Source organism: Tiliqua scincoides, chromosome 2 (genome assembly GCF_035046505.1).
Source record: "Tiliqua scincoides isolate rTilSci1 chromosome 2, rTilSci1.hap2, whole genome shotgun sequence".
Classification (NCBI taxonomy): Eukaryota; Metazoa; Chordata; class Lepidosauria; order Squamata; family Scincidae; genus Tiliqua; species Tiliqua scincoides.
This window is the reverse complement of record NC_089822.1, coordinates 48,094,635-48,238,813: the sequence shown is the minus strand read 5'-3', so window position 1 is coordinate 48,238,813 and position 144,179 is coordinate 48,094,635. Positions and strand designations below refer to the sequence as shown.

General features: G+C 42.5%; 1 protein-coding gene across 1 annotated transcript; it reads right to left on the bottom strand.

Moving 5' to 3' along the window:
- Positions 1-48,423: 48,423 nt before the first annotated feature.
- MAN2A1 (mannosidase alpha class 2A member 1) lies at positions 48,424-127,290 on the bottom strand. The gene is made up of 22 exons (XM_066615714.1): positions 126,669-127,290; positions 106,740-106,994; positions 102,168-102,312; positions 101,323-101,494; positions 97,280-97,407; positions 95,935-96,108; positions 95,630-95,816; positions 91,788-91,965; positions 90,436-90,638; positions 85,140-85,325; positions 83,026-83,140; positions 81,808-81,875; positions 68,102-68,267; positions 65,747-65,977; positions 65,535-65,657; positions 63,850-63,964; positions 62,770-62,903; positions 61,179-61,320; positions 60,513-60,646; positions 58,918-59,112; positions 52,898-53,008; positions 48,424-51,321 (listed from the first exon to the last, which is right to left on the bottom strand). The coding sequence occupies exons 1-22, from the start codon at positions 126,801-126,803 to the stop codon at positions 51,169-51,171; spliced, it is 3,450 nt and encodes a 1,149-aa protein (XP_066471811.1). The 5' UTR covers positions 126,804-127,290; the 3' UTR covers positions 48,424-51,168.
- Between the last annotated feature and the right edge of the window lie 16,889 nt (positions 127,291-144,179).

Here is a 144,179-nt window from a genome sequence, read left to right as displayed (position 1 = left end):
CAAACAAGGACACAACACAAACAAATATACATAAAATCATGTATTATTTTTGTTTTTCAGTCTGTGGCCCTTCAAATGTGCTAAGGCACCTTAGGAGACAAGATGGTTCCCATTGAGAATAGCTGGTCTAAGGATTAAACGACATGCTACAATGAATGCATAACATGTCCTCCCCCCCCTTTTTGTTCTTCTAGATAAATATCTCATGAGGGGAGCATAAAACAGAACAGGTTGGAGGTCCCTCCCTGCATGTCTGATCCCAATTATAAAGGCCCTGCTCAATCTTTTGGGGGGGCATGTTTCATTGAAAGATGGTAAGATAAGACTGACGGGGGCCTTGCTTGCTAATCCAGTGCTTGACATCGGCACCCTGCAGAGACTATGGTGATGCTTGCGCTGGTGCAGCAAATTTGGGGTGACCTTCACCACAAGTCTGCCACCACCTCCCTCCAGCTTACTGCAGAGCCTGACCACATTAATCTGCTTCCCTGCCTTCCTCCTTCCTTGTGCAGAGTTTAAAGGGAACCCTTTGCACTTTAATTATCACGCAAAGAAGAATACCCTCACCCTGAACTCTGCCCTTGAGTGGGATTTAAAATTTATAGGGATATACTCCCATGTAAGGACAAATGGGATAGTGAAGGACTCACCATCCTCACACAGTCCCTTTCAGTTTTGAAAAGAACCATGTGCCAGAAGAAGCCTGGTGAAGAGGTAAGGTATTTATCTTAGGGGTGCTCAAGCACACATGTCCTAAGGAAGGTGGCAGCAGTGAGTCAGGATAGCTTTGTACTGGGAACCTACTCACACCATTCTTTTCTCCATCCCATTTCCTACCATCTTCAGTGGCTGCACTTTATGCAACACACCCATGGACCCATGCGCATGCCACTTCCTCCTCACCCAGCTGGGCACGCTGCTCTTGCCACATGAAAAGAGCAAAAGGAAGTGGAGGAGGAATAGAATGGTGGCAGGAGTAGGATAGCAGGGCAAGGAGGAGGTAGAGGGAACATGTACATGCAAACATTGGGGGCAGCAGCACACAAAGCTCTGCTGAAGATAGTAGGAAATGGGGAGGGGAAAGGCACAGAAAAGTAGGAGCAAGTGAGTGCCAAAGAAAATTTTTAAAAATCGGGGTGTTCAAACTAGGATGTGTGTGCAGACAAGACGCAGTGGAAGTAACATTTACAGAAAGGGTGATGCCTGGATTTAGCCTTAGGCACTAGGAGGGTTTAGGTTGGGTTTGGGTGGGGAAAACTAGCACCTGGACAACAGGAGTGTTGATAAGTAATGCAGACAACACATTTTAGTCTGATGCGTCATTTCCATAGAATGCTGACACATTTCTTATGACTGCTAAGCAAATGAAGAAAAAAAAACCCCTTACATTGGCACATTTAACTACCCTCTTCTATCATGACTACAGAAAGGGGGGGGGGGGTTTGTAAAGCCATGGATCAACACAGGGATTCCCCCCCCCATTTGCTATACAGTCCATCACTCAAGAAAAGGGCCCAAGTTGTCCTTGCTTTATAGCAGGGGTCTCCAAACTTTTTGGCCAGAGGGCTGCATCAAATATCTAACCTGGTGTGGAGGGCCGGAAAAAAATTTATACATAAAATTTAAATAAATAAATTAGAGATGGAACTTAGATGAGTGAATAAATGAATGAATGGGCTCATTCATTCAACCTCTCTGGCCCTCAGAACACCCCCCAGACACAATCAGAGCACAGTTCTGGTCATGTTCAGTTGAGTGGACCAGAGGCTTTCAGTGGACAAGAGGTTGACCGCGGGCCAGAAAGAGGCTTGCTGCCGCATCTGGCCCCCGGGCCAGGGTTTGGAGACCCCTGCTTTATAGCATCATCTTATCTTAGTAGTACTCAGCAAAATATTGGTAACATTGGTCAGCACTGAGAGATCTCAAATCAGAATGTCTTGATTCATTGTAGATTCTATTCATTTGAGCCAGTGTGATGCAGTGGTGGTTACAGCAGCGATTTTCAACCTTTTCCACCTCACAGCATACTGACAGGGTGCTAAAATGGTCAAGGCACACCATGCTGCCAGCAGGGGGCTCACATCTCCCAATGGCCCTACTAATATATGACTCTCCCCCAAACTCCTGTGGCACACCTGCAGACCATTTCCAGCACACCAATGTGCCATGGCACAGTGATTGAAAATCACTGGGTTAGAGACTTGAACAGCCTAAGTCAACCCAGGTACAAATTCCCACTCAGCCACAAAGCTTACTGGGTGACCTGGAACTATCACCTATCAACCTGCACTAATTCTCAGCCTAAGCTACCTAACAGGGTTGTTGTGGAGATAAAAGGAGAGGGAGGATCCATGTACACTATCTGGAGGTCCTTGGAGGAAGGATTGTCTCTTACAGATAGTTTTATGCTGCTGCTTTGTTGTTTGATTTTATGTTTACTGGGGAGTTTTTTTTTTAGTGCTGTGTTCTGCTTTTAATCTGTTATTTTCTGCTGTTAGTTTTATATTGTATAATTTTATAATGTTTGCCATTTATAATTTCTATGCGGTTTCTTGCATTTATTATGTTTTATATTTCATGAGCACCTTGGGCACCCCCAAGAGTGCCATATTTTCAAATACGAAATGAGAAGTTAGATTCATATCCACTACTTGTGAGGTTCTTCTTGAACCTTTAGTTCAGGTCTTGCAGCAATCCAAGGATAGTAAAAAAAGCAGATGGAGAATTCCTGTTGGGCTGATGAGGCAAGCATCTGCAAGAGTAAAAATACAAATTAAAATCTGTAGCCATCAATCAGAAGGCATATATTTACATATTGTCCCCATATTGTCCCCATCAAGGAGGAAAGCACCTTGATTTCACTCCTAATTAATCTAGCTAGATCTAATAATAGGTTCTGTCTTCTAACCTTGGAGACTAGAGTGCATACTCTGAAAGAATATATGGGCTCTGTCAGGGATTTCTCATCCAAATGCAAGCCCATCCTGCAATACTCCATATTTTAGCTACTCAGCCAAATAGAGGCACTCTGTGCTCCTTCCGTTCCTGGAGCCTCCAGGCAATACTGCATTGCAAACAAACAACTAGAAGGAAGGTCACCTTAAACATTTGATCAAATAATGGCTTTCATTGAAACGGATAAGTATGCTACCCCTTTAAAAGAGCCATACCCAAACTGCCAAAAAGGCAGGGACCCTAATTAATTCCTCTCTCCCTTGCCTGCGAATGACTGAATGAAGTCAATTAAAATGTCTCTCAGGTGCATATATAACAGGAACTTCTGAAATGGCTGTCAACTTCTCTTTCTCAAAGCACAAAGATAAAAGGGGCATCTGAAGGTTTTGCCTGCCTAGAAAATCTCAGTTATTCAAGCAGTACCTCTTCCATTTTGATAAACCACTCTTAACTGGAATTGTCTGAGGCAAGAGGTCTGTTCTTATTTCAAAAGTGCATGAGGCAAAAACAATTATTGGCTCCCTATCACCCCTTCCTCTGACCTTCTTTCTTGAGCTATGTTGTACAATACAGCTTTCCTGAAGGAATTGAATTCACTGGAAGAATTGTATACACACTGAACTTTTAAGTTATCAAATGTCTAGGAAGTATCACCTGCCCTTTCCAGAGAACATATCCAATAGAGATGTGGAGAGGAATTATGATTGTAATCCTATACGCTCTTACTTGGGGGTAAGTCCCGCTGAATTCAATGGGCTTACTTCTAAATAGACATTGTGTTGTAAGCTTACTTCCCCTTCTCCCATGGATCCACTCATTCACCTGAACATGGGGGCAGAGCCTACATGTGCACAGTTAGTATACATATAGGTTTTTTAGAGGTGCAGCTGTAAGCATGGAAGGTGAGGCAGGGCCCATAGCCGTGATCTCAACTCCAGCATTTTTTCAGTATACTTGGATGGATAGGTCACCTGCAAAAGACTACTGTTCTTCCAGAAACAATATTTCTCACCATTTTCTAACTGTGGAGTTGCCGGTCTGAAACAACAGCAGGTTATCTTGAGGATACACATATCTGAACAAACTGACCTGTCTTCTGACAAAATGAATTCTCTGACAAACATAAAAAGAAGATACCTCTAATCCAACATCCTTCTTGTTTTCTACAGCGGCTACCCAGATGCCTCTGGGAACACTGTGCGCAGGGCATGAAGGTTAACAGCTTTCCTCCATGTTATGTCCCCAATGTGTGGTTTTCAGAATTTGACTCTCTGGACCTAGAGGATCATTGCAGCTGTCACCCCTAATAGCTGTTAATAAACTTCCCAGCCATGAATTTGTCCAATCTCCACCCCCCCTTTTTTTTAAAGTCATCTGAGTTAATGTCCCTCATCACATCCTGTGGCAGATAAATTCCAGATATGCCACATAGGATAGACCTATGAGACAGTCCTGGAACAAGATACAACATGTATAAGATAATCAAGGGAATGAAATACTTTTGGAAAAGTAATCAAAGGGAATTTGTCCAGATGTGAATATGTCCATGATTCCAGTCATCCCATTCCAACTCTGTAACAACAATTTGGAGATATGAAACACAACAGTAAATGTAATTATTTGTGCTTGCAAGTGGCTTAGAGCGCAATCCTAACCCACTTTCCAGTACTGACATAAGGGCAATGCAGCTCCGAAGTAAGGGAACAAGCACTGCCTTACCTTGAGGAGGCCTCCGTGACTGCCCCCCCCCCAACTGCAGGATGCAGCACATGCCCAACTGAAACAGCTATGCCAGTCCTGAAAAGTGGGTTAGGATTGTGCCCTTAGGGTTCAATCCTATCCAACTTTCCAGAGCTGATGCAACCGCACCAACTGGGCATGCGCTGTATCCTGTAGTGGTCGGGACTCTTCAAGGTAAAGGAAGATTTGTTCCCTTATCTGTGGGCTGCACTACAGTTGCATCGGCACAAGAAAGTTGGGCCCTTAATTAAGGATTGGGTCCTTCATCAAGCATGGTTCCCAACAAAGGAGCAAACACTCCCCAAGGAAATCTTCTAGCCCTCTTCTAGTCCAATCCTATCCCACATCCTGAATGAAGATACACCTGTGATGCAAAGCACATGCTGTATCCAATGGTGGGGGTGGTGATCAGGAGGCCTACCAGAGGTAAGTAGTATTTTCTACTTACCTCTGCACGGTTGCCCCGTGGCCTATGGGTCTCCCTGGAACTATGTCCAAGGAGAGAAAAGGGGAAGGGCAGGTTCAAAAAGAGGGAATAAGATCCAGCTGCAAGCTGGTGCAGCCAAGATCCACTCCCTTCCCCAGCCCTACCCCTCCCTGCTCATGGCTTACCAAGGAGCCTCCAGCAGCTGCTGGTGCAAGGACCAGATAGAATTGGGCCATTATTCTCATTTTTAATGTTGTATTTATAATCATTATTATCCTTCACTTAAATGAACAGTGTGGATAAAGAAACCATAAAATTAGATAATTAAAGTAATTCAGCATAGCCAGAAGACCCTCTCCCAATGTCTTATTATGTCCATAATGCTCCAAATAGCTTCCTGAACTTTCATCATACATGTCAACTTCATTCTTTTAGCCACACCCTATATTTTTACATGTGTACCATGGGCAACTGAGTTTGCTTCCAGACTCTGACAACTAATTTTGTTTTTCATCCTGTCAATAAATGAAGGATTACTGCTTTATAGCCTGCTTTAGCTTGACATAATGCACTGCAACAATATCCAGCGATATACTCCAGTATCATGAGTGGGAAGAAAAATGAAGCTCAGACAGCTGGCTTGGGGCCCAATCCTATTCAACTTTCCAGCACTGATGCAGCTGTGCCAATGGGTCTTGCACTGCATCCTGTGGTGGAGGAGCAGTCGCAGAGGACTCCTCAGTGTAAGGGAATTATTTGTTCCCTTATCTGGGGTCTGCACTGTGACTGCATCAGCACTGGAGAGTTGGATAGGATTGCGCCCTTGGTCTCCTCTTTGCCTCTCCCTTGCCGTGAATGTTTCTGACTATGTCCACAGAAATGTAGTTCATGTTTCTACATCCACTAAAGCAGCCTTTTACCTTGGAAAACTTCTGCTTATGATCCAGACACTGTTCCAGTATTGTGGGATTGGCTGTGAGTCATGTAGTGGGAAAACCTCAAACTCTAGATGAGTTTGTTGAGAGGCACAGCTGACTGTGAGCTTCCAGACATGGTTGACAAACAAAGACAGACCCCAGGGCTGTGAACCTCTGTGACCAAGAGATGCTGGAAATGTCTATATTCCCTGGCACACAATCACCTGTCAGCTGCCATTGTTTCGGTCCTATATGAATTCAACTTCAAACAGCTTGCCTGAATGCTATTACCAATGTAAAACATCTTGGAAACTCATCAGTTCTTTTTTGGCTTCAGGAGTACCTGACCACGTGAGCCTGCACTGACAGGGGGAGTGATAACAGAAGGTCTCCTGACATCCAAATGCGCTGTTTAGTTGTTCTGCAAGTGATAAATGCAAAAGAAAAAAATAACCCACAGCACATTAAAAAGAAAACAAAAAGGGCCCAGAATGTGGATGACGTATTGCATGCAAACCGTTCTGTCTGTGAGATTTATGAATATTGTTTGCTTCTCAAGTGTCATTTTTTCCCACTGCTTTCAAAATCAGACACTCTAGAGCACTGTGTTTGTTTGAGTGAAAGGTTGAAGCAAGAGGGGTGATGCATCTGAAAGGATCCTTCCCTGCTCCAGTTTAATTTCAGATTATACTATATATGGTGCTCTGATACCTGCTGTGCTAGAGGTGGGTCTGCTTCATTTATTTTTTACAAGTGTGTAGTTGGATGCCCTCTCTGCTTTCCTGGGTCACATTGGCAGCTGTGATGTGTAGAGAGCTGATATTTTAAGGCACCGGCTGTGTGTTTCTTCAAGGACAAGAACACTTTAGCCAAGATTGCTTTAAATGAAGGAACAGCACATTGGGGAATAAGAGCCCAATCCTGAGCTTGCATGTTCGTGGCCCTCAGTGCCAGTCCAGCGCCGATGCTACCTCAGCTAACGCTGGTTGATCACTGGTGCTCTGCGGCGGAGAGGTGAGTGGTGGTGTGGGGGGAGGTGGGGAGGAGGTGTTCCAGGGTGGGGGGAGGTGGATGGAGGGCAGGGAGATGGCAGTAAGCAGGTGTGCCAGTGGGAGGGAGCGGGGTGGGAGGGAGGTGGGACCAGTCCCACTCCGCTCCACTGGATCCTGAGCCTCTGTGTTGGGCCACTAGCCTGATATGTAGATTCTATGGCGACCCAAGTGTTGCCATAGAATCAAGTAGCCCCATTGCGGGGCTACTTGCCTCTGCAAAGAGCCACCGGCGGCTGCCCTGTTGTGTGCCGGATGCCGTGGCAGCCGCTTTGGCACAATGGGCAGCTCAAGATTGGGCCGCCTGTCATTGAGTGCACACCTACTGTAAATGGTCTCTTAGTGCTGCATTTATATAAAATGTATCAAAGAATGAATTACTTGTGGTTACTGGGTTGTATCCCAAGGTCTTCTTCTATCTGCAGAAGACGTATTTCACCTGAGGAAGGAGAACTTGCGCCCTTGAAAGGAGGAGTCCTTAATTCATTGGAAGGAAACTGTTGGAAACAACCCTATGAAATGAATTAAATTTGTGAAATGAATTAACAGCACACTGATGAGCACTTATGTGTACAACGGTTTATAAAAAAGGGTATCTTGTGCAAGACAAACAGCCAAGGGTCAGAACAGACATGATGTAAATTACCCCTCTGCATACAGGTTCCTTCTTGAATCAATATCCATCTGGTTCTCTTGTTTTGTGTTCTTCTACTTTTCCGTATACTCCTATTTTATCTGTCACATTCTGTGTCTCCTACAGTTTGAACAAATCTCACTTTTGTTGCTTGTTTCCTGGAAGATATCCTATTGCATTGTTGCCAGTGACCTCACTTTTCAAATACACATAGTCTCAACCAAGGGTATCCAAAATTTTTGGCAGGAAGGCCACATCATCTCTCTGACACTGTGTTGGGGGCCAGGAAAAAAGAATTTACATTTCAAATTTGAATAAGTTTACATAAATTTACATAAATGAATATATTAGAGATGGAACTTATATGAATGAAGGTCTTGCAATAGCTCAAGGCCTATAACAGGCCTTTCACAAAGTAAGGCTGGCCTTTCCTTTGCTGCCGCTGCTGCATCACACACATGAAACAGCAGGTAGTGGGGGGAAGCCCTCAGCCCGCAGCTCATGCGAGAGGTCAAACAGTCACCCACACGCTGACAACAGTTGCATTGGGCCAGCATGGGCTCCAGCAAGTTTCTGGAGGGCCAGAGGCTCATTGAAGACCATGGGCTCCCCGCAGGCTGGATTGGGAGTCCCTAAGGGTCGCAAGTGGCCCCTGGGCCGGGTTTTGGGCCCCCTTGGTCTCTACTAATTCCATTTCAGTTCCATAGCTGACATTCCTGAGAGTCAGCCAGAATTTCAACCTGAACCAGGTGAGGCACAGCTCCCTCTAATGGAGGTCATGCTGTAATAGAAATGCACAAGATCCCTCAAAGAGATAGGGTGTGGTGTCAACAGTGGCCCCTTGCTCTGGCAGATCTGGGAAGCATGGGGTTAAATCCAGGGCCTTAGATTGCAGTGAATGTGCTGCACAGCTGCAGCTACTTGAAGACAACAAGGCCCTCAGGGTTAAAAGCAGCACCTGGAGGAAGGAAGGGGGGGTGGCTGTAGAAGGAAGGTGGTTGGGGAGACTAAGAAAGCAGAAGCTTGGAGGAAAGAGGACTGACAAATGAACAAAGACTACTCCAGACTATTGGAGCAGAGACTGCTGGAGATGCTGCAGACTGGTATGTGGCTGCCATGCCCAGGAGCTGCTGGGAACCAAAGAGTTGTTGCAGTGGCTAAAGAAGCTGCTGGTGGGAGAGCAGAGGAAGGATTGAAGAGGTGAGCTACCCTGGTAGTGGGGCAGTACCCAGCAGTGCTTTCTGCAGGATTAGGGCTATTTTGAGTGAACATGGGAACTAATTAGCTTAAAGTGGGCATACGTTCTCTAGACTAAGCTTGGAAAGGGAATTTGACAAAATGCATGCTAAATAAGGTGCATTGATCAGAATGGAAGGCTGCAGCACTGCAGGGCCTCTGAGTGTCAGGAACATGCAATGTGGGGGTGGCACGTAAGGCAGGACCACCCCATCAGTGTCCTCCAAACAATAGCTACAGCCTAACCCGGTCATCGCATATGCATTCTGCCTGCTTGTCCCCAAGCAACAGACTTTCTCAGTAACAAACCTTTTATTTTAAACCCTTTTTTGATATTGCATTATAATCATTGTTAACCCACTACAACTTCCAGAAACTGTAAATAAAATTGGGGAAGAAATGCCAAGAGAGTCATCCAGTCTCAGTCTCCAGAGATAAATGGAGTTGCTTAACGGGAAAACAGAGGCATTTAACTGTTAAAGCCTCATCATTCTGCTGCTGCTGGAAGTTGGAAGTAAGTCTTTTAATAGTCTTTAGGGAATAGAATAGGAACACCCTCCTTATTGAGATCTTGAGACTTCAGTCTCAAGGTAACTTGAAACTTCAATCAGCCTGGAACCATCTTCAGTAGGTGCAACCTGATGCTCACAACCCATTTTATGACACTATTTTTGTGAGCAGTACATGCTAAAATGGTAGACATCCCTTTAAAAAAAATGCTGTATCATAGTCTTCCAGATTCTTTCCTCCAAACATCCTAAGTGATATCAGTGTTCTATATGGCTGTCATGAGCAGAGATGCACGCACCACTAAAACAAATTCATATTATTTCAAAGCCAATTCTATTCTCAATTTTTATCAAATAGAGGCTATTGGAAATTGGCTCCATGGGGCTCCTGATGCTGCTGCCAGTAGAAAAAATGAAACCTTCCACCCCCAACTGGGAACATCAGGTGGAAAGTGGCACTGTATCCCCTGTGTTAGCAGTGGCAAGGCACCACAGAAAGCTGGCTGAATCTGACTCAGGCCACTGGTCCATCTAGTGGAGTATTGTTGACACTGACCGGCTGTGTCTTTCCAAAGTCGCAGGCAGGGATTTTTCTTTTACCATCTTCCAAAGGCTGCAATTGCCATGCAAAACATGTGCTCTCCCATGGAATCATGGCCCCTCCCTTGACAGCTGTTTCAAGCAATCTTCACATTAGGAAAATAAAATGTCGCTCAGTCTTTAAATGTTTGTAATTTTGGCAGCTTCTTTCACACAACATAAACATTCAGGTGTTAGCTCAACAGGGACCAGCTAATTATCAAAGGACATTTTTCCTCTCCTTTTTTGATATGAATTGATCAAGTGACATCGAGTCTCTTGAGCTGATCTTCAGAGTCATAACTAGGGCAGAGACTGAGGGGCACCTCTCCTGGGTGCTACACCATATGGGGTCACACTACTGCTCCTCAGGCTCTGCCTTGGTTACAGAGGAGGCATTGGTGGCTTCATGTCACACATTTCCTCTCCTGCTGTGGCTCTCCTTAAAGTGGTGCCAGGGCAGTGCATTGTGGCTCTGCTGGTCTTTGATTCATTCAGTGTTGGCTCATGCCACCAGTATTCCTGACTTCTAGGTGTACCCAGGGCCAGTGTCAGGGAATGGCCAATGAGAGCACTGGCTGAGGGAGGGCTCAGGGTCACCAAAGGGCCCATGATCAACTCCTGAGGCCCTGGTGACAAAAAGACAGCAGTCAGCCAGAACTGCTCCAAGCTGCTCCTTACTGCTATTGCTGCCGGCAAGGAAAGCCTCTTCCAAATCCAGGTGTAGGTATATCTTAGCAGAAGCTGTGGTGCTCCTCAGCATCCACACTAGCAGTTGCTATCCATGTTTTACATATCATGCCATGTCCCCATTTCCCATGACTGCATCCAGTGATGCAATGATGCTGTTGCATAACACAGGTCTACAAAAAACCTTTTTTTTTCTTAAGTTGCCAAGGATGTTGGAATGAATTTAGGATATTTTGGGGGTGCTGAATCCAAAAATGGCATCTGTTTTCCCAATTGGCTCTAGTTTTAGAGGTACAGCATAGCTACCTTATATGCTGATTCAAGCAGCTTCCTCATGAGGAAACCATGGCATTGGCTTCCGCATGAGGAAGCTGCTTGAATTGGCATATGAGGTGGCTATGCCATTCACCTAAAACTAGAGCCAATTGGGCAAAACCGATGCCATTTTTGGATTCAGCACCCCAAATATACACAAGAATAGGTCTAACTTTTATGACAGCAAAATGTGTGTAAGCCTGTGTTATAAAGATGGCAGAGGTGGCTGCCTGGTTTGCCCCACCACTAAACTGAGGGCCCCCAACGGCATTTGACTGAGGACCTTCATGGACCAGGCACTAGACCTAGCTGTACTCTGTTTTGACTGACTTAACTTGAACTAGAATGAACTTCCCCATCTTATCTTCCCCCTTCATTTGGGTTGCCCTAGTTCTGCAGAACTTTCGCCTCCGATAGCTTCTGGCTGTCAGAATATCCTTCCTGTTACTGATTGCTTTCACAAAATTTTATTTAACTGGATCTTTGGCTTTTGTTCTTATTTGTGTAGAAATGTCTGCAGCTAGACAATAGCTCTTGGAGTTGTGAGAGGAAATTTAGTCACTCGGGTTGTCTATTCCCAGGCTCATATTTCTAATTCTGTCATCCTGTCACATTTTAGTCTTGGTTATGTTATCTCAACCAGAGAAGTGTTGCCTCTGTTGCCCAATGTGTAATTTGTAGTTACGATACAAATCAATAAGAAAGATGCCTGCCAAGACCATCCCATCTGGCTAGTCTGATGCAGGCATTAGAAAACAATAAACCCTGTTATAACCGGCTAGATTGAATAATAAGAGGCAATGAGCTCCAAAGACTGTTAAAGAACCATCCAAAAACTGTGAGTGGTTTTGGATGCGATACTGATGTGGAGAGAACAGGGAGAAGTGCTTTATGCACCCTATTCCTTGGCATCTCTGTCTCATTTGAAACACGATTTTCACATCTCTCTCTCTCCCTCTTGGAAAATGCATCTCCTGGGTAGACCATTGTGACAGTTCTGTTTTGGGTGAGAGGAAAAGGAATGATGAGGCACATGGGCAATCTTCCCTCTGCATCCTGGTCACATCTATTGCTGCTCTCCGCCATCACCTGAAGTAAAACAAGTAATGAGAGAATTCCTCATTGTGGTGACATCTTGCTGGTCAAGTCATTGCCACTTCAACTTGTTTGCTCCTAGAATGCCCCTGGGGCATTTGGTGGGCCACTGTGAGATACAGGAAGCTGGACTAATGGGCCTATGGCCTGATCCAGTGGGGCTGTTCTTAGAATGCATTTCCATTTGGAGGGGGGGGGGATAGAGCCCAAACTGGGGAGAGAATCAAAATGCATCCATGAGAGAGAAGTTGAAAGAGAGCAATTGGGAATCTCCTTGGCTTGTTTGCCGGAGTGTGCCTGCCCGCACGCACACCTGGTCCTCTTGGGGTTTGGTTCCTGTTACCAACATCCTGTGTTGGCTTTGCAATTTGTAAAGCTTCTTTGACAGACTGAATGTGAATCCTTGCTGCGACTGCCACAGCTGCGCTAAAGACTGAAATTAGCACATGCAAGGTCAAGCAGCTGGCAAGCCATGCCTCATATTTCCATTACCGGTTCGCTGCTGCTCCAGAGCTCTCCAGAACTCCGTCACCAGAAGCAGGCATGTCAGGTTCAATTCCCTTTCCAGCTAGCATTTTTTAACGCTTCTTTCTGCCTTTGCCTACTTCCTGAAACGCAGCCTCCAAAGGATTTTTCAGCTGCTCTGGTCAGACTCTAAACCAAGTCTTGGGGCAGAACAGCTGCAGAACTTAATTTAGCTGCGCCGTAATGAATTCATTCAGCTCATTCGTATGCGAGCCATGATTAAGTACCACAACTTTCAAGTAAGATCCAAAACCAATCTTTTGAAATGGAGTGAGTCTGCAGTCGCTTTCGACCAAGAGGCTTGTGTGACATTTGGAAAGGCTCCAGGTTGGTGCTGGGAGAGCTAGCCGTGAGTGGGAGCCTGGCGACGCAGAGAGGGGAATGCGTTGTGAAGCTGGACAGATTTCAAACTCTGTGGTAGTGAATTGTTGTTCTCAGCTATTTCTGTACCTGGGAAGCAGGAAGTGGTGTGAAGCTGTTGACTGTTTTCCGACATCTCTCTCGCGCGTGCGATGGGCATGTTCTTCAGACTGCTCTCCCCACAAGTTGACTTAGTGCTTGGCTCGCAGTGATCCCAGGTGTGCCGCTGTTTTGTGAATGGTTTAGGATGTTGTCCAGTTGGGAGCCTTTCAGTTTTGGACAAAATGGAAAAGACAAGCCTTCCCAATGCATTCAGGCTCTGTGGTGAACTACTCACAAGAAGGCAACCCATTTAGATGGAAAAATCGTTCATGCAATTAATCCATTTTCTGATTCAGTGTGCATCCAACAAGGAATGGAGCTACTAGCATTGTTGCTGCTGATTGGCTAGAATCACATAGAGGAGAAGGAAACTCTTTCTAGTGCCTATAGCAGCAGTAGATCGGGAAAACAAATGCCTGTGGGGAAGACAAAAATCATATTTATTGGGAATGTTTATTATTAAGAATATTTTTATATACTGTTTTTCAACAAAAGAAGTTCACAAAGCAGTTTATAGTGAAAATAAAATAACTAAATGACTCCCTCTTCCAAAAGGGCTCAGTCTATAAAGATGTGGAAGAACACCATCAAACAGCCACTAGGAAAGACACTGTGCTGGGGTGAAGAGGACCTGGTACTTCCCCTGCTAAATATAAGAAGAGCAGCACTTGAAAAATGTGCCTTCTGCCCAGTTAGCAGGGTAAAAAATGGAGAAAATATCCCTTTAAAAAAAAAATTAGGATTACAGGAAGCTGCCTTCTATTGAATCAGATCATTGACCCATCTAGGTTAGTATTGTCACCTCACAGCCCAATCCTGTCCATTAACCCCTTCTGTTGATGCAGCCGGGCCAAAATAGCAACTGCTGCATCCTATGGGGGGCAGTTACAGAGGTCTCCTCTAGGTAAGGGAACATTTGGTAAGCCTCTGTGACATGGGGCAGTCTACTTGGACCTGCGACAATTAAATAGTTTGCACACGTCCATGTGCACTGAGGCCTCAGGACTTGGTCTGGGAAAGGGATTAGGATTACAGCAGTGCCAGCACCACCGATCCCACTCCTATCCTTGATCCAACAACCCCCCCTGCCTTCCCTTTGCCCCATATTGCCCCTGCCATGCCCTGTTCCACACCCTGCCACCCCTCTCATTGACTTGCATTTGTTGGCAGGCCTTCTCACCAGTGCTGCTATCAGTACACTAAGTAATATGCTGAAGAAGTGCCTTTTGCTAACTGCTTTACAGCAGTTAATACCAGCAGAAGGGAAGAACATGTGATAAGTGTAAACACTGGGCTGACAAACTGGTAGTGGCTCCTTAGCATTTTCAACTGGAATATTTTTCTGTCCTACCTCTGAGCCATGATCCTTCCACACAGTGTCTAGAGCACAGGTCTCCAAACTCTGGCCTGGGGGCCAGATGCTGCCCACAGTGAGTCTCTATCCAGCCTGCGGCCAGCCTCTTGTCCCCTGAAAGCCTCTGGGTCACTCGACTGAACATAACCAGAGCTGTGCTCTGATTGCGTCTGGAGAGAGGCTGGGTGAATGAGCCCACTCATTCATTTATTCATTCATCTAAGTTCCATCTCTTATTTATTTAAATTTTATATTTAAATTTTTTTTTTTTCCAGCCCTCAGCACTGCACTAGATATTTGATGCAGGCCTCTGGCCAAAATGTTTGGAGACCCCTGGTCTAGAGGATGCTGCCATTTGCAGATGGGGGTAAGGGGTGCAGCAACCATATGAGTCTCTTAGACAACTCACACCACCACTATCACTGGTACAAGGGTTGGCTGGGGAGGTCTTCTGGCAATCATCTGCCCTCAGCTAGTATCCAGTCTGGCTGACCATGATGCCACCCCAGTTGTAGCACCTTGCCTTTTAAAAGCTGGATGGAAAGCAACGTTTGAGTCATCCTGGCGTTTTTGTTTTAGTCTGATTTATATATTCAGAGGAGAAACATCCCTCACACCAGAACACCTGTGCTTGAAGAAATGTGAATGTAAGTTCTGTGGTACCAACAAAACTACTTGGGCTCGAATGTAACCTACTCACTTTCTTTTCAGATAGCAAGAACTAATCATGGCAGAAGGTAATAAAACGTAACCCGCTCCTTCTGGATATTAGGTCCCAGAGTGCATTTTCTGTTGAGTCATCAGATGATCAGGCCAAGATTTATAACAAAGCCCCCTCAACTTCCAGCCTGATTGAAATAATATTGAAATTAATGAAAAGCCTTGTATTGAATGTAATAAGCTGTTATGGTTGCATTGGCACTGGAAAGTTAGATAGGATCAGGCCCTTAGGCAGATCCCCAGTATTTATTGGACATTGGGGGGATACATGATATTTGCTACTTGGGATATGGCAAGATAGGGGATCCTAACCAGGTGTTTCTGGAATCAGACAACATGTGGCTATCATGATCAGTACCCACTGATACTATTAATAGTAGCCTTTGATAGCAGCCACAGTTGCACCAACTTCCTCTGTCAGATCCGGTTACCAGTCCCATAACTGCAAATCCCTCACTGTGCATAAGGGATGGCTTATAAAGGCAGAGTCCACCTTCCCTTCCTCTGCACAACTAGCATAAGCAGATCCCGCATAAAGCAATTTCAAAGGCTTGGGTTGATAACTAATGTATGCACAATAAAGTGGGCCTGTCAACTGATTATAGAGTTTTGGCTTATTAATGATGCTGCTTAACTCAATTAAGCAATCAATTAATTGATTCAAAACTCAGTATTATGGAATTAGAATAGACCCCAAGGGCGAACAGGCTCGCAATTGAACTGCTGTTAACACAGTCGCTGCTCCTTTTCACCCGCTTGGCATTCCTTTCATAGCTAGCATGTCCCACCCCGGGGGCCTTTGCTCATTGCCATCCCCTCTGCAAAAGATTTTTCAGGAGCCAAGAAAAATCAGGCTGAAGGCAGGAATTAGTGTTTTTTTTCTTTATCTCCTTCTGCAGCCCATCTATTTGCACACATGCTTTCTAGCGGAGGCTGCCGGCAAGGGGGCAAGGCCCATATCCTCCTAAGGCAGCAGGCGGCAAAGAAGCTCATCAAATCCAAGGAACAGCTGCTGAAAAGTTGAGACAGCTGCCTTTGGTAAATAAATTAATGAAGAAATATAATCAAGTCATTCATCAGCAAATTGCACAGATGAATTGTAGCATTTTATATCGCGTATGTGGGCTGCAGTCCAAGAAATCATGCACATCATATCACGTGCCCCGGTATGGCTTTGTTTTCTTGAGTAGCATCTCCTCACCATGCTGCAGAGTCCAATTCCTGCTCCACTGCTATTCAGAATTGGAATCCCCATTTCCATATCCAAAAAGTCAGGGAGCTGTCTAGGAGGGCAAGGAGCAGGTGTACAATAAGGCTGCTGAAGCAGCTGGAGAGCTGTCCAGCTAAGGAGCACAGAGAACTAGGCTCCAGTAAGGAGGTGTCACACAGCAACAGCTAGGAAGCAAGTGAAAGGTTTTGCAGTGGCCTTGCTGCGTCAGTGGGGCCTGATTTCGGAGTACAGTTTGGTTTGTGGTTCCTCCTGCGGAGTAGGGTTCGGAAACGCAAGACCTCCTGCTACATGATGCACTATGCCTTCTGGACTGGTCTTTAGCTTGTGCTCATTGTCATCATTTTTATTGATTGAGCACTTTGTCCACAAATCAGACTGTGCCTCGGGAATAATCCATGTTGTACACATGGTTCATCTCTATTTTCCTAAAGAGCACTAGGAAGTCTATTGCAGTGAAGGAAGATGCGCTGTAGAAATAGCAAGACAGGCAAATGGCTGGTATTGGGTAAAGGCACTTGGACTCGGAGACTGTAAGAAGTGGAGCTATTAAGATATCCAACAACTTTACAACAGAAAGTTCCTTGTCCTCACCCGCTAATATTTTTACTCCTTCTCAATTTGTCGAGGCTTCTTAAACATCATCTTCTGCTGCAGCTCACTTCATTTTTTTGTTTCTTTTTTCTTGCCCATTGAAGCTTACTGGCTGTGGTGGTCTCAAAGTTCCTCACCAAGGACCTCAAGACACTCACACCAACCCGTCTGGTTGTTCTTCCACTGCCACCAGTCCCTAGCTTACCAGGGTTCTGCTCCCCGAGAAACTGTGAGATGCTTCTCTTCTGGGTTCTCAGCCCTGGAGTCTGGCTCACCCTCTGGAACTATGCCAGAAATTGGGGCAGAAATGAAAATGGAATCATCACAGCTCTTCAAACAAAACTGGGTTTACTTACAAGGACATCTTTGATAGTAGTATTTCTCTCAAGTAGTTCAACAATGTGATCCAGCACTGATACCACCAAGTGATTTAGCTCTTCTCTTCCAACTCCCCACACAGAATGGCTAGGAACTCCTCTCCCTTTCAGTTCGTAGCTCTTTGGGAGAGAAATTCAAAACCAAACTGTCCTTCCCACCTTTTCTCAAACTTCTGGAGAGAAGGTCAGAGCCGAATTTCTAACAATTCTTTAAGCCTACCCATGACACAGCCCAATTCTATATTCTATGCCATTCTGGGTGGTATAGGATCTGGCATATCCCTTGGTCACTGCCATAACTACAGCTGCTCTGGTGGCTATGAAGCCCCACAGCTGTCAAAGTGGCAGTTGACTCAGAAAATTGGAAGTAGCTTCCAGAGGCTTATGTGGGCCATTCTGAGGCCTGCAAAGGCCAGTAGAGTGGGTCTCCAACCCAGTGCAACCCAGGTGAGGCTTCCAAAGGCTCCAGGGAGTCTCCAGATGCACCCATGTGGACCCTCTGAATCTGTGGATGGTTAAATTTGTGGATACAGGACCCATGGATGTGGAAAGTCCATTATATCTTTCTCTGCTGACATGGGATAGAACAGTAATCTTTCACAGACTTCCAGTGCAACCTCCAGTGAGGCAGAGGGAAAGGTAATGCTCTTGGACACCATGCTTTCATGTCCAACTGGATATTGCTACACATGCACCAAGGAAGTACCACTTTCCCTTACAAACATTGAATAGGCATCCTGTTCCAGAGGCCATGTGTTGCTGATGTCTATGTCCTGCTATGCTCTCCGGTGTTTCTCTTTGTTCTTCACAGGCAGCTTTCCAACAGGAGAAGAGGACACAGGACTCTTCATCTGGCCAGTCATACTGACCACAAGAGAGCCCATAGCATACCTGGCAGTAGTGACCTATGTGGGTTTCTGACCTACTTGTTCCAGACAAGCTCCTGTTGCTTTGCAGAGTCCATGACAGACAATGATATGAGTGGAGCCAGATCTCACTGATGCTTGAAGCTTTGCTGTCTGTTGGATAATTTGCAAAGGGACAAGAGCCCTGCTGGGAAGAAAGGGCTGACAGCCCCACTTGTGCATCTGTCTTTCAGATGAAGAGCCATCTTTGAGGCTGTACAATAAAAACTTTGACTTGATCACACAGGTTGTCACTATGTTTGCAGAGAGGAATCTTCTCTCCATCCTAATTGTTACTTACCTCAGCTGGACTCAGGGTGGGACTCAGTGGCATCACAAGCAGCTGGTGCAGGCTGCACCAGGTGTCACCTTCAGGAGATCTTGTCTGATCTCAGAAGCTAAGCAGGGTCAGGCCTGGTTAGTACTTGGATGGGAGACCACTTGGGAATACCAGGTGCTGTAGGCTTATACCATAGTCTTTCGAGACTGAAGGTTGCCAACCATGACATCATGCTGCCTGAGCCTCCTTTAGGCAATCTTCTGCCCTTTCTGGGCCCAGAAATGATGTGCTGTCATCAGCAATCGAATTTTCATGGCTAGCCAGCAATCACACAAAGTAACTGGGTCCAGAGAGGCTGAACAGAGCCCTCTTGTCAAACAGAGACAGTCCAAAGGTAGACTTTTTGAATGAAAACCAGTGCAATAGCTCAGAAGGTTGGGGGAAACAAAATTACATCATTATGCCACCCCTGAACTTCTAGAATGCCAAGCTCAAGCAGGTAAGCACCGCAACAGGCGACAAGCACCCTCAGGGTGTCTCTAGTGAGACTCTCCAGGGAGGGAGGAGCCCTGAATCCCGACTGAGGACTTCTCAGACTTGCGCCACCCATTTAGAAGGTGCAAATCCAAGTAGCCCCATTATGTAGGCCAAGGCTTTACAGGGGGTAAAGGGAAAAATGAACCCTTAGTCTGAGGGGACTCCCAGTCTGTTCCTTCCCAGTGTTGTATACAAGTGTGGGCCAAGTGGCCCTGCTGCCCTGACACTGGTTCGGATTGGGCTGCCCATTTATTTTCTTGTAGCAACTATTTTATTATGTAAGCTTCTTTGTGAACTAGTCCTGTTGAAAAGTGGTATATAAGTATTCTTAATAATAATAATTCTAACTGTTTTTCCTAGCAATGGAAGCTGAATGGGAAGTTTTCTTTTTATATAAGTTAAGGTCAACAGTTTCCTTAGCATCTGAAGCTGGAGACATAAAATCGGAGCCTCTTGTGAGTTTGCCTACTGAGAGCCCTGCACTAATTATTAGACAGTGAAATGATGTTATTACCATGTTATATTTATAGCATGTTTACTGCACAGTCAATTGATTATGATGCTTCATAGCAAATGATGAATGGGATATGGCTGTAACAGGAAAAAAACACACACACACACAAGGAAACACGGGCACCGTTAGCAGAACAGAAGGTGTGTTTTTATGAAACTCCATTTCATTGTTTTTAGAAAAAACTGTTATTAAGTTGTGGCTTGCAGCACAATGCTTTACATGTCTATTCAAAAGCAAGTCTCACTAGGTTCAATGGGACTTGCTCTCAGGTAAGTGTGGATAGGATTTCAGCCAGGCAGCCCAATCCTATCATTCCCTAGCACCCAGGGCTACAGCGGTGCCAAATGGCACCCGCTGTACCTTTTGGGGCCAGGATAGCAGCACCAGGTCTTCTCACCCCATGTAACACTCAGGTGGCCACAATGGGGCTCCTTGGATCTATGCCCACTATTGAGCGGGTGCAGAACTGAGGAGACCCGTGTCGGCTTTCTCGGCTCAGGAGGGGGGTTAGGATATGGCAGCAGAACCTGACATTGTCTGTGCCCCCCTGGGCCCACTTCTCCCCTTTCCCTCCCCCCACCCACTTCTGCCCCCCCTTACCCCACCATGAAAAGCTCTGCAGCCAGCTGGCGGCTATACTCACTGGGGGGAGCTCGCAACATCCTTCTTTTGGAACTAAGGCCCAGCGCAGACAGGCACTGGGCTCAGCGCTGGCAGCACATTGTTAGCACTGGCACAAAAGTACCTTATGGCACTTATGCCACAGCCTAGGTTGTCGGCGCCAGTGGACCACTGTCGCCATGGCCCACAGGATTGGAACCTCAGTCTCCTAGTGGCAACAACTCATTTGCAAGAAAAGATAATGCAGTGTTCACTTCTAAAGGAATGGCTTCAGAATTGCCTTTCTATATAAAATTGTGGATGTATTGGCCTTTTCCCACCACCTAACCTAGAGTGAGTTGGCAAGTGCAAATGACTGGGCAATGGCTGTAGGGATTATTGTCATTCAGCATGACATTGCAGTTTTTATTAAGGGGGTTTACAAGATTTAGAAGTTTCTTGGTTATCAGTGCAGAGTCCTGAAGCATGGATCTTGTGCCATGTTTGTGAAAGTTGGTATTGTGAATCAGGTAAAATGCTTCTCTGGTTCGAATCTTGCCTCTACTAGAGTGCCCTTAGGCAAGCCAATCCTTCTCAGCCTCTGCTCCTGAACTGCCGTATGGGGATAATAATATTCTAAAAAGTCCATCTAGGTAATAAACACAACACTCAGAATGTGAGCTGCAAATGTTGGGTCTTTGCCATTCCCAAGTGCTACAATGGAATTCTTCAGTGCAATTTGCCACCACAAAATGAGATCATGGTCACTAGCTACAATGACCTGAAAAGGGGATTAGACAAATTCATGGAGGACCAGACCACCAACGACCTCTAATGGCTACCTAATGGCTACATGCAATCTCTAGGTTCAGGAGGTACCTCCAGCATACCAGTGGCAGGGGAGCAGGGACGAGATGGATCTTTGATCTGATTCAACAGGACTCTTCTTTAAAAAAAGTAGGTCCTCTCTGCCCTTTGCAATTCCCCTTACAGAGGGGAGATAGAGTTGCGGGAGATGTACAATAAAAGTGCCTAGAAAACAAACCCCTAAGATTAAAACAAAAACCTAGAGTAACTGGAGCTTTGGCTAAGCTGTGACTGCATGGATTTAGATGGACACTGAAGATAATAGTGTCTCCGTTTCTGGTTGAGATGACAGCCCCAATCCAACTCTTCTGACAAGAGGTTCCAGCAAACACACGCATAAATCTGTGTCAGATCAACATGCTTTAACGAATATATGCTTGAGACGGCTGCCAGTATAAACATGTTCTGTTCCACTCTTTGGGGGATAACTCACCCAGTCTGCATTCTCTTTCATTTTCTGTTTGAAGGAGGTCTGTAATTCACTGTAAAGACAAACAGCAGCACACATGAATATGGGAATAAGCTTGAAAAACATTCAGGCGATGCTGTGCTATGTCAAAAAGGGAGTTTATAAAAACAAAGGAAAACCTATTCGCAATTCACTCACAGTTCTTAATGCTGCTCTCTCCCTCATGCACCGGATTAAAATGCATTTTTTTTAGTTTGTGTTTTTCCAAAACCCTAGAACTTGTTTCCCATGTGCAGCATAGTATTGCAGGTAACTGGCAGTTAATAAGTTCACCAGGCATGGATGAAAGCTCATTAATGGTTGTCGGATGATTTGTTGACAATTCGTAGGGCATCTAAATCATGAGATATATATATTCTGAAACTCAAGATATCCCAGTAGAGTACACGGATCATTTTTCTTTCATTAACAATGGAGTAGAAACAACAATTTTATTTATATGCATACACACTTCCATGCCTAAAAGCCTGTCATTCCAAAATTGCTAGCACTAAATCCTGCTCAGGTCCTGATGAAGGGAGAATTATAGTGTGGTTGCAACAGCCACCCTTAAGCAACTTTGTCCACTGCATATTAAAAAGAAACTTAAAAGTCAAGTCCTGCCGAATGTTTTCAACTTCTTTTCCCAGAGGTTGGCGTGATCAACAACTTAAAAGACTGTAATATTAATTACTTGCCCAGTGTACCTGTGCTGATCATGTCTATTAACTCAGGGATATATATCATTTGATCAGTGGAATGATTTAATATCTTGTTTTTGGGAGCCTTAAATTTATTTAGTTTAGTTGGAGCTGTCACCCAGCCAAAGTCTCAGATGAATTTTAATTGATTCATCTATTAATCCATTGATCAGATCTGCATATATTTGCATACGAATAAATTTAATCATTCAGAAGACTAAAATGTACTTTATTTTTAGATGAGGCACATCTGTATCATCAGAGGTACTGCTTGAAAAGAGGCATTGCCCTCCTGGGGGAGAAAGGCTGGGCAATGCTCTTTTAAGTTGGTGCCAGCAACTCTCTCATGTCCTTTGCATGTACTATATTTTTAAAATGCCTGCAGTTAGATTAACGGGGGGACAACTTTTTAAAGATTGCTAATCAACTAATCAAAATTGTGAGTCATATTTAGTTCACCCCCTACATTGTGAAAAGCATACAAAGAGATGATGTTATATAAACAAGTGATGATAACTTATCCCCATGAATAATTGACTAAAGAGGGAAGCCCTAATATTATTTATGAATATCCTGGCCTAGGACCCAATTGAACACCCACGTAGGCCTGTCACTTTGCCTAAAATGACCCTATATTTCCCACATTTTCTTTTTTCAGTCGGATGGCTGGAAAAAGTTCATTTCAGGTCACTGTTGAACAGTCACTGTGTTCCGCACCTCTACCAGATCCCTCCCAATTTTTCAAGGGTTCACATTTTGTGACAGTACCAGCCCTCAATGTATGATGTCATTAGACCCTGCCTCATTCATCTCAGGTTTTGGGGTACATCTGATCTGGTAACTCTACTGCAAGATGTGTGGTTTGGTGGTTGAGCTGAAGGTTTCCTGAAATACTAAGCAGAAGGGGACCTGGTTGAATTCTGAATGGGGGACAGGACAAAACAAGGACAGAATCAGGAGTTGCTGTTATCTTCGATCAGCAGTTACTTCTGGTCTTTACATGAAAATGATCAGAGATAAGGGCTGTTTACACAGCTATGGAAGACATCGGAGGGGGCTGCGAGCCTCCAGGAGCCCAGTTCTGTCCCCAATGAAAAACAAGCCCCTTGATAGTGACAGCTAAGATCACTGCAGTGCTGTCAGTGCCATCAGAGAATGGTCACTCCCGTTAAGGGGGAATCCCCTGCTTCCAGTTCCTGTGGTGGGTTATGACCCACCACTTTGGGAACCATTGAACTAGACCAAAGCTAGACAGGATTTTAAAAGAAATTAACTCTTATTTGAAGTCCTGTGATGTTGGATTATTCTTTGTAAGGTAGGTTTTTTCCCCCAATTCAAAGTGACTTGGCATTATCAAATAACTCAAACTGAAAAGGAGCAATCAGGATGTTGATGGGAAAGTACAAGTTCTTATTCAGGCATTAAGCAAAACTGCTATTTCAGTTTTTCAAGCCTCAATTGCTTGTTAGCAGTGCTGGGTCTGTAGTCTCCAAATGCAGTTGCTGCTGACTTAATGAAAGGATAAGGAGCCTTTTTTCGACGTTTGAGACATTTCATTCTGATCGCTTTAAACGAGTCAAAATTCCAGTTACTCTTTCCAAGCTCTAATCAGGGGCTAATTTCTCTGATAAAACCACTTCAGGCTCCCTCACTGCCTAAATACTTGGCAGGAAGCCCTGTATTTTTCCTTCATTCTTGGCTGCCACAAAGTCTCTGGTGACTGTAGATAGATCATTGTCTTCAGAGCTCTCCTTTTAACCTTTTTAACCTATTACTCAGACATCTTTTTAAAAGCTTACCTAGACAATAAGGGCTAACATTTCACTGCAAACAAAAAAAAATCTATTTTGATATTTGACACAGAGAAGTCTTACTTTTTTTTCAAATGTGCAGGGAACAAAATCATTTTCTTGTGTTTAGACAGGTGTCTATGCAGTTCGCTAGATACATTTGCATTTATCTATTGTGCTCATTTTCTTTACATCAAGGCTATATTCAGATGGCAGTAGATAATGATGGAGACAGTATTGCAGAATGTTTTCTGAGCATCTCATAGAGGTACGGTGAATTCTCCATGTATATTTCTGGGCTGATATTAGCGCAACAATTCTTAAGGGTAGTTTCTTTTTACTACTACTATCTAGTGGCATGATCTAGTAGGAGTAATTATTATCATAATTAGGGAATTGAACGTTCAGACAAATCAGAATGCATTGATTCACTTTTGAATCAATTCATCTAAGATCTAGTGTGGTGTCATGGTTAGTGTGTTAGACCCAGGTTCCAAATCCCTGCTCAGTCATGATGCTTATTGAGTGACCACTTATTAGGCCAATCACTATGTAACTATGCCTAACTTAGGGTGGTCCAACACGTGACCCATAGGCCACTTGTGCGCCCAGTGGCTCTTTTTAGCAGACCTTGAAAGGCCTCGCCACAGCCACCACTCACCACCTCATCCTGCTTCAGTGGTTTTTCAATCTCCCTGCCGTGCCATTCCAGCTTCTCCTTTATCAGAAGCCAGAACAGCAGCAGGGAGAACAGAAAGTCCCACCACCTTCTCATCAACCTGCTCCACAGACTCAGAACCCAGAAGTAATTGGTGGTGATGTCATCACTTCCATGTCTATGCACTTGGGAGGTACTGCATCTGCACACTTAGAGGGGTGATGCCAGGGTTGTGCAGCCCCCAGGCTATTAAAAGTTGGATCACCTTGGCCTAACCTATCTTACAGGGCTGTTGTGAGGATTAAAGAGGGAGAGAACCATGTACACTACCCTAAACTCCTTGGATGAAGCTCCTGCCATACAGTAGTCCCCCCTATATCCACAGGGGATATATTCCCGCTGCCACCACAGATACCCCAAACCACAAGTAACAGTGAGCCCTATACAGTACTTACTGTTGCACCATAAGGCATTCTGGGGTGCTGCTCAACAGTGCTCAGGACTCGTCTCTCTTGTTTGCTTCTCTCCTGTCACTGTCTCCTGTCTTCCTCTCCCTGACCACTTCCTATTAGCATCACACGATCAGGGCATCTGACTCATCTCTTAGGGCAGAAGCTAACAGGAAGTGTGTTTAGTTAGGGCAGGAGCTAAAAGAAAGCAGGTTGGAGGGCTGCAACAGAGTAAAGATGAGCATGACGGAGTGAAGAAATTGCAAACTATGGATAGCTGAAATTGTAGAAACCGAGTTCATGGATACAGGGGCTGGGCTACTGTATATACCTATGAAAAGCAAATAAATAAAAACACTCCATGTATTTGGTGCAGTTCTGATATATGTGAATGGCAAATAACATTCAAAAAGTTCTATGTATTGGTGGCAGATTGCTGGAAGTATGAGGAAAGGCCTTTCTCAAAAATACCTGACAGGCCACTTTGGGAAGCAAGATTCTGGACCCAGCCGACCCTTGGTCTCATCCAGTATTGCTCTCCTCATGTTATAAAATCCAGAAATTTTAGCACCAATACTTTGATCAATTATGACCCTATCCTATTGAGGGCCTACAGCATTGGATCTCATGACCCACCACTATAAGTCCCGGGCTGGAGTCATAAAAGCTACACCACTTTTTTGTACTGTGGAACTGCCAGTGCACCCCAAAACATAAACACTGGATCTGCCCCTGAGTCACCCCATAGTATGTAGCATGTGCTCCATTGGCAGCCCAGAATGCTTGGAGCTGGTGGGGCATAATTTTGGGCTGCCCGTCTTAGTGCAATTGACTGAAGAAATGAGTTCTTTTTTTAATTTCCAAAGTTCTACAAGTTCGTTTGACCCTCCCCCCCCCAATATTTCTACTGATTATTTAAACATGTTGGAACAAAGCAAGGGGGGAGAAGCATTCAATGTAAAAGGACCTAATAATTCAGAGTGAGCATTCAAGTTTGCACAAAATGCTGGGAAAATACTAATTAATCAGATGTGCAATCAGACACCAAGGTTTATTTTTGAGTATATGGCTAGTGCTGTTACAGGTTTTATTTTTAGGAATGTAGTCAACCAATGAGATAAAAATTGTGCCCTACATTTAGATCCATAATTACCATTAACAGAAATTAAGACCTAGTAGAAAAAGCTGTGTGTCCTGGGAGTACAGGCTAGTAGTTAACTGTGTTCACTCTTAGGAGAACAGAAAAAGACATTGGGAACAGGCAGAAGGCCATAGGGAATATTGTGTTATGAAATATTAAATTGGAACAGAACTTCATATGCTGTTTTTCAGGCTCTCTCAAGGGAGAGGGGGCAATTTGAATGTAGCATGTATTAGTCTGGTTTTGTTCTTTTTTATTTCTCTCCAAAATGTGCTATGAAGATTCAGAATATGTATTCAATGGAGTGAAAAAAGGAAACATTTGTTCTTAACTTGCTTTTAAGCATCTGTCCTCTTTCTGACCTTCAGTGTCTGCATGAAAAGAAGTAACTTGAAATGATGTTTCTGTGTCCCACTGATGTTCTTCCATCGTATCTTCAAAGAATTTATTACAAACTGCCTAAGGTTTAAGTGATCTGCTTTATACCACAGTAATGTTCTTGTCTGAAGGCCATCATTACTGTTTTAGCTACACCAGTTACTTTACCTACCACACAGTACCTCTTCAAAATGGCATCTACCTTTGTCTTTCCTTTTCATCCTGTCAAGCTGCAATCAGGAGTCTACCATGGTACTTAAGAAACTAGAAGCCCAATCCTATCCACACTTGACTCTATCCACATTGACTCTAATGGAACTTACTTCTGAGTAGACATGCATAGGATTGGGCTGTGAGCTGCCAAGCAGGAAATTCCCAGTGCGTCTTGCCTTGGCCATGAATTCTCACTAACCTTAGGCAAACCGTTCCCTGTGAGCCTCAGCCCCCCATCTGGAATATGGGGATAACAATACTTTATAGTGCTGTCATAAGAGTACTGACAATATGCATACAAAGCAGTGGTTCCCAAACTTTTTAGCACCAGGACCCACTTTTTAAAATGGACTCTATTGGTATCCACTTACCTTTAGGAGCCTTAAAAAAAGTGTTTACCAGCCTTTGTCTCAAGTCTCTGTTTTTATTCTTTTTGCTATTGGGGGGGACCACCTTCTGGAGAGTTTGTTGAGATCCACATCCATTGAATTCGGACAATTCTGTTGGTCCTGGTACCACTGGATCAGCACCCTAAAGGCTGCTGCAGCCCTAAAGGTTGCTGCCTGATTTGTAAATGAGGAGGGGAAGGAATGGGGTAGAGATTGGGGCAAGGGAAGGGCAGATCAAGGCCAAGAAGGAGGTGGCATTGGTGGTGGCAGCACCACCAATATCCTATCCTTCCTGGCCTTGGACCACCTTCCTGACTTAGATCTCCATTCTGGTTTCCATTCTGACTTTGTTTTGGGTAGGCAGCAAAAGAAGTCTGTGAATGGGTATTCTTTGGCATGCACATGACTGTCACAAGATCATGTCTGACAAGGACCTTTTCAAGATTTGATTATGTAATGACTCTTAGGGTGCAATCCAGACCTGCAATTGTGCTGGCGCAAGTCGCTTGTGCTGGCCCAGGAGGGTTGCACCTCCTCGAGAGGAAGCCAGGCTGGTGCTCCAAGAAGCGCCTGCCTGTGGGGACTGACATAAGCCTCTGCACTGGCTTCCTCTCGGACGCTTGTGTGGGCCCAGCTGGACCCACGCAAGCAGAAAAGGGAGGCAGGGGGGAGGTGGGAGGGAGGTGTTCCTGGGTGGGGGGAGGGCAGGTGGTGGGCAGCCCTGGGGGTGGGTGGGCAGGGAGCAGGAGGCGGGGCTGTGACCTGGCAGTCCCAACCCCCACTCCCAGGGAGAACGGAGTGGCTTCAAGTCACTCCGCTCTCCTAGGACTTGTGCCACCTCAAGAGGTGGTGCAAGTATGAGGAGAACCATAGGGGCCAGCAGCCCTTACCCAGAGGTAAGTGGAAGTGTTTCCCCATACTTCTGGCTGAGCTGCTTATGGCCACTATCCTGAACTGGATACAGTGCAAGCCTCCTGGCTTATCTGTTCCAGCACAGGGTAGGATTGCGCCCTTAGTCTTGCCCAACATTTTCTCCCTTTTAATTAATCTAAGTTGGTACTAGGGAGAGATACAGTTGCCTAGTTTGGCTTGCATGGTTGGCAACCTTCAGTCTCAAAAGACTATGGTATAAGCCTTCAGCACCCTGTATTCCCAAGTGGTCTCCCATCCAAGTACTAACCAGGCCTGACCCTGCTTAGCTTCTGAGATCAGACGAGATCAGACATGTGCAGGGTAACAGTTGCATTATCCGTACCTTACCTTTTCTGACTGGCTTTTTGCAAGCTGATGAATGCATTGTGCATTCCTGCACTAAAGTAATTGGGTCACAAAGGCTGCAATCCTACCCATACTTACCCAGGAGTAAGCCCCATTGACTATCATTGTTAAAGGCATATACATAGTAGCCTGTTAAAAGTACAGAACTGTATCATTTCCCCAAATGCAGTCGCATACCATGGTAGCATCAACATTATTTATATTTATCAATATCAGCATTATTTATAGTAAAACACACTGAAATGAATGGGGAGCCACCTGAAATTGGCTTGTGACCCACCTAGTGGGTCCTGACCCACAGTAAGAGAAATACTGGTGTGGGTGCTTCTGCCCATCATTCCACTTAATGAGCATATGTGCTGGCACAAGGGAGAGACAGGAACTATGATCTGCTCTTTTCTGTTGGTCTCAGTTCTTGCATGCCTTTTGTAGTGCAATTCTAGTTTTTAAAGGGATAGTATGTATTTTTCAGATTTAAGGGATTTTCAAGGGTAATTTTGAAAGTATGCCATTTTTCACCTTATGCACTAACTTTATGCACCTTATGCACTAAGCAAACCTCCATGTAAGATGCACATTTACAGTACAAGTTATTAAACTTTAAATTGTAATGATGGAAGTGCTTACAATCATTTTGGCTTTTATTAAAAAAAAATTCAGCAGAAGATGCAAAGTGAACAGATTAATAACAATAAGGAGGCCTACCTTGCCCAATGTTTCTCGCACTCTTCCATCTGCAGAAATTCAGGACATCCTAAAGACTGAAACGACAACCAAAGTTGAAGAGAATATAAACAACACAGCCCTGGGATAATAGATCAAAACTGTCATTTTTTCCTGCATCAATTCACTGAGTTAAAGAGGTTCACCCAGCAATATTGACAAAAGAACATTTCATTTGCTAGAAAGGAGCTATTTTTAACTGGGTAAATGTTGCCATGCTTTAAAGAGTCACGTACATATTTATATGTAAAAAATGAGGGGGTTTGTGATAGGAAGCTACATGGCCCAATAAAATTGATCAGTCTTTTTCTGAGAGTAGAAGTTCACTCTAAAGATAGACCTGCACTAAAGTTGCTTAAGTCAGGGCCCAATCCTATCCAATTTTCCAGCACTGATGCAGCCGTAATGCAGCCCCACCTCCCACTCCCCCTGCCCACCCTCCATCCACCCTCTCCCCACCCTGGAACACCTTCCTCCCGCCTCCTACCCACCCACCCCCCAGACCCCTGCATTGGCTGAGCTCAGCTGATGCAGCTTACTTGGGGGAAACTGCCATGGAGGCTGGATGCAGCCTCTGTGCTCCAGTGCACCTCCGTGCGCTGGCTCAGCTTCCTCCTGAGGAGGTGCAAACATGCTTTATGAGACGTTTGCGACCCTCCTAGGTAGCAGTTAGGATTGCCCTGCATGAGAGAGCAGAAAAACCACAATTCCAGTTGCAGCCTTAATAAGAAGACCTGCCTCATTTGAAGAACCATTCCTAGAAAGCTGGGATAATTTTTTTCAGGGCCTGCCTTGGGCAATAGGTTGCTTCTAAAGAAGGCTGGTTTTTGGGGCCACTACTTAGAAGAGCAGCAATGAGTATCCCTTTTGGGTTTCTGCAAGACTTGCAGTGAAAGAACAGGCTGAACCCCCCCCCCCCTTTTTTTTTTAAGGCATAGCTGCCTGGTCTTGATTTTGTATGGTGTTACTCCTGACTATGCTCCTGGCTATGTATGGATAGTTTTGGATTGGGATCAAAATTGGATTTAGGGGGATTCGTATTTTAGAAAGGGAAAAGATGAGAGAGAGAGAGAGAGAGAGAGAGAGAGAGAGAGAGAGAGAGTCTGGCATTCAAATCACAATACACATTTATTAAGGAGAATAATAGGAGGAAATCAAATAAATGCAGTGAGTGGGCAAATAATAACAAAGTCAGGCTGCAATCTTAACCACACTTTCCTGAGAGTAAGTCCCATTGAACAGAATAGGACTTACTTCTGAGTAGACCTAGTTAGGATTGTGCCCCCAGAGGCAAAATGAATAAAGGCTAACAATCCTGCTTAGAACAATCTCTCTGTGTGTGTGTGTGTGTGTGTGTGTGTGTGTGTGTGTGTGTATGTGTGTGTTTCAACAATCATCATAAGAAAGACTTGTTACTTTGATCAGAGAGAGAAGGGAGGAGTGTGCTTGGTTTCTGTCCAAGAAGGAGAAGGGAAGAGAAGGCTGGAGATCATGCAGAGAGGAGAGATGTTAGTGAGTTGTGGTTAGGTAGCTTTCCCAGTTGTATTTTGGAAGAAGTGGGCTGTAGACAGAGGGGGAGGGGAAAGAAAAGAAGAACATAGGTAAGGTGAAGGGCACATTGATGGCTTGACACATGCAATATGTTAGGGAGCAGGGACAGGCAGGAGGATGGTAGGTCTTACAGAACGCCAGTATTTGTCCATTGTAGGGGAGCTTGCTCTCTCCCATAAGGTCTCTTACCTCATGCCCCACTGGCATCCTCTGAGGAGCAAAGATTTCTTTTTCCCTCAGCAGTTAAAGGCACAAGTGGTTTGTTCAATACAGACAAATTTGGTAAGCTCAGAGATCTTGCTAGATCAGTTAAAGGACCTCAGTTCTAAAGAGCTTGGAGGCTAATTCTCCAGGTTCTCACCTGTCAGTATTGAAAAAATTGGAAGAGGACAACACCAAAGGAAAGGATCAGTGGCATCACTGGAGCAGATTGTACCAGGTCACACGCACAGCGGGGGTGATGTGCACCAGTGACCAAAATTGCTGAAATCGCAATTTGTAGGAATAACACCATCATGCTGTATACCATTTGATGAGTAATTTACAGCAGAATGCAATGAAAAAACCAAAGTGAAATTATCTCCATTCTATCAAAAATTATGACCAAAAACTGCAAAACAAAAATGCAACCGCCTGATGTAACAAAAAAGAACATTTCCTTAATTTAAAAAGGACCAGTGAGACTGACTGTTTGAAGAGTTAATGAGATGTTATTATGGAACAGCACGGAACCAATAAGGTGTTAGTAAGGTGACACCTTGGGGGGGTGACACCACTAGTGATAAAATCACTAAAATTGCAATTTGTAGGAATAATGCTACCATGTTATATACCATTTGATGTGTAATTTATGGCAGAATGCAATTTGAAAACCACATTTAAATATCTGTGTTCTATTAAAAGGTATAGCTTAAAAACCAGCAGAGGCGGGGCGATGGTACATCACCACGCCCCCCCCCAATCTGGGTCATTGCCCTGCCTGCTGCATGGGAGGAAGTCCATCATGGGGGTGACATGCTGGCCTCCTGCACAGGGTCAAGCAAACTCTAGTGACGCCCACTGGAAAGGATAGATAGTAAAAGGCTATATAGCTAACGGTCTGAATGCGGGAAAGAGGGAGACCATTTAGAGGGTGGTCGAAGGCCAGGAGATTTTACCACAATCTGCTGAAATGAGTTGGTATCCAAAGAGTGGAGTTGTGTTCCTCAGGCTGATACAGCCAAGTAAAACTCTTGGTCAGTGACCAAAATACCCAGCAGAGAGAGAACAGAAAGGGTGCAGGAAAAAAGAATGAATCAAGTACACTCAAATTACTACCACTTTGTGTGCTTTTGGGTTTATCTCCACTTTATTGTGATTTCAGTTTTATAGTGGTATTTATTTTATTCATAATCTTTCTACTTGCTTGTCCTCCACTGATGTGGGTGCCCAAGGCTTTGATCTTGGCATTATCTCAACCTTATGCCAACTTTATCTTAGCTGTGGAAAAGGGTGATGTGATCTTCAGGAGCAGAGCAGCTTGGTGAGAGAGTAGTAGTAGTAGTAGTAGTACTTTTTGTCTGTTTCCAGAGCCAAGTAGTTGGGCTTTGGCTCTTCGAGGAGGAAGGGAAAGGGAGAACTGGAGGGAAGGGGGTGTGTGGCAGAAAAGGATAAGGATGGCAGTTAGTTCTGGAGGCTTTGTGATGCAAGAGGATGGGACAGGTCTTTCCTCTTTCTCCCTCCACTTACTGTGCTTTGCCTACGTTTTCTGTTCTTTCCTAATCCTCTTTCTGTCTCCCATCCTCCTATCAACAAACTTATGGGAAACAAATAGGGGAGGGACTGCAACTATAAGGATACAACAGTGGGATTGGGGCTTTGAGGCACCCTTTTCAAACCTTATTTTGATATGGTGAGAGATCAAGCTGACCTAGGGACTGGGGGAGGAGATTGAATGAACAAACTTATTGCCTTCAGAATCCCACTTCCTTGCTTATCTCTGTCTTGAATTAAAGCCTGTTGAATTTTTGTTGATGGGTGCTGCATTAAATTATTTGCGGATGATATTTTTACATTCGTTCTCAGGTTTGTTAATATGTATTAGTTAGGTTGCGTTTATTTATAGTGTGCTCTTCAAAGTTTTTACTGGGCTCTTTTATTAGTTTGCTGTTTGGAATAGAACTATGATGATGCATATTTTAATTTTCCATTTGCTGATATGTTTTTATGATGCTATTTTTGCTGCTGTTTGATTTTGTGTGTTTTAGCACTGAGATTATTTTTCATATAGCACCAATCAGTGTGTGTGCCACTTTACTAAAGGAAAGACTAGTCACTGCCCCTAGAACCTTACAGTTTAACATTTTACAGATGAGGCAATACAAAAATGAGGAGGAAGTGGAAGGAGTTTTAAACGAGGAAAGAGTGTGTGATTATTTTAGTTATCTGTACTGAGACGAAGTTACAGCAGAGCATGGGATGTTGTAGCAAAGACTTCATACAAAAGGAAGAATTTGAAGAAAGTAAGAGATAAGGCATCACACAGGTTGCAAGCATAATCTTTCATTTTATATGCATGTATGTATGTGTGTAACGCTCTCTCCTTAGCGTTGTAGGAAAGTTGTTTGCCCGAGTTGCACTAAAGAGGCTCCAGGTACTTGCAGAGAGCGTTTATCCAGAATCATAGTGCGGATTCCGAGCCAACAGGTCCACCACCGATATGGTATTCTCCCTTAGACAACTGCAGGAGAAATGCAGGGAACAATGACAGCCACTCTTTATAGCCTTCATAGATCTCACGAAGGCCTTTGACCTGGTCAGCAGGGATGGCCTCTTCAAGATTCTCCCCAAGATTGGATGTCCACCCAGGCTCCTCAGCATCATCAGATCCTTCCACAAGGACATGAAGGGCAGTGTTGTCTTCGATGGCTCCACATCAGACCCCTTTGACATCCGAAGCGGCGTGAAGCAGGGCTGTGTTCTTGTTTAGGATTTTCTTCGCTGTCCTGCTGAAGCATGCCTTTGGAACTGCAACAGAAGGCATCTATCTCTGGACCAGATCAGACGGAAAGCTCTTCAACCTCTCCAAACTAAGAGCAAAGTCCAAAGTCCAGCTGAAATGTCTGCGTGACTTCCTCTTTGCCGACGATGCAGCTGTCACTACCCACTCTGCCAAAGATCTCCAGCAGCTCATGGATCGTTTTAGCAAGGCCTGCCAAGATTTTGGACTGACGATCAGCCAGAAGAAAACACAGGTCATGGTTCAGGATGTGGACTCACCTCCCTGCATTACAATCTCTGCACATGAACTGGAGGTTGTCCATGACTTTGTGTACCTTGGCTCAACGATCTCCGACACTTTTTCTCTCAATACCGAGCTAAACAAACGCATCGGTAAAGCAGCTACCACATTTTCCAGACTCACAAAGAGAGTCTGGTCCAACAAGAAGCTGACGGAACATACCAAGATCCAGGTCTACAGAGCTTGTGTCCTGAGTACACTTCTGTACTGCAGCGAGTCATGGACTCTTCGCTCACAACAGGAGAGGAAACCGAACGCTTTCCACATGCGCTGCCTCCGACGCATTCTCAGCATCACCTGGCAGGACAAAGTTCCAAACAACACAATCCTGGAACGTGCTGGAATCCCTAGCATGTATGCACTGCTGAAACAGAGACGCCTGCGTTGGCTCGGTCATGTTGTGAGAATGGATGATGGCCGGATCCCAAAGGATCTCCTCTATGGAGAACTCGTGCAAGGAAAGCGTCCTACAGGTAGACCACAGCTGCGATACAAGGACATCTGCAAGAGGGATCTGAAGGCCTTAGGAGTGGACCTCAACAAGTGGGAAACCCTGGCCTCTGAGAGGCCCGCTTGGAGGCAGGCTGTGCAGCATGGCCTTTCCCAGTTTGAAGAGACACTTGGCCAGCAGTCTGAGGCTAAGAGGCAAAGAAGGAAGGCCCATAGCCATGGAGACAGACCAGGGACAGACTGCACTTGCTCCCGGTGTGGAAGGGATTGTCACTCCCGAATCGGCCTTTTCAGCCACACTAGACGCTGTGCCTGAACCACCTTTCAGAGCGCGATGCCATAGTCTTTCGAGACTGAAGGTTGCCAACAATATGTGTGTAATTTGTGAACCTCATTGCATATTATTTATTTTGGCATAAATGTCAAAAAATAAATATACATTTTTCTGTCTGTTTGCTGTCATAATGTCGACCAGCGATTTTCAACCTTTTTCCTATCAGCACATGGAGAAGCACACAGAGAAGATGCTAAAATTGTCATGGCACACCATCAAGTTGTTGACAATTGACAAGGCACACCGCGCTGCCACTGGGAGGCTCACATCCCCCCATTGGCCCTACTAATAAATGACCTTTCCCCAAATTCCTGTGGCAAACCTATGTGCCATGGCACAGTGATTGAAAATGGCTGATCTAGACCTAGAAAATCCAGGTTCAAATTCTCATTCAGCCATGAAGCTTCCTGGGTGACCTTGGGCTACTTGCTATCTCTCAACCTCACCTACCTCACAGGACTGTTGTGAGAACAAAAGGAAGGAAGGAACCATGTACACCACCCAGAGCTCCTTGGAGGAAAGTCAGTATAAATATGTGAAAAATAATCTGTTCCCAGAATGGCTATTTCTTTGGCACATTTTTTTAAATGGAATGGACTTCTTCAACATGTGCAGCAATCCAACCAGGGATCTTGTAGTGGGAAGAATTATGTCACAACAACATGTAGCCACTGTTACTGAGAGTAAATGAAACCCTCAGCTTCATTGTTCTCACTCTGAATTGGATAAGGGGGGGGGAGAGAGAGAGAGAATGCAACTTCATTGCCAGGGCAACTAGCCAACACTCCTTCTCAAGCAGTCTGCTACTAGATTCAGTGTCTGCCAGGACTGCATTGCAAGGCTTTTGGTCCAGTCACAGTTAGGCATGGTAATTGAGTAGAATGGGGATGCATATCCAAATGCAGGAGTGCTCACACTATTTTGGCTCGAGAGCTACTTTGAAACCCAGCAAGGCCCGGAGATCTACCAGGGGGGAAGGAAGCGTCTGACAGACACCCCCTTTGATGTATGAAGCCCCTGCTGGACCAGGTCAGAGGAGGCCCACCAAGTCCAGCTTCCTGTGCCCCACAGTGGCCCACCAGATGCTTCAGGAAGCACACGGGAGGCCTCTCCTCTCTCCCCACCCCACATACTGGGGGCAGCCACAGGTCCCCCCAAGAGGCACATGCCCAGCCTTGCTGCACTATGGGGCTAAAGAGCTAAGGAGCCTGAAGAGCAGCTAAAGTGTCAGTTTCAGTGTCAGTTTAGTGTCAGCTAAATATGTCAGTTTCGTCTAGTCACTAGACGAAACTGACATATTAACAGTTTGAAGAGACAGGGCTCCGTGATCTACTCATTTTGCCTCGCGATCTACTGGTAGATCACGATCTACCTATTGAGCACCCCTGTCCAAATGCATGCTCCATAGAAAGTAATGCAGTACTGTATGTTACCAGCATTTGGATACTGATGTATTAAATACACAATTGCAAGGATATGTACCTACCCAAGCACTATGTTCCACCTCAGAGGCCTTCTGTGGGTTCCTCCACTTTTGGCTGTATAGCAGATGGGCATGAAGGATAAAGCATTCCGTCATGCTTGCTCCCCATCAAGCAGTAAAGACGGTTTTATATCTCAGCAGGCATTTTTAGTTCTACAGAGCTGGTGTAGCATAGCAGCTAAGTGATTGAGCTGTAAAGGTCCAAATCTCACCTCTCAAAAAGGTACTCTTAGGCCACACATGCCTGCTTAGTTTCCTAGGTGCAATATGATACTTGCTTCTCTTCGAGAGTCATTGTAAGGGCTGCATGCAATAATACATGTGAAGTGCCTTGCGTGATCAAAAAATGCTGTAGAAGTGCATATTATTATTATGGTGACGTTATTAGTTTAGTTTATTGCTGCTACTCCATAAATGCTGCTACAACCTGTTTCTAGTTTCTTTGGTGTTTTCTATTGCAGTTTATTATTTTCTTGATTTCTGTTGCCATGCTTATGCTACAGAAGGGCAGGGTAGGACTGTTCAAAATAAATATCTGAACATGAATGTTGATGACACGTCTATTCCCTACAGTGGGACATGTGTTTGACTATGGTTCCACACGTGGGTGTCAGTATACTTGGTTGCTGCCACTGCTGTGTTTGTTTGGACACACAGCCCAAATCCACAACCCCATTCGCATTCTGCCACAACCAGTCCACCAGATGCAACTGGACTAGAGTGAGGGAGCATTCACCTGGTTGCTTCATAAATGGGGATGCATTCCCTCTTCCTCCCTCATTCCCACACCAGAAATACAGCAATGAACATATTTGCAGGGCATACCCCTCATTTTGGCTGAGCATTAATTATTTTCTTCACCTCCAGGACCCTTTCATGCACCCCATGGTAAACAGGGAGTTCCTGCACTTTGGTACTGTTCCAGACTACCCCTGTAATGTTTAGATGAAGCAACCATGAGGGCAGTGACAAGTTGGTGGAAAAGAGCCACATGATTGACATTGCCCATGTGATTACATCATTCACACACTTCCAGAGCAGAAGGAGGTCAGGTCGCAAGGCAATGGCTCTCACCTTTTAGCTAGATACATGGGGATGAAGTCTGACTCTACTATGCACCTGGCAGAATTGACAATACTGACTTTCTCTTCAGCTCCATTTCAGAACCAGTTCTTTAAATACTGCCAGAAGTTGCTCACAGTGACTGGAGCATGAACACTGAGCCAGGCTCCAAGAGTGAACATATGCTTATAATGCAGAAAGATGTGCCTTATCATATTGTAGAAGCATTACTACGCTGGGTCCCTCCAGTGATCTGAATCCTTATAATCAATTGATGCTAATGAATTGTTAAGATCTTTTCTCCAGTGATATAGCCTTATTACATAGGCAGGAGACCCAGCAGGACTGCCAGCTGAGACTGAATTGATTCCTGGAGATTTTTTTTCCCCAACATGGCATAATGTTGGAAATGCCTGGCGACCCTGTTAAACTCTCCAGTACTCACTTGGAGATTGATGCTGATTCCTAGAGATGTCTGGTCAATCCTGATAAGCTGGCAACCCTAAATCCTAGTGAAAGTTGGAGGATTTGCTGCAGGACATAACAACAATGAACTATGGTTTGGAGAGGAGATCTTTTGTTGTAGGCCACATTCCGAGTAGATGTAGCCACATGAAATATATTTAATTTGGTATAGATATGTTTATTTGATGCAAATCTGATATATCCATTGATTTTTATTATTGTTGTTTATTGCCCAGAACATTCTGTCGTGTGTGAGACAGGAGTGCAGTGTGATACCTTTATTAAAATGTACGTAGATCAAAAGAACATAGAGATTTCTTGAAATCAAAGGTTTGACTCAAGTAATGATTAAATAATGAATGCATTGCTGGCTGTTGGCAACAGTGCAGGTCCTGCATATATTTTCAGCAGTGCCAGCTTGCACAAGCTGTTTTGTACTGCGGAAGATCTGTTCTGCTGTTGAGCATGTTTTCTGGCTTGCAAGTTTGTAATTACAGTTTTTACATCTCTACCGCTTTATTTACACATTTCATTGTGTAGTGTCCCCCAGGGTACTCCTCAAGCCTCTAGTATGACTTCATCAACAATAATAGAACTAGCTAGAAATTGTATTTTTTTCCCCTCCAGGGTGATCTGAGTGTTAGCAACGAATGGTTTCTCAGAATAGCTTCTAGGGACACCAAAAGTTGCCTTTGGAGTCTTTAGAAGCTATTCTGAAAAAAGCATTCTTTGCTAACACTCAGGCCACCCTGGAGGGGAAATGAATTGAATGTCTAGCTACTTTTGCAGACACAAGAATGACTCTTGTGAATGTTCACTGGGCAAACATTTCACTTTCGGCTCCCCAGCAGCTATACAAATCTGTAAGGTATTTCAAAGATTTTGGATGTTCTGTTGGGAAGCCAGCTGCTTTTATTAGTAACTAACACTGTGACTATAATAAATTCTTGCTATCTCTTTGGGTTTGTTTCCTGAAAATCCTTGTGGATAGCAAATTTGTGCATAATAAACCATTGCTCCTATGGAATCCTATGGAATCAGTGTTGTTGGGGGAGGAGTGCCTTACTTGCAGGGCTTTAGCTTCCCATGGCTGCTTCAAAGGCTCTGCACTGGTCCTGGGTGCTATTTTGAAGGTCTCTGCAGCCTCCAGAAGGTCTTTACTGCACTCAGGAAGCCAGCAAAAACCTTCTGGAGGCAGGAAGGACTTTCAAAATGGTGCCTGCAAACAAGCATGGAGCCTTTGAAATGCTTGTAGGAAACTTCTGAAGCCAACAGGCATTTCAAAGGGCTCTGCAATAGTTGTGGTTGCCATTTTGAATGTCTCTGCTCCATTCCAGAACCCCATAGGGACCTTCGGAAGGCAGTGGAGGCATTCAGATCGTGGATACATGAGAACAGCATTGTGGGAAATGCAAGGTAGGTGGTAATCCTGCCTCTCACAGATACACAAATTTATGAGTAAAGTATCCAGTTCAATGGGAAGCAATGTGGTAGGCACCAAACACTTTATGGAGCTTTGGTCTATCTTCCTTTTCTCAGCACATGCATCCCCACCTCTTCTCCCTCTCCCTTCAAGGTTCTCATGGTGGCAGTGATTAATTTAATGATTTGAGGATGGAATGGTAGGGAGTGCTCTTCTTGCAAGAAGAGATCTGCTCAAGGGCCCATTAGCTTAAACACTATGGCTCCTCCACAGGCTTTGTTGGGTGTTTCTGCATACTAAAAGTTCTGTGTGACCAACAAACAGAAGTGGAAAACCAAAACATTTCTTTAAACAGTTAATGAAAAGGTATATAATATACCGTACTGCAATCAGCAAAATCTCAGCATCTCGAGGCGGGGTGGCTTCAAATGTGCAATCCACACCAGTCTTGTAGACAACCTTCTTACATTAATATTCATCCTCACTCATTAGATGCTCAATTAGCTGAAACAAAGTTTAAATCATATGCCAGAGGCTTAATTTAATTTGCCCAGGCTATGCAACTAACCATAGCAGTTAAGCCCGCATTTTGAAGAAATTGTTATGGGGCACTCAAGCAAAGAACTGTTAAGAACTAAAAAAGCTATAGGCAGACTAAAAATGAGCTGCTTATGTGTTCTAGAGTGAAAGGTACTTATATATTATTAGGCGCAATTTGCTAGACATGTTGAACTGAGCTTCTTCAAGAACCTGGGCATCTAAATGTGGCTTGTTCAGAAATTCCCAGTAGCAAGAATGCAGGAACACCATGTTTTTACCTAGTTGTTTCTCCCCTCTCCCCCCCCCCCATGTCCTTTCAGAGGCTATAGTATTGGCAACCTTCAGTCTCGAAAGACTATGGTATCGCGCTCTGAAAGGTGGTTCTGGCACAGCGTCTAGTGTGGCTGAAAAGGCCAATCCGGGAGTGACAATCCCTTCCACACCGGGAGCAAGTGCAGTCTGTCCCTGGTCTGTCTCCCTGGCTATGGGCCTTCCTTCTTTGCCTCTTAGCCTCAGACTGTTGGCAAAGTGTCTCTTCAAACTGGGAAAGGCCATGCTGCACAGCCTGCCTCCAAGCGGGCCGCTCAGAGGCCAGGGTTTCCCACTTGTTGAGGTCCATCCCTAAGGCCTTCAGATCCCTCTTGCAGATGTCCTTGTATCGCAGCTGTGGTCTACCTGTAGGGCGCTTTCCTTGCACGAGTTCTCCATAGAGGAGATCCTTTGGGATCCAGCCATCATCCATTCTCACGACATGACCAAGCCAACGCAGGCGTCTCTGTTTCAGCAGTGAATACATGCTAGGCTATAGTAAAGCCTAGTAAAGCCTATAGTAAAGCCTATAGTAAAGTGAATACATGCTAGGCTATAGTAAAGCAGCATCTATATGTAAATCCATTTTATGTTGTCTTGGTTAAGAATTTATCCTAACAACATATAGGATAGTGTAGGGACAAGCAAAACGGAAAAACACGTACTTTGCATCTAAATTTGCCCTGGTTCCAGCCAACAATTTATTTTTAAAATCCAGCAATTTTACATGGTGCAAATCAAATAACATGAACCTAAAAAGCAGGCTTTGAGAGTCAGAGATAATTGTTCTTAAGGAGGTGGGGTTGGTAAAACTTAACCTTTAATTCTGAGCACTTATATTTATCAAAAGCAGTGGTTGTTATAGAAATATGAAGTATATGAGAATCTGACAGTCCTTAATAACTCCCAGACCATTGTGTGCATGCTCTTGAAAAACTAGAAATCCAAACCGATTCCTTTCTCCATCCAAAAGAACGATGGACTACAAAGACATGAAAATAACATACAAAACTAACTGGGAATCCCAAGTTGATCATATGCTCCTTTTGATATTGCTGTGCCCCCCCCCCCCCACACACACACTTTGGAATCCTGCAGTTTAGCATCTTTTGTTTCTCAAACCAGGAAGTGTGGAACTTCCAGTTCTTTTGAAAGGGAACATGAAAATGAAGGAGCTTCTTTGTTCATGCCATCCTTTTAAGTAAAACAGGAAGCTTGCAAAAACCATATGACTGAACATGCTAACGGGCTTTCTTTTCTAATTCTCTCAACAATTTGGGTTCTCGATTTTGCTGGGATTTTTACTTGTATCACTTGATTTGATTGTACAGTATTGTTAATTTTTTTTATTGTTTTAAGCTGCCCTGAATCCTTGCAAGAAAGGTGGAGTAAATATTTTTAAAGCAGAGATATGCCCCAATAATTTAGCAATAGTACTCGGCTTCCCTTTAAAATAATTGAGCAATTTCCAAGATGTCATCTGCATCTTGATACATACAAACCTCCAGACACTGGAAATCATGGCTAGGATATTGTGTCACCGTTGGTTTTTTTTCACAGCAGTGGGACAGATATTTTGAGACCAAAGGGATACACATACACAGAGGAAGAGAAGCAGCCAGAGGTTATTCTTGAAAAGGCAGGCTGTGATAGAAAACTTGGCCTGATTCCAAAGGCTGCAGTTCTGCACCCTGGCATGCCGAAGCTCATTCATTTCAGTGAGAGAACTACAAGTGGACACAGGATTGCAGTTTAAGAATTTCTAATGTGTAGCAAGCACATTTGGGTCAGAAAATGGCTTCTTTTCCTTGCTCTGAATTCTAAGTAGATTTATTGAAAGCATTTCCACTAAAAGAGGTGGCTTACGACACCTGATAAAACAGACATTAAGCAAGCAAAATGAAAACCCCATTCAACAATACAAATGAACAGCAGCGAAACTACTGATACCAACCAATTTCTATTGAAAACTGAAGCAAATAGGGCCTAGTCGGGCATCAAAAAAGCAGTAGTGACTCTTTCAAGCAAACGTATTTGGGGATGTCTCTAGGATGCCACCATAGCTGCATGGAGCTATTAGTGATAATTTTTAAACACAGCCTCTTGAAGTAGCCTTGCTTTTGATTGGCCTTAAATTTATGTGTTATTCTTAAAATATCTTGCTTGTGAAATATTTTTGTGTACTTCCTAGTACTTTCAGCTTTTAGCCTCATGCAGAACATCATGCTTTCTTGATCATGTCATAGGCTCTGCAATCTGGCTCAATATTCCAGTTTATTTTCATTGCAAAACAGTGCACATTTGCCATTATAGACAAGGTGTCAACCTATTAACACCTTATTGGAGCAGTTCTCAAACTTTTAGCACTGGGACCCACTTTTTAGAATGACAATCTTTTTAGAATGACAGGACCCATCATAAAGCAAATTAAAATAAATAATTATAAATATTTAAATTAAAGTAAAAAAAAAATTAAATAAGGGGAAGCCAGTCGTGTTCCACCAAGTGAATTTTCTCTGTAGCCTGCCTGCAGTAACACCCCCCCCCCCAAAAAAAAGAATCAGTAAGATTTCAATCCCTACCCAGTACCCAGTTTTTATTTTTATATTTCAAGCATATCACTATCAGGAGCAACCTGGCTTTACAAGTCTGAGAGCCTAATCCTATGCCTGTCTACTCAGAAGTAAGTCCCATTATAGTCAGTGGGGCTTACTCTGAGGAAAGTGTGGATAGGATTACAGCCTAAAACAGAAAAAAATTCACCTTACCCTGTCACGCCTCTGTTTCATTCTTTTTATTGGGGGGGGGGGTGCTGCCTTCGGGAGCATTTGTTGAGTGCCAGTTGCATCAAAATCAAATCAGGACCATTCTGGTGGCCTAACATTTCCCTTTACCTGACCTGCCCAGAAGCCAAGGCACATTTGCTTACTTGTGAGTAAATACAGCCATGTGACTTAGTTTTGCTTTCCATAGGGCTCAATACATTCGCCAGCTTGGAAGGAGGGACCTCCTTCTCGATGTTTCTTGGAGACTACATTCATTGGATCAGGACCACTCTGGTGTTGTTGGATTCCTTTCTGACGGACTAAGGCACGTTCGCCTATTGGCGAGTAAATGTGCAATACAGCTCAGTTTCACTTTCCATTGGGTTCCATGCATTTTTTATTTTCTGTTTTTTTGCCAATAACTTTTGATAAAAAGGTGATATTTCACTCTGGTTTTTGCATTGCATTCTGCTGGGAATTCCGCATCTAATGGTATATAACATGATGGGGTTACTCCTAACCACTGCGATTTTAGCGCGTCATTCCCCTGTGTGCATTACCCAGTGCGGCCCACACCCCCCGCACCCCCCTAGCGATGCCACTGGGCAGCACAAGCTTTGCACCAGCCAAAGGGGTGCTCTAGATTGCACGCTTAATCTCCTTTGAAGGACAGCGGCTTATGTTGACATAGATTCTGCAACTGGCCCGGACAGGACTGCTGAGCTGCAATTGCAAGCTAGTATATACCTAGTTAGACATCCCAATCCGATCTGCTGGACCCGGCCCTTGTGTGACAGCACTGCAGTTGCCAGTGCTGTCAGCAAGTTCAACAAGGCCACCAGCAGAGCTGATGGTGGCTGTGTGTGTTCATCCAGTGTCAAAAACACCATCTGCCAGTGCCGGATAAAGCAATGGTAGGGGCAGGCAGTAGGAGGGAGCGAAAAGAAGTTAGGATTGGGACTTAGTTGCACTGTGATAGAACTCGTGAAACTGTAGAGCTGTAGGCGCTTCCCTTTTCCAGTTTGGTACTCAACTGAGTATTGTACCTTGGTTGACTAAAGATGCTATGAGATCTCTCAACACGATACAAAATCCTGGCCTAAATTTTAGAGTCAAATTCTGGGTTCTTATTTGTACACAGAAATCTAAGATCTTGTCAATTTTTCCAAAGAATACACATACACTGGTTCTCCCCCCCCCCCCCCCGTTGGCATGGGTAATGAACAGCTACCTATCTACACATGATAAAATGAATGACAAATGGAGGAGCTATTCTAATCAGTTTCTTTTTAAAAATTGACTTCTACTTCAAGGTCTTCCTTTTTCCAATTAGTTTCCCTAAATTGATTGTTTAATGCATAACTAATCTGAAACTTTCACTCTTTTGCTGATGGGGAAAAGTTACAGCTCATTTCGTGGAAGCAATGGCACTTATGGCTCACATTTATCAAGAGGTGGCATTTTAGGCTTCATTATGGCTGCTGTTCTGCTTTTCTTTAGAAGCAAGAATAGAGGAGCCAATCCAAAATACATTTATAAGTAAAGTTGTAATTACTTGTAAGCTTAAAACGTTTCTGGAAGTACTTTGTTTAGTATTCGGAGTAGGGTGACCAGGTAGCAGCCAAATCCAAAATTGCATAATAGATTATCCATGAAAGAAAGAAAAGGGGGAGAGATCTGATATTAGGATAGAGCAGGGGTGCCCAAACCCCAGCCCTGGGGCCACTTGCAGCCCTCGAGGCCTCTCAATGTGGCCCTCAGGGAGCCCCCAGTCTCCAATGAGCCTCTGGTCCTCCGGAGATTTGTTGGAGCCCACACTGGCCAGATGCAACTGCTCTCAGCGTGAGGGCGACAGTTTGACCTCTCGCATGAGCTGTGGGATGAGGGCTCTCTCCACTGCTTGCTGTTTCACGTCTGTGAAGCAGTAGCAGCAGCAAAGGAAAGGCCAGCCTTGCTTTGTGCAAGGCCTTTTATAGGCCTTGAGCTATTGCAAGACCTTCATTTAATCATATAAGTTCATCTTCAGTATATTCATTTATGTAAACTTATGTAAATTTATTCAAATTTTAAATGTAAATTCATTATTTCCCCCCCCCCCGGTCCCCCACAGAGTCAGAGAGATGATGTGGCCCTCCTGTCAAAAACTTTGGACACCCCTGGGATAGAGCCTAGTGGTAAAGAGGCAGGTCCCATAAATGGCCCCCAAATAGCCTGAGAGTAACCTTGGTTGCTCATTGAGAAAAAAGTGTAATAACAGGGCAATGTGGAACAAAAGAACTGACAACCCTAATTCAGATCATAGAATTACTTTGGACCAATTCTCATTGTGGTTGGTTGAGTTTGGGCTGTATCACTTCAGACTGAGGGGTTGGATAATCACATGATTGAACGCTCCTCAATACAAAAAGTTACCTGCACATAGATAACTGACTCAACAGTACAGGTGTAAGACTGGGTGTACTCCAACACAGAGATTTCTGAATCAAGACCTGATGAGGTCACAAGTCTTCCAGCACTTAAAAAATTGGGAGGGAGCAACCCCAAAATAACCAAGATTAACATTGGCTTCGTTTGTCTGAAAACAAAAACATCTGGAAAAACAGGCTCTTTAATGTCATACATTTTGGGGTGTCTTGTCCTCTTTTCTGGTTATGACATCTGGTCACCCTACAGATATGCTTCAATGTAAGCAAGAGGAAAGTGATGCACATTTCAGATATACAGTGATGGGTTCTGAGCTGTCTGAACAGATCAGGAAAGAGAACTTGGGAGGAGAGAGAACTTGCGATGCTTGTGGACAGCTTGCTGAAAGCATTGACCCAGTGCAGCAGCTGCAGAGGTGCCAATTTCATGCTCAGGATAATTATGTCATCTCCCAAATCAATGGTAAGACCCCATCTGGAGTATTGTATCCAGTTCCGGTCAACATATCTCAAAAGGGATATAGTGAAACTGAAAGTGGTGCAGAAGAGAGTGACTAAAATGATTAATAGGCTGGTGCACCTCCCTTATGAGGAAAGGCTACAATATTTAGGGCTCTTGGTTCTGAAAAGGCAGTACTTGAGGGGAACATGATTCAGGGGGTGCAGCAAGATATAGATATCTACAGCAGAATGAATCTGCTGGGGCACTGTGAGATAAGAAGTTGGACTAGATGGCCCCTTGGCCTGATGCAGCAGAGCTCTTCCTACATTACACCCACTGTACCGAAATTTCTAACATTGATGGCATAGGAGATGTACCCAAACTGCTGTAATTGTCTTTTATGATCAGGCCAAGAATTCAGTACGGAGCTACGAGAAAGAGTGGCCCCCCAGGAGAAAAATGCCTCCTAAAATCTAAGCCAGCTTTTACCCAAATCCTCCTTTAAAAGAGCTTGCCACATGGTAGCCAGAGAGTAATGAGAACCACTGTTATGACTAACAAGGGTTAACTGGAAGAACAATGGGCCTGCCACATCCACAGACTTAACCAACTGCAGATTTATCATTAAAAAAGTTTCACCTACCCTGCTGTAACTGCCCACCAATTTACAGCTCTCTCTTACAATGTTTAAGCAACTTGCAATTTCCACAAATTTACATCATTTTGTCAGCATGACATCTGCAGCCTTGAGCATCCATGGATTTTAGTATCTCGGTGGGGTCCTAGAATCAAAACCCAGCAGAGGGCCCAATGTACTGAGGTATCACACCTACTCTCATCTTTCTAGGAGTCACCTGAATTTATGACCTATTTCTAATGTAAACAGGGGCAGACTTGACCCTAATGGGTTGGAATGCTGGATCTTACCAGCAAAAAATGCACAAAATCCTGCTAACGCTTGGGCAGCTTGGTCATCCATGAAACTTAGATTTCAAGGTATTTCGTATTCATAGTACACAGCCTTCATTTTATTTGAAGACGTTTACCATCCAACATGTTTCTTTATCATGTTTGCTGCTAATCTTCCATTAAGCGTTATCTTATCGGCTCCTTTTGTAAGAAAATTTGAAGCAGGAAGCAGAAGCCTAAGCATCATATGCTGAGGCAGAGCCAGGAGAACAAATGCTGAACAGGAGACCAGAGCCATTGTCATGGCAACTGCCATCAGATATGAATGGTTCTGTCACTTGTGTGCTGGTGGGTGGGTGAAATGGCTTACCGTGGGACAGTACTGGAATTTGTTTAAACATTTTCCCTACTCTAAATAAAATCTCTCTAGACTTGCCATTCTGCAAAAATAAAAATCCATGAACATGCTAGACTAGCAAAAAATAAGCTGCACCAGAATTTTTCCCCCTCCACAGAATGGTTAATGCACTGATGAGACAATACTTTTAAAGAAAAAAACCCACACAAACTGTCATTACAGGAATCTTTGGGCATATTATTAAGAATATTTATATACCTCTTTTCAACAAAATTAGTTCACATAGCAAAAACAATCAATAAATGATTTAAAAGAATGTCACCCATTTAACTCCAGATGAACACACTCCAATGTACCATGAGGCTAGTGGCTACTACTGCTGTTAACTAGGCAAAGACACACCTTTTGAAGTGATGACTCTTATTTAGCTGGGGAGTGCAACTTGCCCCATTCATCCCAATGTAAGTGCACCCAGGCTATCTTTCTGGGACAAGGAACCCTCTTACTTCTTTGCCATGTAAGGAGCCACTGCAAGAATATTTTGGTGGAAATATTTTATCAGCAACCAAATACACCATATCTATCCCCTGCTTTCTATTCTAGCTTGTTTGCCCTACCTATAGTCAAACTTGGAATCTACAGAAACAAGGCACTATTGATTGTAACCAGGATAATTTCTGTATCCAATTGACAGCTCACATAGCATTTCTCAATACAGTATTTTTTTTCTGCCCAACAGATCAACACATCAGGCCTGCATTCATTTTTTTAAAGTTTGGAAGCTAGTTAAAATGTAAATGTCTGTCAAAGCAATTTTGACATAAGCACCTTTCTTATGCTTTCAATTTCACCAAGACAAGTGTGTAAAGCTAATGAAATTTCATCAGGTATTCCTGCTCACTAGTGTCATAGAGCAGATGTTGCAATGCAACTACTAACTAACCCAAAGATCATGTCCTCTAGCACTGTTCACTCCGATATCCCAGCCTGTAATGTCCGAGAAAAGAGATGGGCCACACAACAGTGTTTGGCAGTAGAGAAATCTTTGATTCTAGATCACATTTTGAAATCCTGACACATTAAAAGGCCTCTCCAGCCACCGGAATTTTGAAAAACACCAATTCTCTGATAAAGTTAGATTTCTCCAGAGTACTTGAAGACAATATTGTAGTCTTAAAATGTTGTAAGAGAATGTTTTTCAAAAGGAAACTGTCTAAAACAGAAGCTAGCAGAGATTTTAAAAAATTTCAAGCTATTTAGTCAATACATGTTTTCAAAAATACAAAGCAGATGTTACTGAAAAGCTGTTATTTTTCAAGGTTACAGCTAGATTTATAAACCTAAACATTACATGAGTAGGTTATCATTTATTTGCAAGGCATTTCTTAAGAAAAGGTTACAAGAAATTACATTTTGAAGAAATACTGTTGCATCTAAAAGGGGATCAATGCAGCATAACAAAGATAGAGCATCACAGGATTTTTATTAGTCAGTTTATATTACATTTCTTCCTCCCCCTCCCACAGAAGTATAAAATCTTCTCAAATAATATGAAACCCTTCCAGTAAAATCAGCTGGTTTTAGACGACATTATGAACAAATGAAACAAGTTAAAGAAATGTTAGGAATCCTTAACCACAATGGAATGCCTGAAGGATGAATTTTGTTTCTACTTTGTGAGGAAGAGCAGATAGAATGATTTAAATCATTTACTATACAGCACAAATCTCCCTCACTGAAAATGCTCCTTTTGAAACAATCTGTCGAAATACATAAAATTGGTCTTTTAAAACCACATATAGGCAATTCAAAAATGACCACTTAAATACTGAGAAGGAATACAAGACTGAAAAGGCATCCATAGGAAATATGAAGAAAAAATCCAAACAATCATCTTGAGCTCCTTGCTGAAGGGAAAGTGTGAATTTGACAGCAAATTTGACAGAGGAAGAATTTGGCCCAGACTTGTCTTAAAGTTACCATTACTTCAAAAAGCATTTTTTCTTGCAAAAGAACTTCAAATTACGTATTTGGAAAAGAAGCAGAAATCTGCTGGTTAAAGAACATTCAGGCACAATTGTACAGCTGCTGATACTTGTAAAAAATTATTTAAAAAATAGGCTGCAGTCCTCAGTTTTCTATCTCAGTGGGCCCTGCAATGTTTAGGATTGGGCAGCAGTTTAGCCAAATGAAACTGATCCTTCAGAACATGTTCTACATTACAGTTTATTGCATCTAATTTTTTCAGAATTTTGATTCCCCTCCCCCCAGAAAACACATTTCAGAGAAATCATTCTATAGACACTATAAACTAAAAAAAGAAACTTTCTGCTGGCATTTAAAGATTTCACCTAAACGAAAAGTGGTCAAAAATTGTACATATTGCATAAAATCATTCATTACAGCTTTCTAAAATGCTTGGCCAATGTGACCAGACATCTTTCAGCAATTCACATGAAACTGAGCTAATACAAAAAATGAAGGGGTGAAACTAGGCAATGTGCTCCAAAGAGCTCCCCAAATCTGAAAGTTACAAAGATCATTTTCATATCTAAGACTGGAAGTATAACTAATACATTTAGAAAAAACATGGCACAGATCAGATTGATACTGTACAAAAAGCATAGGAGCATAAAGAGCATTTTCCAGTTACTAAATACTTATTAGTTCTAAAAGAAATAATTTGTGCATGTATATAAGTAAAGTTTCGGAGTCAGGGTAAAAGAACCGGAACCATACCAAGCTGCAGTTTAATTGGTTTTAATTGTAAACAATAGTTTTATTCACAGAAGTGGAATTTTTAAACCCACATGGCTTCAAGAACTCAGTGTAAAATACTTGATGTGAAAATAAGTATTTATGAAGAAGCTCTTCCTCAGCAATACATAAGCATGGATGCGAGTTTGTACAGTGATATTTTAAAAATATAGGCACATGATTCTCAATGCACTGTTTGCTACAATACAAATTATATGACATCTTTTACAATCTATCCCCTGCATACCATCACATTTCCAAATATTCTGAAGATTAACTGATAGGAGTTAATTTTACAGTGTTCCTTATTTTTTTTCATTGTTTTGCTTCAGGGCATCATTTTACTACATTCATGGAGTCAGAGCATTAAGAATACCATCAGCACAAATTTGGTGCAGGAGATCAGAGTGTGGTCATCATTGCAAAAGAAAAGATATATGGTTGAATGTACTGTAACTGTGTGTTGTCGTCCCCTTCCCAAACTGCCACCAAAATAATCACGCGCACTGGATGGACACCAAAAGAGTAACAAGACTTATAAAAAAAATAAGGCACATTTATTTTGATATGGTAATTTTGAAATAGAAAAACATTTCAGAGAGCATTAGTATCCAAATGTTCTGTAAAAAAATCTTGTATTCATGAAATTATAGACTTGACTTTCCTTACTCTATATAATGGAGTAATTGCACATATCCCAATGTGTCAAGTAACAAAAAACAAGTTGTTTAATATTTTCCAAGGAAAGATTAATCTAAAATTCCAGAATGCATGTTCCATACTTCAAGATGGTAGGATAAGGTGATAAAAATTTTGACACTTATCAAAAGGATCTTGGATTTCACTCCACCCCTGGAGTGGGATAAATTCAGACTCTATGTGGAACACATTGAAATTCTGTTATTCAAAGAAGTCTTTACAAGTATTTGGACAATAGCTTTGCCAGAGCATTTTCACATTCAATTCCAAGTTGCAATTGGGATTTCAACAATACGAGTCCCACATATGGATCAGAAACAATTTAAAATCTGTATCCCCTCCCTTTCAAACAGAAAATCCTAGATTCAGAAGCCATACATTAACATATAACCTGAGATTCACTTTGCTGATTAAAAGTATTATTATTCATTCCCCCTCGCCCACTTGTTGTATTTACTGATACTGATGTTGGCATTTTATTAGAGAAAGGTTGCTTGCATCATGGCTTTTTACTGCTAGAATGAATTTATTGTCACAGTATCCAGAAGCTGGAACAAAAATGTGCTTCTTATTGCACACCAATCTTTGAGAAGACAAAAGCTGCAGATTTCCTTTTTGTACACAAGTTCTAGAAGCAGGTTTCATCTTAGATGAATTCTGTAAGTATTTATCTCCATGGGACTCATACTGATCTCACTCATGTTCCTGGCATCTGGAGGTGAATGCATCAAAGATAAAGATGTAGGTATAAGACTTCCCACGTGGAACTTGTTAAAGAGTTTGTGCACTTTTAGCTGAAACATTCAAAAAGAAAAGATAATTACTTCCAACATACAAGTTGAAACCAGTTTAAATTTAACCCTTTAAAAATAAAGTCTTCTAAAGCAAAATTTTCAAAGTGTACATTGGGAAACCCTATTGCTACTCAAACTCATCACAGGTTCCCCAATGAAACAGCAGGTAAAGGTAGATAGCTTGCACATCAATGTTGATCTTCCCTCCAAACATATGAATGCAAAGCAGGTGCTGCATACAATTGGCTCTTCTCATCTGCAGGTTCAGCACCCACGGATCTGATCCAATGTGGGTGCTGACCCCGTGTTAGAAGGGCCTCAAGGACCTCCTAGATGTGACTAGAAGCAGCTTCCAGTCGTATACGAGAAGTCCTTTGAGGACTTTCCGTCGAAATCGGTATCCACAGGGTGGTGTTGTTGTCTGGGAACGTAGATACTGAAGGTCCACTGTATACAATACATTCCACTGTATAAAACACAATCAAGTCCTCTTCAGGCATTAGCCACATACAGAAAAATTGTGTGTGTGGAGGGGAAAGCACCTCAATGTCCTATCCACCACATTGTTTGACCATAGCAACAGTTTCACCATAAGCATCACTCTGTGCTTTTTCTACGCATGAAGTAATGTTCGAAAAGAGCTTTCAGTTCAACCAGCCCATATGGTCCAAACATGCATCCTTCAATATGCCCCACAATCATCTGCATTGCATGTGTTCAATGGTAGAAACCGAAGGACCCCTCAGGAGACATACTAACATGGAAAGGGCTCCATCAAAGTATAAGGTCTGAAAGCAAAAGGGAGCTCCAGCAACAAATTATCAAGGCAAATGGGAAGCAAACAAGCAAAATAAGCATCTTTGTGAGTTAGGCTGCAGGGCAAGGAGATCAGGGCACTAACATTGGCCCCTCCTCAAAACTAAGTTCTCTAAAATAAAGTACAAAATAAGACCTAGCATTCCAAACAAACAAGCCAAAAGTCATCGCCCCCCCCCCCAAACAAACATAAATAGCTCTAGGATGAAGGTAGCAAAAGTGTGTGTGTGTGCGCTTTCCAGTGTATGGCATGAAATGCCATATATGAATGACTATCTGCCTGTTGGGAATAAGTTACAGATGAGTCCTTGGTGCAATGAGTTCCTGGCTCTCAGGAATCAATTCTCCAGGTATCTGACTTGGAGAAGCAGAGAGGGATGTGAATGAGACCTCTGTTGAATACAAGATGCACATACACAATAGATACTAGTATCACAAAGTTTAAAAATGAGAGCTTCAGCAATTTGGTGGAAATGGAACTCTGAGAATACTAGCTTTCACTAAATTTAATATATATTCTTTCAACAATTGCAGAGAGAGGTGTGAAGATGTGATGACCAAAAACTAGAGGATCAGAAACAAAGATGCTAGCAAGCCTATGTCAGTTACAGATTCATAATGTATCTTGGGGGTCTTATGATTAAAGGGAAGAAGGGACAAGTGTCAACTGTCCACTGGGCATATCTAAAGTAGCTGTTGAATCCCTGCCAACTAATTTCACAGTTACCTTAGAACTATACATTAGCATACAGCACAATACCTTTCCCTGAGTTGTAGAGCAGAGGAGCCCCAGGTTTATGTTTGGGAACCTACAATCAAATCCCTTCCTATGAATGATCAGGGCTGCTTCATCAGATGGCCCAGGGCTTGCCTGAAAACAAGAGAAAAGGTAGAGCAGGAAAAAATCAGCAACTTCGGACACAAACTTTTGAATTCTGAAGTACATCAGCAATTCTGTTACAAACGAACACTGTCCTATAAGACAGCAGAAGCTGCTAGAATTCAGAAAGGTTTTTTCAAACCTGACATTATTGGGGTTTGTTGTAAATTTATTGGTAACTGCTATAATACCAGACCTCAATTACACACACATGCACTTTCTGGTCTTGACTTTATTACATGTTCAATCACATTTAATCATAATTATAATTACTATATTAAATTTTAAAGAATTTTGTTTTATGTAGTACCTGATACACATTACTCAAAAGAATGTTATGAGCCAATATTTCACATATCTTACTGAGATCAAAAAAATTCCATTATTTCATATACCTAAGCCAGAAATGACTCCATCAAAATATTCTCCCAAAATATTCTCTCCAAATAATCAGAACAAATTACACAGGGAAGATGCTGGCAGTGGCTCTCCAGGGTTCAAATCAGGGTGTTGCTTTCGTGCCAGGGACTGAACTTGGGACCTTCTGAATGCAAAGTAGCAACTCTACCACTGAGCAAAGGCCTCTCTCCACAAGTTTATACAGGGACGAATTCAATTTTTAAGGATTCAGAGCAACTACATTAAGACATGCTAGCAGTTCCTCTCCCACCCTCAAAAGGCTGAATGTGAGAATAGAAGGACATGTGCTGCAAATATATCCATTCTTCTGAAGTAGAACTCCAAGCCCATCTCTTTCATATTTTATTTGTAGTGCCAACTTGGTACCCAATACACCAGTGGATGCAGATCTTCAGAGACCACATATTCTGCTACTGTAGAATTCATCTAGCCCTTTTACAAAAACATAACAAAATAGTGTCCCTCAGGGGGAAAAGGCGGGATAGAAATCCAGTGAATAAAACAAACAAATATAGTGGTCATACAACAATGTCCTGCCTTCTTGGGTAGCCTTTTGGATTTTAGAAACATTCATATGTTTAAGGTTGTTCACTCTCAAGCCCTTTTAGTGTGGGAAAATGGTTTTTCAAAAACAAAAGTTTTCATATCAGTTTGCATAGCAAAAGGTGTCAGATATCATTTTAATGATTTATATGCCATCATTCCCAGATAAGAACAGGTATATCAGATAACACAATAGAATATACATGTGTGAGTGGGGAGGAGGGGATTGGAATGGGCCTCTGTTGTCTTGTCGTTGATGTCTGAAATTTATTTGTTCTTTTCCCTCACTTTAATATTTTGATAATAATGTGAGATCTCAAAATTTTGTAGTTTGAGAGTCTTTTAAACACACTACCATTCCTATATCATGCACTGTTAACAAGAAGGATACACAAGTTTATCTTTGCTGGTACAAAAATGGTGAATTCTAGTTAGTTATCTAGTTAATCTAGTTAATTCTAGACATTAATCACTGCCTGCTTTGGTAGCTGCAGATAGTAAGAGCCTGTTTATTCAACAGGTGTATTTCAATGGATAGCACAGGTGGTATATCTGTAAGTCTACATTCATGTAGACACATTTGCGTTGCAAAGTACTGCTAAGAAAAGTGTTAAGGGACACCATAATGACTACTGGGGCAAAAACCTTTGCAAAACAGATTAGCAGCTGATGGCCCAAGGATGGATTTGATGAAGTGATAATGAATTCCTAATGGCTTAGGATATTCCTTAACCTCTATCTCCTGGAGCATGGAAAAACCATGGAAGGAAAGAAGAGATGGCCCAAATGTAGCACCTTTGTGTTGCAGAAATGTCTGGAGAACTGAGATAGCAGGACATCCTTACACGATACCTACTTCTAGGTAGGAAGCATAGGGGGAAAAGGAAGCTGCCTAATACCAAGTCAGCCTCAGATCCATCTAGCTCAGTACTACCAACACTGACTGGAAGCAGCTCTCCAGTGCTTTAGTCAGGAAGCATTTTCACAGACATTTTCTCTACTCCTATCTGGAGATGTCAGGGATTGAATAAAAGAAGTGAACCTATAAGATTGAGTCCAATCTCCTACCAATGCAGGCAGTCCACAACTGCAACATCCCAGATGGCTATCCAGCTTCTGCTTAAACACCTCCAAGACGGAAAGATTACTACCAAGGCAGACTGTTCCACTATGAACAGTTCTTACCAACAGGAAATTCTTCCTATTGTTTAACTGAAATCTCCCTTCTAACAATACAAACTCATTTGTCTAGATCTTATCCTCTGGAGCAACTGAGAACAAATCCACTCTGTGCTCCACATAACAGTCTCTAGGATATTTGTAGATACAAGGGGCCCCCCCGTATCCACAGATTCACTTATCCGTGGATAGGATCAATGGGCCCCCTGCGAGCTCCGCTCCTCTCACCTGACAGATGTGCGCAGCCTCTGTATGCCGGGCTCAGACAACCATCCAGAGGCGAGGAGGGCAGCGTTCACCCATATCTGCAGTTTCTCTTAACCGCAAGGGGTTTCGGAATGGAACCCCCATGGATACGGGGGTACGCCTGTACTGTAGTTATGTCATCTCTTAACCATTTCCTGTTCCAGATGAAATACACCCAGCTTCTTCAACCTTTCTTCATAAGGCATGGTCTTCAGTCCCCTCACAATCCTAGCTGCTGTCCTCTGCACCCGTTCCAGTTTGTCATCTTAAACTGCAGCACCCAGAGCCAGACAATATTCCAGGTGAGGTGTGACTAATGCACAACACAATAGTACCATTACTTCTCATAACTTCAATACTATACTTCTGTTGATGCAGCCTTGAATCACTGCCCCACATCACACTGCTGACATATGTTTAGCTTCTTGTCTACTAAACAACCTAGAGTTTTCACATGTACTGCTGTCCAGGCAAGTCTCCCCAATCCTATGATTTTTTTCCAACCCAAATGAATAACTACACGTTTAATACCATTTGCTCCCCTCTCCATCTGCACATCCCAGTCAGCTTTGGGAAGCCGGCTTCTTTCCTTTATCATCTGCAGTGCCCACAGGCTCGCAGAGCATTCTCCCTTGCGAGATGCAATGCCTTTCCATCAGCTCTGCTAGCGGGCAGGTTTAGTGGCATTCCCTACTCAGAAAGAAGTTGTACCTGTGACATGAATTGTGTGGAGACATTACATCATATATTTTTTTACTGCCCACTCCATGATACCCTTCGTAAGATCTATCTGGCTCCACTGCTGAACAAAATGCAGGGCTGGGAGGATTCATTTAAATTACAAACTCTTCTTTCCATAGAGGAAACTGGCTCTCTTGACAAGGTTGCCAACTTTGTTTCTGGGATCCTGGCAGGACGGAATTCTGGGTCTTCCGCTATATTATGGTGAATGGGGGGAGGGGGTATTGGATGATTACGAGTGTTTTATTTTATTGTGTGTGTGTTTTGAATGTTTAATGTTTGGTTGTTGTTTCGTATTTCCATTATCTATGCCAATAAAGGTCTTATGTATGTATGTACACGTTTATCTCTGCTGAAGTTCATTTTGTTAATATTTACCTAGTTTTCCACCATTCTATGATCAGATTGAACCCGAAACCTTCTTCCTGCAAAACAGGTGTGCTACCAACTGAGCTATGACTCCTCCTCACCTAATCCTATGCCCAACTGGTATATTTATAAATAAAGCAAGTGTACAAAGACAACCTAAAACTTCCAGATATCATTCTTCTCAAAGAAAGTCATTTTCAAAGTAGTACTGCCCCCCATTAATCCCCCCTCCCATTTTTCTATACTTTGGACACAACTCTCTAGAAGCTTCTATGCAGGTTCAGCAGCCTAAAAAGCTGCTGGGGAAACCTTATGTAAGCAGCTTTTGCCCTTTGTCAGCTTGAAACGATTACCAGCAAGCACATGGTTCTATGGATTCAGATTTAACTTCCCCAGATTTAATGTAGCAGCATGTGGGAGGGTCTGTGAGCTTTTGAGAAGCATCTCAATTCTACCTGCTAGGCCTTAATGGTTACTGCACCCATTTGATCAAATCTTTGTCCTCATTCAGCTAGAAGAAATCACAGCGTGAACAGAATATACAGTTCCTTGCTTTAGTGTGGGCATATTTTGTGTTAATCCCCCCCCCCCGTTACATATGTATTATTTGTAGACTCTGGGGCTTAGAATTATTTGGGCAATGAGTACAGTACATATACCAGCTGAATTCAATACAACACTTGATGAAGTAATTGTTTAGAAATTAGAATTTTCTACCTATCCTTTAAATTTCTTTTTCCCCCTTTTTTGAACGTTTAATAACCTAGTTACATTTTGACCCTTTGCCTAGTGCATGCACACTGCCTAGTCCTAGTACATTTTGACCCTTTGCCTGGACCAGACCTCCATGCCTAGGCAGAAGGTCTGGTCTAGAGGGTAGAGCCTCCATTAGCCCAAAGATAACATCAGAAGGTCGCTAGTTCGAGGACACCGGTAACTCTCTGAATGGCTGAAAATGGGGAGACCTTGAAGCAGCTGACAAGCCAAGCTGAGTGATTCCACCTGCTCTTGGTGTGAGCAAGAAGTGTCGTCTTCTGCCCTCCATGTGAGAGATGGAGCTGCTTGCCCGCCTGCGTGGGAGAACTGGAGGCCAGAAGTGAGACCAAACTAGGAAGATCCATTCTGAAATGTTGTTGGTTCTTGAAAGAGAGAACCTCTGTGATTGTAAAAATCCCCTTGAGGGATTTAGAAATGCCTGCCTATGTAAACCGCCTTGAATAAAGTCAGAGGAGTAATCCAAAGACCAGGAAGGCGGTATATAAATACCTAGTTATTACTATTATGTTCATAGGTAATTCTGTAGGCAGAGAGACATGACAACCCACTGACGCAACTGTGAGTTTTTTGTGTTTTTTAAAAAATAAGAACCTTATAGTTCAGTGTTTTCCTGATGGCCTTCTTCTGCCTGGTCTCTGTAGCCTGGGATGGTGGCATTAGATACAAACTACCAAGGTTTTCCCCCCCATTCAGCAGCTAGTGTAGTAAAGGGAAAGAGGAGAGCAGGAAAGGATGTGTGCATACACGCTAATCACTAAGCACAACTCCCCTCAGTCAACCTGCCTTTGCTCAGGAATTTTTTCTCTGACAAGAACTATGCCATTGAATTTCCCACCACTTAAGGAAGCGGGGCAAGCGAGCAACAATTAGGCATTTAGGACTAAAGATGCGGAGAAAACACTCCATTTCCATATCAAAATAATCTTAGAAGCGTTTTCCAGGAAACATACAACCACCTATAGCAGGGGTGCCCAAACCCCAGCCTGGGGGCCATTCATAGCCCTCAGGGACTCCCAATCAGGCCCACGGGGAGCCCCCAGTCTCCAATGAGCCTCTGGCCCTCCAAAGACTTGCTGGAGTCTCATTGCCCTGACACAACTGCTCTCAGTGTGAGGGCAACTGTTCAACCTCTCATGTGAGCTGGGGGGCAAGGGCTCCCTCCACTGCTTGCTCTTTCACATCTGTGATACAGCAGCAGCAGCGAAGGAAAGGCCAGCCTTGCTTTGTGCAAGGCCTTTTATAGGACTAGAGCTAATGCAAGACCTTCATTCATTCATATAAATAGTAATAATAACAATACTAAGGTATTTATATACCGCCTTTCTGGTTATCGGGATTACTCCTCTGACTTTATTCAAGGTGGTTTACTGGTGACCTTCTGATGTTATCTTTGGGCTAACGGAGGCTCTAACCTCTAGACCAGACCTCTTGCCCATTTCTAATATATTCCATCTTTAATATATTCATTTATGTAAATTTATTCAAATTTGAAATGTAAATTCATTCTTTTTTCTCCTGGCCCAGTGACAGAGAGATGATGTGGTCCTCCTGCCAAAAAGTGTGGACACCCCTGACCTATATGACTGTGGGAAATAAGTACATTTGCAATATTCATTTCAACTTACCATTGATTGTATTGTCCTTAGATTAACCATATGCATATCGCAGGGCATGGATGAGGTTAGTGGAGAAAAGATATTCAACAGTGAAGGGATATTTCTGTCTGCATAGGTCACCATTGGAATCATGGGGTGATTTATGAAAGATGACGTAATGTGACTAAGGAGAGAAGGATAACTGACGGATGACTTTTCTTCTTTCTATTAAAAAACAAAGAGCAAAATATTTGCAGATTTGGTATTTCTAGTAAATTTTCATCCACTTAAAAGTGACATACAATCCTGCAATTTAAATTAAATGTTTACCAATTATACCTGTGAAAAATTGTCAAAATAGTATTCATTTGTTTCTATCGTGCAGTTGCTAATAGAGATATTACCTGACCTTTCTCCTGCTCTTACCCTAGTTGTTTTCTGCCTTTTCAGCAATGTTACACTTCCTGAGGAACACATATGAGCAGAAATACTAACAGTACTTTAAAGTCAGTAGGAACCAGAAGGATGTAGTGCTAATGTTATGGCATGGTTTGTTTATTATGCCTCCTTACAGAGAAATGTGCTCCAGCTAGAAGAAATCATGGCATGATTAGAGCACACAGTTCCTTACTTTAGAGTGGGCATCATTTGTCTTATCTCCCTCTTCCATATACATATTATCTGTAGATTTCTGAGGCTAAGAATTATATGGATACATGAATATGGTACATATACCAGCTGAAGTAATTCTACTTCAACACTTGATGAAGTCACTGTTTAGAATTTAGGAGTGCTTAGTGATCTTCTGAGAGCCTACATTTGCCAAAGAAACTAGGTCTTCATCTTACACATGCTCTGCAGTGCTCTTATATTCCTCCACAATGCTGGTACATGCTGGATGACTGCAAATGATGTTCTTTTCTCCTAGACCAGTGATTCATGGTGTGCCATGAATGGTCCACAGGTGTGCTGCGGGAGTTTGGGGGAGGGTCATTTATTAGTAGAGCCATTTGGGAATTTAACCCCCCCCCGGCAGTGCAATGTGCCTTGCCAATTGTAAAAAAACTGATGGTGTGCCTTTACAATTTTAGCGCCTGTCAGTGTGCCATAAGATGGACAGCCATTTTCAACCTTTATCTGGTTGAAACTAAGATACCTTTTATAAATTTCCTGGATTTTGTACTGCTTATGTGCATCACTGACCAAGCAAAGTGCTGTATCTTGCCCATACCTAGCTGAGATTTTTTTTTGATCATTTGTGGAATGATTTTGTAGCCTTGTGTTAACAGCATCTTTAAAGATGATTCCTACTGCCTCAGTGTTCACGGGTGTCCCAATATAACCACTGGTGACCACACTATAGACTGGGGTGACCTTCATTTTTGTAAAAATGCCACTTGATTTGTAGACTCCCGCATCTTTCAAACTCCTTGTGAATGTTTGCCAAATTAAGCATTTAAATGATTTTTAACTCTATAACAGATACGCCTATGTAGTGAAAATGCTATGAAATATTTTGTCTTAAGAGTATACCAGAACCAAATTCTCATCATCACAATACCAAGAGCATTTACTCATATTGCAGAAAAATGTATGTATCAATTCTGAGATTAATTCATCCCTACCATATCTACTCCAGTTCTTTTCTCCATGAGAAGTCGGAACAGATTAGCTGTGATTTTGTTATCGTGAACACCTTGCCCTAAGCCTCGATTATCATCCTGCATAAGTCGCCGATCCATGATGACTTCTAATTGGCCTAAAAACAAATATTAGTCTTATTTTGGCTCCACCAATATGCATCCTTATTGAATTTCTAAATCATACTGCTGCAACAAGGAAAGAATATTCTTCATATGGAACTAGTAACATTAACTTTTGCATATATGCAAAATGAAGCTTGGAATGTACACAAAAAGTGGCCAATAATGTTTAAGGTTCTGATTGTGGTGTGATTAGCTGGGACAAATAAGAGTCACACACATGACAAAAGATGTGCAACTCCCCTAATCTAAGATATTTACAAATGGCCAGAGAGTTGCAGTTCAAAATGTCATGCCACAGTATTCTTCTGGCTATATCACTTCTCCCTACCATTTAACAAGTATCCAAATATCCCAATCATCTTATAAATAAATGTCATCTAATCAATATCATCTAATCAATAAACATGATTAGCCTTCAAGATTAGCATGGAATCATATTGTCCTTTGAGAAAGGTTTTTTTTTTTACTGACAATATGGTTTATGTTAAACATAGTCAGACTTTAAAAGCTTCTACAAATACTTACCATTTTTTAAACTAGCAACTCCTAAAGACTGAGCAGAATGAAGAGTCAAGCGAATCTGGCTATCCTGGATGTAAGCCATTGCAGTCATTGGGTAAATATTTGCTTGAAGAGGCAATTTGTCCATTGTCCTTCTAGGCTGAATCTAGATCAAAGTGATCTTCATTGATTTAAGATAACAAATAGAAAAATAGCTTTTGCTATATAAAAACAATGGCAACTGATCATTATACTTCTTTACAGAGCTCACAAAAGCAAATGGCCTGATTCAGACATCAGATGGAAGGAACCAGAGTTAACTCTGATCCTGTGTGATGTTCACAAGGCTTGACTTCATGGACTCCTTTGTGGGTGGTGGAAGTAAGTTTCCTATTTCTGACATTCAACCCCAGTTTGTTCTAACCAGACTTTCTGAACAAGCCATGATACGCAACAATCACTTCTGGTCTTCACCACTCGGAAAAGTTTGGTGTCGTCTGCAAACTTTGCCACCTCACTGTTCAACCCTGTCTCCAGGTCATTTATGAAGAGGTTGAAAAGCACCGGTCCCAGGACAGATCCTTGGGGCACCTCCACTTTCCACTTCTCTCCATTGTAAAAATTGCCCATTGACACCCTCTCTCTGTTTCCTGGCCTTCAACCAGTTCTCAGTCCATGAGAGGACCTGCCCTCTAATTCCCTGACTGTGGAGTTTTTTCAGTAGCCTTTGGTGAGGGACCGTGTCAAACGCCTTCTGAAAGTCCTGATATATAATGTCTATAATGTTCATCTGTTTAAAGAACAGAAGACTCTGCCTTTGCACTGTTTTGCACCAGAAATTCTGGAAAATTTTGAGAAATTCTGGGTGATTGATCATTTTCCATATTATGTTTCAGCTTTTTGACTGTGCTGGTTTTCAATCACTGGCTCATACATGAATTGATGACCAAAAACTAGCTATTGGTGGGGCTTTCACAGTCAGCTAGCTACCTTCTTTCCGGGTCGTGCATTCTGGAGGTTGTGCCTGCCTTTTTCTGCCATTATTCCATTCTTTTTTCAAGTACCCCTAAATGTCCTGTTGAGTGTCCCTGGGAGTACATGAATACTAGGTTGGGAACCACTGGTATGTTGTTTATAGTGCACTTACTCTGATAGTGTTTACAAAAAGGTGGTGAAGACCAGAATTTAAAAAAGAATAAAAATGTATCTTATGATCTTTTACTGTGTTTTTAATAAATTAGAGACTACAGTTCTTAGGTAACAATTAGTGGTACGTTATTTTTCAGGATCTTGCCTCGGGTAAAATCAGACAAAACTATAGTCAGACACCCCCCTAAGTTTAACCCCTGACTTATCATAGGGGTCATAGAAAATTCCATGACTGTTGGTTCAAAACCTGCCCTTGGCTTATCTGTGGGGTTGACTTATGGGCGGGTATCTGCGGTAGTTTAAAATCAAAAGCAGCAGCTTTCAATCTCCTCCTCCAGGGCGTGGTGGACTGGAGATTTCCTGGGCTTTTTTTTAGAACATGAGTCAGATCATCAGTTAAACCCAGCCCAAGACCTAATACAAAGGTTACTTAATCACAGTGTTCAAATTAATATACAGCCCTTACCTGGTATCCATTGAGATCAGAGTAAAATCTGTTATGGCTCTCCACGTCAGATGAAATCCTCATTGCAATCTCACGATTGTATTCTCCTCTAATGTCCACAATATTGGATATCTCAAGAGACTGGCCTTCTAGACCTAAATACAAAAAAAAATATTTCATTCTGTTTTCATATTAGTAAGAAAGACCATAAATAAATAAAGCTGAGAGTTTATTTTTATATTGTCTTTAAAAAACCTCAAGCTGGTTTAAAAATGGGTACAAACAAAATGGAACCAGCAGAAAAAGAGGCAAGTAAAAAACTTAAATCTCATTAAAAATACAAGAACACAGGATGGACTTTGCTTGCCATTATCAATGCTGTATTTTACTATACACCTATTCAGGAATTTATATCCTGCCGTTCTCACAATAGCTAATAAAATAAGACTAAGACAACACACTTTAAGGTGCACTTTAAGGTGCAAACAAGAAAAAATAAATGACAGTTAAAAAGCAGCAAGGAGAAACATAAAACCAAGACATAAATTTAGCTGATAAAACAAATTTTAAAGTTTTTGTGGAATAAACATATTTTAGAAATCGTGCAAACATGCCTAGGGAGAGGGTTCCATAATTTGGGTGCCTCCACAGAGAAGCCTCTCTCTCTGGTAACTATCACCTAACGGATAGGAATAGGATATTGGAGAAGGTGGTCCTATAGAAACTAGGCCATTTAGGGCTTTAGAGTTCAAAAACAGTCAATTGTGGATGGAAACAACCTGAAGATTGTAAACACTGGAGGAACAGGCTGATGGCTCTTATTAGTTTATAATCTAGCTTCTGCATATGGTAGCTTGCATTTTCCAAATATTTTTCAACAACAGATTCACATATAATACATTAAAGTGTTTTAAACCAAGGTACAATTTTATCTGGTAGATTTTTTTAGTTCCCCCAATAGAGCTAACATTTACTAAGAGACTGTAAAAAGAGAATTCAACTATATTTCCATGAACTGCAACCAAAAGGATAACATTCAGAACCTAAGAAACAAAACAAAAAGGACTTATATAACAATATTTGCTGTTGCTGTTCCCTTACCCTGAACTTTATAAAGTCGTACTGTGTGAGTCAAATGGCTAAAAAAAGTTGTAACTTCAGAAAAAATCTTCCCATGTGTAACTCGAATAACAGGTGGGTCAGAAAAAACATAAGGCTGCAGAGACACAAAAATCAAAACATTACAACTACATGTTAGGATTTTTTTCCAATTTTGCAAACTAACATCCTAACTTTGTCCTAAAAACAGTACTGAAAACATTGCCAAATGCTAGACCATAATTCATTAGCGCATTTAGAACTCAAGGTCTCAGCAGTTTGTTTTCTGTTGCTAATACTAGCAATGTTGGTAAGGGATAAAAAGCAGCATTCTCAGTATTTATTCACTTTCCATCACAGCAACGATGAAACCAGAGCACAGTGCCCTAAGCAGACCAACTCCCAGAACTAAAGGTGCAAGAAAGAACTCACAAGTTCCATCCTTGTTTTTGACAATGGCACTACACATGCATTTTACAGCTCATGTTATGCATCTCATATAAACACAAAAGCAATAGATTTCACAGGATCAGCAAGAGATGAGAGAGGGACTTGTACATCCTGTCTCTTTCATGTTCTTGCTTAAGGAGGGACACCATCATCACCCCTCCTCATATGAAACCCACAAAAGAGTAGGAGAGGAGGTATGTCACTCACACTTCCCCTAACTGGTTATGTGGAATGAACATAAATATTGGACGTTTCCACTGTTACAGACACAAGACGTTTCAATAAACAGTTGTATTATCAAAAGGGCAATTATATATTTTAGTCACTACAAGACTAACCCCAACAAAGCTACAATGAATATTTTCTACTTGAGGCTTGTAATTACAAGGGAACTTTGTGTTTTTTCTAGCATAGCTTGTTATAGAGTTTAGAAATCCAATGTATTTGTGAAGTTTCAAGAAAACTGAGTAGTTGATACTTTTATATTAGTTGTTTATGGTATCTTGAATCTGATAAACTTATAAGCATAAATATATTTAATTTATGAAAATTATAGTTAATTTTTTCAGAATGCTTTGTTTTACCACAAGAGAAAAACGGAACATTTTTTCAGCCCAGTACACCTCATTATACAGGTTCTGATGGTCCAAGTCTGCCTACATACCCTATTTAGGGAGGTCCTATGGTAGATGTCATCACCATTACAAGTATGGTTGGTGGTGACCTGTATAGGACCTTTCTCCATTGTGGTACCCATCCTAAGAACACCTTTTCTCATGAGATTAGTATGTCTGTTGATATTCCACAAGAGTCTTAACTAAATGCCTGTCAAAACAAAACAGCTTTAAGTTGTCCTGTATTGTTAATTTTGGAATTCTGTTGCCTGACTACTCAGTACTCCAATGACTGCACTGATATTTTTATATAGGATTGTTCATGTTTTTGTTATAAAACCTCTTTTCCTTGTGGAAAGTAAAAGGCAGGATATAACTTTTTAAACAAAGTAAAAAACAAGAAGGCATCGTCTTGCAGCTGTGGGAGTATTTTCCATTATCTTTTAAAGTTCTCTTTGAGAACTACTTTATGTATCAACCAGGCTCAGAAATTAATATTCTCCCTGGACAATGGTAATACTTCTGGGAGTTCTCCCATGGCTGTCAGTTGTAGCCAGGGTGTACCCAACACCATGATTTTGGCTCTTCCAAAACATAAGTCTATTATAAATGTAATAATGTTACCTTGGCCTCTCCATCTGGTATGAAGAGGTAAGCTCCACTCTTATCTCTGTTGCTTGTAGTTCCATACCAAACAAAACTCAATTTTACTCGATGATTTTTATTGTCGTCTTTTGTATTTATTTTCTAAAGGCGTGGGAAAAAAATCAATGATACTGGTATTTTCTATTTTTTTTTTCAGAATCAAAGTCTTTCAAATAGTTAAACCCACATACCTCAACAAGCCCAGAATTGCCAGAAAACCAGACTTTCATATATGAGTTCTCTAGCATGATCTCATCCAAAGCATTCTGTATCTCTTTTACATTGAATGTTTTATATGACTTGACTACTTTAGCTTTATCATGATAGAGATTATAGTCAGCCAATACAGTTTCTGAACTTGGTCCTTCCAGAAGCTGGTAAACGCCAAAACCCAAAGGTGGTACATGAGCCAAGAAGGAGATCTGTTGGAGGAGGAAGGGAAAAATTCTTTCCAATACCAAGAAGAGACAGCTAAGTATAAAACAAAATTACTTGGCTCTCAAGGACTACTAACGTTATTTGAGTGCTAATTTTAACTCATACATCGCTAGAAACTATTTTCTAACCAAAGCCAAAATTCTGCCCCATGTTTGTGTGGCTAGACATGTGAAAATAATGTTCCTCAAAAGCTAGATTTGCAAATATCAGCATAGCTTTCATTTCACTATTACATCCATGTATTTCCCCCAGCTAAAATACTACCTAAAACAAAAGGATGAACTACAATAGTTAGCCTTTCAGATAGTTTGCCTCTTGTTACAGATGCAATACACTGACATCTCAATTATTTTTCTCTATTTGTATTACTTCAAAAATCAGATATTTAAATATATAGGTGAGTTGATCAAACTTAATCTAGTCAAAACTTTTTAACATTTATCAAAAAGGTTTGTTGAGTTGAGTCTTATCAAAAAGGAGAGCAGTGAATCACACACAAACCAAAGATTCTTTGGTTTGGGGCAAAGAATCAAAACTTTACATATAGGCTAATGGGTTCTGAGCTGACTGTGACAGATCAGGAGAGAGATCTTGGGGTGCTTTTGGACAGCTCGATGAAAATGTCAACCCAATGCGTGGCAGCAATGAAGAGGGCTAATTCCATGCTTGGGATCATTAGGAAAGGCACTGAGATTAAGACAGCTAATAATGCAATGCCGTTGTACAAATCGATGGTAAGGCCACACCTGGAGTACTGCATCCAGTTCTGGCCATCACATCTCAAAAAGGATATAGTGGAGATGGAAAAGGTGCAAAAGAGAGCAACCAAAATGATCACTGGGCTGGGGCACCTCTCTTATGAAGAAAGGCTACAACGTTTGGGCCTCTTCAGTCTAGAAAAGAGGCGCCTGAGGGGAGACATGATTGAGACATACAAAATCATGCAGGGGATGGACAGGGTGGATAAAGAGATGCTCTTTTCCCTCTCGCATAACACCAGAACAAGGGGGCATCCACTAAAGTTGAGTGTTGGGAGAGTTAGGACAGACAGAAAACATTTCTTTATCCAGCATGTAATTAGTTTGTGGAACTCTGCCACAAGCAGTAGTGATGGCATCTTGCCTGGATGCCTTTAAGAGGGAATTGGACAAATTTCTGGAAAAGAAGTTCATTATGGGTTACAAGTCATAGTAGGTATGTGCAAGTTCTTGGTTTTAGAGGCAGGCTGCCTCTGATTGCCAGATGCAAGAGAGGGCACCAGGATCCAGTTGTGTCTGTTGTCTTGTGTGCTCCCTGGGGCATTTGGTGGGCCACTATGAGATACAGGAAGCTGGACTAGATGGGCCTTTGGCCTGATCCAGCGGGGATATTCTTATGAATAAACCATCCTAGCTTTTAAATTAATGTTTATATGTACTTTGAAACATGTATATAAAATAATGCCAATCACAATTTTTAACTGTTTCATATGACATTTCAACTGTAAACAACCAATATGCATGAGACACACAATTTACATATGTTGATTTCACAACTGGATTTACATGACATTGCCTGCTTGCTTAAAACTTTTCATTTTATCAGGAACACAAAAAGTTAATGGAACACTTCAAAAATCTTTTTTTACAAAATTGGATAGTCAAAGGCATTTGAAAGGAAATATTTTTCCAAAAGGGGAAAGTAGCATAACTTGCATATTTGTATGCAAAACATCTAATCAAATATTTCTCAGCTTCAAAATAGTGAATTCCCATCTGACACTGCTTACACAAACAAAATGATAAAAGTTAAACAAGAACTGTATTAAAATGTGTCACTTTGGAATTAGAACATGGCTTAAAAGAAATCTAACAAAGGGTTTCATTCAACTGCAAAGTCTCAGATGGAGGGAGGGTCCCTCAAGTACATAATAGTCACACCTTTATGAACAGACATGTGAACTAATAAATTTTGAGAATTCATAATTGGTATGTTTAGGACATTCTAAGTTGCAGCACTACTGAACAGGAAACTGACTTTATCAAGATTTCCACAACTTTCAATGTACAAACTACCAGTATTAACATTTGGGCTCAATACACATTCATAGATTATTGCAAATAGCTTGCCTGATATGCTTCTTGTGATTCTTTAGCAGCTCCATCCCACACTGCACTAAGCTGGGCCACAACTGGTCTTCCAAAAGGAGACAGCACTTTAACTCTAGGAGTATTCACATAGACAGAAACCACTGAGGAGCGCTCTTGTTCTGTAGGATTATAAATCAAAAGGTACCTGCAAGAAATGTTACCAGAACTTTACAAAAACATATTTTGAAGTAAAGATTTCCATTTTTACCTAACGTAAGTTTCCAAAGTAGAAAACCAAGACATGCACACAGAAAACATTCCAGATGTAAACAGAAGACATGTTTACTATATAGCATTCTAAAAGAAACACTGCTTCTTATACGCTTTTGAATAAAGGAAACTAACAAGTTCACCAATCTGTATATGGATTTATCCAACAATATTCACAAGAGGACACTTAGTATTGCATTTCTGAAGACCAGAGTAAATGCAATTTTGTAACTGAAGTAAAAGTGTTATATGTAAATTTTCTTAATGAGATTTGTAATTTGGTGAATGTGAACAACTTTGCTGCATATATTGAAAAAGAAAAAATGAAATCACTTTAGATAAACATATTTGTATCACTCATAGGCAACATTGAAAGTTACCCTAGCAAACAAAACCAGCTATTCTAGAAGAACTGAAATGCACTTGTATGGAGTTTGTTAAAACTACCAGGAATTAGCTACAGCATGATCAGCTACATCTATATCCTAAATCCACCTTCACACATTAAAAAAAACACCTAGATTTTCTGAGAGTACACTGTCAAAGGCTTGAAATACAGCTTCTTTTCTAGCATCTACTATCCCACTGCAGTAGTAGTTTAGATTACTTGGATTATTCCTTTGTCAAAACCTATATTAATAATTATAAACCGGCTCTGATCAATGCGGACAAATTCAAATGGCATTCATTCAGAAACTAATGTTCTATATTTATAGAAGACAGTAAATTAATTTTAACGAAACATACTTGAAATACATCCTGAAAAAGGTAGTCATGACTAAGCACCTCTGAAATCAATGAGACAAGTTTACTGTGTTTATCTTAAATCCCATTTAAATTTATGGGATTTTAAAATCAGAATTCCTAAGTTCTCAGACTCACAGGGCTCACAGACTCACAGGACTGACAGTTCCCTTTAAAACTCTTTACTACAGCCTTGATCAAGTAAAGCATTCTAAATTTTATAGGTAATGAAGATATTCCTGTCTATTCAAATTAAAGGCACTTGTGATAGTAAAGGGTAGTAAAAGCAAATGCAATTAGCCAAGTGAACTTGCAGAGCAATCCTACAGATGCTTATTCAAAAGTAAGTTCCACAGTGTTCAATGGGGCTTATTCCTGTAGGACTACTACTGTATAGGACTGCAGCCTCCAAAATCATTTCATTACATTCTTCTACATAATTCATTCTCTTTCAAAACTAGTCTTGAGTACACTATGAAAACATTAACTTTGTACTGGTAAGTATTCAAATACTCATGACATTCTGAGTCACTTCCAAAACTACTTAGTGAAGAGGAGTATATTTATACACTGGCACATTCAATACATACTAGCCAATCTCGGTTATAAAATCACAGTGATCGATATATACACAGCCAATAACTCTAACACAGAACTCCCCAGCAGACCTATTGCTCCCTCTTCCAGCAGACCTCTCAGAAGACCCAGATCAGGGTCATAAAAGGCCAGCTTAAAGGCCTTGACCTTCTTCAAAAAAATTCATAAAAGCTTTCTATTTTGTTCTCTGCACTGATCCTATATAGCAGACCCTATTATGAGAAAGTCTCCTTGCACTTTAAACAATTCATAACCAATACAACCCACACCAGCTATAAATATCAAACTTTTTCTGGATGAAAAGTGACAGACAAGTTTTAACGTTACTTTTATACATTTTGTTGTGCAGAATAAATGTGACACCTTCCATGCAGACAGGCATGTACAAGCTATGCATTTCCTTAGTATTATAATATTTAGGATGAATTTTAAGTTCCAGCAGCATTTCACAACAGAAATGTTCAGGCCGTTTCATAACCTAGCTGTACCTCTCAAAACTTGTCCTTCAACAGAATGGCTTTAGATGTTACATGGTTGCAAAGAGAACTAGAAGCATAAACAAAGACTCCTTTTTTCCCTCTGCATTTCCATCTCATCCAAAATAAGACATGATAATCAGAAGATGTGCATGCTGTCCATGCATTGGGAATCTGTACAACATCCAAGCAAAGGCAATGGCAAAAGTACTGTCAGATGAGACAGAGATGCAGGGGAACAGGAAACATTAGGCACAGCAGTATCATACCCAAAATCAAAATGTACATTTAAAGGGATGGGGTAAGTGAGGAGTTTAAATGTCAACTGTACATAGACAACAAAAAGTAGATATGGCAAAGCCAAACTGTTTTGGAGAGTAAGGGAAGGTGAAATCAATAAACTAGAGTGGCAAAGAAAGAGAAGTTTGATAAGCAGAGAGATTATAAAACTTGTCAAGAATGTGTTTGTTCACAGCGTGCTTGCTGGAAATAGAAAAATATTCCCACAGGACTAATATGGCATCTAGGTGGCATCCAGGGGGTAGTTTTAGGTCTCATGGAAAACAATTGTGTGTGGGTTACATGTGTGATTTATACTGGTATGCCATACTACTTTTTAAGCAATGCATCAATTCCATAACTATCATATTGTCACCTATAACAAAATACAGTACCTCAATAACTGAGACACCACATTCACAAGAGGACTATACTTCACTCATACTATGTGGCACAGAACAACATCCACCCTGCAAAATGCATCTGCTCAGCATAACCCACCCACAAAAATAAACATGGGGGCCCTTTTACTGAAGGAAGTTTTGGTGCCATCTAGGGGTCCCATTAAAGTGGACTTAAGACAAGAACTTGGAGAAACTGAACAACTACCTCTGTTTCAGAGGCAGTAGGCAGCTGAGCTGCTCTCACCATTCAGAGCACTTCTTTGTGTCACTGCCTCAGGGGTTACTGCTGGAATAGATTTCTTCCTTCAAAAATTTAAAATTGCTCTCTTGTTTCGATCAGCCAGAAAGACCCTGAAGAAAAAAATTTCCAGTCAGAACATTTTACCTCAGAATCAGTGGTGAGGCTTGGCCTACTCCATCATTATTAAAGTGCTCTCAAAAATGCCAATTTCCTTCCTGGTGCTATTTAGCTGTGCCTGACTCACTGCCACAATCAACTACTCCACAAAAGAAGAACTTTCGCATGACCAGAACCTACTCTAATATGAACCAAAGCTTTGGGGTGATGCATTAAAAATGCTGGCGGATTTATTAGGATTTACACTTGCAATGATTAATACTGCCCTTTACCAAGTTTCAGGGATATTAACAATGCATGTAAAACTGTGACGGGTAAGGCTATAAAGATGTGATGCAATCACTGCATTTATTACCTAAGTGCAAAAGTAACAGATGCTCCCCCCCAAGAACACACACACACACCTACTAAATGTTGGTTTTTGAGAAACATCCAGGGAATGTGAAGTATTACCCTTGTGCAAGAGGAAAAATTACTTACCTCAAGAATCAGATACATACTTTCATGCAGAATTCAGTTATGCCAGAACATAAACTGCAACCACAGTGCCTTAAACCTGCACTGCAGCATGGCACCTTAACACAACATCAAACAATAAAGCAGAATATTCTCCAGTGTCTTGAAAAAGCAACTGGCTCAATATGTAGAATAGATGTTTTACTGAATTTTAGAAGACCATCGACATTAGCGTAAGCTAAGTAATATGCAACCTCACACCCAAAATCTCACCAATGGGGGAGGGAGGAAGAGCAGGGATAAGCAGCAAAGCAACATTAGCACATTTCTGGAAACTTAAAGAATTTACTGGCTGTTTTTCGCAACAGAATTTAACACTAAACTTTCAATTCATCAAAGCAAGAAATGCACTAAATTTATTATTGAAAGTGGCAGCAAAATCTCAATAAGTGCTTCATAGAAGAGAGTTCTTAACTTAGTACAGTAGTGCTTTGGGTATTTGAGAACTGAAGTAAGTGTGTGCGGGGGAGGGGCAAAGGCAGCAAAGTGATCACTAGGATCACGCAGCTGCTGGTACAAAAAGGGGTTTTGTGGGGGGTGCAGGGAGACCTGCAGATACCTCTGCGGTTCCCTGCACCCCCCTCCAGAAGGCACCACTGGCTTTTGGTAAGTGTGAAAAAGCGTTTTTCACCCCACCTGTGACACAATCCTGGTGCATTGCTATCCCCCGTCCCTGTCCCTTAAGGGGACAGAAGCATGGCTTCCCTGGTTGATGGGTCACAACCCATCAGTTTAACCCATTTCTGCCCAGCCCACAGGTGTACACACCCTGTTGTGTATAAGCAATGGTGGGCAGAAATGGCTTAGGAACCCTTGACCTAGCATATGTAATGCATGACTCCTGTCTGTTGTGGGACTAGAACCTCATGCTTTTTTCCAAAAATGTTCCCTATCATGTGCTCATCCAGAAATATTCAACTTTCAGGATTACACATACAAATTCAGAATCAGCCTCCTAGTCGAGCACAACTTGTCCTTGCCGTTCTTTCTATACATAAAATATCCAAACCAAAAAAAATTTGAACACTTCCAAATGAAAACTGTTATATATTTAAATCCTTTATCATGAAAACTGAATGTAGCATGTTCATGTCCAACTAGTACCTATAATTTCACCAAGAACTAAAATGCATTTTACTTACAATGTAAATTATGTATGTTTTTATTCTCTATTCCGTAATTCACTCCTGATCCCATTTCCAGATCAGAAACATAGATTTTGTTCAAGTACTCGTATTTTCTGTTAGTTGCTTTGGACCTCTTTTTGGAAGGAAAAGTGGAATGGAAATCTTAAAATGAATAAGAACTCCATGTTCTATGTACGAAGTGACCTTGAGTCAGAAGGTGAGGATTTGCATAAATACTTATGAAATCAGAATTCAGCTCAAGAAATCTGAGAACCAAGGACATCATCTTGGTACAAGTATGATCACACAAGTTTCTGTTGCTTGTGGAATTTGTCATGGTCATTCTGTCAGGAGCAGTGCCTTGGAGATCAGAATAGAGACTGGTACATGTACTTTTGAGGTCATCAGATACTGAATGATGGCTTCTGGATGCTGGCCAAATTTACTGCAGAAATTATTATGCAAAGCACTCTTACATAGCCTTGAAAGGGTGTCATTGAAGTAGGCTGCAATGGGGACCAGTGGAGCGGAGAGGGGAGATGCAGGAAAGGCAGAAGCAATTCACATGGATTTTGAGATCTTCTTTGAAGAGGATGGGCTGTACATTTGTATTGTATGATCTCCATTGCCTTGAGAAACAGTCATGGGATGGGAGAAGAGGAAGTGGCCTACTCAGTCAATTTGTAGCTAAAAACTTTCTTCCTCGGACTGCTCCCATACTCCTTTACAGACATGGAAGCCTTTGGCTGAGGTAACAGCATAGAATTCTGGGAACTGAGGAAAGAATGTGTGATCATTTCCATCCTTAAGGAGTATTTTGTGTCTCTTGCTTTCTAAGAGTATAATGGTCTGATGTGAAGGTCTTTGGGTGGATTCACTGGTTTACCTTCTTCTACCCCTGGAGCAGCTGTACAAGTATGAATGTCTTCCTCCCTCACAAGGACAGTGACCCCCAGTGTTTCACAGGGGCCAAAAAGCATGCAGCAGAATTATCTTGATTAGGCAATGATCAAAGGTGACCTTAACCCACTTAACACTATCTTGTTACACTATAAGAATTCTCTCTTTTTTTAAACTCTTCATTACCATTATCAGAGGAGACTAATATGGTATCTGAGTTTATTCTACCCTCTGAACACTTTGTGCACTTTGCTTTTTGTACTTTGCTTCTATTTATGATGTGTAAAGTCAAGTAGCACTGCCAGTGTCCAATGGGATATAGCACTCAGTCTGGTGTTGGGGAAGCACAAATCATGTTGCCCAGCTGTCCACAGGCAGCTGCTATTCAGGAAAAACTATCTGGCCTCTGACCCTCCAGATATGCACCATATTAGGTAGTGTGAAACACATTAACACCCTTCTATCTACAGTATAGTCCCACACTGAGTTATGTATGTATGTTCAAAATATCTCAACTACTATGCGGCAGAATTGGAAACATATCAAAGAGGATTATACATGGAAAAAAATTATGCTTGCGGAAAAGGAATGGAAAGTTTATATAAATACAGGACTCAGATGGTATACAATGTAACTAATATGAACAGCTGACCTACCTTTCTCCCTCCCCAAATTACATGAGACATGATATGAACAACAATAACTAGGAGGATGTTTTAGGGATCCCCAACTAAACAGCAGAGCAGAAAATTTACTGGATTCAGTTCTGTTTCTTGAAACATCCTAGTCTGGTCACTATGGAGGACAGGAAACTGAAGTAGACATTGCAGTTTAGTCCAATTATCCAGCAAAATCTATAAAATATAAAGGCTATAATACAACAAGGCAATTTTTTAGGCTGAGATTTCTGGTTCTAAGAAATTGTTATGCTCCATTATTGATGCATCTCAAAGCCATGGAAAAACACTCTTCTCTACATCACAAATTATATTACAATTGCTGAGAAAATCACCAATGCCGATTGAAGTATTAGAGGATTTTACTCAACTTCTTCTAGTTAGAATTTGAAAAGCAGAATATTGGCAAATATTGCATATATAAAATATATTGCATATATTGCAAGAAATGAAAACTCTATTCTTATTCTAGTAACTCAGGTCTTGGTGCCAATGAGAATGTAGGCAAAATGGTTCCATTCACAAAAATGATAGAGGTTTCTGGACATTCCCTGAACTTTGAAGGTTTGCAGAAAAAACAGAAATCCCCCAATAGGGAAAACGTCCTAAAATGTTTGTTTGGGAGACTCTAAGGGTTGGAGTCTAGATTCCAAGGGAGGCTTAACAGTGCTTTGAACAGATTTCCTGCACAGAAACAAAGCAGAGCCAGACAGAAGAAAATTTTTTATTTTGAGGAATACTGAAATGCATAGGACACTTGGTTGGGGGGGGGGATTAGAGCAAGAAAAAAGCAGCCAGGAAGACTGGAAACATGGTGAGTACATGCTGCAGCATTATAGTCTAAGCCCCATGAAATTCAATGGGATTTATTCCAAGGGAGATGTCCATATGTAACATTCTTTTGCAGGAGCCCTCTTGTTCTACCTATTACGACACCTTTCATCAGCGCATCCTATGGAGATACCCTTTGCCAGTGTTGAGAACTCGAGTCAGTAACTCAAACTCGAGTTGCGAAAATGAGTTATTTTGGGTGACTCAGCAACTTATTAGTCACATGTGTGGAAGACTTGATCCCTGACTTGGCACTCACCCCCATGCATGCTGACTCAAGTCTGCCTGTGCCTGTTTACTGTTTTCGCCATGTGAAAAACCTTGTGAGGCAAACATTCCGATGGTGAGCAGCAGGGAGTTCCAGCCAGGAGGCAGGAAAGGGTTAATGCGAGCAGGAGGGGGAGGACTAGGCTCTCTTTTCCCATCTGATAGGAAAGAAGGAATGGATTATCAGACAAAGGATGGGCAATCTCATATTTCCATTGGCTGAGGGAGGGCAGGAGGAAGAGCAACCCTCACTGAATGAATGGCTAGTGGGACTACTTGTGAGTAGGGCTGCCAAGGATCAGGTCATCCTGGTAAGCCTCCCAGCTGCTGCTTGTGAGTCTCCTCCCTCTCATGACTTCTGTCCTAGCTCTCAGTCCCTCCCAACCTCTTACAGATGGAAGGGGGCAGCAGGGGAATGAGTAAACTCTGAAACAAACCCCAGCAGCAGCCCCATTTCTTCCATGTCTGGCTTTTTAAAGGGGGCAGTCACACTTTACAAGCAAGGCTCTGTTACTTGGGAAAGGAAGCCCCACTGAATGACCAGCTACAGTGGGACTACTTTTGAGTAGAGCTGCAGGATCAGGTCATCCTGGTAAAACTTGCAGCTGCTGCTCATGACCCTTCTCCCTCTTGCCACTTCTATCCCAGCTCTCTCACTCCCTCCCACCCCTCCTGCCCTCTTTACAGATGAGCACTGACAGCAGAGGAGTGTTCAAAGGGAGCTCCAACACACACACCTTGGCAGCAGCCCTATTTTCCCCACTTTTTAAGCAGGGGCTTTCTAAAGGTGGGGGGCGACTCGACTAGAGTCCATTAAAGTCATTAAAGGGTGACTTTTCCATAAAGGAAAGTGCCCTCTTTATGACTTTTGAGTTGAGTCATGTGGGGCAGTGACTCGACTCAAGCCACACTGGGTTTTCCCAACACTGCTCTCTGCTCACTACAGCTCAATTCAACAGAAAAAAAAAATTGCTGTCTGAAAAACAGAAAGTCTAAACAATGACTCAACACAGTTCTGCAAGTTGTATCAAAGCAAAAAAAAAAACATTGGAAGAATGTTCATGAAAGGTAAGAGAAGGGTTCTTTGAGTCTTATGCCAAATGAATGGGAGGGAAGCACAAGATAGTGAGCAAGTGTGCGATTCATGAAATGGAAACCTTTGGTACTGATCTCAGCTCAGCCAAGAATGCACTGGCTTACATTTATATCCTACTATTCCTCTTAAGGACTGTGTACAATGGTTCTCTCTTGCTCATTTTATCCTAACTACCCAAGAAAGAGACTGAGAAACAATGACTAGTCCAAGATCACCCAATAAGCTTCAAAGATGAGCAGGGATGGAGCACAGGTTTCCACAATCCAGTATTTTAACTACAATCCCATACTTGCTACAGTACCCATATATAAGCAGTTCATTTCCACCCTCAATTCTCCATCTTTCATATGGTAATACCCTATCTTGAGAGATTACTGTGCTGATTCAGAACTTATGAAGTGTCAGAAAGTGCTTAACATATTTACAAAACTTTTTTTCTAAGCAGTGTGCTTGAGTATGAGCTAGTGTGCACACATGCGTGTGCGTTTTCCAGTAGGATTTTATTCTATTGTGAATTCCATAGTGGTCAGTCAAAAGCATACAGAAAATTTTAAACCAAAACCTGAAAATGTTGATGGAATCTTTGAATCTTATCAGATGTAGACTATCCATCTTTAAAAAAAAAAATTATTTAAAAGATTTTTAACCCATCTTTTCTCTGCTGGAGCAGATGTCCAAGGTGGCTCACAATTTACACAAGAAAAAAAAATACAATTTATAAAAACAATGAGTAAACCAAAAACAAACAAAATAAAACCAATTGAAGGAGGGCAAAACTAACATTCAAGAGGCACAGTAGGCAGACAACCCATCAGGCAGACAAAAATGCCCAATATGCTGAGACTTTCTCCATATGCATCATTGCTCTCTGTGGGTATGAGCATGGTAATAAGGGAACAGATACCTTACATCACTATTCACTGGAGATAATTAGATCATGGTTTTATTTAGTATTTTTTGTGAATGGATGCTAAGGAAATGGCATAATACAATCTGTTTCAAAACTAGGTTTATCTGTCTTTGTAATAACAGCCATATTCTCTCAATGATCATAATTTTCAAGTTGCTTACAGTTTTGGTGTGTTTAGCAATACTGTTCTGTAAGAAAGAACATTTCTAAATATTTATCTTTGAGAAATAACCACAAAGAGACTATAGTCACAACCCATAATTCTCAAATACAGTACCGCAAATGTCTTGCTGTTTATAGCCTATGAGAGTTATGCAAAACTACCTTGGAAATCTGTGAACAGAAAAAGAGACAAATCCTTGTATTCTATGCTGACTCATGCAATTATATTGCATGAATATAAAGCTTCATGCATTAGACCAGCAGTCTTCAAACTTTTCGCATGAGGGCCACATCATGTATAAAACAGGGCCAAGGGTTGGAAAAATAAATAAATGAATACATGGAGGACTGATGTGCTGAGTATTTGACTGAATACAATATGTAGGTGGAAATGGAAGAAGGTGGGGAACAGAGGGCAAAACCGACTTGCACAGGAAAAGTGTTGAATGAATTTTGAAAAAGCATCAACCAACCTACGATGTAAATCAAACTTTTGTCTCATTTCTGCTTGGTTTTAAGTTTAATGAACATTAAAGGTCCAGTCTTACTATACACTGATTTTTTATACACAGATTTGACTCAACACGAATGGCCACTGCAGATGAGAAGGAATGCGCTGATCCCTGGAGAAGGGAAAAAATGCATCCCTTTAAGAACATAAGAACAGCCCCACTGGATCAGGCCATAGGCCCATCTAGTCCAGCTTCCAGTATCTCACAGCGGCCACACCAAATGCCCCAGGGAGCACACCAGATAACAAGAGACGTGCATCCTGGTGCCCTCTCTTGCATCTGGCATTCTGACATAGCCCATTTCTAAAATCAGGAGGTTGCACATACACATCATGGCTTGTAACCCGTAACTCCTTAGCTTCACAGCTTGTACATCATGGCTTGTAACCCCTTTAAAATCACAGTTTAAAAAACTGCTTTTTATTGTTGCAGAGAGACAGTCATAGAAGTGATTACAGGTATAGCCTAAGTATCCACATATTTTTCTATCTCAAAGCTGATGCCAGAGAGGGCAGCTGACTGACAATCCATCACTCTCTCTGCAAGCTTCACTCCTCCCTTCCCCCTGAGCACATGAAAGAAGGCTAAATGGCAGCGATTATCACCTTCTGCATTCTTTTCCCCCTTACTGGGGCTCCTGGTGAAGGGAGGGACTGCTGCCTCCTAGTGAAGCCTAAGCTCCTGGGGAGAGACTCTGTGTACATTTCAAAAGGTCAGCAAGGCTGTTTTTAAATCACTGGAGGAAAGAGACTTTGTTTTTTAGATTTGCTATAGTGTGTTTTTTTGCCATGCACGTGAGTTCTTGGAACGGAACCCACGCGAATAATGAGCCTCGACCCTTATATTCCAAGTCTTTCAGCAGCCGTATATATCTCATTCTGCCACTAGAGGTGCTGAATGTAATGCAATGGAATGGAATAATTTCTTTCCATTACATTGCCATTACATTTGGAATCCAGAAGTGCATCTTTTGAGTTATTTTTAGGCTGAGAGGCTGGGGAAACTGGGCGCTATATAAAATTCTCCTGAGAGCCAGATTTGGCCCCCGGGCAGGGGTCTGGACACCCCTGCATTAGACACTAAGGCAGCTCATTGTCCCTTCTCCCACTCTGTTAAAACTGCCACTGGTTGACACCCCAATTGAACCAAACAATTGTGCTCATCTCAGATCCAGTTGGACAGCAAAACCAGACCCATGTTTCAAACCTCTATTGCCTAGAAATGAGACATGAGCAATCTCCAAAGCACTGTTATCTGCACAATGAGTACTATGAACAATGCTGTTCAAGTTGTGCACACAAGAATTTTATCCCTGCCTCCGGTTCCTAAATGATACGTGTGTCATGAAGAGGAAGGGAAAGCTTCAAGCAACCACTCACAGATCCAGGGCAGTAGCGCCTAGTGCCAGGCACTCACTCCCTTCCCATTCCCCACTCTTAGACATGGTTTGGACATGCAGCTTAGTGGAAGAAGAATGGGTAGTTTTAGTCCACTGCCACCAGTCCAAGTCATCTGGTTTCAGAAGGGTTCCCTGGGCAAAGCCCTTCCCCAATAATAGTATTCATGGTTTTTATTGCCCTCACTCTGACAGTAGTACTTTAGAGCAGGGAGGCCGACAAATCCACTAATCCCAGAACACAGCAGAGGCTTTAAACAAAGAGGTTTTATTAATAGAAAGGTTAACAGTTGAGAAAAAATATAAATAGGCTTGTTTGCTCACAGGTAAACATCCCCTAAATCAGTGGTATTCAGACCGGGGTGTCGCAATGCCCCAGCCTGAGGGTCCTGCCTTCTGCCCGCTTAAGGGGTGGGGGTGGAGACAGGGGGCAAGGCAGCAATACGATCCCCAGGATTGCGCTGCTCGGGGGGGGGGGCTGCAATAAGTTCTTGCAAGGGAGGGAGGGTGGCAGCGGGGGCGGGGGGAAGGAAGCAACACGATTGCCAGGATCGTGCTGCTCAGGGGGGCTGCAGGGCCTGGGATGCACTCACCAGTCCCTGCAGCATCGTCCTGGGGGTATGGGGAGCCCTGCACAAGTGCCTGTAGGGATCCCCAGCTGGTTCAAAATGAAAGTAGAGCTATTGCGCTCCACTACCAGTTTTGCTAAAGTGGAGCGCAATTGCTCTACTTTCAATTCAAACCAGCTGGGGAGCATTACAGGTGCTCACGCAGGGTTCCCCACACCCCCAGAACGATGCTGCAGGGACTGGTGAGTGCATCCCAGGCCCTACAGCCCCCCTGAGCAGCACGATCCTGATGATCACGTTGCTGCCTTCCCCCCCGCCCCCGCTGCCTCCCTCCCCTCCCTTGCAAGAACTTACTGCACTTTTCAAGCTCCCAGAGAGTTTGAAAATTGCAGCCCTAAATGGTGCTGGATCTGCAGGAAAGCCTCACATGTGTAGGCTCTGCTGGACTCTAGACCAAGAACCTTGATCACAACTTAGCCTAGCCTGAGCTGAGGTAACCAAGAGATTCCAGCATCTGGAATACAGACCAACATAAACATAACCTGTCAATTACTTAATCCCTTTCTAAGTACCTAGAGGGCTCTACCCAGAATCTGCCTTCCACTCTGATCCCCAGAGAGCGGGCTCTCCCTGCCTCGCTTAGTCAGAAGTGCACAGGAAAGAGTCCCTTCAGACCTGGTGGCATTTTCTTTAGCACCACCCACTGGCTCTGATTGGTTAGCTCCCTTGGAACCTGAAGCATCTCAGAACTGTAAGGAAAATCCTTCACAAGGAACCATAACTGTTTCATCACAAGCTGTCATCTACATAGTTTTCATAGCTCTACTCTGCTGTACACAGGGAAGGAAGGTTTCTCATATGGTTCTATCTCCATTACTGGTGGTCTATTATGATCCCAAGAGAGGTACCAGGTTGTTGTAAGCTTCACTATAGACAACCAAGCAGTTGCTACCTTGCAAAATTATACCAAAAACCAACCTCACATGTTTACACACAATATTTTCTTACTTTAAAATGCCACAAAAAGCGTACTACTTAACTGTAATATTACTAATTTGACTTTTAGTGTAGCAAAAGCTTTGAGAGGAGGTATGGTCCTCATATTTGCCCAGGGATGTTCAATATACACTATCAAATACAAGTTAAGGCAAAAATAGTGTTTTAATATATAGTTTGGGGTTATTCTATCAGAAAAATGCAAAAGGTAGGCTGCAATCCTATACAATTACCTGGGAGTAAGCTTCATTAAACTCAATGAGGCTTACTTCTGAGTAGACATGCACAGGATTGCACTGTGAGTGAAGGAACACCTTTACACAAGTCACCTTTAACAGTTCTATGGAGAAAACTTACACAAGCATTTGTGCAACATGCTTCAAAGATGTCCTTGAACTAAGAATTGTTCAACCAGATTTTATACAAGTTTACCAGTTCTTCATTCAAAGAGCATCAACTTGTACTCAGATTCCTCTATTTTCATGAACTATTTAAAGCATTATATGGTTGCAAAATCTATTTCTAGTTATACTACTTTGATTTTGTCACTTTAGCAAGTGACCTGACATCTCCCTGAGACACATCAAGATACACACAAACTTGCCGCTTATCAAATATTTACAAATATTTTCAAATATTAAAGATATAAAATATTTACCTTGGCTGAATATTTAGTTTTATGACAGTCTTATGGGGCAAAGCATCTTGTGCAGACTGAGCATCATCCTATCAATGTATGGAAAAAAATGAATTTACTTGCAGATAACAATAAAATTCAGTAACAGGAAGTCTACAGTGCTAAAGAGGAGAGAGTAATTCTTTTCCATATACATCAGAATTTTCTTTTAACATTACAACTCCATCCTCAATCTTTGCTGCCCCTCATGCTTGGAATGGCCTCACACTTGCAAAATGCTTCCTCATTCACCAAATCCCATCTCAAAACTCATTTTTTCCAAAAGTCTTTGACACTAAGTTGCCATTCTGTAACTGAAACAACTGCATACATTTACTGTTACCCCCATCTCTATCCCTCCCCTGGTTGTCCCCCCTTATATCAATACACCAGGACCCACTTTTTAAAATGACACTATCAGGACCTGCCTAGGTTTACCAGGCTTTTTAAAAAGGAGGTCTAGAAATAAATAATAAATGACCAGAAAAAAGACACTCAAAAACTCTCTTTATTTACACATGCTTGTAAACTGCAGGATTTGAGCTCGAGGCAGGGTAATCAGCAGCTACAGTATCTGATTTTTCAACAGCTTCAGGGCTTGAGGCAACCAAAAATCAGGTCACAACCGAGCAGTGGGTCCCGACCCACAGTTTGGGAACCACTGATATAGAAGATCATATCCAATGCTCACTGTGCTAGTCCCAACTGATGACTTAAACTTCAACATTTATCCAATACAACTGAATAATATGCTGTGGATTATATAACTTATTAGCTGATCAACACAAGCTATGCTGAGAACTTAACATTCCTTCTTCAAAATTCTCTCTTCATGAAATTATTACAAATGCTCTCCAAGATGCATTACTGTTAAAAATATTTATTCACCAGTTTTGACAAAAGTTCACAGCAGTTAACAAGGCCAAAAAATATAAAAATTGGATAGATCTACATCCCTAAAGGACTCACAAGTTTTAAAAAGTGCAAAACGAGATACTATCAGCAGACGGTCACTGAAACAATGCTCTGCCAAGATGAATACAGCATTAGGTCCTTTTCCCACCACAGGGTCAGTTCAGAATCCATGTAAAGTTTAAGTTAGATGTGATCTGACATCTTCACAAACAAAATCTTGGCCTTCTGGAAAAATTTCTGAAAAACGGGCAACACAACCATAAGAACTGCTTCTGGAAAACTCACCATGGAAAGGAATGGAGCTGATGGGTTGTAAGTATATGTTTCTTGATCCTTTAGAATCAAAACATGAGCAGAATCTGTGATGATTTTCTTCAAGTTCATTAACGAATGGAAAAGCCTGTGAATAAAACAAATATTGTAGCACTGGAAGGTGAAATTCATTAAAGTAGGTCCGCCATACCCGCAATCTCTGCATCCACAGATCTGACCGACTGTCGATCAAAAATACATTTTAAAACTTCTATATACCCTGCTGTAGCCCCCCCCCCCCGTCAGCTCTCGGCAGCATTTACCATGTTTGCCTCACACCCTGTTCAGGAAATTTACATAAATTAACACCATGTGTGCAAATTCATGCAATTAACACAGATTCATGCCATTTTATTGAGGAACTTGAGCATCTGTGAATTTTACTATTGGTATTAAGTTCCTGAACTGAACCCCCAGATATGACAGACCCACTGTATTTATACTAAAGATTAGAGGAGAATGTAGTTTATTACTAAGTGCAGACTAACATCAGATTGATAAAACCAGCAAAAGTTTAACTTGCATCTTAAAATGTGCCCAAAATAGGCACCTAAGATAATCAAATTCATCCTTCAAACTTTAATGGAAGTTTCAAAATAGGAAATTTGTCTACAGGTTTGAGTCTTAATCACTGTATCAAACTGTAATTGGAGTAATAGCTGTAAAAAGAGTAAGAAGGGGTCACATTATGGAGGCCATTCTTGAATGGTCACCCGAGTCCCACTTTCAACCTGACCCAAGCACATTCTAGTCTCCACATCTTAAAAAGGACATAGGGGGACTAGAAAAGGTGCGGAAGAGTGTCATTAAAATGATTACTGGGCTGGGGCACCTCCCTTATGAGGAAAGGCTGCAGCGTTTGAGGCTCTTCAGTCTAGAAAAGAGGCACCAGACGGGAGACATGACTGAGACATACAAAATTATGCAGGGGAATGATGGAGTGGATAGAGGGATGCTCTTCTCCCTCTCATATAACAGAACCAGGGGACATCCAATAAAATTGCATGTTGGGAGAGTCAGAACAGACAAAATAAAATTTTTTTTTTTACCCAGTGTGTAATTAGTCTGTGGACCTCCTTGCCACAGGATGTGGCGATGGCATCTGGCCTAGATGCCTTTAAAAGGGGATTGGACAAATTTCTGGAGGAAAACTCCATCAAAGATTACAAGCCATGATGAGTATGTATAGTTTGAGATTAGCTAGTCGCTCATTTATGAGGGCTGGATAGGAAATTGTTCTGTCATCCGAACTGCCATGGATGACAGTTTTTTCCACTTACCACAGACTGGTGAGGGAAGGAAAGTATGTTCAGTAGGTTTCATGCATTAAAAATTGGTCACTGTGTTTAATAAAGCAGCACAAGTTAAACCCAAGTACAATCTGGTGTCTTCATTGGGTGAGTGTGACATTAAATAGAATGCCAGATGCATTATATGTAGCAAGATGCAAGTATCTAGTGGTCCTGTGGGCTGCTGTGACATACAGGAGCTGGACTAGATAACCATTGGGCCTCATCCAGCAGGACTCTTCTTATGTAAGCAACTATAAATAGGAATGATGCCCAACTGCAAATTGTAGCCCAGCACAAGACCATCTGAACTAATGTTGCTGCTAGTCTTTTCGCCGGGGGGGGGGGGGGGGGTTGTTTCAAAAATGGAAGGAGAAATGCTAAAGTAGCAATGCACACAATTCAGAATCATCAAAAGTTAAATGTTCCCTATCTTAAGAAACACCAAAAGAAAATCTTTCAATTTTCCCCTGTCCTCTTTCACAGTTTTAACATTTTAGTCTAGTTCCTCACTGTAATTAAAAGCCCCTTCTCAAGCATTATGGAGGAATCTCTTTGCTATCCTATTTTCTAGGGAAGTAAAAAAAATGGTTTAATTCTTTTTCTTCAGGCAATCTCAGGAACATTTAGTTTGCACAGAGCTCCAGACTTCCATGTATAAATGCTGGCCAATGTGTCTTCAAGGATGACTTGATAGATGCTGTTACTTCCTGTTATCCTCACACCACCTCTTCCATGTAGTTAATTCTTCAAGCATAAAAACATTACATTTAAGATGTTTCTATTGAGCTGCCTTACCTAGTACCATAATCTACAACTACCCAATCTTTAGCTGTTCCTGTGATGGCATCATGATGTTGAAAGAGTCCCACGTTTCTCCTAGCCTCTGTCAGTAATCTGTAGTGGTCCACTGAAGGGAAGACTGTCATTTTCTCAGATTTTTTAGACTGTACCAGGGACAAAGAATAAAGGATTTCAGCAGCCCTGAAAGAAAAGGGATTTTTAACATTAATTTTTATATACCATCTTTCAACAAAAAGTCCACATAGCAATTTACCTAGTACAATGGGACAATGATGAGACTATCCAGAAACATTTTAACACAACATTTTCACTACTGTTTTATCTTCTGCTTTTGAACAAGTTGCTAAAGTCTTGTAAGCCTCACCAAGGAAGACGGGCTCCCAAGTTCAGGGAATTCTTGATGGCAGTACCTCTTGGGGTGATGGAATGTAGTAATACTTAATGCTCTCATCCCAACTCTCTTGGCTGGTTTTGATGGTTCATCATACTACAGGGGAATAGCCCTCTGGAAGTATGTTAGCATCCAAAAAATGCAGAAACACACATCAAACACCAGTCAAAGAGAAGGCTGCTTCCATCTATACATAATGTGGTGTTACACAAAAGCACCTTCAAAAAAACCTTGAAAAGCATATTACAATTCAAAAATCATATTGCAATTATATAAAATAGGTACTAAGACAATCTCCTATAAAAGTCTGAAGATGAATAATTATGCAACTAGCCTGAGGGACAGGCTTTAGAAAACAAAAAAGCCATAAAGAAATGACAATATTCCTACTACTACCTAGCTAGCTTTCAGTTTCTAATTATGTTTTCACACTAGGGTAAATCCAAAGGTGCTACAAAAGTGTGCACCCTCATCTATAGAACTGAGTTGCCTTGAAGTAATTAAATCCCATTTATATGCAATAGGGCAGCGGTTTTCAACCCCTGTGATGCGGCACACTGGTGTGCCACGAGACTGTCTCAGGTGTGCCATGGGATCAGGGGAGGCAGGCAGCAGCTATGTGCCCACGTGTGAGAGAAGTTACTGCTTTGAGCCATGGTGTAGGCCTCGTACGGAAGCTGCTTGAACCATTCACTGATGAGGCTATACTATATCTCCAAAATTAGATGTGACAGGGCAAAACGGATGCCATTTTTGGAATTGGCACCCCAAATATACCCAGGAATTGGTGTAACGTTCAAGGAAGCAAAAAGTGTGTTGGCCTGTGCTATCAGAATAAGTGCACTGTAAACAACGTACTGGTAGAAACCATTAATCAAACCCTACTTTAAGGTGCCTGGCATTTTAAGCCAGAGGCTCCAAATATACAACATATAACCCATAAGTAGGAGTGTGCACAGTGTTCACAGTGGAGAGACAAGCAACAAGGAATGAGCAGGTGCAGCTACACATAGTTGCAATTTGATTTACTTAGACCCATTGCTTTCCATGGGTGTTCTTAAGTAATGGTGGACTGAATTGTAGGCTTGGACTTTGTTTCAAATGGAAACAAGGATTACATCATGGTGTTTAAAAAAGAAAGACCTCTGCCAAACATTTGCAAATTGGAATGAGGTGCAAAATTGTTGAGTGTGATCCTGCTAAAGAACTAGGCTTACTTGATTTAAATGGAAGTGTTGAGCCCTGGCTTTTTGATCAGGAGGAGTGAAAAGGTTAACTTTGGCTGCAGCTTGCCCTTGAGGGGTGCAACCAAAAGCCCAATCCTATGCATGCCTGCTAAGAAGTAAGCCCCATTATAGTCAATGGGGCTTACTCCCAGGAAGGTGTGGATGGGATAGCACCCCCAGAGCCCAATCCTATGCATGCCTGCTCAGAAGAAAGCCCCATTATAGTCAACAGGGCTTACTCCCAGGTAAGTGTGGATAGTATTGTGGCCCAGCGCCCTTCCTCTAAAAGTTCCAAAGTGCAGGGAGGGTCACTTTGGGGAATTGCAGGCAAAATGGCAAGGAAAAGGGACTCTCAGGAACCCTTTTCACTGCCAGCCTAAGGCAGCCTGCCAGCCAGTCCTTTGGTTGGGGGCCTCAGCAGACTCGCTCACTAAGTACCTGCGTGCCCGCTTCTGGCTCCCTCTTCTCACTCGCTCCCACTTCCTGGTTCCTCTGGGCTTCTCTGGTTCGGCAATCAGCATGCAGGCAGGCAACAACTGCCTTTGTGCCCAACCCTATACATGTCTACTCAGAAGTAAGTCCCATAGTAGCCAATGGGGCTTACTCCCAGGAAAGTGAGGATCAGGTTGCAGCCTGAGTCGTACTCAGGAGCAAGCTCCAAGCTGACTCCGCTGCTGCTTTTCATCCCATGTAGCAGCGATCAGCCCTTTCCCTGGCTGCTCCCTTGCTTGTTCTCCCTGCCACTTTTAAAGCCTAGATGCCTTTAAAAGGGGATTGGACAAGTTTCTGGAGGAGAAATCCATTACGGGGTACAAGCCATGATGCGTATGCGCAACCTCCTGATTTTAGAAATGGGTTTTGTCAGAATGCCAGATGCAAGGGAGGGCACCAGGATGAGGTCTCTTGTTATCTGGTGTGCTCCCTGGGGCATTTGGTGGGCCGCTGTGAGATACAGGAAGCTGGACTAGATGGGCCTATGGCCTGATCCAGTGGGGCTGTTCTTATGTTCACTTGAAGCCACTTGAACCATTCATTAATGAGGCTAACTATATCTTCAAAACTAGACGCGATAGGGCAAAACAGATGCCATTTTTGGAATCAGCACCCCAAATTCATATCAAGCCACCATAAAGTTTGGGAAAAACTTGTCAGGGTTAGAAAAACAACCCAAAGAATTTGGTCTGGATAAGGTAGAGCCTAAGCAATGTAAACGCTGAATCACCAAGCATCAGGTGAACAAGCTCACTAATTGTAACAGGTACTGAGTCAGCATCAGGAGACACCACCCTTCCTAATTCACGCTCAGTGCTTTAAAAAGCCTGCAAAAGCACTCACGTGGAGGACGAGGGGAAGGGGGAACGGCTGGGAAGGCCGGAAGGCTGGAAAAGCAGGGAAGGCCGATTTATCGTGTGTATGGCAAGCTATGCCATTTTATGTTTCTTTGCTACGCTGCTATTATTTTCTGTTATCTTGTAAATACTGACTGAACTAATGAAAGACTTGTGTCTGAAAGTACTCTTTGTGTGGGCTGAGTCTTTGAAGCCGCATTCCGTGGAGAGCAGCAGATAAGAAAGCTGCTCCTTCCTCGACAAAACTTTTCTTACCCACAATTTTGTAGACCTGTGCAATGTTTACAAAAAAGTTGTGAAGACCAGAATTTAAAAAGTTAATGACTAAAAATTGTGATCTTGTGATACAGGAAGGCAGGAGGTTTGGTCTAGAGCAGTGATTTTCAACCTTTTTCATCTTGCGGCACACTGGCAAGGCACTAAAATGGTCAAGGCACACCATCAGCTTTTTGACAATTGACACGGTACACTGTGCTGTCAATGGAGGCTCACATCCCCCAATGGTCCTATTGATAAATGACCCTCTCCCAAATTCCTGCGGCACACCTGGGGACCATTAGCAGCACACCAGCGTGCCAGGGCACAGTGGTTGAAAATAGCTGGAAGGTAACATCTGAAGGTCACTAGTACAGGGCCACCTGCAGCTCCATGAATGGCGAGACCTTGAAGCAGCTGACAAGCTGAGCTGAGTTATTCCACCTACTCCTTGGTGTGAGCGAAGAAGTGTCTTGGCTGCCCTTCAAGTGAGAGATGAAGAAGCTGCTTGTCAGCCAGCGTGGGAGGCAACTTCTGGTCAGAAGTGATACCAGACCGTGAAAGATCCATCTGAAATGTTTTTCAGTTCTTGAAAGATAAAACCTGTTATTGTAAAAATCCCCTCGGGGGTTTAGAGATAGCCTGCCTATGTGAACCGCCTTGAATAAAGTCAAAGGAGTAATCCTATGAGCAGAAAGGTGGTATATAAATACTAGTACAGGTGGAGCCTATTTATACGCTTGAGTTCTGTTCCGTGACCCAGTGCGATTAAGAAAAAACGCGTTGTGCTAAATTCCATAGAGTTACGCAAATTCACTGCAGCCTGACACTTGGGGCTGGAAGGAAACTAAGGCAGCAGTTCTCAATAGCCTCCCCCTCCTCCACTCCGTACTCAGCCCTCCCCATTGCCAGCTGTCCCGCTTCTTTCACAGGTGGGATGCTGTGCTTTTAAGAGTCCAATCCTATGCATTTCTACTCAGAAGTAAGCCCCATTCTAGTCAATCGGGCTTACTCCCAGGAAAGTGTGGAGAGGATTGTAGCCTAAATCTCATGCTTTGGGAAGACTTGTTTGCTGGGCTGTTTTGTTTCCGCAGTTTGGAGCATGGAGAGCCTGCACCATCTCAGTCTGAAGGGGGGGGGGAATTCAGCAAACACTCCCTAGGTTTTTTAAAGCAATCCCCTCTGTTGCTATGGAGCGCGCGCGCACTTGTGTGTGTGTGTGTGTGTGTGTGTATGAGAGAGAGAGAGAGAGAGAGCGCTGCAGGTGCTCTAGCTACAGAGATTTTCCATCCCCCCTTCCCCTCTTCAGCCTCAGCTGGCTCAGGGGCTTCAGGAATCTTACTGTACCTTTGCAAGGGGAACCTCTTCCATGGCTCCAGGGCTATTTCCCTGCCTGTGTGAGGTGAGGAGCCCTTTTGCAGTGTTTTGGGCTACCTGGAAATGGAGTGAGATGCCAGCGCAGGGCAAAGGAGTGTGCAACTTCAGTCCCCCCCCCCCACCCCATTGAGACAAATCTGCAGATAAAAAATCCTTGGATAAATAGGTTGCACCTGTATTATTATCTTTTACTATTTTTTAATAAATTAGAGATTATACGGTTCTTAGGTAACAATTACTGGTATGTTATTTTTCAGAATCTGGTCTCAGGTAAAAATCAGACTAAACTATAGTCAGACACCCCCTTAAATTTAACCCACTGACTTATCCAAGAGTCAGAAAATTCCATGATTTTTGGCTCAAAACCTGCCCTCAACCTATCTGTGAGATCAACTTATACTTGAGTATCTGCAGTATGTTGTTGCATCAGAGTACAACTGAACAAAGGAATTGCCTTACACCTAGTCAGAGCACTGGCCCATCTCACCCAGTAACGTCAACACTGACTGGCAGTGGCTATTCCAGTTTCAGATAGAACTTTTCCCTATCTTGGAGATGTTGAGGACTGAACCGGGGACCTTTTGCATGAAAAGCTGCTGCCCTATCTATGAACTATAGCCCCTCTCCTGACTACACTGCTCTGAGAAGGCTTTATCTGAAGCAGAATTTATCACTTTAAATACAATAAATACCTTAAATATGACTCTAGAATTCTATCGAGGCGTTTGTAGAACGGTCTCGATGTAAAATATCCACTCCAGTAATGATGATCTCGATCTGCATATGTGAAGAAATCACCACTCAAGACAGGAAATACTGAATTACTCTTCTTCTCATCCAGATTACTAGCTTTACGCAGTGTATCAAAATAGTCTGACAAAGTCCCAAATCGAGCCTGAAGCAAATTTAAATACGATAAATTATTTTCACTGTATATAAATGTGAAGAATATTTTCTTCTCACATACAAACTTTATATGGAAGAGTTTGTGCACTTTGCCTTTATTGTCATTTTTCGACTTCCTCACTTCATACCAACTTGCCTTCCCACTTTCACCTCCACCTTTGATTCTTATTATGTCCTGGGCCTAGTTGGGTAGATGACATGGATTGGTGCATTTTCACTGCACCTCTTTGGCAAAAGTTAACAGAAGCAATATAAATTTGCAACCAGACAACTTCAGACAGAAACTGTAAACCATGAATTTTCAAATTTATGAACAGGCACATGCCATGTGTTAATTACCCCCAGCTTTCAACATATAGATTTTGGAGGCTTTCCCAAGCATGCTACATAGAAATATAATCTCTTCCCAAATATCCCATATTTTTTTTCAAATGTAGATGAAATCAGTAACAAATGATTAAAAATGCAAACTAATCTGTTTCTTATTTTTACCTTATTCAATTTCAGAGCACTTATCCAACCAGCTCTAGAACTATTGTGGTTTTATACAATGTATGTGGGCTTATAAAGGAAAAAACCCTAAATAGTAATGAAGATTCTTTTGGGAACTTGAAATCTGAGAGGAGTTTAACGGAAGTTGCAATTTTCAAAAATGTTAATTGACTTTCCTAGTTACATTAAGTTATTCCAAATAAATGAGTCTAATCAGAACACATCCATACTCTGAAGTTCTATGTAAGAACTTCACCAAATGTAAGAAAGCCACCAAAACATACAATTTTGCAATAGTATACAGTGGGCCCTCCATGGGGGATCTGTTCCAGAGTGCCCCCCCATACAGAATTCAATAGATAATGAAATCCATGGGGGGGGGGGGGACTCCAGCAAACCAGAAGTGCTTTTCATTTATGATCTGGAGCTCTCTGAAGTGCGGGAAGGCCATGGTCAGCCTCACCTGAGAACACCTCCTGGATATGACCGGAAACATTTGCGGATAAGGAAGGCCCACTGTATGATTTTTCTTGAGACACTCTTTTTAAAATCATGGACTATGCATTGCTAACTGATAAAGGTACAAAACTTTAAAACTCTACAGCACAGAAATAAGAGAACACCTGGTAATATGGAAAAGCATTACCTTAACATGGAACTCAGGATGAGAATTCATGTAATCAAAAAGCTTCTGATAATTCTGGTATTGTTGATCCCATTCTGTACTGTCTGTGTAGCGGAAATCATCTCCTAATGGAGCCAACAAAACTTTGGTACGGAAGAGCTTTGACTTCTTTCTGTATTGATCTAAAATCATCCATGCCCTTGGAAAAAAAATAAAATTTGAAAAATCAAAACAAAAAATTCAATTTTTACACAAATTTTCTTACAAAATTCATCTTGATTAGATTAAACTATTAAAGCTAGAAATAAAAGATGCAGATCTCTTGTTGTCTTGTGTGGGCCACTGAGGTATAGGAAGCTGGACTAGATGGCCTTTGGCCTGATCTAGCGGGGCTCTTCTGATGTTCTTATAAGATTTGTAGAAGCCTAGCAAATTGGATTTTTGAAATGATAATATGGCTATGATATTATATATAATGTGGAAATATTACATGGCATGATTATTGGGCCTAACGCTTCAGTTTAGTACATTATTCTGACTTAACATGCAAATAAACTCAGAAGCAAATCCCACTGAATTGAACACAAATTACCCACAAAACATAGATACTCCTGTAGTTATTCAAGCTTTAGTCAAATTTTAGGAACATCAAATATTGCAACACTATTTGCAGAAAGGAATTGATGTGAAAGGAAAGGCACTGATGGCACAATCTAATGAGTTCAATGAGACTTATTCCCTCATAGCTGTACACAAGGCTTGCAGCTTAACCAAAACTACGTCAATGAAACTAATATGCAAAAATTAAAGTTGTTTGTCCAAACTACTTATTTAAAAAGTTTATATCCTGCCCTCCTTGGTTGGACTCAAGGTAACTCATAGCTAGGAGCCAGAACACCTTATTCATATAAAAATTAAAACAGAAGCAAGAAAAGGAGTAAAAAGCCAGACACACAAGGAACATTTTAAAAAGAAAGAACAAACAAACACGGGTATTTAGGACAGCAGTTTGAAAAAAACAAAACCAATGTGGATAGAGAAGGCCTTCTGAAATTTTTAAAAAGTCTTCAACTTTCACCAGAATATTGGCAAGGAAGGTGCTAGTCTTACCTCACAAAAGTGTTCATTCCACAGGGAGAAGGCCCTCTAATTCAACCCTACCAGTGCAGCTCAGAAATCAGTGAGATTCAGAAGTCTCTCCAGAAGACATTAAGGAATGGAATCATATGGAAAAGGTGGTGTTTAAGGTACCTTGGCCCCAAGACCTTCAGGACTTTAAAAAGATTATAACCCAGGGCCTTGAACTGCACCTGAAGTGAAGTGCCAGCCATTGCGGCTGGGGGCTTTAGAACACAAATTTAACATAATGTCCAAGTTAGTGAAAGATGCTGAACTGGTGGAGGTTGGGCTATCACAATCACCACAAGGAGTGGTGATTCCAGTACTGATTCAGGTGAATGTAGCACACATTCAGGAGAAGCCCCAAACCACCAAAACTGACAATTTTCCTTTTTCATGATAAAAAAGATGAATGTGATATTAGGTATCCATACAAGGCATCTGGCCTTATGACTTCATAGCAACTCAGATGCTGTTGTGAGCCCTAAGAAAAGAATCAGGTGATTTCTAAAAGCCAGCATGGCTTTGTCAAGAACAAGTTGTGCCAGACTAATCTCATCTCCTCCTCTGACAGAGTGACTAGTGTGGAAATGCCGCAAATACAGTGTGTCTAGATTTTCAGCAAAGCCTTTGACAAAATCTCCCATGATATCCTTGCAGATAAAATGTAAAAGTGCAGACTAGATGTTACTATCAGGTGGAAGCAAAGATGATTGAACAACCATCCCCAGTGAATGATATTAAATGGAGCTACATCAACCTGAACAGAAGTATTGTGTAGTGTACCACAGGGCTGCCTCTCAGATACTGTGCTGTTCAATATTTTAATAAATGATCTGAGGTAGAAGGGATGCTTATCAAATTGGCAGATGACACAAAGCAGGGAGAAGGGGGGTGGTTACAGTCAACACAGAACACTGAGTTAGGATTATCCTGACAGGCACAAGCAGTGGACACATTCCAACAATATAAAGTTTAATGGAAACAAATGAAAAGCCCTGCATATAGGAACAAAGAATCAGAGGCACAAATACAGGACAGGGGAAACTTAGCTCGGTGTTTAAGAGACCTAGATGTCTTAGTGGGGCACAAGTAAAACATGAGCCAGTAGTGTACTGCAAAAAAGCAAACACATTGCAGGGTTGCATGAGCAGAGACATAGAGTCTTGATCACAAGTAGCAATAATTCCACTCTATATTGCAAGTCAGAACCCACAATCCATCCAATTTGAGGAACCACACTCTAAGGAGGATACTGATAAGATGGAGGAGAAGGTTTAGAAGAGGACAGTGATACAGGCCTGGAAACCAAGCCCAGACTGAGGAACAGCTAGAGATACTGGTATGTTTAGCTTGGAGAGAAGAGGAGATGGCCACCTTCAAGTATCTGAAGCACTGCCTCACAGAATGGGAACACTTGTTTGCTGTGGTACCTGAGGACAGGTCAAGAATCAATGGGTTGAAACGGGGAACTAGATTTAGTCTAGATATGAGGAAAAATCTAACTGGAAGAGCCTGCTTTGTACAGTTGTGGGCACTCACCCATTGGAGGTTTTCAAGCAGAAACTACAGGCCACCTGTCAGGGATGCTTTAGTTAGTGGCACTGAGTAAGGGACTGAACTAGATGATCTCCAAGGCACCTTCCAATTCTAACATTCTATGATGTTCGATTCTAAGAACAGTTCTGTTGTAGGTTAAGAGGAGTCTATGCAGTAGAACAGAAAGCATAGCTCCAACAACAGTTTTAAAGAACAATTAGCATGCATTTTAGGAATATTTTGTTCAAATGACAGAGCAAAATCTTCATTATGAATTAGTAAGATACTATCCTGCAGGAATACATCCTTAAATACTGAATCCCAAAAGAAGCAATGGCTAGTAGCCAATCAATGCAAATTTGGAAAATAAAGGAATATATAGCCCAAGCTATTCAAAAAAAATTTTTAGGTCAAAATCAAAAACTTAGAACCCAAAAACTTGCACAAGATAAATCTTTCTCCACCTTTTGTCATATGACCTGTTTTTGTGCTTACTTCCAATTTTTTTTTTAACTCTGCAACTTTTAAATTGAGATTTGCGTTTCAATACTTATTAAGAAAAATTAGGCCTAGAGAAAAGCAATAGTGATACACTGGCTCCAAGTTATAGACAGATGCATCATCACTTTCGTGCATCAGTTATGCTGCTTTTGTGCAGGCATAATAGCATGAAGCTGCCAATAGCCAGCTGTTTCAAATGCGGTACATTCAGAGTTTGAGACAAACCTCTGGAACAGAACCTTTCGTAACCTGGGGCCTTAATGTACTTTAAAAATTACAACTCTAAATCAATGATGACCAACGTGTGACTCTCAGGCAGTACCTAGCCGCCACCAGTTCCCATACAAAGCAAAAGCTCACACTGAAGGTCTCTGTTCCAGTCGAGTTCCTCTACTATCACAGTAGAGACAGAAGTCTTAAGGTTTGAGTTTGGGCAAGCCATCTGCCACATAAGAAGCACTGCCCTGCCCTGCCCTGCTTGCCTTCAGCAGCACCAGCACCCCATCCCTGAGCAATTCTGTTTTTAGTTCAAAACTAAGTTCTCTCTTTAAGTAGTTGGTATGAGTGGAGACCCTACTGCAAATACTACATTTATGGCAAAATCCAAATTTTCTTGATTATGACTATACAGTTCCATATACCACAGGTTTCTTTAAAAAAAACTGTGCTTAGCTTTGAAACAAAATGTTATTTCATGCATTTACCGGTGTTGAATGTTGCCATCATGAATTGCTTCAGGAGGAACTCTCCACGGGCAACTGACACTTCCTCCAGGAAGGCGTTTAAAATCAAACTGGCAACAAATTTTAGGATCTGGTCCACAAGTGTGAGGAACATCATAGCTATAAAAGGGCATCATGTGGCAGAGAATATCCGAATTAGATCCCACATCTAGAATTCAAATAGGCAAAATAAAAACAGAAAGTAATATTCCTTTTCTATATTGCAGACACAATTTGTGCTAGTAAATAATGTCAATTCTCAGTACAGGCTCATGTAAAATACATACCCCAATGCTGCCTCCAAAAGAATTCTAGAGCCTTTTGAGTTGCAAGATACTTTTTAACCGAATAATGAACTCGCTGTATAAGCATGTTGGAAAACCCAGTGCGTTTCAGAAGATAAGCCATGGTTGGTGAATGCCCAAAAGGATCAATTGCCCAGCCAGATTTTGGTTTTACTCCTGACAGAAGAGGGAAAACTGCATTCAACATAAATCCATAACATAAGAGAATCAAGATTAAAGTACACCTGTTAATCTACAGCTGTAGTAATTTGTAGGATGAGAGATTACAGTGAGATATATCAACAATAGCATCTTAAATAAAGCAAGTTCTTTAGGTAAAAAACTTATAAGAGAGTAGACAGGATTGTGTTTCAGTTGTACAGGGTTGAGCTAACATAACTATGGCTCAACTACAGCCACAAGACCATTAGGATGATGATGGAGCAATGCCTCAGGTTGAGTGACAGTATGTTCTCATCACTATGGCACTGGCACATTAATACATGCCCAATTCTATTCATTTATTCATGGGCAAAAGTATAATTTAGACTGTCCCACTCAAGAGCACTTAAGTTAAGAAATTAGAGTCCTTAATTTATTTATCAGTACTTGTAATTTTTTAGCCTTATTTAAAACCTGAACCACCAGTTGGTTCATTAGAATAAAATTTATTCTAGATTTATTGCTAATTTCAAAAATGTTTGACTTTCCAAGGTAACAACTAAAAATCAGTAGTTCCTCTTCTCTCATATACATCTGCCCTTCCCTTTTTGAAGCTAACTGTGCTGCAGCATTACATTCATGCCAGTGTTAACCTTCAGTAGTTCAAATCAGACTTGAAAATTACCTATGAATTAAAAAAGAATCACATCAGTATTACTATTTTATCACAGTTTTGAGAGCACCGTCAGAACAGTAAACAAAAACATTGATATGGTATGTTTTATATTCCACTTTGTTTGGGCAGATGATATCTGGGAAAGTTACTGGGAACAGTTAACTGCAAACTGTTGCTATCTAAGGACAAACTCAACATATTGATAATGGAAAGTAACAGCACTACTTAAACTGTCATTGCAGCAAGTTTATTACCACTAGCAGATCAGAACAAGATCCATCCGTTACCTAAACTGTTCACACTATCAGCACTGAGTAAGAGTCTGCCTAATGACACTATCATACATGCTTTGAAGTCAAGCACATTATATAAAAGTACTGAACTGTGGTTTTGCAACATACCTGTAAGTAGTCTATTATGGTATTGCAATATGCAAAACAAAAATCAAAAGGTAATGGATCATCTTCTAAAATGCTGTTAAAGAGGTATAAAAAATTTACATGAACTTACCTAGTGCCCTTTCTAGCCACTGATGCCCTTCTATTAACTGGTCAATTAATGCAAAATAATGGGAAGATGCTTCATCAGGCATGACCCATCCCCCTGTTACTATTTCAAATTGGCCATCATGAATTAACCTGAAAAACATAATTTTCTGAACTTATACACACATTTAACAATTATGATCAGTATATCCACTGCAGTATCACACACACTGAGGAGATCAACTTTCGTCACAACACTTGTATCTATCAAAGAGAACATTTAACTGTTTATATCTCCCTTTAGAAGTATTTATGCACTTTTATACAAAAAAATTGACAAGCTTTTATTACATACAAGAAATTTTTAACTATTCTGGGTTGACTGATTTGCTGAAATATAGTTGCACAACTTTAAGCTCCGATTTATTCTCCAACATCAAATGCTGCAGGCTAGGTGAAATAAAACGTGTTCACAAATAAATCTACTTAGGAGGAACTGTACTCACAATTCTTATATCCGAACTGTCATGGCAGTATTATATGCTATTCAAAAGAATCCACTTAAATAATCCAATGTTTGCCAAACCTTAGCAGATATGTTCATTTGGCTAAATATGAAAATGAAGAATTAATGTGGGCAGCCAGTTTTGATAAATTTGACATTCATTCCCTTATTATGAATGGTTCTCACACAGGGTATCAGTGGTTCTGATTTTTAGATTGTGAGCCCATTTGGGACAGGGAGCCATTAGATATTTGATTTTCTCTGTAAACCGCTTTGTGAACTTTTTGTTGAAAAGCGGTATATAAATACTGTTGTTGTTCTCACACATTTAGCACTGGGACCCACTTTTTAAAATGAAAATCTGTAAAGACCCACCAGAAGTGATATCATCAAGCAGGAAAATTTTTAACAATCCTAGGCTGCAATCCTACCCACACTTACCCAGGACTAAGTCCTATTTACTATCCTGTTTAGTATCATTGTTAAAAGAATATAGCTTGTTAAAAGTACAGGTCTGTAAAATTTCCCCAAATGCAATCACAACATACCATGTGTGCTAATGTATAACAAATAAAATATTGAAATGAATAGAGACCCACCTGAAATTGGCTTGCAACCCACAGTTTGAGAAACACTGGGCTAGATAATGGTGAAATAAGAAAAACTGCACTATTGTGTTTTGCTTGTTCCATTTTTCCCCTCCTGCAGATTCCTAATTCAAGTTTCTTCTCCAATTCCCATTCCTTAAAGAATCTGACTGCTTGCATAATGCCGTTTGGCATAGTGCGGGCAGCAAAGCTTGTAAACAAAGCCCATGGAAAATGGCATAGCCAGCAAAAGTGAGTCCTCCTGCATCTCCAAAGTAACACGATTCAGATCTTCTGAGCACCTACCCCATAAATATATATGCAACTAATTCCAAAGTAAGTATTGAACATTTCACTTTAGGTGGCAATCCAGTCAAAAAAAGTATTTTACTGTGTTTTACACTGTTACTTCTGAAGCATAAACTAATTAAACTAAGCATGAAAATTTACTTTGATCTAACAAAAGCCAAAAGGTTCTAACTGCTAATCACCAGGGCATTATACATTAGTAGCAGTATCAGAGAGAACACTCTCTACAAATAAATAGGGATAATTTCTGTTGGTTCAGTTATGAATAGAGAATCCCGATTGCCCAATTACAAGCAGGGAGATCGGAGTTTGTATGGCCTGGCCAGAACACGTGAGCCCCTTCCCCTGCAAGGGGATTGGTGGAGCGCTGCTGCTGGGGGGAGCAGAGGTATTTTAAGGACACAGCAACAGCCCCCCTTGCTTCTTTGCTCATGGGCACCAAGCGGACAATGAAACTGGATCTGGAACACTAGGGTTGACAAGTTTGGGCCTGGTTCTCTAGCCAGAAATTATCTGAAGTTGTCAACACCTCAGAAGACTTAGGAAAGGTAAATTGTTTGAGTTGTGTATTATCCTCCCAGCAACTTTGCTTGTGACTAGCCACTTCTGAAAGAGTATTAGTCTAGATGGGCAGTCATCTTTTTTTTCAGTAAGACAATCCTTATTTGCAATGTACTATGTCATTCAATAGAGAAAAATAACTTTGAGCTTTAAAAATACTGTAGATCACACAGATACTATGGGCTGCATACCCAAAGGCTCCTTTCTTCTGTCACAAAGAAGCCTTTCAATACAACCCTATGGCACTAACTTTAAAGCACGATTTTCAGCTGCCTGGATTCCTTATAGAGATCAACAAAAAGGTGTGAATCAAGCAAGTTGTGTGAAAACACCCAGAATATTGACTTGCTCTACTTTTAGACCATGATACTCACTGCTGAATATTTATGTACTACTGCAATAGCAAGTAGAGACAATACCATTCTGACTCTGGGCACTACAAGCAAAATATCTAAGGGAAAAGAAGGAGCGAATGTTGATCTCCATGCTTTTATTCCAGCAGAGCAATGCAAAGTTAATTTGTTTCTCTTTCTGGAATTACGGCACCACATTTTACACAGCAATTTTATAATATGCACTTGTCATATATATAGTTTTCAATTCAATGATTCAGTCACACTATCAGATCAACCTCACCAACTGTCCAACTTGATTTGTACATAAAGCTAAAGAAGACATGATGACTTTGACTTGAGTTTGAGTTTGACTTCAATCAGTGACACGAACTTATGCTTCTACCAACGGCTTGTAACAAGTAGATAAATAATGTACTTTCAACAACAGCTTTTGAACCAAAGTCGTATAAATTAAATAGTGGAAGTGTAAAATGTACATTTTCATTTACAAGTGTCCCGTGTTATCTACAGAAGTTCCATTCCCAGAACCCCCATGAACGCCAAAACCCGCAGATAATAAAATCAATAGGTCTGGGCATCTTCAGCAGTGACAGGAGCTATGCTCCCATAGTCTCCAGAGGGTGTCCTGAGGCCCGTGGAGGCCAAAAGGCCTTATAAAGGCCTAAAACATCACTTCAGGGGGACTCCAGAAGTGACCTTTCTAAGGTCTCCCAAAGGCCTTAGAAGGCATCCTGATAATCAAATCCGCGGTAACAGGTAAATCAACAGGTAACAAGGAACCATTGTACTGAGAGAAGTGAAAATAACCAATGTTGTATTCAATGCGGTATACTACAGGTTATCAACACTCACTTTTGATAAGATTTGTGAAGTTGAAAACTTTACATCTTCAGCAGTAATACACAATTGTCCTTTAAGTGACAATGGAAGTTTGTTAAGATGAGTGAGAGAATGGTTTTAATTCCTTGAAACTGAAGCATTAGTTGCCAATGTAAGAAGCAAAAAATCTATGAGCTGTATCCAGTCTTCCTTCTGCTCACATAAGGGGACAGATGTATACAGAAGTGACAATGCAAGGTCCAAATAAAATTTAGTTTTCTGCTTCCACAATGCATTATGGGGAATGTTACACACAGAATGTTTGCAGAAATTCTTCTGCAAGCATTTGCACAACTGCACATAGAACACCACAAAATGCTACCTTGTTTTCACATGCATACGGCAGTATACAAGTTACATAATTCTTGAATGTTGCTTCAGATTCTGATGGCAAGTACTTGAACTGGTACCCCTACATGTAGCTGAAAGTAAAAGGGGAGTGACTGCCAGAAGGGAAATTGGATTCAGCCATCACATTATGACATAAACTGTTGGGAGAAATCTGCCTAATTTAACAACTCCCACTTACATTTCTGAGTTGTAAAAGCTAGCCAAATTACAACCTTGTCTATGTTTTGAGCTGTAACCAGACACTATTTTCATACAAGAACAGATCTCATAATGAATTAAGATTTCTTCTAAGCATTCATGCTTGTAGTCCTCAGAAGTATGTTTAAAAAATACTGCTAAATTGAGCTGCATGAAATAGAGCCACAATTCAGCTACACATGAACACACTACAATTTATGAAGCTACAATTACAGCATACAACCATAGTTAATAGAAATGTAGTTTATTATTAAACTGCCTTGAGGGCCTCTGGTAGGTCAAAGGCAGGATATACATCCAATAAAGAAAAAACTATTCAAACCTTTTCACAGCATCCTTCTTTTGGCTATCTATTCCATCCCACCACTTTGAGAAATAAGATATTTCAGACCACATAAATTTCCTGGTTTTGTCTTCTTGCAGTTTTAACACCATGTTATTGAGTATATGCTGGGTCTGATCTCTGAAATAATCATCAAATGTCTTTAGCCAACCTGATAAAAAGAAGAAACCACAAATGCTGAGAACATTTAGACTAAAATTTAAAACACACACACACACAAAGAATTTCCCAGAAGTAATTACCGTATTTAACATTAAAACAGGAAGAAGTTGGAAGAACTGAAGAAAAGACTCCTGGAAAATGTTTAATAACAGATTGTGTTTTTAGAACATGTGCTCCACTGAAGGAGACAAATGAAAAGGAAGATTCTTAATGTGACAACCAATCTCTTCCTATTTCAATGTCACTTAGGCCAGACTAAGCCTGGCTTAGCAGGAGAACTAATCAGATTTTTACAGATTTGACGCACTGCAATGGAAGAACGGCATTACTACTCTCAGGTACTCTACATATATGCCAAAGGATCTCAAGGGAGTTGCAGTTCCTCACAGCACAAGTGCTCAGGGCTACATAAGCTCAAAGCAAAAAAAGGGCTCTCATATCACTGGGTACACAAGGGATACAAGATATACTTGCTGATTTCATACCATGTGACACTACCTCAGAACCAAAGGAAAGAATACTTGAGCAGAAATAGAAAGTACACAACTTCACAGTCCAAATGACAGATTATATTCTAAACGTGAGACTCCTTCAGCCACATCTCAGGGTTCAGATACAACTAACACAAAAATCCATTTTCAAATGCTTTGTAATTGCAGTACCTGGATCATTATGTGAGTGAGGCACAACAAAAACTTGAAGAGGTTCATTATCCCACTCATGTTCATCATATGAGATATCAAACCCTTGCTTCCAAACTCCACCATCTGGATTATCGAAAGGAAGAAGGTCATAGACATCTAACATCTACAATGGACAAAAGAAATAGGCTATGTTAGGTCATGAAGTAGGTGAAAGGCACAACTCTGCACTTTTAAAACCCATTGCTATGATCAGTGATATTAAAAACTAAGTGACAAGTGATCAGCACAATCATCACATAGGAAATCTGTTTATGGGCTTCATTTAAAGAGCACTGACATGGAACTGTATCCCAAATTTAAGTCATGACTAAGTGCCATTGATTTCAGTGAGACAGGCCTAAACAATATATTTCCCTCGAGATACAGTATAAACCTGTGGATTCCAAACCGGTGGGTTGTGACCCACCAGCCAGGGAAGCACTTGTCCCTGCTCCTTTAAAGGATGGGGAGAAATAGCAACACAATGCCCAGGATCTATTGTTATAGCGCCTTGGGGAGCCTTGCAGAGGCAGCTGCAGGGCTCCCCATGCCCTCCAAAGGCCAGCTCTCCCTCAGGTAATCCTCCTTCCCCCCCCCCGCCAGCAATCTGAGGGATCACAATGTTGCCATAGCCCCTCTCCCCCACACACTTAAGTGTTTCCAACTCCCTTGTAGCAGTTTGAGAAGCACTGACTTTCATAACATAACATTCGCAGTGTTAACCATACACAGGGGGCACAACCATTTTTTGATAACCATCTCAGCAATTCACATCTTTGATTCCATGATAGTATTGCATGGTAGGGAGCTCTCACAGCATTTGTGATATCTGCATTGGGATGAGGTGGGAAGTTACTTGGGAAAACTGTTTTCCCAACTTCTCTTTTCACTTCCCTCACCTTCCATTTGCTTTTTTCATTCTGGTTTTCTCCACCAACTTGTTTTTCTGCCTCTCCCACTGCTTTTCATTTCTTTTTTCTCTTCCTGCCCACCTTGTCCTTCATTTCCTTCTCTTCCCCCCAACTGCCTTGGTTCTCACTTTTCCTATCCATGTCTTCTTCCAACAGCCCTATTCCTCCCAAACTTTTTTGTTCACAATGCATTCTTTTGTTCCCCCCAAAACCACATTGACTGCAAGCAGACATGAAAAGCTCAACATAGACCATTCTCAAACATGCAACTTGGTGCTTACAGGGGAAAAAAACCACACCAAAACACAGTCATGAGGAAACCTAAGAACACAGCGACATCATTTTTAGTCCAAAACATCCATGCAACCACACAGTATCATTTAGAACAGTGTTTCTCAACATTAGTCCTCTGCTGCACCTCTTCATAGCCCACCTATCTGAAGCACCACCAAAGTAACTGGCGATGACATCATAGCCAATTACGTCTGGGTTGGAAGGCGAGATGTAATGTGACAAACACCAGTAAAAGATGGGTAGATGGGAGGGCTTTTTCAAGCACAGAAAAGCATGCTTCGGAGCCTCCTACCGCTGTTTGTTGTGTCGCATTCCTGGTCTCACTGGCTGGGCGGCAGGTGTTCAGGAGTCCCATGAGTACCACCAGACACTACCTCAAGTATACCACTGGTTTAGAATGAGATGCTATGTGGCAATGATCCACTTTTGATCCACCTTTAATCTTAACCAGGACAAATTAAACTCTGAATGCAACCCATGAGCTTCCATGAATGTATTGGGTTGGGTAAAAAAAACCATGCATGGAAGGAAAATAACTGCTACTCTACCACTGTTCTGCAAACATTTCACAAAGACTGTCCACAGAGCAGATTTTGCAGTAATTTCCATCTTGCTTATGCAAGGGGTGGTGCAGGTGAAAGAATATTTTTGGATATAGCTTCATTTTTCTCACACAACATTCTAGGTTTTCCAAGGTCCAGAGCAGCCAATAACACCGGCTGTATGTCATGAGGCACTTCTGAATTCAACCTAGACATTCTGCATGTAGGACATGATAAACAAAACACTTCTACCTACTTACTATAGACACATTTTTATTTTCAAGTACTCCGATCACTTAGCTCAGTTTTATCACTATGATTAATTCATGTACGACTATATTCTGTAAACACAAGGGTATTCCAGTGTCACTGAACACAACACTATGTAGAGTAGAGAAATCATACTTGATCCTTAGCTAGTCTGGATGATCAGAGTATTGCTATTTATACTTGTAATAGATCATATTAGAACGTGTCTCCTTAAGTATTTTAAGCACATTTTAAGAATAATGGTGTAATCATCTGCAAATACAGGGTTATCTTTACACCCTCAAATATTCAATTTATTTTTAAAAGCACATAAAGTGACACAAGTGGTAAAAAGCAAATCAAAATGTCAGACTCTTAACACTGTAAGGCACACCCTTATATTGAGTCAGATCCTTGGCCCATCAAAGTCAGAATTGTCTACATTGGTGGACTACTGCTAGTCAGAGTTTCAGACAGGAATCCAAAACCTGGAGATGCTGGATATTGAACAAAGGACCTTCTGCATGCAAAGTAGATGGTCTTCCTTGAGCTATGGTCTCTCTCTTACAGCTCCTGACTTAACCACTGTGATGGGGATTGTGCGATATCCAAGAATTTTGCTAGCTGACCCCTTGGTCAATCTTTGATTTCAGATCCCTTAGTATTTAATATTTTAAAGTAGTCATACAGGGCAACACTTCGCTCTTTGCTCAGTAGCACAATATTGATGGAAACTCCTTGCATGAGTAGAAGTAGAGTTGTAGTTATCCAGTGGGTCCTTGCATGACTGGAACTCTCCATTTATTCATTTGTGTATGGAAGGAGATTCTGACAGTGGCATGCTGCAGTGCCAAAAGGTCTGTATGCTGTCTATATAAATTAATGACGTAACAAGAATTCCTATTTTTAATGTAATGTACATAAAAATCAATGCTTTACAACACTGGCAGGAAAAGGCATTATTCTATGCAAACAGCCATTTTAAAGTGCAAAACTTTCAGTAAATAACACTGTAACCATATAATGCTCCATTCTGTAAACAAATGTGACTTTTAATTTATTATAAGAGTCAGCCATGTGTACCCACTTCGAGACTACCACACAAGTAGAGAAAGAATGGACTAGAACGGCAAAGGATCTTCTTTACAACAAAGAAACAGCATTGAAATATATCTCAGACCAAGACAAATTGGTTGTGGATGTAGCAGCCAGCAAAATTTTTCACCTCTCAGGCTTCTACACATTTCAGGATCAGAAAAAACCCACACACCACCACTGCCAGGGCAGCACGACATCCAACACTACCCAATGCTGCAGCCACAGCTGCAGCGCTCTGGAGGGGGGAAATTCAGCTGCCGTGCCTATCATGTGATTTTCTCAAACCCAGAAGTGCAGGACTTCTGGCTTTATTCAAAGGGAACATGCAAATAAAGGAACTGCCTTCATTCTCACAGTTCCTGCAAATAAAACCGGAAGACTGAGACTTCTTCACTAAGTCACACTAAGAAGGTGGAGGATCTGCTTTTCGCTAGAGTGAGCAGGAAGCTGATCAAAGCATCCATGGTGAGCTGGAATGAGATGGTGCCAGACTCAGGGTGAAGGGCACCCTGAATCTGTTGTGCCCTTTCCTCTGCCACCAACACAATCCGCATAAGGTGGCTTCATGGTTAGGTTGGCAGTGAAAGGTATAAATCCAATTTTATATAAAGACAAGCATTAAAAGCACATTTCCAACCCCTGGGGTGGTAGAAATGCTTGCTAAATGTCACCATGGCAGGAAAAAGATTAAAAAGCTTTTATTCAAAAGTTAAAAACCCAAATGTTTCTTGATCTAACTTAAAATTCATTACAGTAAGGCTGCAGTCCTATACACACTTAACAGGAAGTAAGTCCAATTGAAAAAAATGGGCTTCTTTCTGAAACAAGTAGGGTAAAACAAGTTCTCTTCTGCCCCTGCTGCCTGCTTTCCTTTCTGATTAGAATGGGGGTACAAGAAACACAGATACACACACAAACATGCCTAGGGAGCACTACAGGGGGGACAGACTGAACAGTTATACTGTGTGAATCCCCCCCCCCCCCAGAATGTGTGAGAGAGAATCTTCCTCCCTCTGGCAATGGCTCCTCCAGAACCTCCACCCAGCCCAGAGGCTCCTACTGCAACGACACTGCACCAGCAGGTGTGTCATGTTTGTAGCAAAGTCGCCCCTCCGCTGCAGCCCTATCACCAATTCCAAGATGTCAGGAACAAATTTTGACCATGGTGACCTGCATTTGCTGAGGCTCTGCCTCAGACTACAATATACTCAAACTGAAGCTATCTTACAACCATACAAAATCCCACTGAACTTCAGTAGAATTTGCTTTTCTCCAAGTAATTTTGATTACATAGCTTAAATGAACACACAGATCAACCAGATGAAATTGTCTGTTAGACACTTTCAACCTACTTCTCAAGAACAGCTCTGAATTCTTGAAGTGATGACATCCATGACAAAAGGACTCATTAAACAGTGAGGAGGAAAAGGAGAAGTAACCATTCATAAGCATCTTACCTGTACCTCTGAAGCCTGACTTCCACTTTTTGAAGCAAACTGGCAATCTTCAGGATCAACAGTGATGTATGTAGTGGCAAAAGGCTCAGAAAAGTTTCCTTGACCAAAGTTCATCCCTTCTGGCACATGCTGTCCATCTTTAACAGATTCACTCAGATTGATCACAGAGTCTCTTATGTTTGAAATAATTTCATTATTTTCTGCTAGTAAGCGTTCCAAGTGGTCTATTTTCTCTTGTAGTATTGAAAGTTGACCCTGTTGAGAGACACATCATTAGTCTTCCAAATGTGGCAGCTACACCGAGCAAATAGATGTACATCATTTACAATATTTCAGAAGATAGGGCTTCACAATTTATTGAATTGCCTTGAGCATTCAAATAAACCAGGAATACAGCAAAAAAGAGCTCATGACTATTTTTCAAGAACAGCTACAAAGACAACTTTCCCAGAAAAGGAATTTAGGACTATTTAGTTCTATAATTACCCTATACCAATCTAGGGCTTAACCAATCAAACAGCCACAGTGCAAAAAAAAAAAAATCACACTGCAAATCTGCTGCAATCCAATTTAGAAGATGAGCATTTTCAATTTTATCTTTTCAAGTCCACCAATAGTCATGTTTTCAATTACAAGCATATACAAAGACCTGTTCCACTATTTAAAGCAGCCCTCTAAATTCTAGAATTAGAATAATCTATTACAGAGGTCCAAGATGACAACATCACCTACTTTATGAACATAAAAATGACTTTATATTATGAATTGTCATACATTTAGAAACAGAAGCTCAATTTCTCAATCTGGAGAATTAATGACATTTCTCAGAGCTTCCTTCAAATTTCAACCTTGTACTCCACAGAACAGTCCAGGCACACATTTCACTGGTTTTAGAGGGCAGGTTCACCACTTTCCCCAAGGTAAACTGTTTACTTCTCAAACTCACTACACCATAGTGTTTCTGAGCACTGATACACATTTCTTTCCTCATTTATGGCAATAATTTCACACACTTCCCCCCCCAGATAGTACTTTCTTTTTTTGTAACAAGTGTGCTAGATTGCCAAAGCATTAAAAGGAGGCAATATTTTGTATGTGAAAAAGTATGATGCCGCCACTTCCTGCCCTGCCCATCCTGTATTCCTCTCTACAAAATCTTTATAAGCAAAATATGGAACGATACCCCACAAGAGTCTGTGACATTATTTGCAATGGAGTTAACGAAAAGTAACTCAAATTCTTTCACCCCAGTGCACTGTGATCTTATGAATAATTATGTTTTTTTTCTTGAAGTTAATACTTATATACCGCTTTTCAACAAAAAGTTCAAAGTGATTTAAAAAGCCAAACATTCTCTAGACGAGTGCTTCTCAAGCTATCCGATGTGGCAGGCTGGCAATTTTTCCAATGTGCCAGGGACAAGTACCACATACACAGTAGCACACACCGCCCCAATCCATGGATCCCATATTCACAGTTTCACTTATCTGAGGTCTACAAATTCCCCCAAGCACAAATGTGTATCTGTCTGTAGCCCTCCTGTCACTGTCTTCTAAGCATTTGTCTCCTGTGCTAATCACTTCCTGTTAGTGTCGCATTGATTGCAGCCCTCCAATCTGTAGTGGGGTTCTTAGAGGGCTCTTTGATAGGAACACCCGAGGATGCCAGAATCTGAAGATAATGGGATCCACAGTGGGACTCTTAAAGGACCTCCAGCAAGGCTTCTGAGAGAAACTTTATCATGGGTACAAAGTTTCTTTTGGGCCCTTTCCCAAAGAGGGAGGGGGTGAAACAGAGTGGGGGATGGCAATGGGGTGGGCAGAATGGGGGCAAAATAGGCAGAAGGAACATGGTAACAGCTGGAATAGTCTTTGGAGTCCAGGTCTACTAGTCTTCCCAATGCAGAGCTCAGGTCTATCTACCTGCCCAACACAGGCAGCTAGATAAAGTAATACTGAAAACCAAACACACTCCTAAGTCTCTCTAAAACCTTTCAAATATAGAAAATCATTGCAGGAGATTGTATCATTGTATTTCAGCTCACACTAGAATGCAAAGTGTCCTGTATACACTAAAACGGACTTCTGTAGCAGCTGCAATCCTGCAGCTGTGTCACTGAGCTCCTGTATACACCTTCATGTTAAGTGGATCCACAAACCAAAGAGCTACTGTAGCAGGTCAGTTTCCTTCCAGATGTGACACTGTTAAGGAATGTATGCATTCCTAGGACTGGTATGTATGGTTTGTGGCAGTAGTCGCAGCCATGTGCCACAGTACTCACTGCCCCCAGCAGCCTGCACGGGTAGTGAGTCTGGGTGAGATCAGAAAATGGAAGATTCCAGGAAATTTCTGGGCCCTCGCCTTTGGCTCCTGGGCCCCCTTTCTACCCTGGTCCTAGGTACAAATTACCTCCTTTACCCCCCCCCCCCCAGGCTCTGACCTCTAGTTATGACCGGAGGTGTTCTGAGATGTGGGATGCCTCCTGGCTGCAACAGGAAAGCACTTCCTGCTGCATCTGGGAGATCAGGTTGCCCCTACACAGCAGGTTCAGAATCCATGGTTAGACAAATCCACAGGCTCCAAATCTGTGGCTAAAGAGGATTGACCTGTATTGTGCATTACTTGTAACTATTGTGGCTGACCCTAACCACCCCACCTACCCCCACTGGCAAGGTCCACTGCATCTCTGTGGAGGGATGGGCCCTGTGGAGCACAGGCCCACGTATAAATGGATCCGACTCTGCAGCTGCCATACAAATTGCAGCAGCATAGAACTAATCTGAAAGAAACACAGCAATGATATTTTCTTCTAGGCTAATTCTATAGTATTGCAGCTTCCAAAGCAGCCAATGGGCTTATTCTCCGCTGCCGCCGCCATCCCCCCAAAAAAAAAATCAAGGGGAGGCTCTGGAAGCAAGCAGTGGGGAAAAGCAATTGCTACTCCTCTTTAATCCTTCAAGGTTAAGGTAGGTGGGAGGATGAAGAACTTACCCATCAGTCTGCTTGCTTGCTGCCACCTACCAGTTGAGCAGCAAATAGGGCAGGGGGAGATACGACATACAAAGAAACCCCAAAACTTGCCTATTTCTAGGGCCTATCCCAACTTGATGGTCACCTTGTTCTTTGTGTTCCTCCATCTGTTATACTTTATATTATACTAAGCACACTGACTTGAAAGCCTCAACCAAAGTACAACATACAAATGTATTCAGTAAACAAACCCTTCTGAACAGAGTCTGAGCAAATGAAGTTTCACATGCCAGGCAGTGCTTTGGACTTCAGTTTCTCAAACAAAAACCCTCTACCCCACCTGAACAAATGTTTCAAAAGCAGTCTGCAATGTGACATTGTGGGGGAAGAAAGTAAAAGAAGTCTCATCAATATGAACCAAATCTCAGGTGCACTTAAGTGCTTACAGTAACTCAAGGCTTAGACTAGAGTGAGAAATGTTTTAAAAATTGAAGTTTAAAGGGGGAAAAATGTCATTTCCAATGGTAAGTATGATTTCCATTACCCTGTCCTGCAATATAAAGCAAAAGGTATGTCACTAATATTGAACTTGTGGTGGTAAAGCCCCTGACAAATGAATATGACAGCACAGAGCATCAACAGACACTCCAATGGTTCAATTTACAAAGCACCCAGAATGTCTCAGTCCAGTTTCTGAGAAAAAAAGGTCAAATTGCTAGTTTGGCTGGAATTAAAATCTCACAGAAGCCACAGGTAGAGGAGCAGCTTTGTGGGGCAGGTTAGAGACTAGGAAGTGATTGATATGGGGCAAAAACCCAAAGGCAGGGTGGTTGAAGGAAGAGGGTACATAGCAGACAGCCAACCAAAAATCTGGGATTTGAGGAAAGGACCAGTGAAGGCTTAAGGAAGAGAGCAGAAAAGACAAGGAACTGAGGCATGAAGGAGCAAAGTCCTTAATGCAGGCTGTATGCTTGGTATTGGAGAAAGAGTGCTAATAACGCTGGTCAAGAAAAACTGTTAAAAGAAATGGAACTAAAACTAAGCCCTTGAGAAACAATGTATAGCAGAAATAGAGATTCAAGGAGAAGGTAGGTGCATTGCAAATTTTACACAGGGCCTAAGCACAGGAGTTGTACACTACTGGCAGAAAGACATCTGACAGAAAAGGCAGACTTGGCGGTCAGGGAAGCATACACCAAATGGTCAATGAGGCATCATGCTACTAGGTTTACAGTGTAGTTGTGAAAAAGCAGATTCTATCCTCATTATAATATTGTGCCCTGTTAACTTAAGGGCAGGCAGTTACTCGAGATTGAATTTCATGTTCTGATCTAAACTCTTCAGCCAATTATTGCCTGACCACATCTCTAAATACATCCCCATAAAATGAGGTACAAATCAGAGTCAAATGATTACATTTTCTCCTCTTAATACAAAATATTCAGTCAGGCAGATTACCACTTGCTACTTCCCTATGGAGGCAAATATTCACTTGAAGAGAATGGGCTGCACTATTAATTATTTCCTGATGGTGCACTAAGACACTCAGTACCAAGGCCTTGCCCAAGGAAAGAAAAAGGAAGTTTAATACGCACGATAAGGAAGAGCCAATATTTAAATAGCAGCAAGACTTCCCATTTTGCATGTTATGTTTCACATATAGTAAGTGGTAGGCTAAAGTATGCAAGCCTGAGGATTACTTTTGATCTCACTTTCCATGAATGTGAGACAATTCCACAGATGGGGCAAATGCTGGAAGTCTACACAAGGGTCTATACCCATGCCAGGTCAATCCTTGAAGCAGTGAGCGTCTGCTGCTGGCTGTGCTCTCCACCATTGCCCAGTAAGCCAGGGTTCATGCGAAAAATTACCATTTTCCCCCATGCCATTATGACATTGTTGGGGGCTGCCACTTCCAAGTGCTGTTAAATAGCGCCATGATGAGAGGATGATCTGCTGCTTCTGTCTACTCTCCTTTCCAACTGCTTCCCAGGAAGTTTCCCCATTGGGTTGTCTTACTGAGAGGCAATGGAGAGCAGGTGGCAGCAATGGATACAAGTCCTTCATGCTACCATCAGTAACAGCAGCAGTGACAAGGAAGGTGCACTGCTTCTCAATTCACTGCCTGGCTCCAGAGCACTAAGTGGGGGCGAGCACCAAGATTCACACGCTTTCTAAAAGAGTGGGGTGGAAACCCTTGCTGGGCTTTCACCCAGAGCCCTCAAAAAGCTTGAATAGACCAAATCTATTGATAAATAGATTTGACATTACATGCAAAGCTAGTTTTTAGAAATGGCTACTACCCAAGGCTTAGCAGCAATCACATGAGGGCAGAAGAAGCAGGGAAAATTTGTGCACAACAGAGAATTCATAGAAATCCCACCGTCTGTTCCTAGTCCCAGTTCTTTGCACATCCAAGTCTTATAATTAAGCAAGCTGCAGCTTCACAGCAACTAAATGCAAGTTCTCTCTATTTTAAATAAAGAAATTAATTAGGATTAAGCCCAAAAGCTGTGGAAGAATTCCCACTGCTCATCAGGGGAGAAAAAGTTATGAATTCTAAAAATCCAGGAAGCTGATGTTTATAGTGGCATGTTCCTACACTCTGAGAAAGAGGCATTCCAGAGCAACATTGCCCAAATTAGGGATATTCTGGAGACATGGTACTTGTTCAGAATGCTATGAATTGTTTTTCTCCCCTGCCCATTTTCTGTGAAACCTGTTCTAGACTGAAGGAGTGTTACTTAAACATCAGCCTGATCCTTTGCCAGCTCACTCAAAACTAAGACTCATAAAGTTCAATGAGACTAGCACTCAAGTAGAGCTTGGGTATGTGAACCAGCCATAACAATCTGGTCAGTTATCAAATAATAAAGCAGCATTGTTAAGGCATTGACTTTATTAGAACAAAAATATACTTATGCTAATTACAAGTTAGTTAAGCTGCTGTTGTGAAACCAAATTAGGTTTAATAAACTCAATGACTATTAACAGTGTTGCGCAAGGTTTCCATAAATCCTGAATGATTCCCTGAATAGTTTTTTTGAATTTTTTCCTGGAGCACATAATCAGTTACAGTTACCCAATACTTAAAAAATGAGGCTAAATGCAGAAGCAACAGAAACTATTAAAAGCAAAGGTCAGTTGTTAAAAAGGCAGCTGTGCTAAATAGCCTGCTCTTCAAATATCATCAGCACAGTTTTCAACTGGTTTTTCAGCTCCATCGTCACCAGATTTGTCAACAATATGCCACTGGCAGCTGCAGGGTTAGGAGTCGAACTGCCTTCTCTCCTGCCCTGGCTAATGAATGACATCATAATGACATTTTGCTTCAAAGTCAAACTTCCATCTACACAATGGCAAATTCAGTTTTACAGACGACATTTCCCCATCATCAAAAAGGTGGTTAGTCAACAGATCAATTAATCAGCATGCCACATTTACTAACAAGAAAGGAGGTACAGGATTGCCTGCCCTAGCCCATTACACCTAAGCTACAATTTCTTCAATGCGGTGAAAAAGAGTGAAGGGGCAGTTTTTTGTACTCATCGACAATTGTAGTCACTGGCAATTCAATGAAAGAGACGGAAGTAAATTTTTAATAAGGTCACTGCATTGATTCTGGCTCAAGTACATACATTGTCCTTGCTTTCACATTTCTGCGAAATGTAGTTGTCTTGCAGGTGTTACCAGTTCAACAGGCCTCAACTCCTTTACACCTCTCAATGCACCAGAATTACAGACACCATAACGGCACTACTTTTTTAACATTATTTTGCACACACTACAAACTGCTAATGGTAAAAATAGACATACGAGGTGAAACCAAGTTACTCCTAATTTATATACTACTCTTAAACTTCTTTCACAATTTACAGTACTCACTTTCAATCCAATTTTACTACTGAGGAATGAAGGCTACAAATTAACTTTCCCCAAGCCAAACTAGATTTCATTTCTGCCATGAGCTTCACCAGATCAATATCCTATTATCTATTTACTGGAGACAATATACACTGTATCCTGTTTCATATACTCCTAATATACACCAAGAATGGTAAAACATTGCCACACATCTTACTTATTCATTCAATAGCCTACACCAGGTCAAATTAGCAACTTTGGTACTCACTTTTGCATGAATCCTGTCGTTTGTTTTCTAATTTTAAGATGATTTCCAACCAACTTGTTTTATCTTCTGTTTAATATACATGGCAATGCCTTCTTTTAGCCTGTTCAAATGAACTGCCTACTAAAAGGAACAGTCATGCATGTCTATCTTCAGAACATAGCTATGCTTAAAAGAACACACTCATTGAGAAAATCTCACTTTCCATGTGACAGTTTTTTGGGGACGCGCTTTTGGGGTACCTACGAATTTGAACATTCCAAGGAAAAATATGGATATTATGGCAGCAATGAGAAAGTTAAATTTTAAATAGAGTGCTGAAGTGTAGCTCTATGCCCCCTGGTGGCACATCAACCAAATGTCCAAGGCAAAAAATCTGCACAAATTATCTGAAATAAAACTGGAATGTTGAAACTTTATCAATTCCCTATTATGCATTTTCAAATCAGCAAATTACATAAAAAATGATTTCAGACAATGAGTAGTGTTATTTCATCATTATCACAATCAGTCAGGATCACATTCAATGATTCAAAAAAATAAAGATACAATCTTTAACTATAAAATGAACACTTTGGAATCCCAGTACAATTTAGTACCTGCTTTTCCACAAACATTTAGAGGTTATCACATACCTTCAATATTTTATGAAGTCACACAAGTCTGATTATGCGTCTAGATAGTATAAGTATAACTGTAGGCATTTATAATGCTTTGTCCATTTTCACAGGGACTGAAAAGATTTCTTTTCTGTAGTAATCCTTTTGCAATCCAATATACAACTGGCATATACCACTTTAGAAAATAAATTATTTAATTCTCACTGCAGCAGGACAGGACAACTCTTACAGCTGGGAAAAATATGCAAGTCCTACCCCCATTAGGAACTTATTTCCTAACAGGTCTGTACAGTGTTTCAGTCTTAGCCTTCAAGGGAGTGATTCTGCTTAGCCTTCTTTCATGAGTTCAGCAAGTCCTCACTTGTCAATAGGTTTTTGGAAGCTTCAACTTTAAGTGAAAAAGTGAAACCAATTTTACCACAGGCTAATTGATATGTACCTGTATATTTATGGTTAACTGTATTAAATCCTGCCTGTGCTATTCACACACACTCACAATATCTGTATAATACACACACATTATACAGTACGCCCCCTTCCTGGGCAGCCTGGCATGGCCCCCACACAGCACCCCAAGGCCAGGCTCAAAGAGTGCTAAAGCAAATCTTGGGGAGCTGTCCAGCAGCTGCTGAAGCAAAAGGCTTTCTGGGGCACACCCTTCCTGCCTCACTGGGCAACAAAAAGGTGTGTTCAAGGCCAGGCAGGCCCTGATGGTGTCAGTAGGAGGGAGACATGGTCTTGCCTGGTTCTCAAGCCACAGGACCCCACTGAGCAAGGCATATATAGCAGTACTCCCATTCTGGTGGGAACAGGAAGCAAGCAGGACAAGAAAGTAAAAGGTGGCAAGGGATAGGACCCTGTTTTTGAAGCTGCAACGGGCCGGAAAGTAGGAGCGGACAAGGAGGGTGGTGCCAGTCTCATTAACATTATAATGAAACGTCACTGAACAAAAAAGGCATTAAGTGAAGACTTCCTGTACAGAGTGCACCAAACAAGCCATCTCTTGGTTCTAAGCAGATGTCATCCGGCAACACCTGGAAGCCACACAGCCAAAGACATGGTCCAGTTAGTTGCAAACCAATATGTTTCCCTTGTTATACCAACAAGAAACTCGGCTGCGATCTTATCGCGTTGCAAGTGAAACAAGGTCACTCAAAGATAAAGTAATGATTTAAATTTAAAAGCCATTTAAAAAGCCCCCCAAACAAAGAGGCCCTGTATGCTTCTTGGATTCTACAGAATGTTTAGGGCATAAAGATACTACTATAACTTATCTCACTGTCTAGAAAAGAAGAACTCCTCTGCAAACAAAGAGTAGCAGCAAAAACAGAAGGGGACATGTAGTTGTGTTTGGACATCAGCAGCACGAAAATTCTGGATTTTTCCATTGTAGTTTTATTCTCACTGCTGCCTTAGGGAGTGAGAATTCTAAAACAATGGTAAACTGTGAGCTGTGGTTCCCCAGGAAGCAGTGGAAACCAGCCAGGGGAGCCATGGAATCCTCACAAAACCTGCTACCCTATAGAATGTATAGGATTGTAGCCCTGATGGGGAGCTACAACCAATGGCCCAGTAACTCAAGTCAAAATTGTTTGGAACCACAAGCCTAAATGTACCAGAATTCAGGCAAGCTCCATAAGTATATCTTTTAAATTTGAGAGCAGATGAGAGAGAATGCTGAAGGTTTCGGTGGAAAGATGATGAGGCTTTTGCAGGCAAGCTTCCTAGCAGATTATATTAAAAGTCGTAGCAGATTGGTGACAGAAATGCCTGCCATAGAGTAATGAAAGCCTCCCTGCATGATACAGGGAAAATCAGCAAAAAAAAAAAAAGGGGGGGGGAGACAAAAATACAAAAAGGAAAAGGAGCCCTTCTTTTCCCTCTCTCAGAACCCTGTCCCCATCCTTCCATACAGCAATAAAAATAAGTCAGGTTCACAGCATCATTTCTAGATGAAATATCTGAGAACACTATCATTGAACATAAAATATCCAAATGCAAATGGGAAGCTTAGTTGAGCAAAGTTATTCAGAAGTGCAAAATACAGCACTCAAAACATTTTTCCTGCACTTTTTCACTATGGCAGACCACTGTACAGTTGTTCTGCACTTAGTAATTTGGATGTTTACCAAGGTGTTCATGGTTTGCTTATGACATGATAGGAGTCATACCTCTTAAACACAACAAAATACCATTTGCAAATATCTCATTTATGAGCTGGAAATTGACTTTCAGAATCACTTAACAGGGAACAGAGATCAAGGTTGCTGCAACATTGTCCATAAAACCATGCCAACAGTTCAAAAGTTACTCTCAAGTGAATAAAGTACACAAAATAGAAAATGACACTCTCCAGAAAAGCTTTGTGGTCTTATCACAATTACTAAAAGAAAAGCAATACAGTACTTAGCACAAACTACTTAAAAGTAACATCTTTCAATACACCTTAATAAAGTTACAGTTTTACAAAACCACTTCTGAATGAATCTAATGCCTCAAAGACAAACACTTCATTTGCACAACAGCCACTTTCAAAACCATAAACTTTCATTAACTCTTAGTCAGACGGGTTGATTAAGCCATTTCTGTCCAACATTGCATATATGCCAAATGCATACACCTGTAAGCCAGGCAAAAAGGGTTAAGGGTCAACAGATGGGATCTTAGATAGGCTCAGTGCTGAAATAAATCCCTAGCAAGCCTTCTGTAACTTCTCACTCCAGGACTTCCTCAAGTACAGGGAGGCCCCCATATCTGCAGATCAGATCTGCAGGGCCCCAGCACATGCCCCTTTCAATGGCAAGGAAACTCCATTCCCTCACCTCTAGAGGGACCTCTGAGTCCAGCAGAGGCCATGGATGTCTGTCTCTGGCCTCTGCCAGGCTCAGACTGAATCCTAGAATGAAAAAGTCACTTCTTTCATAAAACCGGAAGTTATTTTTAATGCTTTATAAAGCATTAGGAGGCCCAGGGAAGCCTTATAAGGCATTAAAAAAGGTCATTTCTGATTTTATGAAAAAAACAGAAATGACTTTTTTCATTCTCAAGCTCAATCTGAGACCAGCAGAGATCATGGACTAACGTCCATGGGCTGATGGGCTTAGGACAGGGGTCTCCAAACTTTTTGGCCAGAGGGCCACATCAAATATCTGGCGTTGTGTGGAGAGCCAGAAAAAAATTTAAACATAAAATTTAAATAAATAAATTAGAGATGGAACTTAGATGAGTGAATAAATGAATGAAAGGGCTCTCAATCTCTCTGGCCCTCAGAACACCCTCCAGACAATCAGAGCACAGTTCTGGTCATGTTCAGTTGAGTGGGTCAGAGGCTTTCAGGGGACAAGAAGCTGGCCGCAGGCCAGAAAGAGGTTTGCTGTGGGTTGCATCTGGCCACCAGGCCGGGGTTTGGAGACCCCTGGATTAGAGGATGCTCTGAAGGTGAGCACAGCTGCCAGGGCACGCCTGTATGTGTAGGTTCGAATGGCCATGTGGTATTTCAAGGCTTTTCCTTCCAAGTCTAATGATAAATTGGTGTGGGTTCTTGTACCTTGAGGATGGACGGACGGACGCACACACACACACACACACAAAAGAATACAACTTTAACTCTGATACTACTCATGGCAGAGTTCAGGATTTTTTTAAAAAAGCTAACATACATTAGAGTATTCAACACAAATTATGAAACTTGAAAACTTAAAATGCGTGTGCATTCCTTCTAAGGCCCAGTCTATTAACCAAATGGTTGATTTTTTTCTTTAAACAAGATGTATTACTGTGAGTGAAAATAAACTGAGAGATATGAGCAAACGGAATAAAACAGTATTGGCTGTTATGGGAAAGTGAAAATCTTAACTTTGCAAACATTAACTGCCTTGTCACACGTAATCATACCACTTTTACTATTATTTTGACAGATGTACTCTGCTCTTCATGAATAAGAATGTGATTCTCTCCACAACGTGAAGTTCCCAACACTTTTAGTCATAGACCATTCCCTAAGCTGTTTTCCAAAGCAACAGTATCCAGTCAGCACATGCCCAGATTTCTACAGCTCACCTGGTTTTATAAACTGCAGCCAGAATTTACTGTTATTCCCAACTTGCTAAGTAGCATCTGTGACTCAGCAATAGTGTCTGCATGACAAATCCAGGGTGATGGTGGTTGGATTTGAACTAGGAGACCCGGGTTCCATTCCCTACCCAGCCATGGAGCTCACCAAGTGCACTGGACCAGTCTCTCTCTTGCTAAGCCTATCCTACCACACAGGGGAGGATAGAAAGGAAGATGAAAAACGGAGTGCACCATCCTGCACTCCCTGGAGTAAGAATGGAATATAAACACAACGAATAAAGTAGTAGTTAGTAGACCTTTAATGGCATAAATACATCTATAGCAAATTCTACAAACAATAACACCAAAAAGCGTCCAACACAAGCGATACGCATCAGAAAAAATCTATCCACAAAAAGTAAACTGCTCAACCAACCAGTACTATGACTCAGGAATCATGGCTTAGGATCAACTATAAAGTGTTCTGGGATTCCCAAAGCAAGTGAAAAAAAACAGGTCACACATTTTACAATGACAAATTAACTTGTCTAAAAGCAGAAGTTTTTGAAAGAACAAGAGCCAGGTATCTGGCAAAAGCAAATGTCAAGGATCCAATAGCATCTTCCATAAACCTTGAAAGAGAAAATTCACATGAGGGAGGATAATAGGAAAACCAGGTGGCTAAATTTAATTTTCGTATAGAAGAATGATGAGGACAGAAAAATAATATATGAGACAGAGTGTCTGGAACTTCCTTACAAAATAAACAAAGACGTTTGTCTCGAGGGATACACAAAAAACGACCATAATGTACTGCGGAAGGAAATATGTTAAAACGGGCTAGCAAAAAGGCTCTTTTCAGCTGTGGATTAGTGAGAGTGAAAAAGTAATTAGAAGTCAAAGCATGTTGAGGAGATAGACCAAAGAAAAGAGGAGAACAAATGGGACTGAGGGTACTTTTGAGAAAATTAAATTCAGCCAAGAAAAGATTCTCCCTAATAATACTGTAAGCTTGTTGTAAGCTTAAATCTGCTAATGCTTCGATAGAAAGATTAATGGAAGAGAGTTTTGCTTCCACTGAACGAAACCAAGAGGAGACATAGGAATCCTTTAATAGAACCGAAATAAGAGAATCAGAGGACGGAGTTAAGTGAATTTTGAGCCAAAATTTAAATGTTAACAGCCAGGCATAGGTGGAGGGAAGATGAAGACCTAGCTCTATTAATATAGAAGAAAGACGAATAAGGTTAGGAATTCCAAGAATCTTCCGAAAGAAGAAAGCAGCTAACCGATCAATATCCTTGGTAACTACTTGTATCAATAATGGCACTCCATAAAATAAATGGGAAATAATCTTAGATTTAAAAATTTGAATTGCAGCAGGAATGAATTGATTTCCGGAATTAAAATGAAAATTTACAATAGCTGAAAGGTGGGTGTTAGTGGAAGAAATAATTGCCTTTTTGTGAAGAGACCATGATAGTTTATAGTGAAACAGAAGACCTAGATATTTAAAAGATTTGACTTGAAGGTACGAATGAGAATTGATTGACCAAATGGAAGGGGACCAGTGTCGGGAAAAAACCATAATTTGTGTCTTTTTAAAATTAATGATGAGGTAATACTGTAAGAAGAATGACCTCAACACAACGAATAAAAAAAACTTCACCCATTCATAAAGTGCAAGAGATGTTAAGTCACACACCACTATACCCCACATCTTTCCCTTTCACCTCTGCCTCCTAGTGGACCTGTACATTCGTTTCCAAATGCTTTAACTATTACTCAAAATGAAGTTAAACTAGTTCAGTAATAAAAGACAAACTCACTCATTTCAGATGACATATGGGTTTAGATCTTCTTACAATATGAACAGCCCAATGTTATGCATACTACTCAAGACCACTGAAGTCAATGGACTTGGGTACACTTAATCCATTTCTGCCCAGCCCACAGATGTGCACATTCGATCCCTGTTGCGTACACGCAACATTGGGCAGAAATGGCTTAACTCCACAAACATGAAGGCTACAAATTCCATTATCCAGGTTTCAGCCAACACACACAACGTGCCAATATACTAAGACAACCTTCTATTAAAATGCTCCAAATTCAGCCTGACCAAATCTAAGAGAAGTGAAAAATCTGAGAGGAGATGTTGAGTGTAAACAACTGTTATTAGCACTCAAAAATACAAATATCTGAGACTTTAAGAACTGAGGTAGAATAGGTACTTGGGACTTTAAGATCAGAATGTCTGTTATACTGGATAGTTTGAAGAGCTGCTTGTTGTAGCTTCATCCTTTGAGAATGTCTTCATCCTTTGAAAATGCCTACCATAACAGTAGGCAAAATGTTGGGTGAGAACTTTTATTTAACCACGGCCTATCAGCACAAACACTGTTAAATCTCAATGTCACAAATACCAGCCATGAAAGCCTTAACATTTATTTGAATAATCTATATTTGTCCTACTTTAGTCAAATCTGTTTTGGCCATAGAGTGACTAATTTACTGATCAATGACATTATATACAAAGTGGCTGCAACTCTTACAAAGATGGTGCCACAAAAACATGCTACCCATATGGTGCCACAAAAGCATGCTACTTGCACTCCAAAAATCTATGGTCACCCTTACTGACTCACATTTGCAGAAAGTCATACTCTTTCCTCCTCATTTGGCACAATCCATACATACTATAAAATGCACTTATTTGACTATCAGTAGTTGTCTCATCACTCCTTTCTTTAATGGGAAAAACACCAGGGTACAGAAGAAACAGCAGCAAAGGCAACCAACCATAGCTTCTTTTGTATGTTAGCAATAAGGGGTTCTCAAAAATGGGGTAACTGTATCCCTGCCTCCTGTATTAAGGTCACTCACAAATACCACAAAAATGAGCCTTAAAACAAATTTGCACTCTGATTTCATTTGTTTTTCTCTAAGAACATATAAGAACATAAGAACAGCCCCACCGGATCAGGCCATAGGCCCATCTAGTCCAGCTTCCTGTATCTCACAGCGGCCCTACCAAATGCCCCAGCGAGCACACCTGATATCAAGAGACCTGCATCCTGGCGCCCTCCCTTGCATCTAACATAGCCCATTTCTAAAAGCAGGAGGTTGCACATACACATCATGGCTTGTAACCCATAATGGATTTTTCCTCCAGAAACTTGTCCAATCCCCTTTTAAAGGCATCCAGGTCAGATGCCATCACCACATCCTGTGACTGAAGACTGAAGGATGCCAACAAAAAAAAAAAAATGGAGGTATACCACAATACCTACATACTTAGAGGAACATGTTTGCTGTGAACTTGCCTCAGGCTGTAATGTGATCCAGGTTGCCGAACATAAGAACAGCCCCACTGGATCAGGCCATAGGCCCATCTAGTCCAGCTTCCTGTATCTCACAGCAGCTCACCAAATGCCCCAGGGAGCACACCAGATAACAAGAGACCTCATCCTGGTGCCCTCCCTTGCATCTGGCATTCTGACATAACCCATTTCTAAAATCAGGAGGTTGCGCATACACATCATGGCTTGTACCCCATAATGGATTTTTCCTCCAGAAACTTGTCCAATCCCCTTTTAAAGGCGTCTAGGCTAGACGCCATCACCACATCCTGTGGCAAGGAGTTCCACAGACAGACCACACGCTGAGTAAAGAAATATTTTCTTTTGTCTGTCCTAACCCGCCCAACACTCAATTTTAGTGGATGTCCCCTGCTTCTGGTATTATGTGAGAGTGTAAAGAGCATCTCCCTATCCACTCTGTCCATCCCCTGCATAATTTTGTATGTCTCAATCATGTCCCCCCTCAGGCGTCTCTTTTCTAGGCTGAAGAGGCCCAAACGCCGTAGCCTTTCCTCATAAGGAAGGTGCCCCAGCCCCGTAATCATCTTAGTCGTTCTCTTTTGCACCCTTTCCATTTCCACTATGTCTTTTTTGAGATGCGGCGACCAGAACTGGACACAATACTCCAGGTGTGGCCTTACCATCGATTTGTACAACGGCATTATAATATTAGCCGTTTTGTTCTCAATACCCTTCCTAATGATCCCAAGCATAGAATTGGTCTTCTTCACTGCCGCCGCACATTGGGTCGACACTTTCATCGACCTGTCCACCACCACCCCAAGATCTCTCTCCTGATCTGTCACGGACAGCTCAGAACCCATCAGCCTATATCGAAAGTTTTGATTTTTTGCCCCAATGTGCATGACTTTACACTTACTGACATTGAAGCACATCTGCCATTTTGCTGCCCATTCTGCCAGTCTGGAGAGTTCCTGCTTGTCTTTGTAGGCAATGCATATCTGGGTGTTTTGATGCTGCCTGGGATATAGGCTAATGCTCAAGATATTCAGCCTTGTCTCTCAGAGATGGAGACAGACACATACAGACTATCAGATAAATATACTGAAGTGTGAAGACTTAGTACTGTAACTTGAGTGGCAATTGGCGTGCAAGAATATTCTTGAATTCACCATTCTCAAGATGCAATGTTGCCTGTTGTATCATCTAGCAGCATATTCCCAAGTTAGAAACAATATTTTGCTTTCATTTTTTTCTGACTGCAAAACTGCACTAAGTTCTTGGTTTTAAAAACTCCTAAGTTGTCAAGTAAACCTTGTGTTCTGGAGGATTTTAACTAGGCTTATTTCACTCTTCTACCACACTAATGCTTCTATCCAACTGGCCACTTACTAGAGCAGGGGTGCCCAAACCCCGGCCCTGGGGCCACTTGCGGCCCTCAAGGCCTCTCAATGCGGCTCTCAGGGAGCCCCAAGTCTCCAATGAGCCTCTGGCCCTCTGGAGATTTGTTGGAGCCCTTACCTTGAGGAGGCCTTCTTGACTGCCTCCCCACTGCAGGATGCCGTGCACGCCTCTTTGGGGCAGCTGTGTCAGTGCTGGAAAGTTGGTTAGGATTGCGCCCCAAGACTACAATCCTATCCACACTTACCAGAGAGTAAGCTCCACTGACTATAATGGAGTTACATCTGAGTAGACATACATGGGATTGAGATCCAAATATGGCAGTGCTGTACCATAAGACTTTGAGAATACTGAAAAGTCTTCCATTTACTTCACACAAATATTTCCACAAACCACCACATATTTTAGAACATTATTGATACTTATATCCAGCCCTTTCCCCTGGGGGCTGGGGATAAGAATAGGCCCTCAGTTTGGCTGTACTTGTCGTAAGAGGCGACTAAACAGCCACCGGGTAGATGGGACTCATTAGCCTGGGAAGGCAGCTCATCTGAGAGAAGGAAAACTCTGATCCCAAGCCTCCACTGCCTTGTGGTTACATCCAGTTATGGAAAAGGCTTCAGGAGTCAACCTTGAGGCAAAATCCAGAGCCAGAATCCCTGAGGCAGTTCATGGCTGAACACAGTCACGTTCTGGCAACTCCTGCAACACAAGCATACCACTCCAATATCCCAAAACAGTGAGTGGTGCAATGGGCAAGGCCTCCTCAGCAGATCACAAAGGAGACGTTGTTTCATATGGCAGCAGACTTAAAGTATGAAGAGCCCAAACTGTGTGGGCCTTCAGCATGAGAACCAGTACCTTAAAATTTCCCTTGGAAACCAACTGGCTGCGAGTGCAGCTTCCACAGGAGCTGTTTGCCAGATGTTCCTGGACACTTCTCAAGGGCAGCCTCACAAGCAGCACATCACAATAGCTGAACAGGACATGACCAACGCATGGATCACTGAGAACTGCTTTCTCCAGTAACTGGAAAAACCAGACTGTAGTAAGCACACCAGGTTAAGACTGCAAAGATGCTCTTGAATTCTGACACCACCTGCTCTCCCCCCCAGGGGGCAATCTCAAGGTATGTTCCTGCTCTTTCAGAGGAGCGCTACTCCATCAAGAACAAGTTGAATCAGCTCTCCAAAAGCCATTTTCCTACTGTGTTTCTATTAAAACACTAACTACATACATTCCAATGCATTTCCCAGTGGTCTTCACTTTCACATGCAGCCATCTTTTACTTAACTACACAGGTATCTAGAAAATTTAGAACCACAGATTTGGAAGAAGAAAGCATTTCCCTCCCATACTAAACGATGCCATACAAATACTTCTTCCACTATATCACTGACTATGCTTCTCACAGTCTACCAGAGAAACACCGTATCCAATTCAGATGCATACCACACAGAGCTTGCACCTGAAACAAGGGTATCTAGAGTTACAGTACATGTCTACAATGAACATGAAATTAGTCCATATGTCCCTTCTCTTCCCCTGCATGGAAATTTTATTCTTGAACAATACCGAAGTATCAGATTTCCTGTTTTACAACATAAAAACAAGTTATTTCTGTTCTCAAAAGAGAGAAAAAGTGTACATAGTAAGTCCAATGACTTTCACATAGAGTTAACTTCTTAGTTACAAGCAAAAAGTAACTGAGAGTCAATGTGGTACAGTAATCATAATGCTGGCCTTTGACTAAGGGAACCCATGTTCAAAGTTCATTAGGTGCCCTTGGACCAGCCACACACACAAATGGACACATTAACCTACTTCACAGGAATGTTGCAAGAGCAGAAAAGAGAAACCCCCATGCATGCTACCCTAAGCTCCTTAAAAGCAGGGAGAGTATAAAAACGGGAGTAAATAAAACACACAAGCTGTGCCCTGCAGCCAATAAGGCGCTCATTTAACCTTCATACAGAGACAGATCTGAAGACTGGGAAAACAGGTTTCTTCCCACACTCAGACATGGGGTGAGGAGAGAGTTCCTAGCAAGAAACTCCAAAGCTCCCTTTTGTGGCTACACACACATATACCAAAGTATGCTTTGTGGTATCTTACATTTATTTTTCAAGTTAAAAAATCACAAAGTTCATACAAAAGGGGGGGGGAAGAGTTGGCATACAACTCTTATCTTTTAGTTCTTAAGGCATTTGGCTCCTGCAAGTCACACACCCCCTTGCTAAGGAAATATTTTACCTAATTCTCAGCAACTACAGAAATCTGACTGCCTCATCAGCAGAGAGAAGGGCACACACCACAGAGCACTTTAATGCTACATCACACCCTGTGGGGTCTGGTCAAGCTGAGCATGACATTCCAACCCAGTTCCAAGACTAACCTCCAGCTTAAAGTAAGCCTACCCAGCATGAAAACTAGGGCAGCTCCCCCTTCTAAGGCTGCAATCCTATGCACTCTTTCCTGGGAGTAAGCGCCACTAAACACAATGAGACTTCTGAATAGGTAAGCACAGAATTGCGCTGTAAATCAGCTGCTGCCTTCTCCCGTGGCTCCGGAAGGCTACAATCCTATGGGCACTTATTTGGAAGTTCGCCCCAATGAACTCAACAGGATCTGCAGCCAAATAAAAGTGGATAAAAGTGGGTTAAGGGAAGGGAAGGAGCCCTGATACACCCCCTCAGATCCACCTTCCTAGGCAGGGCTGCAGGGAAAGAGACATGTAGGGTAGATACACAAATCCCCCCCTTGCTTGCTTTCTGATGTATAAGCCCTACTTGACTCATCCAGTAAGCAGGTAATTTGACTTGCTCCCCATCAAGGCTGCTAGAGTTACAGCTACCCACGACCAGTCCTCACCTCATTTCTCTCTGAATAGTTTCCACTTACAAGACTGAGCTCCCCATTTTATCTCTTGCCTCTTCTTAGGGTCCACTCCTAAGGGTCACTGAGGGAAGGAGCCCTCTCACCTGTCGGAAAGAGGTGGTCCTTGGGGTGGTCCACGTGGCCCAGATCCAGCATCAGGTAGAGCGAGGAGATCATCACCGGGTTAAGTGTCAGATCCCCAGCAGTCCCCGCATTTTTCTCTGAACAGTTCACACTTGCGAGACTGACAGCCCAAACCTATTCACACTTTCCTGGGAGTAAGCCCCATTGACTCTAATGGGGCTTACTTCTGAGTAGACATGCACAGGAGTGTGCTGTGAAGCTGCAATCCTAGCCACACTTACCTGGGAGCAAGCCCCATTGACGATAATGGCACAGTCCTAGACATGTCTACTCAGAAGTAAGTCCCATTATGTCCAATAGATCTTACTCCAAGGAGAGCGCGCACAGGATCGCAGCCTTACTTCTGAAGAGACGTGGCACGGAGTGGGCTCCGCGCTCCCCATTTCATCCGCCACCGTCTCTCGGCTCTCACCTGGGGGAAGGAGCCCTCTCGGCGGTGGTTCTTGGGGTGGTCCAGGTGGCCCCGATCCAGCATCAGGTAGAGCGAGAAAACCACCACGCAGAAGATTGCGCTGCCGAAGACCGTGAACTGCCGGCTCAGCTTCATCGCGGTGGAGGGGACGGGGACGAGGAGGGAGCCGCTGCTGAGCGCGCCCCGCGCCCCGCGCCCCGGCAGCAGCGCCGGCTCCAAGTAAAGTTCTGAGCGCGCTCGCAGTTCCGGCCCCTCCGCCCGGCCGGAGCGCGGCTCATGGAAGGGGAAGTTCCCTCCGCGGACCCGGGACGAGGCACCCCCTTTTCCCCGCGGACCGCCTCAGTCAGTCCTCCCCGCCGGAGCCGCCTCAGAACCCGCTTCCACGAGAGCCGCCGCCGCCCGCCGAGGTGAACGCCCGGGAGTTTCCGCGAAGCTAGCTGGCTCCGCTTTCACTTCGCCGAGGGAAGGAGGGAGGAAGCCAGGCAGCGCGCTGCTGGGGCCGGAGAAGGGGAAGTGTCCACGACGCTCCCTCCGCTGCGCTGCTGCCTTCGGGGCTGGCGGCGGCAAAACCAGCAGCCAGCGCTGGAGGAGGAGCGAAGAGAGCCCCGGCCCGCTGGCCCACTAGCGCGGCGGCGGCGGCAGCAATAGCGCCCGCTGCTGCGGCGGCTGCCGCCGGAGATGAGCGCGCTCCGCCCACCACACGCACCGGGCGAGGCGGGCGAGCTGAGGCGGGGCTTGGCCCAGCAGCAGCCTCCGCGGAGAGGGCGCAGCCAGGGCGGGAGTAGCGGGCGGTGCCGACACCTCAGTGGGGTCGGAGCGTGGCCGTTAAAACGGTTGGTGGCCGTTGGGGCGTCGCCCCCCAACCCCCCCCCGTGGAACGCCGAGAGCGCGGCCCGCCTCAGCAGCCTGTGACGGCACCACTCGCCTCGCGGGGAGTTCTGGCCGCCCCCACTTGACTCGTGTGCGTGCGCGAGGATGTCAGTCTTCCCCCCCCCCCGGTTCGGTGTGGGACTGGCTGGTGTGGCGAATAAAGCGAAGCGAGCCTGCTTGGCGGGGGGGGGGGCCGGAGGGAGGAGAATGTTCTTTTGTGTTTGGGGGAGCGGGGCAGCTGCAGCTGTTGCTTCCCCTTCATGTCTGTGGAGGCCTCAGGAAACTTCCAGCTGTTCCTGCGGTAGAGATTTTGTTCAGGCAGCACAGCACAAGCCTAGGCATGTCTCCTCAGAAACAAGTCCCATTGTGTTCGATAGGACCTACTCCCAGGAAAGCATATATGGCAGTGGTTCTCACACATTTAGCACTGGGACCCACTTTTTAGAATGAGAATCTGTCAGGGCCCACAGAAGTGATGTCATGACGGCAAGTGACATCATCAAGCAGGAACATTTTTAACAATCCCAGGCTGCAATCCTACCCACACTTACCCAGGAGTAAGTCCCATTTACTCTCATTGTTAAAAGAATATACATAGTAGCTTGTTAAAAACAAAGGTCTGTAATGTTTCCCCAAATGCAGTCACATACCATGGGAGCATCAAGTCTAATTTAGTATAATCATTTAGTATAATCTACTAAAAATAAAATATTGAAATGAATGAGGACCCACCTGAAATTGGCTTGTGACCCACCTAGTGGGTCCCTACCCACAGTTTGAGAAACACTGATATATAGGGTTGTAGCCACACTGTTCTGAGATTAGTCACCCATTTTTGTTTAGGGATAGTGTGTGTGTCATGCCTGTTTTGTTTTTATACACACCTCCATTTGGTATACAGCAGTGGTTTTCAACAGATGGTACACTGACAAGGCACACCATCGTTTTTTACAATTGACACCATGCTATTGGTGGGGGGGGCTCACACCCCCATTGGTCCTACTAATAAATAACCCTCATCCAAACTCCCACAGTACACCTGCAGACCATTCTCAGCATACTGCTTGAAAATCACTGGTGTACAGTAGCCCATACTGTGCAATCCACTGCATGTCTATTCAGCAGTAAGTCTCAATGTGTGGGATTTACTTTCAAGAAAGTGAACATAAGAACATAAGAACAGCCCCACTGGATCAGGCCATAGGCCCATCTAGTCCAGCTTCCTGTATCTCACAGCGGCCCACCAAATGCCCCAGGGAGCACACCAGATAACAAGAGACCTCATCCTGGTGCTCTCCCCTACATCTGGCATTCTGACTTAACCCATTCCTAAAATCAGGAGGTTGCGCATACACATCATGGCTTGTACCCCATAATGGATTTTTCCTCCAGAAACTCGTCCAATCCCCTTTTAAAGGCGTCTAGGCTAGACGCCAGCACCACATCCTGTGGCAAGGAGTTCCACAGACCGACCACGCGCTGAGTAAAGAAATATTTTCTTTTGTCTGTCCTAACCCGCCCAACACTCAATTTTAGTGGATGTCCCCTGGTTCTGGTATTATGTGAGAGTGTAAAGAGCATCTCCCTATCCACTCTGTCCATCCCCTGCATAATTTTGTATGTCTCAATCATGTCCCCCCTCAAGCGTCTCTTTTCTAGGCTGAAGAGGCCCAAACGCCGTAGCCTTTCCTCATAAGGAAGGTGCCCCAGCCCTGTAATCATCTTAGTTGCTCTCTTTTGCACCTTTTCCATTTCCACTATGTCTTTTTTGAGATGCGGCGACCAGAACTGGACACAATACTCCAGGTGTGGCCTTACCATCGATTTGTACAACGGCATTATAATACTAACCATTTTGTTCTCAATACCCTTCCTAATGATCCCAAGCATAGAATTGGCCTTCTTCACTGCCGCCGCACATTGGGTCGACACTTTCATCGACCTGTCCACCACCACCCCAAGATCTCTCTCCTGATCTGTCACAGACAGCTCAGAACCCATCAGCCTATATCGAAAGTTTTGATTTTTTGCCCCAATGTGCATGACTTTACACTTACTGACATTGAAGCGCATCTGCCATTTTGCTGCCCATTCTGCCAGTCTGGAGAGATCCTTCTGGAGCTCCTCACAATCACTTCTGGTCTTCACCACTCGGAAAAGTTTGGTGTCGTCTGCAAACTTAGCCACTTCACTGCTCAACCCTGTCTCCAGGTCATTTATGAAGAGGTTGAAAAGCACCGGTCCCAGGACAGATCCTTGGGGCACACCGCTTTTCACCTCTCTCCATTGTGAAAATTGCCCGTTGACACCCACTCTCTGCTTCCTGGCCTCCAACCAGTTCTCAATCCACGAGAGGACCTGTCCTCTAATTCCCTGACTGTGGAGTTTTTTCAGTAGCCTTTGGTGAGGGACCGTGTCAAACGCCTTCTGAAAGTCTAGATATATAATGTCCACGGGTTCTCCCGCATCCACATGCCTGTTGACCTTTTCAAAGAATTCTATAAGGTTTGTGAGGCAAGACTTACCCTTACAGAAGCCATGCTGACTCTCCCTCAGCATCCACATGCCAGAACACAAATTGACCCAGTCAATATGAGGATAATTGAAGTCCCCCATGATTACAACCCTGTCCTTCCTTGTCACCTCCCTGATCTGTTTCCTCATTTCAAGGTCCCCATCAGATTTCTGGTCTGGAGAATGATAGCACACCCCCAGTATTACATCGCTGCACAAGCCTGGTAATTTAACCCACAGAGATTCTACGGTGGAGTCGGACCCACCTTCAATCTCTACTTTGCTGGATTCTATCCCTTCCTTAACATAAAGGGCCACCCCACCTCCAACACGCCCCTGCCTGTCCCTCCTGTAGAGTTTATAGCCCGGGATTGCGGTATCCCACTGATTCTCCGCATTCCACCAGGTTTCTGTTATGCCCACTATGTCAATATTTTCCCTTGTCACCAGACATTCCAGTTCTCCCACCTTTGCTCGTAGACTTCGGGCATTCGCATAAAAGCATTTATACACGGAATGCCCCAGGATTATTCGCTCCTTTGTCCCCGCATCCTCTCATTGTGCCAAACCGTCTATCACATCCCATCTCCCTACCTTTCCCAATTTCTTCTCCTACCCTGCCTTTTTCTTGTTGTTCTCTAACCTCCCCATCCTCATCCCATAGGGATGAGGAGTCCTGAACCGGATGCCCCTCGGCTCCTGTCGGCCTTCCCCCAGGGATCAGTTTAAAAGCTGCTCTGCCACCTTTTTAATGTTATGTGCCAGCAGTCTGGTTCCATTCTGGTTCAAATGGAGCCCGTCCCTCTTGTACAGGCCCCGCTTGTCCCAAAACGTTCCCCAGTGCCTAACGAATCTAAACCCCTCCTCCCTACACCACCGTCTCATCCACGCATTGAGACCCCTGATCTCCGTCTGCCTAGCTGGCCCTGCACGTGGAACAGGTAGCACTTCAGAGAACGCTACCTTTGAGGTCCTGGCTTTCAGCTTCCTGCCTAAAAGCCTAAATTTGGCCTCCAGGACCTCCCAGCTACACTTGCCCACGTCGTTGGTGCCGACATGCACCACAGCCGCTACCTCTCCCCCAGCACTGTCTACTAGCCTGTCTAGACGAGAAGTGATGTCCGCAACCTTCGCACCAGGCAGGCAAGTCACCATGCGGTCCTCACATCCGTCGCAAACCCCCCTCTCTATGTTTCTAATAATCGAATCCCCCACTACAAGAAGCCTCCGACCCCCCTCCCGCCGAGGAGTATCCCGAGTGCGCTCGGATACGGGCCCATCCCCTGGAGAAGGGATCCCCCCTAGGGGATTGTTTCCCTCCTCTCCAGGATGACGTCCTCCACTCCCGAGACTTCCCACCCGGGCAGCCGAGGAGCTGCACGCCTGAGTTTGGGACGAAGCCTGATCGTCCCCGGAAGTCTCCCCACGGTCCTCCTCTGGCTGCCTGCGCTTCTCCAGGTCGGCCACCAAGGCTTCAAGGGAGCGGACGCGTTCCCTGAGAGCCTGGAGCTCCTTGCACCGAGGACACACCCATGACTTATGCCCCAGAGGCATAGAATCATACATGTGGCACTCGATGCAGAACACTGGATAGCCCCCACCCTGCTGCTGGCTGTCTGACTGCATAGCTTTTTTGTTGTTGTTTATTTAGGGGTCCTTTTAAAAACCGTACACTGGATAGCAGCCCTTTTCTCTAGGGAAGAGGAAGGGCAGTGTCTGGGGCCCTGGCCTCCTCGCCCTGCTGCTGAACTCGCCCAGATGCTAAACTCTTGTGCCTTACCTGGCACTTAGTTCCCAGAGGCACTGGGTTCCCAGAGGCCACACGCGTCTGCAGAGAGCCTCACGCGATGGCCTGCCTAGCTTTATACTCCTGGCTGGCTCCTCCCCCCTCCTTCCTTCCTGATTGAAAGGGGGCTGGCCTTCCCAGGTGAGTTTACAAAAGCTCAGGAAGGCAAATGGCTGCTGATGGGCGTGACCTACTCTGCAGGCTCCTGAATGGACTGCTTGGATTAGCCTAATGGGGCTCTTAATGGGTTGGGAATTGGCCCTTCCTAGGTCCTTTCCCTCCTAGTTCTGTTCTCTTAGGCTGGACTGTTTTTGTAACCTCAAGCTAGTTTTTATTTGGGTTTGTTTAATTATTTATTGCTCTCTAGATCCTGTGTCCCAATTTACTGACCTGTTTAGGTTATGTTCTAACTTAGATTAGGTTTAACCTGGGTTAAGTATAGGTTTAATTTAAGCAAGTAGAAAACCTGCTTTTCACTTTATCCTCCTCCCTTTCTTCGATTAAGTGCTACCTTAGGTGCAGCTAACTTTCAATTTTGATTTAAATGCCTGACCCTTGGCACTTACTCATGAGTAGGACTCTGCTCTTACTCACGAGTAGGACTCTGCTCCTGCTCAGAGTAGCCCTATGTACCTCCCTTAGGTGCTAACTTTCAATTTTGATTTAAGATTGCTTTAAAGGTAAGGTTAAGGTTAGAAGACAGGGAGTTAGAAAGACAAAGCGTTAGAATGAGTACACTTACCTCCTCCTCCTCCTCTCCTTCTCCAAAACTCAGAGGTCTCCTTGCCTTCTCCTCGCCCAGATGCTAAACTCTTGTGCCTTACCTGGCACTTAGTTCCCAGAGGCACTTGGTTCCCAGAGGCCACACGCGTCTGCAGAGTATAGGATTGTGACCTTAAGAGTTCTTAGTGGCCTTCTCTTAAAACAGTGGTTCCCAAACCTTTTAACACCAGGACCCACCTTTTTTAAATGACACTATTGGGATCCACCTAGGTTTACCACACTTTTTAAAAAAGTTTGTGAAAAAGGAGATCTAGAAAGAAATAATATTCTATTTTTATTTATAAGTAATACTAACCAGAAAAAAGACCCTCAAATATTTATCTCCCTATATTTATACATGCTTGCAAACTTCAGGAACTGAGCTCTTTGCAAGGTAATTAGCAGCTACATTATCTGATTTTTGAATAGCCTCAGGGCTTGAGGCAATTAATGATCTTTCCATCTCCCTTTGGTGACCCACAAAAGATCAGGTCTCGACCCATTAGTGTGTCCCAACTCACAGTTTGGGAACCAGAGTCTAAAAAAGGTCTCTGCTGAAGTTCCAGATCAAAATGCCAGGTAGTAGTAGTTGGCAACCTTCAGTCTCGAAAGACTATGGTATCGCGCTCTGAAAGGTGGTTCTGGAACAGCATCTAGTGTGGCTGAAAAGGCCGATTCGGGAGTGACAATCCCTTCCACACTGGGAGCAAGTGCAGTCTGTCCCTGGCCTGTCTCCCTGGCTATGGGCCTTCCTTCTTTGCCTCTTAGCCTCAGACTGTTGGCCAAGTGTCTCTTCAAACTGGGAAAGGCCATGTTGCACAGCCTGCCTCCAAGCAGGCCGCTCAGAGGCCAGGGTTTCCCACTTGTTGAGGTCCACTCCTAAGGCCTTCAGATCCCTCTTGCAGATGTCCTTGTATCGCAGCTGTGGTCTACCTGTAGGGCGCTTTCCTTGCACGAGTTCTCCATAGAGGAGATCCTTTGGGATCTGGCCATCATCCATTCTCACGACATGATCGAGCCAACGCAGGCCTCTCTGTTTCAGTAGTGCATACAGGCTAGGGATTCCAGCACGTTCCAGGACTGTGTTGTTTGGAACTTTGTACTGCCAGGTGATGCCGAGAATACGTCGGAGGCAGCGCATGTGGAAAGCGTTCAGTTTCCTCTCCTGTTGTGAGTGAAGAGTCCATGACTCGCTGCAGTACAGAAGTGTACTCAGGACGAGAGGACTTCCTCATTTGCATGAGGGACTGCCTGTAATGTTGAGAAGATGGGGTGGAGAGACAGTTTCCTGCTTCATAGCTTGATGTACTGTTCTTGTTTTCTTGGCTGGAAGTCCTTCTAACACTGCTGCTCTCATGACCCAGACCCATCCAGTGACAAAAGTTTTTCAAGGTGCCTATGCTTCCTTTACTTCCCCAGAGTAGTGTTGGACTAGCACTAGCAAGAGCTAGGTTTAAATCTTCAGCTGCACTTGGTGACCTTGGGCACCATTCCAAGAGTGCAAGTTCTGAGTTCTAAGATTACAAAGTCTGAATGACAAAGAAGGTTTGGCTTTTGTCTCAGCTCCCTTAGGCAATGCTCTAAGGTTGCAATCCTTACTTACCTGGGAGTAACTCCCATTGACTATAACTTCTGAACAGACATACACAGGATTTGGTTGTGAGAAGACTTGGGGGGGGGGACATGATTTGGCTAGGGGGAGTTGGAGCTGATTTTTGAATATATTTAAGGTATCCCTTATGTCCTTCCCCTTCAAGCATTGCAGACAGAATGCTGATTTAATCTTGCCACCCCCTTATCATCCCTTGTCTCCACCCATTTATTTGACAAGTTAATATGCCAGCCCTTGATATAAAGAGCTCCAAGGTTTCTTACAACAGAAGACACAACAAACAAGCAAAAAGATGAACTAGCAGATAAAAAAAAGCAGTTTTCGTCCACACTAAAAAGCCTGGGAAAATATAAAAGTATTTGCCTGGTACTGAAAATACATTAGAGTAGGTCCAAAATGACCTCACTGGGGAGAGAGTTCCATAAATGAGTGGCACCATTACCAAGAAGATGCTCTCCTTACTTGCAGTGTTCTTCCCTTCAGTGGCATAGCTGCCCCCTCTGGTACCTGGAACCCTGACTCTTCACCCTCCTAGAAGTGCCTGACTCAGAAGTAATTGTGGTGACATAATGATGTCACACCAATTACTTCTGGGTTATGTTTCTCAGAGCAGTTGTGTGCTGCAAGGTGTGGTACCCAGGACAATGCACCCCCTTGCCCCTTAGCTATGCAACTGCCTCCCTTCAAATATCAGGGCAAGGGGCACCATGGAGGATCTCCATGCACACTTCATGCAATACTCACTTGGTGTATTACACCCATGCAGCAGTATGAATGTAATTGGGCTCCCTGAATTTGTTGGCATGAGTGCAAGGGCCAGGACTTTGGGCTGTACTAGTGCAGGGTGGGAACCGGCTAGTGCAAGACCATGTACAGTTCAATCCTATGCATGTTTACTTGAAAGGATATCCCAACAAACTGAATGAGACTTGTTAGACTTTGTTAGACTTGCAGTCAACAGCACACTCTTATGCATACCTACTCAGCAGTAAGTTCCCTTGCGTTCATTGGGGTTTACTCTTAGGTAAGTGTTGGAATTTAGGTGTAATACCACCTGTAGGACTCTGGGGACAGCCTACTGTTGAGATGGCTGAGACCCTTTACCTGTCCTCGATGATACCTGTAGGAGCTTGTGCAACTTCATCTTTCTCTTACATGCTTCTCCTCACTTCTAACCAGCAAAGCAGAAGAATGCAGACTCTTAAGCTCTGTCTCCATAATGGTGGACAGCCATTATGAGCAACACACACACACACCAGCTCTGTTCCATAAGTAGTAGGCGCCTCCAACACTTCAGAAGATGTGTATGTCTAAGAAACTGTAAGTAAAGTATTTCATCTGGAACCTTAACTGTCTCTGCTCCTCTGTTTTTATCAATGACAGCAAAGTAACTGAGTGGTGGAATTTCCCATAAGAAAGGGTTATTCTGCTCACTAGAATCCCCAGAATCCAGTCCTCTCTCATTGTGCACATTGAATCCAGTGGTGGGGGAAGAAATCAGAAGGCCAACCAGAAGTAACTAAAAATATTTCTACTTACCTCTGGGTAGGCTTCTTAGCCACCTATGGGTGTCCTCGAACCAGCACCATGCAGCTGGTGTAAATCTGAGAGGGAAAAGAGGTGGAGCAGGTGGATCCTGAGATAGGATCCTGGTGCAAGTCACTGCTCCTGGGATCCATTCCTTCCTTCCCCTCCCCCCTCTGCCCTAAATTTCCCCAGACCTCCCTCTACTTGCCCACAACACACCCACACAACTGATTTACCAGTGCAGCCTGGACTCTGCAGTGGCAGGCACATGGACTTGTTGACACTTTCCAGCTCAGAATGGCCTGCATGATATTCACATCATTGCTGGACCTTTTACAACAGCAGAACTGAAGTTCCCTGTCAGAAGGCCCATAGGACTGTCCCATAAGTGTACATAGGATTGCAGCTGTTACTTAGAATTTATTCAGTACTAGCTGTAGGGGAAAGTAGTGGCTCTTATACATTGCATGCTGAAGGTTCCAAGTTTAATCTCATATCTCTAGAGATATGGCAGAGAAAATTTTCTGTTTAAAATCCTGGAGATCTGTTGCCATTCAGTGTTGAAAATGCAGACCTAGATGGATCAAGAGTCTGATTTAGTATAAGGGAGCTTCCTGTGACCCACGTAGCTGAAAAAGTATTCAACAAACCTAGGGAAATATTTCTTTACCCAGCATGTAATTTAATCTGTGGAACTCCTTGCCACAGGATGTGGTGATGGTATCTGGCCTAAACACCTTTAAAAGGGGATTGCACAGATTTTTGAAGGAAAAGTTCATCACAGGTTACAAGCCATGATGGGGATAGGCGACCTCCAGGTTCTAAATGCCAGATGTAAGGAAGTACCGCAGTGGTTCCTCAGGGGAGCCATGGAATCATCCCTTGAAGCTGCCTCCCCCTTTCCTCAAAGCCAGCATTCTCAGAGGAAGAGCTGGAAAAAGGTAGAAGGAAATTCTGTTAATACTTGGAGCCTGATTGTTCCTGCCTTGGGTCACATTCTAGCACAGCAAGCAAACATGTTTAGCTCCCTGCATCCTAATTATTCCCAGAGAGAGAAATGGAAGTACTACCAAGGCTGGGCTTATCCCACCTCCAAAACATCAGTCATGGGAGCTGCAGCCAAAGGCCAGTTGGTCAAAGGAGCTGCAGGTCAAAAAAGTTTGGAAATCACTGGAGTACAGGATGCAGGTATCCTGTCTTGTGTACTCTTTGAGGCAACTGGTGGACCACTGTGAGATACAAGAAGCTGGACTATATGGTGTTACGTGAAAATCCCCTTTTCCCTTCCAAGTTGTGTTTTTATATCTAGTTATGTATTTTGGACTAAAATGCAGGCCTAAAACTTCTCTTTCAGGCCACAAAAGGAGTCAAATTTAAGCTCACTCATTTCTCATGTTGTTTGTCAGTCTGGGAAGACTCATTTTTCTCTAGAGACACTGGAAATGTCTTTATTGTTTAAGTCAATCACTGAATATGCAAACACCTTAAAGGAGGAGGACTTTGGCAGCAAAGTCTATCACCTATTGTTAATTAAATCACAGCCATTAAACCACCTCCAGACTCCAAAATCCAGTAGCAACAGGAAGTAAGCTACTCCCCCTCCCCCAGAGTCAGGCTTTGCTGATAGCTGGTTCTGGACCCTTCCACCTTTTCTTTACATACTCCATGTATACTGAACATGTGCAAAGCTCTGGGATACTTCCGGTCAGTTTAGGTCAACTTCCAGGTCAAAGACAACTCTTATAAGAGAGAACTCAGAGCACATGCTCTCTCTCTCTCTGACTGCCCTCTTGCTGGAGTGGCCATACTCTCTCCCATCCAACTGCCCCCCCCCACAGGTAAATATAACTTGCGTCTAAACTCCCTCCCTTCTTCCCTATCTGTTCCTCCCTTCTCCCCCATCTTTAGTCAGCAACTGGGTTTAGTAGATTAAGGAACCCCTAAAATACTTCCCTACACTCTATCAGTTTCTGATTCCTTTTCGGATGCACCCAAATACATAGCACATGCATCCACCACTAGCTAGGTACACTATACACAAGTACTAGAAATCTATACTTATCCATTCTCCATGTGTATTATGTTTACCTTTGTGTGTTTTTGCAATAAAAATATAATCCTTTGATTGAAAGTTACCTTCCTCCCAGTCTCCTCATTAAGCTAGGCAAGGGATCTCTTTGCTTAACGCTGTCTTGGTATCCAGCCTATGGTCCCAAAAGTTTCCAAAAGGCTAATATACTAATTCCCCTAAACAAAGCAGCCTTTTTGGTAACAATGGGTGTTTGGCCTGATCCAGTAGGGCTCTTCTTTGTTCTTATGAGTCCATGGCTCATGCATTCTTGCCACCATGTTACACTAGCTCTTTTTATGCAAGTATAATTTATCTTCTTAGGTGGCCTTTTCAGTACAGGGATGGTGGCATTTGCTAGGAAGCTCACTTTTAGCAACCTGAGATATTAGGCAGAATGGAGTAAGAAGAAATTAAGAGCCGCACGACACACTGCCATCTTCAGCCATCATGTACCTCCATCTGCTTAGCATGATGCTTCAGCCTCATTGAGCATCACTTTTATGGAGAAGTGTTGCAAGTCACTGACTAAATTTCAGCAGTAGTCGGCCTGTGCACACCTGGATAAATTATACTACACATTAGTCTCCCGAGCGTATGTTTGGCTGTGCTATTGATAGCCTTGTTTGCAACATCATAAAATCAAACACCTTCCACCCCACCCCAGTTCACTGCATTTGTTTGGGCCATTATTTTAAATTATCTCCCCTCAACCAATTCATATCTTCACTGAAAGGGGGGGAACTAATCACAATTCACATTAAAAGTGCACTAAAAATTGGGTGCTAATCCCTCTATTCCTCCCTGTGAGGATATCTCTATTAGCGTCACATTCATAATTCACCATGTCTCAAATGATGTGACTGGAAGCAATTCCTAGTCACAACTTGAAGAGGTTACTGGCACAATGCAAGATTGAACACGTCTTCTGCTTTAATATGTACCTTTTAATAGACCTTGTAGCAAACTATACGCTAGTTTCCTAGAAAATATTTTATCTTTTAAAAAAAAGAGTGAGAACACACAGCAGTCTCCACAAAGCACTGTTTTCATCCCATATCCTTTTAAAGAAAAGGAGCTTTTGCTATTGGAGCCTAACCAAGTTAGACTTGAAAAGGAAATCCTATTGATTTCAATGCAATTTAGTTCCAAGTAAGTTTGCTAACGATTATGATGTGAACTTATGTAAGTTAACAAAATCCAAGCCCCACTGGTTCAACAGTATAATTCCAATAATATAAGGAATGCAGTTTTTTCAATATGGTTCTAGCATATTTATTCCAGAGGACAGTGATTTGATTGTCTTAACTCTATAATTTCTTTTAGGATGGCACCGATTTGGGGGGGGGGCAGCTTTCTTCTGAGTTGCATAAGATCAAGATTTTAGAAGCACTGCCTCAGTTTCATATTCTCAAACATTTTGAATTCAAAGCCCTTTCTGAACTTGTACCTTTCCAGCCCTTCAATCCACAGGAGTCACCTCTGAATACCGAGATCATCATACAAAGCTGCAGGTATATAACCTGCTGCTCTGTGAATCAGGATTCATAGTCTGAAACCCTAATAAAACAATGCAGTTGAAAGAAAACTAGAAGAGAGAGTGGCAGTGTAGGAACAGGAAGGCAGTGTAGGCAGGAACAGAAGGGGCAAAGTGCATTTCATGGGGCAAGCTTTACCCCGAGTGTTTGTTTTCTAAAAGGGAAATAATAGTGTAGTTCTAATTAAATGCATTTCAAATTCCATTTCTTTCTAAACCTGTTTATCTGAAGTAACTCCTGTTGACTTTGATGGAGTTAAAAGCTCTTTCCCACCCCAGTTCTGTCATCAGCAGATGGAAGTAATACATTGGACAACTGTTCTTTTAATAGCTGTAATTGATGTTATTGAAGAAAGGCATTCTGAGCATGTTTAAGGTATTTTTCCTTTGAGTAACCACATGGTCCAGCAATTGAGGGGTGCTTGCCTCTCTTTGCCCCCTTCTCTGCTGCCTTCCCTTCTCAGGAACAGCGCATCTCAGGCTGCCATCTGACACTGACCACCAGGGGCAGTTGCTGATGTAGCCAGAAGCTCCCACATGGTTCTTGCACCTGCAGCCTCCTGGCTTAGCATAGCATCTTAAGTAGCTGCCGTGCTTACTCTTACTCTTTAGAACATCGCCTCCCTCTCTAGCTGGTGTTTTGCACCCCCGCAGTGGGCCTGCCCTACAACTCGAGACCACAGCTTTGATTCTATATGCATCTATACAGCTTCAACAACTATATTTGTTTCTCTTTTGCAGCAGAGACATTCTTCAAATAAGTCACAATATTCTTCCTGGAATAAGACTTTGTTGGTTTGTGGGGAGACAGGTGTAGGGTAATTTTAATCTGCTTTCATTATTCTTCTGAATTATTCTGTATCTAAGGGGGTGCTAGTCAACTCTAAACCCCAGGGTTGGGAACAAGCTCTGAATCAAAATAGCTACCTGCCTGCTTGAATAATGTTGATCTTTTAAATAATGATGCTTCGAGTTTCTCAAACCAGATCATTAAATAGGTATGAAGTTGTGGGGATTTGGGATTGTTGCTTTTCAGGCATGGAAATAGTCCCACCATGCTAGCCCTAATGATCTACATGAATTTAGCAAGCATTAGTTTGTTTTTTACCCAGTCTGATAATGTGGTTTGTGTGGGGGTGATTGGTGTTTTCATTCCACCCTGGAAACTCCAAGTCCTTAAGAAACTTTATTTGACTTTCATCATCCAAACATTCTGGATTTACACAGGTGTATCCAGAATGGGCAAATTTAGTAGCATTTCATTAGCAATGAGCATTTTAAAGATGCTAATATTCAACATGTTTAGGCTGCAATTTCACGCACCCTTATTTGGGAGTAAGAATCAAATCCTATGGGCCATTAGTGCCGGCATTGAACACCAGCGCTGGCGATAGGTGTCGTAAACGTGCCATAAAGCACATTTAAGGTAACACAGGAGGAGGGTGTGTTGGGCCAGCGCCAGTCAGTGCTGGGCCCGGCACCAGGAGTAGGATACTATGTGGCCATCCGAGGAAGTTAAGACCACTAGGTGGCGGTGAAGTCGTTTGGGGTTGGGCATTCCAGGGCAGGGGGAGGGTGGAATGGGAAAGGGGCCGGGGTGGTAGGGGGTGGGGCTGGTGGAAGTCTCCTTCGCCAGATCCCATCCTGCAAAGCCCAACATGGAGGTTCTCAAGTCTGCAAAATAGCCAGCGCAGACTTGAGAAGCCCAATTGTAGGACCTGGGGCTTTCCTCTGGGGAAGGGGACAAAAGTCCCCTGCCCCTGAGGAGACCTCTGGCGGCTTCCCCTCACCCGTGAGATACAGCAGTAGCCATTTTGGCACTGCTGTCCCACCAGGCACTGGGAAGCATAGGATTGAGCTGCAAGTCCTATTAAACAAAACATCCAGAGGTCTGGACTGTTGGAAAAGCAACACATTGCTTAGTAAAGCCTTAAGCACAAATGCAAAACACTGAAGTACAGCATTAATGTGTAAAATTCATCGGATACAAGTAAACTATGAAGTTAATTGTACCACTTTAATTAGTTTTAGCACTATCTAGATAGGCAAATGGTTCCCAGAGAAATATTAACAGCCTAATCCAACCTAAACACTTACATGGCGATGCAGCATGCTGGTGCGGTCTATGCTACATCCCACAGAGGATTTTTGGCTGCTGGAGGTCTCAAGGTAAGTCCCAACAGCTACAATGGGTCAACTGCAAACCAGAGATCAGGCAAGTACAGCTACATTCCAGTCAGAGATTAGATTATATTCAAAGCCCTAAAGTGGCAATAGATAACCAATATTGTGTATAGTTTATCTGAGATCTATGTGGAAAGCAAGAGTACGCTTGCCTCCAGCCAAAGTGATATTATTGAAGAAGTGCCCAGGGCTAGTCAAGTGGGCAGCACCAAATTTTGCCACCCTTCCCTGAGCACCCGCCACCGCCTCTCACACCTGAAGTGCAGTGATAAAGAACGTGCCTGCCATATCACCTTACCTGCAGCTCCAGTACAGTCTTCTTTCTTCTACAGTGGTCCTGTTTATTTTAAATAGGACCAGCATGGGGAAAGGAGACCTCAACAGAGCTGCAGATAAGGGACAAGGTGGGCTCTGGGATACTGTGCTCCAGGCAGCATAGCAGCAGCTTCCCCACCTTTCCTCCGGTCCCTCTGTAGGAAGCGGTGGGCCGCCACTGCCCTGATCCTCTTCCCACTCACTTTCAGCAAGAGGATTGAAGATCAATGGGTAGTAAGCCAGAAGGAGGCACCCAGCAGATGTGGGACACCCTTGTCAGTTCAACTTCTCTCCCCAACTCACTGCTTGATGCGACATTTTCAACCTGTATCATGAGCAGGCCAGCTCTAGAAATTCCCTGAGGCTGCTGCGGGGTCTGCCTGATCCAACCTAAGTCTACCAACACTGCCACGGCAGTAGGGTGTCTGCTGCATTCCGCAAGGGAAGTTTCAAGTCCTGGATGCCTCCTCAAGGTAACATTTGTTCCCTTATCCCAGGGCAAGCCTTTGTTGCTTTGATGGGTCTACTCGGATCTGTACCAGCTAGGTGGATTGAAACCAGGGAAGAGGGATAGGGTATCAGTGGTGCTGCTGCCAACAGTACATGTTGCCACACCCCTCCCTGCCCCAGATTCTACCCTGTTTCTTCTTCTCCCAGTTCCTCTCATTCCCCACTACCCACCCAACCCCCATACTAGTTTACCAGCATGAGAGCTTCTCTGAAGGCCAGTAGCACACCAGTGTGGCCACTTGCAATGATGTTCCGGCTGCGCAGAATGGCAGGTTGCACTTTGTGACCACTGTGAAGCACAGTGTGCTGCCAGAGCACACATTTCGGTGGCTCAGAGACCCAGTAGGATTGGTCCAAAAGTGTTTCATCAGCCTCTGCTTAAATTCATTGGTGGTGGCAACAGCAGCTAGAAGGCTCTGTGACTTGTCCACACTGTATTTGAAGCAGCACATTGTACAATTCAACATTGCCCAGTGGAGCTGCCTCCAGGTATGGTAGTTGTTGATGCATTAGTCTGAAAAAGGGCAAAGAAGCAAGTTCATCCCTGTCCAGGAAGATGTTCATTGACGCTTCCCCCCCCCCCCCAGCATTTCTGATTCAAGAACGAAAGTTCAGGAGATACATACAATTAGAGATGCCATTATTTATTCTCCCACCTGTCACACACACACCTGGGAACACTAATTGCTAGGCCTGTGCCTGTGACACTTCCCTAGTGACACCACTTCCTTCTAAAAATGCAGCCTTCTGCTTCCAAACAGCAACAGGTAATTTGCTAGTTCAGGTTTGCTTAGGGCTCTAGCCAGCAAATCAATGCTAATTCCCAGCCACATTAGCTACACTTACTTGTATGTTACACAAGCTGTTTCCTCTGTCATTTGGTGTGCAAGGAAATGTTATGACTAACACCATACCCAAACCTGACTTCTCAATTCCTGCATGCTGATCTAGTGCAAAGATGAGCTATACTTGAACCAAATCTCCAGGGATGTTGGCAGCTTCGCATTCTGTGACTGCTTCTGTGACCGTTATGGCAAGCACCAAATCAAATGGTAAAGAGACATCTGTACAAATAGAGCAAATTGAAACAGAATTGGTCTTTGGAGTGACTCAGGAGCTTCCCTTTTCTCTCTGAAGAGTGCCTACATGATTGCAAATAGCGTCATCTGCACCTACTATTTATTCCTCTTTTAGTGGTTTGTTTTGAATCCTGATCTAAAAAAAGGGGGGAGTCACTTATAACTTCAAAATGCAAACATTCCTGAGTATGTGTCAGATGTTTTAACGTATGGTACACAAACTAATTAAATTATCACATATGTCTAAGAATTTGCAGTTCCTGAAATAATTTGGACAATATGGAACACAATTTGCATAATTTGTGCTGATTGTTACTTCGCGCTTACTGAAAAACAAAGTAGGCTTAAAACATTGCTTTATTACTTCTGTCAGATTTCTTTTCAGTGAGGTTAAATTGTACACTGTGGATGATGCTACACTTACAGACAAGCTTTCTGTGAATGTTTTTATTGAATGCTGTGCAACACGAGTATTCTCCCCAGCCGCTCATATCCATTCAGCATTCTGCTGCCAAAATCATTCAGCTCCCTCATGGTCCAATACAACTACTTTGGCTTCCTGTTTGCTCTCAGATCCAGCATGCATTCCCAGTCCTTACCTTCAAACTATCCATGGCCTTGTCCCTCCTTATCTCTTCACTTTCATACCCCATCACATTTCCATGACATTTGCTCCTACAGCCTGACCACCCTTGAAGGTTTCTTGCTCTCTCAGATAATTCCATCTTTTCTCCTCTGGTACCCTTT

Excerpts from the sequence above, each read along its gene's own strand:
- MAN2A1 (XM_066615714.1), bottom strand. The coding sequence starts at position 126,803 with ATGAAGCTGAGCCGGCAGTTCACGGTCTTCGGCAGCGCAATCTTCTGC. Across the intron at positions 59,113-60,512 it reads AAAGAACTGGAGTAGATATG|AAAGAAGAAAAGTCATCCGT; the intron begins GTAGGGATGAAT and ends GTTTTTTAATAG. Across the intron at positions 53,009-58,917 it reads TAAGGACAATACAATCAATG|GCAAGCCCTGGGCCATCTGA; the intron begins GTAAGTTGAAAT and ends TCTTGTTTTCAG.